General features: G+C 45.5%; 3 protein-coding genes across 6 annotated transcripts; 1 reads left to right on the top strand and 2 right to left on the bottom strand.

Moving 5' to 3' along the window:
* Positions 1 to 12286: 12286 nt before the first annotated feature.
* On the bottom strand, positions 12287 to 33780 carry TSPAN17 (tetraspanin 17). 3 transcript variants are annotated; one of them, XM_033140423.1, is made up of 8 exons: positions 33633 to 33780; positions 23135 to 23185; positions 19579 to 19725; positions 17896 to 18066; positions 16618 to 16743; positions 15283 to 15330; positions 14410 to 14561; positions 12287 to 13867 (listed from the first exon to the last, which is right to left on the bottom strand). In XM_033140423.1, the coding sequence occupies exons 1-7, from the start codon at positions 33717 to 33719 to the stop codon at positions 14442 to 14444; spliced, it is 750 nt and encodes a 249-aa protein (XP_032996314.1). In that variant the 5' UTR covers positions 33720 to 33780; the 3' UTR covers positions 12287 to 13867; positions 14410 to 14441. The 3 variants fall into 3 exon arrangements, with proteins under 3 accessions (XP_032996314.1, XP_032996312.1, XP_032996313.1); XM_033140421.1 differs by having other exon boundaries at positions 14410 to 14526; XM_033140422.1 differs by having other exon boundaries at positions 14410 to 14526; positions 33684 to 33780.
* Positions 33781 to 35041: 1261 nt separating this feature from the next.
* On the top strand, positions 35042 to 73840 carry SNCB (synuclein beta). 2 transcript variants are annotated; one of them, XM_033140419.1, is made up of 6 exons: positions 35042 to 35063; positions 50682 to 50816; positions 68197 to 68235; positions 68826 to 68944; positions 72261 to 72350; positions 73054 to 73840. In XM_033140419.1, the coding sequence occupies exons 2-6, from the start codon at positions 50696 to 50698 to the stop codon at positions 73084 to 73086; spliced, it is 402 nt and encodes a 133-aa protein (XP_032996310.1). In that variant the 5' UTR covers positions 35042 to 35063; positions 50682 to 50695; the 3' UTR covers positions 73087 to 73840. The 2 variants fall into 2 exon arrangements, with proteins under 2 accessions (XP_032996310.1, XP_032996311.1); XM_033140420.1 differs by lacking the exon at positions 35042 to 35063 and adding an exon at positions 49504 to 49632.
* EIF4E1B (eukaryotic translation initiation factor 4E family member 1B) lies at positions 40290 to 46387 on the bottom strand. The gene is made up of 7 exons (XM_033140418.1): positions 46205 to 46387; positions 44322 to 44410; positions 43000 to 43095; positions 42440 to 42503; positions 42080 to 42193; positions 40901 to 41040; positions 40290 to 40528 (listed from the first exon to the last, which is right to left on the bottom strand). The coding sequence occupies exons 1-7, from the start codon at positions 46208 to 46210 to the stop codon at positions 40414 to 40416; spliced, it is 624 nt and encodes a 207-aa protein (XP_032996309.1). The 5' UTR covers positions 46211 to 46387; the 3' UTR covers positions 40290 to 40413.
* Positions 73841 to 121896: the final 48056 nt, after the last annotated feature.

Genomic DNA, 121896 nt, shown 5'->3' with positions numbered 1-121896 from the left:
GAGAAGGGATCCTGACAGTGGCAGCTTGATTGTGTGTGTGTGTGTGTGTGTGTGTGTGTGTGTGTGTTTTGGGGTTGGATCGGGCTGGGAAGATATATATGAGAGTCTGCAGATCCTGGCATCTCAACCCTTGGCATCTCCAGTTAATTGCTCAGGAAGCAGGTGGTGAAAAGGTTTCCCTGATTGAGGCCCAGGACATTCACAGCCACTCAGAGCAGACAATTCAGGCCTAAAAGGACAAATACTAGGGCCTCCCTGTGTTTCTGCTGAAAGCCCCTCTTCTGCATCAATTGTACCATCAGTGCATGATCTGATGTCCAGGGCCCACTCAGCCCAATGAGCAGGGGGGTTGGGTCCCAAACTCAGCAGAATTAATAGGCCTACACAATTAACATATAAAGGGGGTCCCCAGTAAGATGCATTACTTTGCTTTTCACTAGAACCCAAAGATCTTCGAACCAGAGCCGGGTACAAAAGATGTGCAGTTATAGACCAGGGTGCCTCTGAGCTTAGAAAATTTCTTTTCAGTGTCTGAACCGGACTGAGCTCACAATCCTTTTACACAAAAGTCCAACCCTGCTTAGCTCTCTCCACTTCACCAGGTGCGGAAAGTGTTTGCTTTGTTGTTGTTGTTGTTGCTGCTGCTGCTGCTGCTATACAACCCTTGCCAACCCGTTCTAGATCTCCCAGAGGTCTGCTAGTAGATCCTGAGCTGAACTCCTGATCTAAAGAGCCCCCACTCCTGGAAGACCATTAAGTCCAGAATCTAAAATGTCCTAAGCGCACCACTGTTCTGCATAACTATTAAAGGTAACGGTAGTTCTGGCCTTGTTTGCCTCTGGCTGTGTGCCCTAGTTCTCTCTGCCAGCAGCATGATCACTGGCGTGCCCTGTATGCCCTTTCCATTGCTTGGGAAATCACAGAGGTAACCATTCTCCTGATTCCAGCTAATGAAGGCCAGATTTCTGTTCTAAAGGAGATCCCCCCCCCCCCATTTCAAGTAGTCCAGCACTTGGCAGGGCAAATCAGTTATCAGGAATCCAGAAGTGATTGGCAATTATCCCTCTGCAAAGATGTCTAGCTTTTGGAAGAGACAGAGCAAGATCTTCCAGGAGCCAGAAATGCAGATTGACAGCCCAGTCGTATACATAAGACGTGCCCTGCTGGATTGGTCCAAAGCCCCATCTAATCCGTCATCCTGGCCTCACAGTGGCCAACAACCGGGTGCCTATCCTGCAAGCAGGAATCATGAGAAGCCCATAAGCAGGACCGTGCTTGCTTAGAAGTAAATTGATTAGAAGTAAATTGCACTAAATTCAGCAGGCCATTTCCTACATAAGCATGCACAGCGCTGTAGCCAAAGCTTAGCTTCTCAAAATAGGTTTCGCTCTATGTTTGCTGGCTAGAGAGAAAACAAGAGTCACAGGATACGTCTGTGCCTTTTAATAGCTGCATAGAAGAAGGAAGTTTTGTAAATATTTGGCAAATACCCTCTTCTGTCCAACTGTTAAAAGGTACAGGAGGTGGGCTGGTCTCCGAGGGATAGGATGAATTCCTTTGGGAAAAGAAGCCCTGCTTTATTCTTCCTAGTTTAAATAAACCCTTTGCCCATTTGTTTGCATCCTGCCTTCCATGATCTCGCTGTAGGTGTTCACAGCAATTGCTCTAAGTTGCAGCAATTTAGCATTCAAACCTGGGCATCAGGTGGAAACCAAAAGGCTTTCCCTTTCCTTTTTTTGACAGCGGAACAAGCAGATATGTTTCCCTTCTTTGTTGTTTATTTACTTACATGTTTGCTAATGAGCATGTGTAGTGTGAAGACATGGCTGGTAGTTGGCTTGCCAAAGAGGAAACCAATTTGGCAGTCACAAATTATAACAGCAACAGTTCCTCAGGTGCTGGATTATTATTCTGTTGAGGAAGCTGTAGGGCTGGCTGCTGCATCCACCGATAACACAGTGTGGCTCTGCAGTTACTTGGCTGCAGGGCGCAGGTAGATTGCTGAGTTTGGGATTATCATCCTATTCAGCCCAGCCAGTCTCAAGGAAGCATCCTTTGAGTGGTTAGGCAACAGAGTCTTAGAGGCACATAGGAAGTTGCCGTACATTCAGTCAGACTGTTGGTCCATCTAGCTCAGTATCGTTTACTCTGACTGGCAGCAGCTGTTCCCAGCCCTAACTGGAGACGAAAGGGATTGGACCTGGGACTTTCTGCACACAAGCTCGATGCTATACCACTGCATTATCAGTGGGAACATTTGAATATTTGGAGTGGGGTGTTGCTTGCTTGTGATTTAAGCTGTTTTCTTCCCTTTTATTGGAGCCACTGTGAGCCTCTGTGAGGTTTCAGTACTTTAAAACCCCCACTTTTCAAGTTTAAATAATTTTACACTCTTGAACAAAATGTCTACCGTAGAGCCATTCTATTCTACAGTATTTATTTTGGTTTTAAATTGAGTGTCGGGATGTTTTAGGAATGATACAAAATTGACCCACACAATTCCCAACATTCCCCTTTGTGGATTTTGATGGCAAATATTCTCAGAACATTCTTTTGGCTGCGAATTCAGTTGTGAATCCAACAGCAGCTGCTAATGTTTGATAGGCCAAAAGCAGTAGCAAAGGTTCAAACTTGTGATATACTGTGATGTTCAGGACTGTAGCATCCCTAAGGCTGCAACCCTATACATACTTACTTGCGAGTAAGTCTCTTTGAACTCTATGGGTTGCATCCAATGTTAGACATACACAGAGTAGACACATTGAAATCAATGGATATTGCAGGGGGTTGAACCAGATGACCCTTGTGGTCCCTTCCAGCTCTATAGTTCTATGATTCAATGTCTAACTTAGGTCCTTTAATTTCAGTGGGTCTCCTCTGAATAAGGCTTACTTCAGAACAGACACGTATAGAATTGCACTCTAAATGTAGAGTGCTCTACCTCCATTATCTTTTAACTATATGCATATGTAATGTGTGTCTATATTAAACAGAGAGGCCCCAGTCCAGTTTTTGTCATGCTTTATTGCATATTTCTTACTGGGCAATTTCTCCATCTGCATCTGATAGAGCAGGAGTCAGCAACCTTTTTCAGCCGTGGGCTGGTCCACTGTCCCTCAGACCATGTGGTGGGCCAAACTAGATTTTGAAAAAAAAAATATGAACGAATTCCTATGCCCCACAAATAACCCAGAGATGCATTTTAAATAAAAGCACACATTCTGCTCATGTAAAAACACCAGGCAAGCCCCACAAATAACCCAGAGATGCATTTTAAATAAAAGGACACATTCTACTCATGTAAAAACACGCTGATTCCCAGACTGTCCGTGGGCCGGATTGAGAAGGTGATTGGGCCGCATCCGGCCCATGGGCCTTAGGCTGCCTACCCCTATGATAGAGCTACCGGTAGGAAGTTCAGTCCAGATGAATCTCTTTCTAAGCAACACATAAATATCTCCCTAGGATGATATTGCCTTAAAAAAAAAGCATGGGCGTGGCTGATAGTCCCTCCCTTTCAATATACTTTCTGTGGACATTTAAGCCATAGAAGGAGGCTTCTTGGACAGAGAAGATAAAACATTTCAGAATTGCTGCAGGATTCCAGATCCCAGTTCTGAAACCCCTCACTTTTCAGGTTCCAAAACAACAAATGCCGTGTGACAAACAGAACAGAGATTATGAAAATAATTGCAGTCTTTGAAATGGTAAGGAACGTTAAGTGAAGGTTCAGATCTATAAAAAGGGTGGTTAAAAGCTGTTGCCATGAGACACAGTCACATTGCACGGATCACACTTTAGATTTAGCAGGACACCATAAACCCAGTCATGGCATGAAGTAAAGAGTTCCCCTTCTGAGTACACTTGTGGGGATGAACTGTACGGACCAGGACCAGGACTCCAGTTCAGCGCTTGACCTCTGTAACTCCATGGGGTCACCAGTCCCTGCAGTCTCTGATCAGAGGGCTAATCCCAGGCAAACCTCTCTGCTCAGCCACCTGAGGAAGGAGAACCTCCAGGGTTCAATGGGCAGCTGGAAGCCTCAGAGCAGTCTCTTCACAACAGAGTTGACCTACTGCTGGGCCTGAGGGTAGACCATTGGGAATACAATGAATATAGTTTGTTTTATTTTTGACTGGGAAGGGGGAACCTCAGGTCCAGGGCCTGAATTTGGACCTGCATGACTTTCTTCCTGGCCCTCGGGACCAGTGGCGGACTTTGGGCTCTCAAACTTTAGCGGCTTGCTGTGTGACCCCCGCCTCTCACACGTTGTTCTACAGTGGTGGTATTGTGCTGCCTCCTGCAGCATTGTGCCCAGGGTAGCTGAGTCTGTTGCACTGTGCTAAAGCCACTTCTGCTGGGACTCTTCCCAGGTGGCCCTGTTCTGCATCCTCCTCAAGCGCATTTCCATGTGTTCTTGAACTGTGAGGGTGCCTCTTGCCTGGATGGAGGACAGAGAGATGGGTGTGGAGTGAGGGGGTGTGTAGGGACATTTCACTTACATGATTCAAAAGTAAGAGTCACACTTGTTTCTCCGCTCACTTTTGCCTCTGGTCTCACTCACACCTGGCCTTTGGACCCTGGAAGGTTTCCCATGAAGGAATACCGTTGGCCGTTTCTTTTATTTTAGATTTATTGGACGCCATTTTGGATGTTCAGCTCTGGGCACCAAGACACCTGAGCCTATCTCTGCCTCACAGCCCCTTCAGCACACACCACACAATTGCATTCGAACAGCCAGCAGCACCATGCAGCTTCTGCTCCCAGTCATCTGTCTTGTGGGAGGGGGAAGAATGGGCTGCTCCTTATCTTAAAAATTCAATGCTCCAGGTGACACCCAGTTAGTCCCTCCCACGCTGAAAAGATGGGACAGGCAAAGCAGCGTGCTGTCGGAAACACAGAATAACCATAATCATGGTTATTGTTTCTTAATAGCCAAACGATCTAGGCACAGTACCAAACAGAACTGTAGTCTATGGACCTTGCCTGCAGGATTGGGAGGGACCTTGGAGGTCATCCAGTTCAACCCCATGCTCAGTAAAGGATCTGCGGTGTAGGATGCTGACTCCAGCATCCAGTCTCTGCTTAAATGCCTTGAGCAAAGGGGAGCCCACTGTTGAGCAGCCCTTTCCATTAGAGGACATTGCTCCTAGCATTTGTCAAAGTCTGCCCCCTTACCATTTCTGCCCTTGAGTTACAGAGAACAGGGCTGCTCCACCTTCCATGTGATATCCCATCATCTCACCACCATATAAGGAGACCGGTGAAGTGTTATGCTTCAGAAACAGCAGGGCTGGATATACTGTATTGATGTTTTTCTGTTTTTTATTTATTTATTATTTATTAAAGATTTTGCTCCTTTACAAAAGCACAAGCGCTGTCTTTTTCTTCAGGTTGTGTTTTCTACTGATCAGTTATATTTGTTGTGAGACGTTGGTGTTATATGCAATATAGGTTGGGAAGAAAATGGGGGGGGGACCGGAGAGAGGGGGGGTGGCAAAGCTTTTCTTCTTTTACTTAGTGTATGCTAGGGTTTTTGTGTCGGCGTCACTTGGGTAGGTTCTCTTTCTATTCACTTGTTATGTTTCCTTGATGGTGAGAGAGGTGGGGGTGGCCTAGGGTGTGGTTGATTCTTTAGTGGGCTGCAGTGGGCTTTGTCTGTGCCTGTGTGAGGTGTGTGTGTGGGGGGGTGTTGTTGGGTTAAGTGTTAGCCATATTGAATTGTATGCTGTATGGGATAAGGGACGCGGGTGGCGCTGTGGTGTAAACCACTGAGCCTTGGGCTTGCCGATCGGAAGGACAAACGTCGGCTCCCTCGGCCAGTAAAGTGAGATGAGTGCCGCAACCACAGAGTCATTCGTGACTGGACTTAACTGTCAGGGGTCCTTTACCTTCTTTACCTTTTTATGTGATAAAGGGGAGCCATACCAGAGTGAAGTCGTCTTCTATTTCTCCCCATGTCAGTTTCAGTCTATTGGTTAGCTTTTCTAGCAAGGCTGTTTCTTTTTCTTTTCTATACTTTATATATGCTGTAAGCCGCCCAGAGTGACTGGAAACCCATCCAGATGGGCGGGGCAATTATTATTATTATTATTATTATTATTATTATTATTATTATTATTATTATTATTATTATTTTCCTCCAGCATTTCGAATATGAAAATGGGGTACCCACAGCACACTGCCTTCCTGATCTCATCCCACTGAGTACTGTAGGGTTGGCTACCGTTGCTCAGTCCCAGCTCCTGCTCACCTAGCAGTTCGAAAGCACATCAAAGTGCAAGTAGATCAATAGGTACCGCTCTGGCGGGAAGGTAAACGGTGTTTCCGTGTGCTGCTCTGGTTTGCCAGAAGTGGCTTTGTCATGCTGGCCACATGACCCGGAAGCTGTACGCCGGCTCCCTCGGCCAGTAATGCGAGATGAGCGCCGCAACCCCAGAGTCGGACATGACTGGACCTAATGGTCAGGGGTCCCTTTACCTTTATATGCAGGGGTAAGCTGTCCCATCATGTTATCAGCAGTTCAAAATAAATGTCACCTCCTGCTAAGCGTGAAGTAAATATGTGTGTGCATTTGCTGGCATGTGCACTAGAGACAAGATTCATCTGCCCTTCAGATTTTCTGGCAAGCGGGAATCTGGAAAAAAGCATTCATATTAGCAGGATTTTAAGAAGCACTCCCCACCCACCACCCACCCCATAGCTCGCCACCATCTTCGCGCAGGCAGAACAAGGATTTGCCAGAAAACAAAATCTGGATTTTCCTTGGTAAAAGCGAGTTCCTGGAGCCTAGGAGTTTATGGTTGGGAGTCAGTCACGTGCATTACTTCTTTTAATAAAACGCTGCACATCTTTTGAGACATATGAGTGACTCATGGGAGTCCCCAGGCTCTTAAATTGCAGCAGCCCTAAGTTCAGAAGTACCGGCCATGTGAGAAAAGGAAGAAAACAGCTCAGAGCAGCAGCTGAGCAGCAGGAGCCAACATCATTTGCCTTATCACAGAGAGAGCAAAATCATTCGGTGCAGATGAAATCACCTTTCCGTATATATATATATTTTGTCCACAAAACCCAACTGATCTTCTTTTCTAAACCTGTCTTTAGAAAAACCAGCTTAAACTATGGGTTGGCAAACTAAGGCACGCGGGCCAGATCAGGCCCAATTGCCTTCTGGATCCGGCCCACAAACACTCTGGGAATCGCCGTGTGGATCGCCAGTGCGCGCATTCATTTCCTCTCCCTCCCTCACACGGTGCTGCTGCCGCTGCCTCCTCCCTTCCTCCCTCCTCCTGGCTTCTCCCTGCCCTGCCTAGAGGAGGAGGGGGCTGGGCTTTGTTGGTGCCAGCAGCAACAGTGCTTGAGCGGCCGCCATTTTAAGCAGCCCCTCTCCGTAGCCCTTTTGCACGCTGCTCATTGTCCCTCCGCCACTGCCACCAGACCCTGCCACTCGCAAGACACAGGCAAGCCGCCACCAGGGCTCGTGGTGCTCTTGCGTCATTCCCCCCCTTCTAGAATATAGTCCAGCCCCCCACAAGGTCTGAGGGACAGTGGACTGGCCCCCTGCTGAAAACGTTTGCTGACCTCTGGCTTAGACTAAGCGCATGTGTTTGTTTTCAATGCTTTGGTTCTAAATGCATGACTAAGCCACTTCTGGTGAACCAGAGCAGCGCACGGAAATGCCGTTTACCTTCCCGCCGGAGCGTTACCTATTTATCTACTTCCACTTTGACGTGCTTTCAAACTGCTAGGTTGGCAGGAGCAGGGACCGAGCAATGGGAGCTCACCCCAGCACGGGGATTTGAACCGCTGACCTTCTGATCAGCAAGCCCTAAACTTCTGTGGTTTAACCCACAGAGCCACCCGCGTCCCTCAAATACCATTTACAATGCAGCAAAAGGAAGGGGAATTACAAAGACTTTCTTGTTGCAGTGAACATTTTAAAGTGGTTTTTGGTTTGATAATGACTTTTTATTGTTTTAATCTCCACATGGTTTATTTTTACATACACCACTTTGAAATGCTAATGATTAGTGCATACACACACACACACACACACACACACACACACCCCGCTGGGAAATCAGGGAGAAAGTATGTGTGTAAAAGAATTCTGTCTTACAGCCATTGTGTAGAATGAGTCCTCTTGAATTTATTGGAACACAATTACTGTATATTGATTTCATCTCACTATCTGAAAAGCACTGACTTCCAGAAATGGAAAGGGGCCACCCGTATGCACGATTCTTTCATGGACACACATAGCAACTACCATGCAATGTTATCCTGAGTTGCAGGTATGCAACAGCTAAGGTTCCTTGCCAGAAGCTATGAAAGTTCAGCTGGTACAAAACCAAGAGAATTTGTAGTGTAGATGGGCCTCAGAATCCTAAAATTGGGAATGGAGTAACCCAAAGTAACCTGCTACATTATTTCAGCATCTCACTTTTGTATCTCAGAATCCTGCCTGTATTTCCTCAGCAGGTACGTGTGTGTCATCATTTAAGCAGATAGGCTTAACTAAGCCTTGTCTAAAACAGTGTTTATCTGAAAGCATGTTTGTTGTTGTTGTTGTTCAGTCATGTCCGACTCTTCGTGACCCCATGGACCAGAGCACGCCAGGCACGCCTATCCTTCACTGCCTCTCGCAGTTTGGCCAAACTCATGTTGGTAGCTTCGAGAACACTGTCCAACCATCTCATCCTCTGTCATCCCCTTCTCCTTGTGCCCTCCATCTTTCTCAACATCAGGGTCTTTTCCAGGGAGTCTTCCCTTCTCATGAGGTGGCCAAAGTACTGGAGCCTCAACTTCAGGATCTGTCCTTCTAGTGAGCACTCAGGGCTGATTTCTTTAAGAATGGATAGGTTTGATCTTCTTGCAGTCCATGGGACTCTCAAGAGTCTCCTCCAGCACCATAATTCAAAAGCATCAATTCTTTGGCGATCAGCCTTCTTTATGGTCCAGCTCTCACTTCTGTACATTACTACTGGGAAAACCATAGCTTTAACTATACGGACCTTTGTCGGCAGGAAAGCATGTTTACTTGGCATGATTTATTAGTTTAACTCGTCATAGTTTATTCTTCCTACATGTGGTTAGGAATACAAGGAGCTGCCTTATACTGAGTCAGACCATTGATTCATCCATCCCAGTATTGTCAACATAGAGGCAGTGGATTTCAGGCAGGAGTCTGTCTCAGCCCTACCAAGAAATGTTGGGGCTTGAACCCGGGAGCTTCTGCATGAAAAGCAGAGCTAAGGCCCTTCCCAAGATGGACCAGAAACAGTCTGGATGATTGCTGCCTATGACAGATTGTTACCAACATACGGTATAACCAGCTGTAATGCAACCACTATATTGCATTAGTGGAGTGTATTAAACTTTTATTGAATTCCATTCTTCCAACTGGATTAACACAAATATTTATTTAAAAGACCATTTCACCCCCCCTCCTCCAAATCTATTGACAGTTCTGGAGACGCTGAATGAGCTTGAGCTCAGTTTAAATTGTTTGTGGATTTATTCCTGGTTTATTCTTCCTTTGCATCACAGGACTTCTTCCAAACACCAACTTTCACCCGATGTGCCTATCTTCTCTCTTTCCTGGTACAGGATAGAGTCGTGAAGATGCCGCATTTTGCTGTGGACAATGACTGAATCAGATGTAAAAATGAGAGATGCTTCCTTAGTGTGTGTCCTGTGTGGTCTTTATCAAACCATTTTCCATCCTCCCTGCTTTTTTCTCTGCTCCATTTATATTTTGCAACTTGGGTGGCTTCAGATTTTTGGAGGGGTGGGGGAGGTGAAGGTTGCCTTTTGAGCTCAAAATTATCGATAGCAAACTAACCATGACATACTTGACCAGGCATAGGCAAACTCGGCCCTCCAGATGTTTTGGGACTACAACTCCCATGATCCCTAGCTAACAGGACCAGTGGTCAGGGATGGTGGGGATTGTAGTTTGCCTGGAGGGCTGAGTTTGCCTATGCCTGTACTTGACAATGTCCCATCAGTTACTGCTGTTGTGAAAGGTGAATGCTTATTTTGCATATTTTAAAGCTTTACTTGAATTATTACCGTATACTTTACATTTCATTGTAAGTGTGCTTTTCCTCTTATACACCTGGATGCATAAAAGGATAAGGCATCTGATGAAGTTAATTCCAGCCTACAATAGTAGGCTCTACATACTCAAAAGCAAGCCCCATTGAGTTCAGCAGCACTTTCCCCTGGGAAACAGGGCAGGATAGCAGCTTTTGTCTTTAAGGTGCCACAAGGCTCTGGTGCTGCCACAGACTAACACAGCCATCGCTCTATAATTTAATTTTCAACTACGCTTTGTATTATTTCTTTAAGTCAGCTGCCTGTGTCCCCCCATGCTGGCTGAGGCTGATGGGAGATGTAGTCCAAAACATCTAAATGACACCAGATTAGGGAAGGTTGCCTTAAAATATGCTTGCAGCCTGCTGGGGTTTGTATTATTTTATGTACATAAACTAATAGGCCATCTGACAACTAAAATGATCTCTGGGTGGCTTACAACATTGACTGTAAAAGCAGGAGCATGCAATTGTCATCTGCTATTATTTGGCGGCAGCCCAAATGAGAATATATTCTCTCTCTTACACACACACACACACACACACACACACACACACACACACACACGTATATATAATTAGCTTCTCTCATGTCTATGGACAAAGTTGTCACTGCACACTATTCTCCTTTAAGCAGAACGAGACAGGACAGCAGCAGATAGGACAGAGGACAACCAAACCAATCTACAGTTTAGAACTTTTCAGATATAAAGAAAAACTGCAGATGCCACAGTATAAAGTGAGTGCTGCATAATGTGAGCTACTACACAAGGCTTTAAAAAAATGGGTGGGTGGTTGATAAAGACATGCATGTAGAAAAACATTCTTGAGAAGAGTCTGTACCAAACAAAGATGCACCCCCAAAACAGTTCATCAGCAGAAGTGGGTTTATTAATTTATTATAATCCCCTGCCTATTTGGGCCACCAAATAACCGCAGATGACAATCCTGCATTGCAAAACCGAGTACAACTGGCAGCAGGGCTGAAGGAGATAAGGGAATGAGTAAGAGTTCACCTGAAAAGAGCATAAATAACCAAGTGCAGAAAGAATAAACTGGAAAAAGCAGCAAGGATGCAAATGAATGGAGTAAGAAATCCTAAGTAGAAAGAGCAGTCGGATGTGATCTGACATGGCAGCCTGTAGTTTGACTAGAAGCATATTTGTATTACTATGCCTTAGAAGTGTTGAAACAGTCAAGCATGCCGTAGACTTTCGGAGTTGAAAGTAAATCTGCTTAGCAAGTTATCCTTTCCCCCCAGATTAAGATGGATAGGTTGTAGCTTTTGCATATGCAGTAGTTAGTTTTCCTTTTCATAAACGCTGACAGCTTCATAATAGCTTTCTCCCTTTTTTCTGAGGGCTGGGTGCAGGGAGAATGCTACTGAGAAAGTACGTAATCATGCATAGACTCATAGAACTGTAGAGTCGGAAGGGACCATGAGAGTCATCTAGCCCAACCCTCTGCAATGCAGGAATCTCAGCTAATGCATCCACGGCAGATGCCCATCCAACCTCTGCTTCAAAACCTCCAGTGGAGGAGAGCCCACCACCTTCCGTTCCACTGTCACTGCCAAAAGTGACAGTAACCTGGAAGTGCCTAGCAGGCAGCAACCGCCTGGGCATCAGGCTTCCACCAGCACCTCCCCCAACTTTTGCATAAAGCATAATTTGCCCACGCTGCAAGCAATAAGAACAAGAGCTATGTAGTGTTTGTAATTGTTGGGGGAAAGCTAGCCAGGAGCACCCCCGTGTGGAGAGAAGCTGACACTGCAACTGAAAGAGCACCAGGTCTTAAGTGGAGAGGAAGACAAGGAGACACTGCCACCCATTTCACACAGCAGGGAAACCTTGCCAAGAGCACGGTAAGAGTAAAAAGGGCATAACAGTCAATGTAGACCAGAGTTTCCCAAACTTGGGTCTCGGGCTGTTTTGGAACTACAACTCCCATCATCCCTAGCTAGCAGGAATCAATGGTCAAGGATGATGGGAACTGTAGTACAAAAACAGCCAGAGACCCAAGTTTGGGAAACACTGATGTAGACTGTATTGAGCTAGATGGACCAAAGGTCTGGTTCAGTATAAGGCAGCTTTGTATGCTCCTAAAAACAGCAAAGAAACCACTGCTTAAACACAAAGACCATCCTGTTTTTTTTTTGGGGGGGGGTTAGAGTAAAAAGAGCAAAACAATCATTTGGTAGGGGTTGCTTTATTATTGGGTACAGCAAAATCCCAGACGGTCGGATCAGTCCTGTTAGCAGCAGAGTCCAGGGGGATTTGGGAAGAATGCCAACCAAAAGAGAGCGAGAAAATGACAACAAATCCGAGCGCAGAACAAAATGCACCTTCCCGACCATGTGCCCTCTCAGAAGTGCCACCATCCAGCCCTGGAAAAATCACTGGGGGTGGGGGGTGGGGCAGGGGTCCTGCAGGACTTGTGGGGTGGACAGAGCATGAGGCGCAGGCAAGGCCAAAACTTTGTTCAGCTTAGCCAGGAGCGCTCCCTGTGGGTCCCACAGACAAATACGTGAAAGGAAATGGAATTGCATACAAAGGTTTGCATATTTCTCACACAAGTGAATCCAGCTACGCCTGGAGATAATGAAACATGTAGTTTCTCTCTCTCTCTCTGATACACAAGGGAGTCTGACTCTTTGTGCCAGAGCAGGTGTTAGCCATGTTCCAGTGTTTTATACCCAACACAGCTTTTCTACAGATTGGCTCTCCCTCTCTTGGGTGAAGCAGCTGAACCCATGTCCAGCTTTGCCTGTGTGTGCATAGCTGTCGAAACGGGGCTCTGAAGACCCTTTGGAAAACAAAGCAGGGAGGGCTGAGTTGTAATGGGAAAGGGGATGCAGCAGCGGGTCTTGTCCTATGCTTAATACTTTGGGCTGGATTCTGATCCTAAGAAAGAGAGAGGGCAGAGACCAACAGTGTGACCCACATAAGCCAGCAGACATATTGGTTTGCAAGGGGGGGGGAGCAGGGTACATAACCTCGTGTCCTCCTAATCCAATCCCCCAACAGAGAGGAGACCTGAGCAGATGGAGAGAGAGGGGGGAGCACAGAAAATTCAAGTACAGCAGGGATGAGGATCTCATGGCATGCCTGCTTTTGCTGGGCTACAACTCCCATCATCCCTTGCCCACCACCTAGGGCCGATGGGAGCTGGAGTCCAACAATGTCAGATGAGCCACAGACTTCCCCTCCTAGAAGTAGAGACTTAAGGGAGGGTACAAATGTCAGGGCTGCACCAGGCAGCAGAAACAAGACGGTGGTTCCAACCAGCTTCCCATCGAGAAGCCGCACAGGCTGTGCCTCATCCGCCTGGGGTTCCTGTGGCACCTACTCAGCCCCAGAGCTCCCTGTGTCATTTGGCCTTCAGAGTCTCTGGCCTGCAGGTGCAAGAGGCTCCACAAATATTGCAGTGAGGGTAGCAGTGGAAGGAGTCCTGTCCAGAAAGTCCTATAATAAATACTATTTACATTGGCCACCTGCAGCTCATACACCATGTGCGCCCCAACCAGGAAGAGGATGATATGGAAGGGCACCGGGGAGCCATTAATACTGGTAGCACTGTCTACCCACACAAAAACAGCTGGTTAATGGCACAGCGGCATCCTGTGGCCGTGGCTAGGATTGCGGCTTCAGTCCTGTGGAGGGCGCTGCGGGCCTGGGGAAGGCGGCACAGGCCTTGCTCTGGTGTCACCAGTTGGCTTTCACGGCATTGATGTCGCTCACGAGGTTCTGTGCCATGCAGATACCAAAGATCTGAAATACAAGGTTGAGGGTGATGCACGTTAAAGAGAATGAGAAGCACTTGCGTACATGCACACAAGCACTTTACAAAGCTGGGGCCATCAGGAAGGATATTGATTCCATCTTTTCACAGCTCTCAACTCAGTATTATATTACTGCCACTGACAGGGGTGAGGGGGAAGTCTTGGCCAGTTTTGCCTTTGCAGTACAATGGCAAATGGAACGAGAGGCACGTGCAGAGGAGAGAAAAGGCAGTTTGAGGTGGAGTGAGTGCAGGATCCCCATTGCAGACGTTTGCCTTCCAACGTGTGGAAGACGAAGGGGCTGGCAATGGGGATGCGACAGAGGAGGCGGGGCTAACAAGTGCATGCCTGCCTGCCCTGCCCCCTCGCACAATAGAGAACATGTGAGTTTAAGTATCTGAACAAGGCTTGGATGGGCTTGGGTTTGGGATGCCTTTTTTGCGGCTTATTGGTTTACAATATGGAGTTCAGAGGCACTTTATCCTGCAAAAACAACCACCACCTCAGCTGTAGCAGCAGCAGCTTATATACCTGGAGCAGCGCAACGCCCACAAAAGTCCCAGCTACCACAATGAGATTGTCCTGAAGCCATTTCTCAAACTGGCCAGCACATCCTTTGGTATAGATGAAGCTCTGCTGCTCCAGCTCCTGCAGAGAAGGCAAAGGCAAGCAGGTGAGCAGCTCTGGAAGTAGGGATGCATAGAACCATCTTCTGCCCAGAGGCGAGGGAACCACTTCAGCAAAAATGCTACAATCCTCTGTGCCCAGCGGGGAAAATAATATTTGCTCTGTGGCCACTAGTCCCAGCCCACCAAAACCTAGCCACTTGGTCTCACTTCTACAATCCCTGATTTAGAACATGCACAGGCCCACTCCTTGCTTTATTATTTCTGCCGTTAACCCAGAATGCTAACTTAAAAAAATAATAATATTTTATTAATTTTGTAAGATTATAAAGAGAATAATATACTACATTTATACAGAAGATAAAAAGGAGATAAAAGAAAAAAGAAAAAAGAACAATAGGTTCTTCTTACATACATAACTTACATCACATTATTGGGTGACTTCCCTCGGCCCCCCCCCCCTGAATTTCATATCCTTAATAATCTCTAGCAGTTTCTATAGACTAACATCTTAACCCTTATACTTCTAAAACATAGAATTAACCTATTTCAAAAGAATATAGCAAAAACCTATAGCTACCTCCTAAGACGACACTAAGTATTATAATACTTATTCAAATAAGTTTTAAATTTCTTCCAATCTTCCTCAACCGTCTCTTCTCCAGAATGCTAACTTGTTCCTTTGCCAGTTGTGCCTGGTCCCATGATGTGCCTTCTAGGAAGCACATCTGCCTGGCTCCTCCCACCCAGAGCCCAGACATACCAACCCAACTCTCACCAGTTTAAGGCGGACATCATAGCCACACTGCGTGTTGAGAACATCCTCCTGCGGAAACAACAGACCCAAAGCTAATCAAACCATACTGGGAAGCTCTCTAACCACTTTCCCGAGAAAGGTCTCACTACTTTGCCCCCTAAATCTCTCCAACACTTGGCTTTACATGACACACCTTCCCAAATACCTCGGCTGCAGCCCTTGGTTCCACCATCTACCCTGCAACCCAACCCAATATAGCTCATGAAACAGAAAGTTGTGCCTGTCCAATCATAAATATTTTGGTCTAGACTTGGAGCATTGTATTTTTAACCTGGCCTCCTATGTACATGTAGGGACGTTCAGTGGTTGCTCATGAGTAAAGCGCCAGACGCAGAACTTCTAAAAACTAAGTTCTTTATTGTGCACAGGGAATTAGGGACTCATTGTCTACCTTATTTCTAGCAGGAACAAAAACGGTAACAGAGAAAATCGTTTGACTCTCTGAGAACGAGGTCACTATTTGAACGACCTTTTAACCTGGGGGTTTCATATGATTTATCAGTATATGCATATATTTGTGTACTTGAATGGTCTTTCTCCAGTATTTTTATCTGTTTTATCTGTATTTTTAGTCGCAATGGCCTGTTGGCTACGTGAATAAAGTTTGCTTCGATTTGATTGTGCACAGCTATGTACAGTGGAGCAAAAGATCAAACGTCCATCTCATCCCTCCGCAGAGTCCAGGAATGAGCTCTTCCTGTTCTTTGTCCAGCAAAAGAGGCGCAGGATTCTGAACCCCCCACCTCCCCCTTCCACGTCCTTCCTGTCTGCGCCCTCGGAGCGTGGGAACCTGACCCCGTTCCCCGCTTTCCCCTCGGTGCTGAGGCTCCGCGATCCTCTCAGAGCCCCTGCACCGCCTTCCTGCCTCTGATTCCCCCTCCCCACTGGAGGAATGGTCGCTTCCGGTTGAGGAGGGGAAGAGGAACTGGTAAACAGCTTCGGGGGTTCTCTATATTCCAAACGCCCCTGCAACTCTACCACCCGCGGGGAGGGGGGGTTTCCTGACAGTACACTAGGTGCAAATGTTCTTGGACTCCAGCTCCCATCAGCCCCAGCCAACATGGCCAAAAGTGGGGGCTGACGGGAGTCCAACAACATCTCGAAGGTCACAGGTTCCTCATCTCTGCCATTAGGCAATGATTCATACACTTGAGCAATTGCTCTATTAATGTCTCAGCTTAAGCATGCCCTCCATGGGTCTGGAGCGGATCAGCAGCACAGAATTCACCCTATCCTGTAGCCCCTTGTTCCTGAGGTTTAAGGCCTATTCACCCCCCTCTCCTTTTAGCTCCTTACCGCAGGGTCCTTGACACAGCAGGAGAAGGGCACTCCGCAGCGCTCCCTGCTGGGGTTGGAGTCAGTGCAGTTGAAATAAATGTTGAGGTTCCAGTCATTAGGGCCATGAGCCCCACAGCAAGACCACTGTACAGGGAGACAATTTTAACCAGTGTTAAGTGTCCAGCAACCAATTACACACAGAAACACCAATGCTGCCTTCCTCAAATGGGTGCCCACCATATGTTTTGGACTACAGCTACAGCCATTCTTGACTACTTGGCCATGCTGACTGGGGTCAATGGGAGTTGGAGTCCATCAACATCTAGAGAGCATCAGATTGGGTAAGGAACAAAAATGGACAAAAGGGACAGGTGTGGTCACAAGGAAGGACCTGTTGCAGGCAAGATATTACACAGCAGGAGTGGGGAAATGGATCTTCTGACCTATGGGCTGAATCCTTATCTTCTGCATCCCAGCAGCCCAAATTTGAAAGGTGGGTAGGACTGTCCACCTGCCAATCACCTGATATCCCAATGGTGTCGTGTGACCTGCTTTTGCCTATGTTTACGATCAGCTGATCGGCAGGGCTTGCACAGGTCTGTGCACAGCACTTTATAAGCACAAACAAAGCATTGTGCGCAGGGCTTTGCAGTGCCTGTAAACCTCCTTGGGCCTAGCTGCATCTTTACATGCTCTGTACATGAGGACAGGTGTAGGGGCACATAGGCTTGGCTTGGGCAAAATAGTGTAGCAGGCCAAATTGGGAGACCTGGCTGATCTAATTATGCCCACGGGCAGGAGGTTTCCAACCCCGGCTATATAGGATGAGGCCTTTCACGGAAGACAGCACAGAGTCCCTGTAACTTTCAGATACAGGCTACAGGAAGCATTTCTGCAACCCTGCAGCTTCATCAGCTGCCACCAGATGGCAAAGTCAGCTCTGGTGTGAGCTTGGTAACCATGACCACTCTAATCCCACTGGGAGCAGGAGATGCTTTTACATCTCCTATTAATCTGGAAACACCATGAGTTGCTCACTCGCTTGCCATAGGTATATATGGAACACTGTCTTCACATCACAGATCTCCTTCCCCCCCCTATGTTTCTTCCATCTCTTTTCTGACTGCAGAAAATCCAACTTTTGGGAGAAAGAACAGGCCAACTAGTATCTCCACAGGTGGCCAGGATGGCTTCCCAAACATTCATGTGCACAAGCAGGGCATTTCCACACCACGGCGCCTCACACTCCACCAGCCCTAGAACAAACAGATCGCTCAGGGCGATCGTACAACTCACATATTCCTGAGCAAAGTCTATGAGGTTCTGCAGGTCGATGTCATCGCGGTAGGCCTTGACGTTATTGTTGATGAAGAAATTGAGCTGATCTTTGATCCAGTCCTTGAAGATGAAGGCCAGGACACCAGCCGTCAGCTCCAGGAAAAAAATGAGCCCCAGGAACACAGAGAACTGAGGGCAAAGCAGAGACAGGCCAGAGAGTAAGGCTGGGGAATCCTGGGGATGTCCAGGCAGCACATGGCTGCAGGATAAGGTTCGCCCTCACACTTATCAGATAGTCACACGCCACAGGGGAAGTATGCTGCCCTGAGAACTTGTTTGTTAAGGCAGATTATAAATACAGAAGAGTAAGAAAGACAGTAAGTGTCTCTTAAATCACACTAAGATATCAAAAACCTAAGAATGCTATGCTAATACTGTGCTGAGTACTAGTGCTGCCCACGTCTTCTGAAGTAGAAAGAAATCAAGGTGTTATTACAATATTTTCCCCAACGGAAGCTAACAGAGGTTAAAATGCAGCAGCAGCACTAAGAACAGAATGCATGTATTCCAGTTTCAATCCCAACCGTACTTCTCAGTCTAACCTCCGTAGCCCACCCAAAAAATGTTGGCTCCCTGCTCAGCCCTTCCATTCCAAGCAGTAGATCCAGTGTTCCTTCCCCAGCTTGCCCTGATCTTCCTTGTACTGTCTAGGGCAGTGGTGGCGAACCTTTCAGAGACTGAGTGCCCAAACTGCAAACCAAAACCGACTTACGGTACTTATCGCTGGCTGGCTCGCTCTCGGGCTGCTGCGATGGAGAGGACAGAGCAGCCCTGAGGCCAGGTGAGCGGCGGCGGCCAGGAGGAGAGGAAGAGCCCCCACCCCAGCCAGCCAGCCCAACGGCCACGGCTGCCTGTTTGCCTGCTCCCCGCCTGCGATCCTGGCGTGGTCTTCCCCATCTTCCTCCCTCCATCCGGCAACATCACTGTGGCAAAGGGGTGAGGCTGGGTTGGGCCAGGCGTGCAGGGAGGCGGCGGGCACAAGTGCCCTCCTAGCCCAGGCAGGTCAGGCCCATGGGAGGTGAGGGGCCTGTGGAAGATTGGAGATGGGGGGAGCAGGAGGGAATGGGTTGAGGCCTGGCTTGGAGGGGGGAGCTGGGAACCACCACGCAGCACAGAAAAAAGTGCAAGAAAAAAATCACGAGGGTCAAATAATAATGAACGCTGTTACGCCCAATCAGAAACAGCCACTGCTGCAGCCAATTGGAAAACAGACCAATTGCTGAACACAATCACAGGCTAACAGCAAAAAAAAAAAAAAGTTTGGGGTTTAAGGAGTGGATGCACACAGTAGCGTGGGGAAGAGCGGCAGCACAAATGGAAAAAAACAACAGTGCGGATGGGCCGGTGGCGTGTGTGCCAGCAGTGAGGCCTCCGCGTGCCATAGGTTCGCAACCGCTAGTTTAGGGAAACCCCTGATTGAAGTTGGTCGTCCTTGTGCAGCAATGCCTGTACTCAGCCTCCCTCCAGGCTCCAGCATTAGTTCCTAAGGCCCAAGGAGGCTGAGACAGAAAGGACCCCACTCCTAGGTATTGCTGCACTGCATTTTGCCAAGCTGAGATCTGAGCAAGAGGCGCCCAGCTCACGTTATTCAGCTGCCACTACCCGGAATGGGAAAGCAGGAAGGAAGACCCAAAGACTTACAAATTTGAGCAGGAAAGTGTTTTCCCTCAAGGCTCCAATGCAGCCAGCAAACCCCAGGACGAACATCACCCCTCCGACCACAAGGAAGAGCCAGACAGGGTCAAAGCCACCCAGGTCTGTGATGGACGACAGGTTGGAAAGCACACCCTGAGGGGAGAAGGGATGGATGACTCCCAAGTTCACAGCACTGATGTGTAACACTTTTAATGCTACGATCATGTAAATCACAACAGTTATTACAGCAGATGACTCACTGGTTAAATACTAGCAGTAATAACCGTAACAGAGTGAAGGTCAAACTACCTGTTATGTTATTGAGGCTTTAAAAGAATACGAGCTGTGTGCAGTAAACTGCCCCTTTGGGGTCAAACAGTAGGGGTTGGGGGGGGGGGGGAGAGACTAATCTCAGGAAGGAACTGGCTGCTTTTTCTTCAAAGCGGAAGTGGCTGATTTAAGCCCACTTTTGTGAATCATGTAACACAGCCTTCCCCAATGCAGTGAGTTCAGGATATTTTCAGACTCCAGCTCCCAGCACCCCCAGCCATCACTGTTGCAGAGGGCACCAGGTTGGGAAAGGCAGGTGTGGTACCTGCTCTGAAGAGCTAAATACTCTTTGAGAAGATGGAGGAGTAGGTACTGTAGCAGAAAGGAGAACATCCCTTGTCTTGCCATGTTCCAAGAGCAGAGCAGGGGAAGAGAGGAGTCTGTTTCTCAAGGGAGTGTATCAGCATGGATACACACACAATAGGAGTTTTATTGCAATTTATAGTAATATTAGTGCTAATGCACCAACACTGCTACTCCTGTGGCTTATATGGAAGCTACTGTGCAGGCCAGGAACAGCAACAGGGTTAGGGTATGTGGCAATGACTCACCAAGACAGCATTAAAACGATTAGACAGATTCATGGAGGATAAGTGTAGTGTTGGATATTAGTTATTATAGACAAATGAAGCCTCCATGGACAGCAGCAGCATACCTCTGAACAGCAGGTGCTAAGGACAACAGCTGAAGGCTGGGGAGCTCCCAGAAGCACCTGGCTGGCCACTGCTGGAAGGAAATAGGATGCTACTGGGCTAGATGGACCTTTGGGTTTGATGCATAATAATAATAATAATAATAATAATAATAATAATAATAATAATAATATATTATTTATACCCCGCCCATCTGGCCGGGTCTCCCCAACCACTCTGGGCGGCCTCCAACAAATACCAAAATACAATACAGAGTCACAAATTAAAAACTTCCCTAAACAGGGCTGCCTTCAGGTATTTTCTAAATGACAGGTAGTTGTTTATCTCTCTAACTCCTGATGGGAGGGCGAAGAATTATTACATTCTCACGTCCATTATTTAGATTCAGAGGAGCTGGCATGAGTCCCTGCTTAAATGTAACAACAAACCATGGCTTACTAATTATGTCTAAACTAGGCTCAAAGGGTGCTGCGTGATTCCAACCTCTTGATGCTTTTGCTCTAACCCCACCCTAAATCTTTGGGATACAGGAGAAGCAGTTCAAGGGGCTGATGTGGCCAATTTGGGTGGCAGAAGTAAAAAAATGGGATTGAAGAGGACACAGTAGTACAGGGCAGTAAACCCTCCTCTTCAGCTGCTCTGCCTAGATCAGCCAAGTAGGGATGCTGTGTGCCTCTCGGTCTCCCACATGTGAGTGTGCATGTGAAAGTGTGTGTGTGTGAGAGAGAGTGGCCAACCCTGTTCTGGTCACCTCCACCACTGGATTGGCCAAGGGTAAATGTGGCCATTGAACCAAAAGAAAAAAAGGTCAGCCACCACTGGGATACAGAATCTGCTACCCACAACCCTTTCCCAGCACTGCAAGGAACAGGAGCATCCTTCTTTGAGCATTAGGACCTGAAATTCACAAGTCACAGGACTCAATATTTCTTCTTTATAGATAGGACACCACTCATTCTGTTTAGGATGATTTACTGGGGTTAGAAGGGGAAGAAGACGAGGCTGTCTGTATAAATGTGCAGTGACTCTAGGGAGAGGAAGGGATTTGCTGCAAATCCCAGGGGAGTTATCCTGCTGAGCCAAGTACAATAAAAGTGATGTTTCGGACTGGGAGCTCTGGTGTACGTGGCTAAAACAGCTTGTAAAACAAGGGATCAGGGTTCAGAATGGAAGTAGGCATTACTGCCGTGCACCCTAAATCGATCACCTTCACAAAGGACTAGTAAACACATGCGAGCACACCCCTTGATTTTCCAACAGTGGGCAGCCTGAGCCGACTCAACTGAAAAGCGCTGTATTTGAGGTGGTGTCATGTCATATGAAAGGCCCGTCTGTGGTCATAAACTCTGACAGACAGCTCATTTCAAACATGCAACCTGTCACTTGGTATTGAAGTCCTCAGTTTGCACACAGGCCTGCTGCATACCTGATAAGGACTTGGAACTTGGAAATTCAAATTGATGTATAAGCTGGCACCACAAATATACTGGGCAGGATTCAACTAACAAGTCTCATTAGTGGAAGCCAGCACAAGGGCTCCTTCTAGTGCTTTGGGCCTTGCCCCCTACCCCCCAAAAATGGTTCAAGGGGATGTAGAGAGACCCTGCAGAATGATTGCCATAGCTCTATGGTGAATTCCTCCCACTGGGTGGTATTCAACTAAGTTTTACTCAGTCAACCTCCTGAAATTTATAGGCTCAACTTAGTCATGTTCATTAATTTCAGTGGGCCTACTCTTAGTAAAACGTAGCTGAATACCACCCACTTTACCTGGAAAGCAGGAACACTTATTTCAAAAGGATTCAAGCCCCATGTTAGGCGAAAGATTCCTGGACTGTAGGGGGTTGAACTAGATGATCCTAGAAATACCTCCCAACTCTATAGTTCTATGATTCTATGAAACTTACATCCAGAAGTATGTTTTAAGATCATTGCACAAGCCTGTATTTTCATTCCAACACTGAGTCCTTAGTAAACTGAAATAGAGGATCTGGGCCTGGATCCAACTAGCCTGGCATGCTAGCAGAAGTCAGAGCAAGGGCTTACAAGAGTGCAATGGGGTTTCTCCCCCCCCACACACACACACCTTCATCTCCCCCAAATCCACTCTGGAGGGTCAGGGTCCCCAGAACACTGCATGGCAGAGAGGGGAGATAATTTCACCCAGCAAGCAGAAATGCTTGTGCTGACAGAAGCATCAGAGAAGCTGCAATGTTGAACCCCTTCCTTGGTGTTTGTAACGAACGTTGCTCACTGGCAAACTGGAGTATCCTTGCCTGCTGGAAGAAAATGATTGGTTACCTCAGCTCACTTGTCAAGAGCTGGCAGCACAGCTATGTGCCACAAAGCGCTCAGAGGCAGAGGCCTGTCAATCACTTGTACTTTTCACCTAGCCAGAGGGGATAAGCTACTTACTTGGTGAACCTGGGTTAGTTTACAGGCATGTTCGTTTCAGGAACCTAACACCACGGCTAGGAGAACTAGAGCCATCTATAATCCTGAACGCCAGTGAGAACATTAAAAAGCACCAGCCAGAAAATTCATCATTTACTATGGTCCAAGGCAGCAGCCACACTTACCTTTTCTGCCCAGGCCCACAGACCAATGGCCAGGAAGGCAGCCCCCAGCAACTGAAAAAGAGGAAAGAGCAGAGTGTTATGGAGAACACAGCAAGGAGGAGGAGCACAACTTACCCACATTACAGGAATCGTTGCACCAAATTTGTTGCATTGTTAGCATCCATCTGTCTCGAGAGACAATGGAGTGCACCTCTGGGGGTGAAGCCAAACCACTGGAGAATTATAGTGCCTGCTGTGGATGCAGAGACCAGTAACTCGCAACGGCCGCTTCCTGCTGCGTTAGCAGCTCTGAAGTGGCCTCCCCTGGGCAGTGGATATGGATTTCCTGGGCTGCCCAGATGACAAGACCCCCCTCTTGGCCTTGCTGATACGGTCCAAAGAAAAGCAGAGCAATACGTTTGGTACCAGCTTGGCTGCAGGAGATGCCGCAAAGAGGTGTACAAGGAGCCATCCAACCACTTTAGGGACCCCAATCCGGATTTGTGTAGGGTTTACTCCTTAGCCTTTTCTTCTCCTAAAGATGTTGCACAAGGCAATAAGTCTACCAGGATCCACTTCACCATTTGCCTCCCATGGAAAACACACAGCAATCTCTCATGCGCTGCACAAACTGCTGAGAAATAACACAAAGAAGTATCCATCTTCTATCGTCTTCCACGCGGCTTGAAGCTTTTAGAGTCAGTTAAGACCTGACAAGGTATGTTCAAGTTCCCCTAGATGCAGGGGATCAGTGAGGACCAGGCTAGGTGAAGATGTTGCCAAGGAACTGCACTCTATCCCACCAACGGGACCTCCAGTCTCTCCAGCACCTACTCCCCAATGAACGCCCACTTCTAAGCACTGCAGCCACCTGCAACTCATTAGCAATGCATGGCATTTCCCAGGCATGGCAGCATGGTTGAGACTGAGGGAAGAATTCAGAGTTGTGCTCTTCTAATTGCTCCATCAGCGCAAGCATCTCAGCTTGCCCGACAGAATGATCCCCCCTCTCCTCCTGCTTTGTGCTGTTCTGGTGGTTCTCCAGAGCCAATGGGGGTGGGGTGGAAGTGCAAGGGGGAAGTCCCGTTGCACTAGCAGGACTCTGTTGTGCTGGCTCCTGCTGGTGCATGAACTTAACTAAATCCATCCCTAGGAGTGACAGTGCATTTCAGTGGACTTTGGTTAGAAGACCAGCAGGACCAAAACAGTGTGTATCCTCTTCTGATTTGGGTCCCAGAACCTAGCAATCAGATAGGCCTATATTCTGCCGGGGGGGGGGGATTTTGAAAGTGGAAACATTTCATATTCCCTCTCTCACACACACTCAGCATTTTTATTTCCATTGCATAATTGACAACACAACCCTATGCATCTTTATTCTAAAGTAGGCCTCACTTTGTCCAGAGGGATTTACTCTCTGATGGGTTTTTAGGACAGCAGCTTGATTTGTGGTTTTGGATAAGGAAACAGGTTTCATTTCAGCTCACTGCCACATCTTGAGACAGGGGAAGGGTGAGTCAGGCACAAAGGGGAAGAGGTATGGAGGTCATGACTAGCAGACTGGAACTTTGAGTGAGAGAAGCTTCAACTCAAAACATGCTTCGTTTTTGTTTTGTTTTTTAATGTTCCTTTTCACAAAATGACTTTTTGATTTTCCAAACTTCAGAATGTAACAGAGGAAAACAGGGGCGCCACATGCTTCCCTGAATATTTCTGAAATGCAACTTCCAAACATGGAGGCCAGGACATACATACAGTTTTACAAATCTATACTGCGGTCACTGTTATATCCTTGGATCCGGATGCACTGGCAGAGGAAGAGGAGTGGGGGGGGAGTGCACTGCCCCCGGCAGCACAATCCCAGTGGGGTGCCATCGCGGCTGCCCCCCCCCCACAGGGCACCACACCCCCCAGGCAGCGTGCCACGCCCCTGTGGGCAGCACACCACACCAAGACGCTCACCATGCTCCTGCAGGCGGTGCACCGCGCCCCCGGGATGCGCGCCAGCCCCGCCCCTACCTGCTCTCTGCCCCCCCCCCGGTGCCGGAGCATGAAGCTCCGCTACCGTCCAGATGTCTGGTGAATATATTACAGCATTAGGTACCCATTCTGAACATGCAGCAAGAAAGCAAATGCTGTACCTATTAAGTAGGAGCAATCGGAGGGCACAGAATTCACACAATTAAGAACAGGCCTGCTGGATGAGACGAAAGGCCATCTGTCCATCATCTTTGTCCTCACATTCGCCAATCTAATTCGGGAATCTCATAAGCAGGACATAAAGGCAACAGCCCTCTTCCCACTACTGTGCTCCAGCAAATGGTATTTAGAGGCCTACTGCCTCTGACACAGGGGGCAGAATACAGCCCTTGTGGCTAGTAGCCATTGATAGCCTTCTCCTCCATGAATTTGTTATGGAGCAGCAGCTACTTCCTGTGTGCCTCAATCAAAGGCATGGAGCTGTTTAGATCCCCAGACGACCAGCTCCCCAGCTAAGAGGAGGCTCACTCTGAATGAGACATCTAGGCCAGAGATGGGGAACCTCAGGGCTCGGGATTGAATGCGGCCTTCTAGGTCTCTCTAGCTGGCTTTCCCCACCCCTCAGCCCACACCCCTCACTGGGCCTACTTCACACCTTGAGAGTTTTTACCTGGCTGGAATGTGTCTCTGAACTCTGATAAATCCTCTTGCTTGTCCGGATGGAGGATAGAGATGGGGCATGTGAATGCCTGTATAAACTAGTCTAGCCAAATAAAGGTAAAATGTACACGAGTTGCTCTGCCTATGTTTGCTTCTGGGACCTGCCACTGATGCTTTGTGCATGAGAGGCTGAGAAGGGTTTCCCACCCCTGATCTAGAATATCTCCCAGCCCTGCACCCTTGGAGCCAACACCTAAACAAGACTCTTAATTAAGAGGATCAACTTCTCTTTCTGAGAGAGATCTTACAAAGCCAACTTTACACCACTGCAGGATAGAACACACTGAACTGCCACACTTTTCCAGTCCCACTGACACTAACAGGCCACCCCACCCTCCGATATGGGTCCTGGCTTGTCACTCTTGGAAAACAGAAGACTGGAGACACAGCGTCTGGAGCAATTCAAAGCCTGGCACAGTGCAGACAATGGCTGCTCTGTTCCCGTGGTAGGAGTTGGAACGTTCCTGAAACAGCAGCAGCATTGATCAGAGCTCTCCCCTTGCCCACAGATAAGGCCCTGCCCCTTTCCGAGGGCAATTGCTGCATGCTTACCCCACTGTCCGTGGGGAGCTGCATGTAGGTGCCACAAAGGAAATTTATGTGATGGGACACAAGGGGCTCAGGAGTTCCGGGGATGCTCCAACATGGAGGTGATGATATGCAAAAGAAGCAACATCAGTACTGTAGTCAGAGTGCTGTTTAACTTTGTGCCAATTCAGACATAAAGATTCTGGCTTAATAAAACAAGATGTATTAAGCCAAGAACAAGCATCATGCCTGAGCCCGCCAACCCTGCATGAGGACTTCACCTTTTTATCATGGTTTGTTTAAACTGCAGTTTCCTGTTGCATGTGAACAGGGAAACTGTGGTTTAATCGCAACAGCTAGGATCATATCCTGTGGCTCAATGTTTAAATCTTAAACAAATCAGGATAGGATAACTGTAGTCTATGAACTAAAGGAGGAGGAAGCAAAGCACTCATTCCTGGCTTAATAAATTATGGTTCATTAAGCTGTGATCATTACATATGAACCAGCCCTCTGCCTAAAGCCAGCCTCACATCTGGCCTGCCACAGTCTCTCAATGATTTTGCATGCCTCAAACAAAGACAAGCAGAGTTTGGGCAAAGCTAGGGCTATTCAGATCCATCTCGGCTAAGGCCCAATTTCTGACACATTTTTGGCACAGTAAAAGCATTACAAAGTGACTTTCGGAAATCAAGTCACTGTTTGCCCTGGTTTGGTAATGCTAATTGTCACTACTTGGGGACTCATGCAAATACATTATTGACTACACCAAAGCACTGTACCTTGGTTGTCAAACGCCTTGGAACGCAGACATTTTGGCTCCCGAACGCCGCAAACCTGGAAGTAAGTGTTCCAGTTTGCGAATGTTTTTTGGAAGCCGAATGTCCGTTTCAGCTGTCGGCATTGTTTCTGGGGCCAATCAGCCAATCGGAAGCCGCGCCTTGGTTTGCGAACGTTTTAGAAGTCGAATGGAGTTCTGGAATGGATTATGTTGGTAACAACCAAGGTACGGCTGTAATGATGACTTTAGCTTGTTAAAAAAATAGCATCCTGGCCTGTAGTCACGAGGCCTTCCAGGGTGCTGCTTATGGTTCCCCCTACAATCCTGTACAACCTTATCCCTCAATGTCAACCTGGACACTTCAATCTTGCTATTTCTACCACCTTCTGACCTAACATGATGGATGCTATAGCTTAAAGATCTCCAAAGATTGATGCCAGCAACAAATCCTGTTCAGGAGATCAATTTGCCACCCACTAGGACTAGGTAATAATACAATGAAGTATGGCTTTTTTCATCACCATTACATGAGCAAGGGAGGGCAACTCCATCAAGTCCTGCCCTCAATGCAGATTTCAGCTGCCATTGAGTTCCAACAGCTGAACTTGGTTGAACTGTGTGTTACCTGCTTAGCTGCCAGATTTGATGGGTGGTGGGGAAGGAATAGATTTTTTTCCAGAGAGCAGTTGCTCTCTTAGACAGCTAAAATCTACACAAACAGAACTAAATAACTGTGTTATAAAGAACAATAACCTAACACCCACCAACCCCACTCACACAGGAAACCAAAGATCACCACAGCCAACCACAAATGAACAATCACACCCTACACCAACCCCGACCTCTCTCACCGCCAAAGGAGCACAAGCAAACAACAGAGAACCTACACAAACAACACTGACACCAAACCCTACTCATATTAAATAAAATAAAAACATGGTCATGCCACCCCACATATCTCCCCATCCCACCCACCTCTCTCCCCCTTTTCTTCCTAATGTCTCAACAACAAAAACTGATTTGTAAAATTGTTATATGGAAAAATACGAGAGAGGCATTGCACTACCTTTGTAAATCAAGAAAATCTTTAATAAAAATCGTTTTTTTTAAAAAATAAGAACAATAACTTTAAGAACTGGTGCCCAAGGCCTCCTCCCTCCCCTCCCCATCCCTTTTTCTTTGTGTGTTTTGCCTTTTAGATTAAAAGTCTGAGGCAAGCAAATGTCTTACCCCAGTTTTTTGTAAGCCACTTGGGGAGCCTCTTTGGCTAAAGAGGGGAGCAAAAATGTTTCAAATAAACTAGGACTCTGAAAGGATAAGCATCCATCTTTAGTTACCTTTATCTCTCAATTTCCATCAGGAAAGCTAATGCAGACAAAAAGGTCTGAGGAAATACAATTTCCCCAAATCCTGCATTAACTGATGTATGAAGTGAATCTGATTCTCCCATGCCAACCTTCTCTATTGAACCATTTTTGCTGATGCAATACTCATACCCAGGTGATCCTCTTTGTGTCTCATTTATGGTGATTTCCCCTCCCTCTCTGGTTTTTTTTTAATGCTTTTTCTTCTGGAGAGGAGAAGAAGAAAAAGGGGTGGGAGACAGATCAAACAAGGTACTGTGATAGACAAGTAAACCCTTCCCAAAGAAAAATATCAAAGTTCTGGAAGCAACACAAATCAAACTTGCATAATACACAGGTGGGAGGTCCTGTCATGCCAATAAAACCTCTCAGTCCCAACCCACACACTCGCTGCTTACACACACCCCACAAATCACGGAATATCCTAATGCAAAATTAGCACTTCAATTTGGCTCTCTGTTTTGACCCAGCATGAGTACCCCTTGATCTGACTTCATGAAAAGCCAAGAAAAGTTTCCAGGACCAGGGGCTGTTGCATTTGGAGCTTTGCCAGGCATTTCGTTGTTTGGCCCCAAAATGCAGCAGCCAGCACCAGAATTCTAGCAGTGTATAATGGAGATAGTTAAGACACCAGCCTACCTAGAGGAGACACTGATTAGGGTTGTGTACACACAGAAGGTAACGTAAAAGTACTGGTAACTCGCAGGTTATGTGCCTTTAGCATGCGTTCGTTCAGCTGTACGTGCTTGGCAAAAATAAAAAATAAAAAGGGAGCGGGCATCCAGGGAAAAGTACTTTAGCAATCCCACCTGCCACTGAACTCAATTTTGGCTTTACGCACTATTTCTGGAAGTAAGTTGAGAGTGTCCTGTGCTACATTTCCCCCTCTTCAGCTGGTCTCTGTGGGTTTTGGAGGTCATTGTGTACCATGGCCAATACAAGCTACCACACTGTCTCTGGAAAAGAACTGTTTGTATACAACAGGGCTGGCCAACATGATGCCATCCAGATACTTTTAAATTACAACCATCATTACTCCTGGCCATTGGTCATGCTGGCTGGGGCTGATGGAAGTTGCAGTCCAAAACATTTAAAAGCACTCTGTTGGCTAACCTTGTTGTAGACAGGCGGTCATATTCTAGAAACATGGAAATGGTGTGATAGAGCTGGAATTGGCCATGGTACACAATGACCTGCAAAACCCACATGGAAGGGGCCAAGAGCAGAAAAGTCAATTAACTAAAAGAAATTGAATTAACTGAAGTGGCTTCCAAATGGTTACTATTCTGTGAAAGGGATTCAGGTGCATACCAAAACCTTGGGTTTGTGCCATCAAAGTGGATTAAAAGGCTGCTGTCCCTTGCAGAGCAAATCCACCTTTGAATTTTTTTTTAAAAAGGGGACTTTGTGGTTGGCTGGCAGAAAATGCACCGAAACGTAAGGGATGAATGAAGCACAGGAAGACATGTAAACAACCCACAAGCAAATCAAGAGGAATGTTCCTTGTTGTATAACCGCCCCGTAAAAACAAGGTATGATCTAACCTCCGCATAAGCTTTGTGCAAGCAAATCAGGATGAATGCTCAATAAACAAGTAATCTGGAGGACACCTGAAAAGAAAGCATAACTCAGTGGTTGAGTGCCTGCTTTGTAAACAGTAAGTCAATCCATGGCTTCTGCAGGTGAAAGGATCTCAGGTACCAAGGCTGGGAAATATTTCTCTTCACCCTTGAAGAGCCATTGCCAGTCACAATAGATAGTACTGTACTGGGCTAGATGGAACAGCAGCCCAACTCAGTATCTGGCAAACTTACTGGTACAGGTTTGTAAACACACCAGGATTTAAGTAAACTCTGGACAAGCAAAGCACTCACAAAATCCAAGGAAACTTATTTCTAAACAACAGCACCTGTACCTTTGCACAACCCATTTCTGGATCACTCTGTCAGGTTTTCTGCTTTATCAAACTATCAGAGATGACTCACCCTCATCCTTCAACAGGTTGAATCAAGTCCCGGTTGTTGCATGAACCAGATGTTATTATCTGAAGGAATGCTTCCTACCACTTTGCACATAGATCATCCAAGGAGAATCAGTTGTGAATGCCCCCAGCCACCTGAGGTATATCTAGCCACCTACAAGATCTAGATCAGTAATGCAGAATTTGTGGCCATCCAAATGTTACTGGACCACAACTCCCATCATACCTGACCACTGGCTGTGCTTGCTGGGGCTGCTGAGAACTGTAGTTCAGCAACACCTGGAGGCCGAAAGGTTCCCCACCCCTTATCTAGATCTTTCTCTGGTGGTACCCAAGTGTAGAACTCCCTGCCCACAAGAGGTTTATCTGTCATCCTTCCTACTGGTTTTCAGAAAACGTGTCAAGACAATACCATTTTTTCTTCAGATAAGCTTGAAGGAATTTTTAATTTGGAGAACTCTTGGGTTCACTTCTTTCTCCACCCTATGTTCTTGACTTAATGGTTGCTTCTGTGATTTTATTATTTATGTAGGTTTTTGTCTTTAACTGCATCGTGTGGCCTTGCCCAGAGAGTACTATTCCAGACACATTTTTAAAATAAATAAATATTTCACAAACAGCAACATTCACTGTACAGGAAGTGCAGGGGTCCAATGCCCATCAGGGCAGGCAATATGATAAGGGAAGCAACTCTAGCTAATCCCAGCTTCCCTGGAAACTGTAGGCATACTTAATAACACTGTGTTTATTTTCACTCCCAAATGTGACTGGTATAGGTTGGAACAATCACAGCGGGTCAAAACAAGCCACAAGCCAGCTTCAAATGTGACAAAATTCCAACATGGAATGCTGTCTTGTGGGCAAAACAGGAGGCAATGCAACCTATGGGTAGACCAGGGGTCAGCAAACATTTTCAGCAGGGGGCTGGTCCACTGTCCCTCAGACCTTGTGGGGGGCCGGACTATATTTTGAAAAAAACAACAACGAACTAATTCCTATGCCCCCCAAATAACCCAGAGATGCATTTTAAATAAAAGGACATTCTACTCATGTAAAAACACGCTGATTCCCGGACTGTCCGCAGGCCGGATTTAGAGGGTGACTGGGCCAGATCTGGCCCCCGGGCTTTAGTTTGCCTACCCATGGGGTTGACCATCACATGTGAATATGCACATACAGTATGTAGCTCTTCAGTATGATGTACTGTATATGCAATATACACATTCTGGGGATAGTTTCAAAATGTCTCCTACACGGAAGCACTTTCTGTGTAAGAGTTTTGTCACTTTTGAAGCAGACCCAAGTCTCATTACAGATTATAGCTGGAAGCAAAGTTCTTTTGTATTTCCAAAGGAGTAACTTGCTTGTGCCCTGATGTGTATCAGGGATTTGGGATAACTTCCCTGTAAAAACAACAGTCTTGCTGCAAAATGGCTTCCCCTCTGGGCCTATTCAGCCCTGTTACGGACAATTTTACACCAAGCATACATAGGTATTGTCATAATCAGACACACACTACCATAACTAAACCCACAACATTGGCTTATATAGAAAAATGCACTTGTTAGCACAATTTTGTGGTAAATGAGTCAAGAGGGCAAGTCTGGTGTTTAGCATCGCAGGCCACTCCCATCTTTACCACAAAGCCTTCTGGGGGTTATGTCAGTTAATGGCAAAAGCCACAAACAAACAGATGCAGGGAGTCTCAGTGCTGCAACTGGTAAACCACAAGCATATGATACAACCAAACAGGCAGATGGATGCACCTTCCCATAGCACAACTTCCTTTCCCAGGGGGTGGTGAAGCAAGCAAGAACAGCGGAGGCTGAAAACAGTGGAGGCTAAGTTCCCCTTGTCTCAAATGGCCTCGGTATTTACAAGATTTCTCAGAGAACGTTTAGGAAAAGCTTTGGGGCTCTGCTGGACCAGACCAATGGCCTATCAAGTCCAGCATCGTGTTCTTACAGTGGCCGTGCAAATCCTTGCATGAAGCCCATCTGAGCACAACAGCACGCTTCCCCAATTGCGGTTCCGTGTAGTTACTAGTGACAGTCTTATTCTCTATTAACTTGTCTGCTTCCGTTTTAAAGCCATCCATGTTGGCCATCATGACATAAAGAGCCCTTCTTCAGCTGGAAGATGCATTTACCCTCATGGAAGAGAACCAAGGCATCACATGCAAGTTCTTTCCTAGTCAAGCTCACAATGGTGGCACGTGTGACCTGATGGTGCTGGTTGCACTCACATCATCCTATTGCTCCCTGGGAACTGTAGTTTTGTTGGATGGCAGCTTGCAAAGGCAACTACCCTTCCCAACAAACACACCTGAGAACAAGAAAGGGGGGGTTCAGTTGGATGAGGGGTAACCAACCAATGCAAGAAGCCCTCAGTCGGAGTTTCACCAACAGTAAGCAGTTAAAGAACATTGGCGCACGTGCCTTCAAAGCAGCTGACTTTGGGCACCTGGTTTGCTGCACGCTGATCACATATGTGCAGAATTTCTTCTAACCTTCTGAGCCAGAGAATAACTTTTTTTGCGTGGGGGCAAGGGAATGACACTCTATTGGCAATAAATACAGCTGAGCATTACCAGCAGGAAGAATCTGGGAAGAGCACATACTCGGCATACAAAAAGCTCAGGTAGTAAGCGGTAGGGGAAACCACTGCTCTGCCCAAAGTGTATGGGAATATGCTGCCCGTCAGACAATACAGGATTACACGGATCATAGTCTAGCTTCGCACATTCATGTACCAAACCAGGTATAATGACCACCATCCCTAGCTGGAAGCGCCTTCGTCCCAGGGAAAGGGCGCTCCTAAGAAGGAACCTTCCCCACCTCCCACCACCCCCGTACCAAGCTCAGTTTCCTGCAGACTCTCCACTGGAGCACCCTTAAAATGAGAGACGGCTCTCCATTATTTCCGCCGCAAGGAGGGTGAGGGGAGAGGGGGAGCCCCCTCTGCTTCCCGGCAGGCCAGCGACCGCCGAGCCAGGCCCGGACCTTGCAGCCGAATATAAGGGGAGACCCGTCCGTCTCTCCCCCCACCCAACTCCTAGTTCGGCACCCCCGCGGGAAGCGGGCGGCGCAAGCCCCCTCCCCACCGCGCGCCCCCGACGCCTCGAGGCGGGCCGCGTCCTGCGCGCCCGCCCGCTCGCTCACCCACCCAGAAGAGCACATTGGAGGCGAAGAGCAGGTACTTGGTGCAGCAGCTGACCTGGGGACCTTGGAAGTGCTGGGCTTTGCCTGGCATGGCGGGCGCGGGGCCTGGGCGCTGCCCGGCCGGCTCACAGCCCCATGCCGCCCGCCAGCCAGCCAGCCAGCCAGCGGCCCAGCAGCTCCGCCGCCGCCGCTCCGCCCCGTCTAGCCCGCCCCCTAGAGGAAAGGAGAGGACGCTGCGGCTTGCAGAGCCAGGCTCCGGGAGCGGCGGACCGGCTGCTGCTTGTGCGCGCGCATGTAGAACAGACAGAGACAGAGAAAGAGACAGGCAGGCGCGCACGCGCGCACACACACACCCCCTCTGACTTGGAGGGAACACGAACCTAAACTCGCATGACCTGGGGTTTTTTTTCTTTTTAAAATAATAAATATTTAACGTAGCGCAGTATAAGTACTCCACACTTTCCACACACATTACCTCAGTAACAAGGCTGGCCCTGCCCTTGGGCAGGGAGAGGCGGTGGCCCCTCACGCAAGGTGATTTGGGGTGTCATGGAAGGAAGAGCAGGAAATTGTGTGTTATCTAATTTATTGTTGCTGCACCTCTAGTGCCAGGGAGGAGGGAGAGGCGCTTGTGAGATTTCCCTCCTGAGGTAAAATAACTTGGCTGGCCTTAGATACTTAGATGTGTCATTTACTGTAAAAGGAAGCTTGACACTGCTGCAGCACATGAGGTAAGAATACAGGTTTACCCACCCCTGGCTTTAATGTAGCTTTGAATCTACCTGTATGCCAGCTTATTTAGTGTCATATATATGACATCTTCCTCATCCAAGTGGCATTCTGCTCGCTTGGTTCAGTAAACTTCCTTCCCCAACCAGAAAATGCAAAACTAAAATAAAAAATCCACTGTACTATCAACCTCAAATTGGTCCAAACCAAAGTGGCAGGCACAGTATAGCACTGTGTTGTCAGTGGTTGGTATGTTCCTTTTCAGCAGCTCCCCTTTCCACATAACCTATTTCCTTTTCTTCTTTATTTACTTTCTGGTCACAATTGTATTGTTGATAACACATGCATTGTTGCATTGGTAAGCCAATTAGCACAAAAATTGTGTTAAGAATCCTTTGTCTCGGTTCAGTCCACAAGTGATAGATAGCATTGAACAACTTGCTGTATTGTGTTTCAGCAGCTTCATGTTTCATTCTCCCTTTGAAATTTCTTTGCTCCAGGATGGCCACTCTAAGAGTCACTTACAGAGAGTGTCCTGGAATGCTGAAATGTTGGTCCACTATTTATTTATTTTTCAAATGTTGCCATTTGTGATGTTAGATTTCTTCTCATCTGTTCTTTTGCACAGAGACTGACCCGCTTCCCCTCTCTAGAATGCAGAAGAACATTGCTGGCAATGGCAATTATAACATAAGAACAGGAACAGGTAAATAAACCTCTGATTACATTATTAGCTGCTCTAATGGTGTTGCCAGAGTAAACACATCTGGGTCTGCTACAAGAGCTGGTCCCTGTTTTCATATGTCACATGATCTGTTGTTGCTGGCAATTAGCTCTTTTAGATCAAGGGACCAGGATGCCAGCTTGAATAAAATATTGTAGAGGCACAGTTAAGCACCGCCCTGCATAATCGATCACATGGTGCAGTGCATACACACCATTTGAATGTAAATTTCCATCAACTTTGTGGGGGCCTGGTCCTCTCAAATATTTTATTGTGGGGCTGAAGCCCCCACAGCCCCTAGGACTCGGCTCCTCTGCAGGGGACTGTATATAAGCAGTTTTCGAAATTCCCATTGTTCTCAGTGCATTTTGCGACAGGAAATTTCATTAGCGCGAGCAGTTTCTGAGCTCTGGGCACAGTACTGTGCCTAAGATTTCAGATAAAAACTGCAGAATGGAAGGAAATAAGACTTTTTTTCTATCTCCTCACTTCCAGCTACTCTCTTAAGAATGGATAAGAGACCTTCTTAAGATCTAGACCATGTGAAAAATGAACATATTTTAGCTGCAGTTCATTCATTTTCAGCTTTGTATTCTTGTTATTTAAAAAAGTGTGCCTAGACATCTTGTTGTTGCGCCCATAACCTAGGTTTAAGGTGCCATTTAGCTTCTAGCTTTCATATCTTGGTTTCTGTATAAGCAAGTACAGGCTTCCCACCTCAGGACTGTGAGAGGAGAGTGTCATTTTCTAGAATGGGCTGCAGATCATCAATTATACATTTGAGTGGTTTCGGCTAAGAACTGTCAGAGATAAGAACTGGTGTCCTGGCATTTTCTCTTCTGGGTTTTATATTAAGTTATTCCTATGTCTGCCCTTGTTGTTCTGATTTACCTCTTCATTGGGTGGGGATTGTAGTTAGAGGGACACCTGATAAAAAAAAAAGAATATTGTGCATCTGAACAGATGCAATTGTATCATAGGCCTTGACTGTACTGTATATAGTGGATTTTGTGGTATGCTCTGGGTGAAAGCTGAAAGCATGTAGGTATATATAGTGGTCAATATAAGGTGGTGCTTATATGTCCACTAGAAAATTACACTGCAGTGTCCAAAAAGTCAACCTTTTGCATGGACTGATCAAGACTCAGGTTGATGATAAAGTGAAAGCTATTGAAGTTCTGGTGGAATCACTCAGCATTCTCCTGTCTAGATGATAAAATATGTAATCAATCTTAATAAATGTTAGCTGCTTGTTGTATGAAATTCAAACATCCTTACTCTAGTTAGCACTTCTGTTGCAGCGATAGGATTTTTCAAGCATGCAAAAATGCATAATTTTGTAATGGGGGAGCAAAGGCTTTCCCCCGGGACACACAAACATTGCATTTACCAATGTGGCCAGACACTATCTGAAATAGTAATCATTTTAAGTACTTCTCTGTATCCACATGCTAGGTTAAGTTTATTTTTTATTTACATTTGCTTCTCTTAAAAAAGGACTGGGAGTAGAAGCCCAACCTCAGAACTTCACAACTGGACTCACCCAGATCCTTCTCTTCTGTCATTGAATAACACCTGGCACTTTGACATGAAGCAAAGCTATCTCCACTTTTAACAGACATTGTTGAACCTTGCATTTACCGGTAACTCACAACTGATGCACAGGGTCTGAATGTGTGCATAGCTGTTGCATTGCCTGCAGTATTAAAGATGTGCTGACTTAAAATAAAAATATAAAAATACTAGGGAACAGAGGAGAAAGCTAAACATACAGAATCTCCAAGACCAGGCTCTGTCCTAAATACAAAGCGTTCTGGTATGGAGGCTGCCACCGTTTGCACTCACACATTCTCCCGTGGCAAGTTGCAAGGCTGCTGGAGAAGCTCAAGGCCTCTGGTTCAGAAGCGCCTCATTTATGGTTTTTGTCTTGGCCCTCAAAACCAACCCCCTCCTGTTTAGTGATTCCCTTGGTTTTGATTTTCTTCTTTTGTTTAGTTATTTGAAGAACTCTGTGTGCTCTTTCCGCAGCTGTCCTTAAAGAGCACACCGTCATATAACAATGTCCTGTTTCAAAATCCTGCAAGTTACACCCCTGTCTTGGAACAAGGAGAGGGGTCAACATATAAAGGATAAGATGCAAATACTGTACACAGACCCAGTTCCCTAGCTGAAGCCAGGGGCTGCTATTCCAATCTTTCTGTTTTGAGCACTCCCTTTTACATGTTTGTCATCTAACAGCTCTGGCCAGCTTCTTCCTCCTTAACTGAAAGGGTTTTTATTTTGTTACTTTATTACCACCAATTTGGTCTTCCAAATTCTACTTAGCTTGCCTGTTGGCAGATTTCTATTTGATTAGCCTAAGTGTTCAGGCTCTATTATGCTGTTGCTTTGCTGCCTAAAGAATGTGACACTAACTGTATCATTTCATCTCTTATTACATAATCCTCTTATTGGAGAAATTCTCTCACAACACTAAATATGAGTGTGCTCCGTTTTCAGAAACACAGCACAGCTTTTTATTTTTCTCTCTCTTTGTGTATGATAGCACAAATTTTGTGTACCATGTTTTGCCCACCACAATGTGCAAATCCTGTCACACTTACCTGAGAGAGTAAGACCCATTCAACCAAATGGGGCTCATTTCTGAGTTTACATGCAGGAATCCATTGTTAGCTGAATCAAATTCCATCTCCTTTTGCTGCTTCTATAATTAACTGTGACAAAGCACAATCTCCTTTTGAATCTAGAAATTGTATCCATGTCATGACCTGAATTGACATTTAAGCCTGCTGGTAACTGAAGTTGCCCATAATACATGCTTTTGCTGCATCTCCCAATTTCTTTATGTGCTGTGCTAACATTCAATTGTTGTCAACCTTAGCATGGGCCAACTTAGAGAAGCATTGGTTGATTGGTTGTGTGGGTTTTACTCAATTAAATTTGTGCATGAGCAAAGCAGTAATTTTGAAGCAAAAAACATGATTTGTTTGTAGATGCATCTTAGAGACATTCCTTTTTATGAGGAAGAATGCACCTGGAGCCGTCACTGAATCTTTTAAGCAAGTTCTTGTGTTTTTTATGGATTGGATTCAGGCTTAGTCATTCTCTGAGTAAACCCATTGAAGTCAGCAGGACCCAAATAATTACCAACTCAACTTTCATTGGTTTCTATAGATCCGCTCAAAGCATGCCTGCCTAGATTCAACCCAATAAATCCAACAAACTCCTGCTGCCTATGGATCATGGGTGGTGGTGTTTTTTTAATTGATCATTCGTACAGAATTTGGGTAACCAACAATTAAGGCAATAGCAGACTGCACTCAGTTAAAGTATATTTTAAAACTTGCTATGATGCCTATTGAGCAACAATAGCTTTGTAACACACAGAGTGACCCTCTATGCACTGACTGCAAATAATAATAAGGAAAAAGGAGTTAGAAAAAGGTTGGTGGGGCAGTGACCCATTCACCCAAATGCACCAGCCTCCACTGTCCTGACTCGCACACCTCTATATTCAGAGGATTAACAAAGGCTGCCTCTGCAGAAGATAAAGCTGCTCTTGCATTGACACTCATTGCTCAGTAACAGCACCCAACAAGGGGCCTCCTATACCACAGTTACCCAGTGCCCCTCATCAAACACACAAAGACATCATAGTTTTGTTGAAGAACTTGGGCTCTTGATACTTTCACTGAAGAGAACCATCCAGAGCTAGTTGTTATGACCAGACATCCTGCTGCTCACTTGGTCAGTTGCCATGAATGGGATAGTGCTGTGGTAGCCACAGCTCTGAGTTGCAAGAGCAAGCCTGATATCATCTCTTATTACAGAGGCTAATCCCAGGAAGCAACCTCATTGACTTTCAAGTCCGCTCTGCTACATCCTTAAGAGTCATACAAGCTGCTTCAGAACAGGAAGCAGGCACTGCAATCCTTTTAATTCAGCAGCTCCTGCTCGCAGCAGAGGCCAGCCCATTAGCACCAGGCTGCATGGAGGTCTGAAGGACTGGTGGCTGAAGTCTGGCAGCAGCAGATTAGACTCCATCAAGATCAGTGGTGGCTGTTGCCCATTGGGTTAGGAGGGGAAAGCAACAACAGGTGGAACCAGAGTCAATGACAGACAGTCAGCTGTGGTGTAGTGGTTAAGAGCGGTAGACTCGTAATCTGGGGAACCGGGTTCGTGTCTCCACTCCTCCACATGCAGCTGCTGGGTGACCTTGGGCTAGTCACACTTCTTTGAAGTCTCTCAGCCCCACTCACCTCACAGAGTGTTTGTTGTGGGGGAGGAAAGGAGAATGATAGCCGCTTTGAGACTCCTTCGGGTAGTGAAAAGCGGGATATCAAATCCAAACTCTTCTTCTTCTTCTTCTAATTCTGCCCCCATCTCCTTCCTGCTGAGTTTAATAAAGGACATCACTGAGTCTAAGGAGGAAGGAATTGGTATGCACTGCTACCCCCTATACTGGTTTGTAAGGAAGCAGGCAGGGAAGTGGGGGCTTGCTAAGGGCAGACTGAGGCTGGAGGGGCAGTGTTGCATCTGCCTTAACAGACCAGCCTCTACTGCAGACCCTGGACATAACGAAGGGGGGGCAGGGGGCAGCTGCCCCCCTCAACCAAGTAAAACAATAGAAATACTTAACTGACCAATCACGTTGGTCGTGCCCCCCCCAACAAAAATCCTGGCTACGCCCATGCTGCGGACTATACACCACCTAAAAACTATTTATACTAGAACTGACTCTAAGTCTTTTTGCATTTAGCAAATGCATAGTTGCTCATATGAAATAACTGAGCATGGGTAGGCCACTCTTTCTACGTTTCTCCTTATGGGGGCAGCAGAAGTCAGCCTTCCTTCCATGAAAATCAGGGTGATCCAAGCAATCCATTTGTTTTATTCAGAAACCTGAAAAGCTAGGAAGAATCCAACTACTTGGCGTGGGGGGGGGAAGAGAATTTGTGATTGGTATTTTTTTACTCTAAAAATCTTTAGGTTTCCAGACATGCCACTATCTCAGTGTCAAAAAAGATCCCAACCATGTGTCAGGGGTGCAGTAAGAACAGCAGACTTATGTGCAAATGGCACACTTAGTAATGAAGTTCAGTTCCAGGCAAACCCTCTCAGCGCAAAGAAACAGAAAGATGGATGTTGACTCCAAGAGTGGGTGGTTTCCCCCAAAGTTTCAACTCAGGACCAAAAAAATACAACCTGTTTAGCCTCAATTCTTTAATAATGTTGAGAGCCAACAAAAGCCATGGGAGCATTATGCAATCTATACCCATCCATCCTGCTTCCCCAAAGATCCTGCCAACTTCAAGGGTCTATCGTAGTGGCTTCACACCACAAACTTGTTCTTCATGAGGGAGCCACTCTTGGTGGCAGTGTCTGCATGAGCCTGATAACCAATCACCACTTTGGAAGACAGGCCCAGGCGTTCCTTGTAAACACGCCTGAAAGAGAAAATAATAATAATTAAGTTGTACTCCAGACAGCTGGCTATCTTAGCTCATCTCTCTTCTGTAGTGTGTACTCACATATTATCCATTTCCACCAAAGAGTCCTTTCCCTAGGCTGCTATAGACACCTACAAACTCATTGCATGGTATAGCTGGCATTCCTCATGCATAAAGACTTCAAACTCTTAACACACACACACACACACACACACACACACACACACACACACACCCCTTAGTAATTCTGTTTGTGTTTAATTATACAAACATGCTCTGCCTTACATAAAGTGGTTGGCATTAGCCCTCCTGTGTGTTGCTCAGCATTTCACACACATATCTCAACAAAGGGAACTGTCTGTCAGCTACCCGATATGTATTACGCCATCTCGGTTCTCTGCCTCCTGGGTCCAGATTGCGATCTTGTCCCCCTTAGCACGGATGTTGATGACGGCCCCACAGACATCTTCGCTGTAGTCATCAAACATCTCTCCAATCAGGCACAGCAGCTACACAGAAGAGGAAAACCCATGAAGCGAACAGGGAACCAGATGCAAGCTACTGCTTGATGTACCATGGTTAAATACAGTGGGGAATATTTCTTGCCTCCTAAGGGTCTTTAAGATGTTTTGCTGCCCAAAGACAAGAGCTACACTACTCAGGAAGGATCAGAATAGCTGGCTCAGCTCAGAAATCCAGCAGGCATCAGAGGAATTGAGGATTGGGTGTGTGTGTGTGTGTGTGTGTGTGTGTGTGTGGAAATAGGAAAGTCCATCTGAGCAGATAAATGCCATGCATCCTTTCCTCTTCCCCTTCATCTCATGCTGCCATGTGTTGCAAGTTGCCTGAACACAATAAGCCAGCCTTCACCAGCCTGACATTCTCCATATGCTTTGGACTCCCATTGTTCAAAACTCCCATTGTTCTAGGCACATTTTGTGACAGGGAATTTCATTAGTGTGAGCAGTTTCTGAGCTCTGGGCACAGTACTGCACCTAAGAATTCAGATTAAAACTGCAGAATGGAAGAAAAGGAAGACCTTTTTCTGCCTCCCCACTTCCAGCTACTCTCTACAGACTGGAGAAGAGAGCCTCTTAAGAATATTAAAGGGGTGGGCAGGGAAAGACCATGTGAGAAATGAACACAATATTTTAGCTGCAGTTCATTCATTTTCAGCTTTGTATTCTTGTTATAAAAAAGTGTGCCTAGATATTCCGTTGTTGTGCCCATAACCTAGGTTTAAGGTGCCATTTAGCTCCTAGATTTCATATCTCAGTTTCTAACACTGCTACCAATCCCATCAATGCCCCAGCCAGCAGAACAGGTGATGGGTGTTGGTAGTCCAAAACACCTGGAGAGCAGCAGGTGGGCAAAGACCTTGGCTGAGAAGGGGAACTAACGAAGGAGGGTCACTTTGGGGAGCAGCTCCCACCTGCCCAAGAGAGAATGGGAAGTGCTGTATGCCCAGCCCAGAAACATGGCCAGAAAGCAGGGCAAATGCCACATTTCATAAAGGAGAAGCACCCACACAGCGTTCTGCCTACTTACAGTCTCCAGCCAGAAATGGTCAAGCTCCGCATGCCGCTGCTGCTTGGACAATGTGATAAGCCAACGCCCACCACGCTTATTCCGGTTATCTTCCCACATCGGCTCAATGCCATCCTGCAGGAAATGCAGGATCTCAGTATATACAGCTCTTACACACACACACATACAAAACTACACGAAGTTGCAAGGCTTTCTTAGTCCACCACAATGCACTAGATCCACAGCAAGCCATGGGTAGTCCTATGGTGTGTGGGAAAGCCCATATAACAAGAGACCCCAAGACTACCACCTGAGAGCCTGTTTCCCTCCCTACAGGAGGCACGCAGCATTAACAGAACAGGAATAACCAGCAGGACTTACTTTGAAAAGGGAATAGTCGCAGCCTGATGTCAACTTGCTGGCCAGTTGGATGTTGCTATACAGCCTGCAGTCTCAAGGAGAGAAGACAGACATATCAGGAGAACAGAATGGGTGGACTTGTGTAAGGAACCTACTGCTCCTGATGTTGATGCAAGGTATCTTGCACGAACAGCCCCAAAGCAGGTGGCCCACCCTGGAAACTGCCTTGAGAGGAGTTTCCACTAAATCCAGGCAAATACCACAGGAAACTATGGTTCATTCAGAGCTCCCTGCAGCACACATCTTTTTCAACCACTTTTAACTTTCAAGTGCTGCTTAGGACTTTTTTAGCCTGCAGATACAAGTACATGGTTTTCAAAAGTGAATGGATTGGTATGGAGAACCCAGCTCCCATCATCCCTGACCATGCCAGCTGGGTCTGATGGGAGTGAGGAGTCCAGCAACATCCAGAGGGACACAATATTCCCCACTGTTGGTTCAATCCCACAATGGCCTTCCTTCTTCTGGCGAGGCTGTTCCAGGGACTCTAGCTGTCAGAGGAAGGACTGGAATGCACTCACGCCCAGAAGTCTTCCACGGTGTCAAATTTGGTGATAAGACGCAAGTTATCCTGCCAGGTCTTACTCTTGTCATTTTTGAAGAACCAAAGGGCCCACCTACGAAGATGAATGGAAGGCAAAATTAAGCCACTAGCTATGAACATAAACACTCCCCTGTGTGAGGCTCTGTGTACACACAAAACACCCAGCACATCTTGCCACATGTGTGAATGCTGCCTGTTTGGACTGGAAGGTGCTGTGCTCTTCTCATTTCACATTTGATTAGACCCACTGTAATAAGGCAACCTTAAGGTGGGATGTGGGTTGCACTGATAAACAATGTGGTTTTGTAAACCACTCTGATTTTATTTTTTTGTATGAACAGCAGTATATAAATATTTGTATAAATAAGTAAAACGAATACTTTCTTGAACTGCTCCAGAGACACAGATGCAGGTTCTCTCTCCTTCTCCCAGTGAAGGGACAAGGAAATATAAAATAGGAGTGGTTTTCAGAGATGAATGGTAGGAAATTCAGGACAGAAGAATTGAATAACTTCTTTACACAATACATAGGATTTGCTGCCACAAGAGGTGATGGCTACCAACTTGGACAGCTTTAAAAGGGGATTAGGCAGATCCATGGACGATAAGGTGATTGATGGTGACTACTCATGATGGCTACATATTACCTCCAGTATCAGAAGCAGAATATGCCCCCTGAAAATTATCTGCTAGGCAACAACAGGAGGATGCTATTGCCTCCATGTACAACGTATGGGCTTCTCTATAGGCATCTTAGTTAACTAGTGTGGGAAACAAGATTCTGAACTAGATGGGCCTTTCATCTGATCCAGTAGGACTCTTTAAGAGCATTCCCCACTCCTCCCTCCTTTGAAAAGGGTGAAGCAAGAACAGGGTGGAAGTAAATGATTTTTCATGTTTAACAGTGATTTATGGAAGCACACAGCATTGGAAGTGTTCCTTGAAACCAAAAATAGCAAGGATTTCTTGGCAATGAGAATCTGCTGTATCATAGCAAAGCTCCATTGGCCACATTTGGATGCACCTTGCCAGGATCTTTTTGGTTAGCAGCCATCAACAAGCAGGGGGAAAGTGAGCATTAACATTATTGCACTGGAGGGGAGATCCGGACACACTGGGAGATCCAGGCATTTTGGCGTTCTGCTAGCATTATGCCTCTGATTACCAGTTGCTGGGAATCACAGGTAGGTCAAGTGCTGTGGTGCTCGTGCCCAGCTCGCAGGCTTCCCACAGGCATCTGGTCGACCACCGTGAGAGCAAGATGCTGGACCAGATGTGTCATTGGCCCAATGTACTTACCTGTTCTGCAGGGGGTGCTTGCTGATGCATTCCACAGCCCCCTCTCCTCTCCTGGCCTTGCGCATCCACTGCTCCTCATGAGGGCTTGCCTGACGTTTGGATAAGTGGACAATTCATTACAACTGCAGGCCCTACAGGCTCTTTGTACACATTCACCCCCAGGCATGTGGTCCCCTGTACAGGCTACAACTGGCTGGACAAACAGCAAATCCAGGTAAGTTGGTGGAGCTATGTGTTTTGTTTGAGCTCTTTATCTCTCTCAGGGACAGCAATAAAAGCTGGGGATTTTTTTTTTTCATCTGAAACACGCTGCTATAAATAGAGGACATTCATGTTACATATATCATCTGTGTTTTGCAAAGAATTCAGAAAGTGAGTATATTCTCACACAGCTTTCAGGAAAAAAAGCTTCACAAGAGAAAGAGGAGCTGCTCCCAGCTTTATTCTGGTTTCAAGGAGGAACATAGCCAGCTTCCCTAGGGCCCAGTAAATAGCTGACAGTACCTGGGGCAAAGGGATCAAAACCCCCCACAGAACAGGACAGGCCACCAGCTGCCTCCTCCTCCTTCAGCCTGCTCTAGGGTACAGGACAGACCATTCAAAAGGGCACTTGTTTGCTGCCTGATAAACGGAGATCAGCGAGATCAAGTGCTGCTGATGTTATTTTCTGCCCTTTACCACACTCAGGATTGCAGCGATGGTGAAATGGGCACCCCTGCCAGCTCCAATGATTCCTGTCCACACTGGTTTCACAAAGCCCTCTCTCAGGGCGAACAAATAATGCTATACAGCATTACATTTAGAATAATAACTTGAAAGAGGAAGACCTTGCCAAGCCAAGTAGAGCAACCAAAAAAAGCTTTTGGGTCCTTAAGAGAACTAGGCAAATTATTGCCAATTTGCCTAGCTTTTTCACAACCAAGTGCATTAAAGCCAGACCAGTCTTGGCCATACTTGCAGTGCCCTCGAGCAACCGTGTGAAAATCGCATACATAAGCAGACACATTTACGGTAGGCTCTCCAGGGACTAGAGTCACCAAGATCAATACATGGCAGACCAAGGATTGACAACTCCCCCCCCCCTTTTTCCTGGCAGGGACTGTGTACCTTTAATAGCTGCATGACAAGCAGAAATTCTGTAGGAGACACTCCCTTTCTCAACATGCAATGCATTATGGGAAGAGCATCTCAGACTACTGTTAAAGGTACAGGAGCCCTGGAAGAAGCAGCCCTGCAAGCCATGGATGGGCCTCCTACAAATTTTATAGCAGGGACTCATCACAATATCAAAAGTAAAGTGGTCACTCTACTGGAAACGGGCACTCTTGTACACATCCCAGCATAAAGCTCAGTACTGTGCACACTTGCTCAGAGAAGCCAGGCTCATTGAATTCAATATAACTTGCTAACATAAGCATGCACAGAACTGCAGGATTTGCATCAGACAAGATGTTCAACAACCAGAACAAACACCTGGCTACATCCAAGCCTAGCTTTTCCTACCCTTCAAGATCAATAAGGTCCCTGAAAACTAAACAAGGAGCTTTGGAGTTAGAACTATATTTCAGGAACACAACAGGGCGTGGAACGCCCTCCCACCAGGGGTCAGAGAGATAAACAACTGTCATTTAGAAAATACCTGAAGGCAGCCCTGTTTAGGGAAGTTTTTAATTTGTGACTTTGTATTGTATTTTAATATTTGTTGGAGGGCACCCAGAGTGGCCGGGGAGACCCAGCCAGATGGGCAGGGTATAAATAAATTTTTATTATTATTATTATTATTATTATTATTATTATTATTATTAAACAGCCTCACAGATGCAGGGTTATACCCTAGGGAGAAAGAAGAAAAAGACCTCAGCAGAAAGAAAACTACTACTCACCATCATTAGTGCTACTGCCACGACCTTCCAAGAAAATAACTGAGTCCACCTCTCCAGGCTTCATTTTTATATAGAAAGCACCTTTGAGCACCGCCTTTAACCTTGAAAATGGTTTTGTTAAAGAGCCAGGCCTTTCTTTTGTCATTCCTTCAAATGCTGCCATTGTAGAAACTGTAGCCCCGTCCCTCTTTTTCGCCTGGAACACAACAGGGACCCATGGCCCTCTAGATGTTGCTGGAGACCAGTTCCCATCATCCCCAGTCAGCATGACCAAAGGTTGGGGATAGCGGGAGTTTTAGTCCAGCAACACCTGGAGGACCACAACTTTCCCATCCTTGATTTAGGCCAGTTGGGTTGCTTAAAAGTCACTGAGTTCAAGACACTAGATCAGAGGTGAGGAGCCTTTTGTCCTCCAGATGTTGCCGGACTATATCTTCATCATCATTATTATTCATTGGCCATGTTGGACAGGAGTTAGAGCACCACAACTGCTGGCCACAGGTTTCCCATCCCTGTACAAGATCACTGTGTTCATGTCAAAATTAAAAGGCAAACAATATAGGGCCACCAGAGAGATTGTCTCCATGGAACTAAGGTATCATGAAAAGCTCAACCTCCAATAGGTAACCAAGGCTGCTTTTAAATAGGTGGTTCCAAAGTCACTGTAATGTAAGGGACAACTGTTGCTGAAGATTGCAACCAGGTGGGCTTGGCTTGGCTCCACCTTACTAAGCAGGCCTTAAAAATCTTAGCTTGTAAGAGGAGATAATTTTCCAAGTGTGCTATTCTAGGTTCCATTAGTGTTGCCCTCAGGGTTTTTGGGTGGGTGGGTGGTCTTTGGCAAATCTATAGTATGACTTAGATCTGTGTAGTAACCTTGGAATTCTGTGTATAGCTCTGATACAGCCACACCGCAAAAAGGGTACTGTAGAGCTGGGAAAGTTGCAAAAAAGGACAACCAAAATCATCAAAGGGCTGGAACAACTTCCCTATGATGAAGGGTTGCAATGTTTGGGGCTTTTTAGCTTAGCAAAAGGACAAGTGAGTAGGATATAAGCAATAAGGCTGATAGCTGATCACCCATTCCCACCACCCTTCTGAGTAATACCCCTCCCCGCTCCCTCACTATATTTAAGGGTCTGGTGACTTCTGTTTCAGTGTATCTGAAGAAGTGTGCATGCACACGAAAGCTCATACCAAGAACAAACTTAGTTGGTCTCTAAGGTGCTACTGGAAAGAATTTTTTATTTTACTTTGTTTTGAAATCAGGATAGTGTCCTTCCTGATGTCAGATTTGTGCCCCTTTAATTATTTGCATAGACCTGTTTGTCCTAGGTACAGTATAAAACGTAAAGGGACCCATGACCATTAGGTCCAGTCACGGACGACTCTGGGGTTGCGGCGCTCATCTTGCTTTATTGGCCGAGGGAGCTGGCGTACAGCTTCCAGGTAATGTGGCCAGCATGACTAAGCCGCTTCTGGCAAACCACAGCAGCGCACGGAAACGCGGTTTACCTTCCCACCGGAGCGGTACCTATTTATCTACTCACGGGCGTCGCAAGGGGGCGGTCCGCCCCGTGTTCCAGGGGTGGGGGGTGACACTAGGGCCAGCCCCGCCCAGCTGGCTGACCCAAGCAAGCCGCAGAGCGAAGCCCTGTGGCCCGTCCGGGGTCCTCCCGCCAGCGCCGCTATGGGTTCCAGGGGAGGGGGGTGACACTTGGGCCAGCCCTGCCCCGCCGGCGGGCCCCGAGCAAGCCGTGGAGCAAAGCTGCTCTGCTCCGCGGCCTAGCCGGTGCCGCTATGGGGCTGCCCCGCACAATCGGGACTGGGAAGCCCCAGGAGCCCACGCTCACTCAGTGGGTTGCCGCTGGAGCAGCAGCGCTGGCGGGATGTACTGCGTAGTCCATCTCAGCTGGTGCTGCTGCTCCAGCGGCGACCGAGTGCCGGCTCCTGGGGCTTCCCCCTCTGTGCTGCTTTAAAGCAGCATAGACGGGGAAGCCCCAGGAGTAGCGCTCGCTCGGCGGGTCGCCACTGGATCAGCAGCGCCAGCGGGATGGACTGCGCATGCCCGGATTTCTGCGCATGCGCAGTCTGTCCTGACACATGTGTCGTGATGTCATGACGCATGTGTCAGGTCGCCCCGCCCCCAGGGGGTGCCTCGGCGTGGCAATGCCACTCCGGGCACCCGAGAGGCTTCCTACACCTCTGTATCTACTTGCACTTTGATGTGCTTTCGAACTGCTAGGTTGGCAGGAGTTGGGACCAAACAACGGGAGCTCACCCCATCGCGGGGATTCGAACCACCAACCTTCTGATCAGCTAGCCCTAGGCTCAGTGGTTTAGACCACAGCGCCACCCGCATACAGTATACAGGTAGTAGGGTGTTATTGGCAGGTGGTGGCATAAGTCACATTAGAAGATGAGCAGGTGAATGAACCCCTGATGTTGTCATCTGAGAGAAGGAAGTGTCCTTAACCAGGGTGGGCTGTAATTCATTGATGATAACTTGCAGTGGCTTTAGCTGGGAATTATAGGTGGTCACAGGTAGTGCCTTATCACTTTCTCTTCTCAGTCTGTCCTATGTACTACATTGTTCCTGAGTCCTCTTCTCTATCTTGCTTTGTTCTTTTGCTCTTTCACTTGATTGGGCGAGTATTTTAGGCTTTAAAGAATAAATAAATACATAACTACAGTAATATGTTTTGTGAACTAGTGCCTAATGCTGCCCTTCCTCCATGTACCTAATCCCTTCCAAAAGCCACGATCTAAGCAAGGGCACATCGCATCTTGTGTGGCAACCCAGAAAAGTGGCATCATCCGTGGTCTGCGATTCTGCATCCTTCTGCTTTCTTAGCTTGTGATCCACTGACTACGTGCCCCCCCTCTCTCTGTATGTGCCAGCCCTCTACTCCTCTCTGCCCCCCACCTCCCCAAATCACCGCCGCCATCAACCATGCGGCAGGCTCCACAGCTCCTCCTATGCGTCGGGGCAGGAAGGCTCCTTTGGCGCCTTATCGGATGCCCCGCCCCAGGTCAGCGGGCCGGCGGCCTCTCCGCGCCAGGGCTCCTGCCGCTGCATCCGGGCAGGGCCGAGGGGCGGGGAGCGCGAGTTGCGCGCTATGATGAAATCCCCTCGCCGAGCGGGTATAGGGCGCGCGGCGGCTCATTGCAATATTCAGCGGCGGCGGCAGCAGCAGCAGCAGGGCGAAGGCGCCGGCGTCTCCCCGGCTCTCCTCTTTTCCACCACCTCCTCCTCCTCCTCTTCCTCCCCGCCGAGCTGCTCCATGGCAGAGCTGCCCTGAGTGTCCCGCTGCACCTCGCCGCCTGCTCCACCGACCCTGCCCAGCCGGCTCGCTCGCCCCGGCCCGGAATGATCTGAACCCCCTCAGCGGAGACGCACCCGAGTCCAGCGCTACCGCCGATCGCAGGTGAGCAGCGCCTGGGCGCGCTCCCCTCGCTTGCCCCTTTGGAGAGCGCGGGATCGGAGGCATCCTCTGGAGATCGGATTGGGGGCGGCGGGCGATGGCATAAGGTTTGGCCTGGAGGTGAATTCCCCCCTCCATCAGTGCGCAGGGCGACGGTGCCGCTATCCCTGTTTTCGGGAGGGGGGTGGGATATCTACCCACACACCACCTCCGGTAAGCGTGGTTTCCCCCCCCCCATGGGAATTGGAATACTGATGGAGAAAAGAGATGGTTTATATTCCTGGATAGGAACACCACACCCCAGAAAATCCCCACCCCAAATATTGGCAGAAAAGGAGAGCGCAGCAGCGTCTCCTGTCCTCACCCTTTCCTTCCCTTCCCCTCCCCGGTTTCAAGGACACGGAGTCATCCCTGTTTTGACGGCTTTAATCCTGGCTAAATCCCAGCCTCTCTTCCCTCTTCCTGTCTCTCGGGGGATGCGGGAGCTGATGCTTTTGAGGAACGGGGCTGGAAAGGAGCGGCGCTTTCCACCCCCGCGTTAAAATGCCCAGGAAGGGAGCAGCTGCACCCATTAGGGCAGGCGAGGTAGGCCAGGAGGATGGGGATGGTCATGGCAGCAGCCGATGAGGAGGATGGAGGGTGACGGCGGCCTTTGCAGCACTAACAGCTGTCACCAGACTTGTTGAATCTGGGGCAGAAGGTTGCTTTTGCGATGGCACCGAGACGATCCCCCTGCGTTCCACCTTGGGAAAGCCCGCTGGGAAGTGGAAATCTGCTGCCTGTTTCGATAGCGAGCTGAGAGGTTGTGGCTGCAGTAAGATACAGCCTGAGGCTGTTGAGTTAGGAACGCTGTTTTGCTGTTGGGAACGCTGTGGCTCCAGCCTAGGGAAGTCCCTCCTCGGAGCCATACCCGATTTCCTCCATCTCTCTCCAAAGCCCATATCTGTCTAGCTCCTTCTTCCCAGCAGTCCATGTAACCATTCCCCTTCCTTGGAAGCAGCAGAGCCCTCTGCTGAAGCCATCTTGCCTGGTCTCTTGTCTCCTCCACACAGAGCTCAGTGCCGGGATGGATGCGTTTATGAAGGGCTTGTCCAAGGCGAAGGAAGGGGTCGTTGCTGCAGCGGAGAAGACCAAGGAAGGGGTAGCGGTGGCAGCAGAGAAGACCAAGGAAGGCGTGCTCTATGTCGGTAAGGCTGCTGCAGGCACAGCTGCAGAGCTGCCCTGCTAGCTGTGCCCGCCTTTCACAGGAGGAAACAAGGGAGGGAGGGAAGGAGGAGAGATGGTTCCCGTTGCTTGGGTTTTTGTATCATTCTGGCCAGGCCTTCAAAGCTGGCAAATTGGCATCCCTTCCCCAGTTTGATTCCTCCCTCTTCCCCTCAATGGTGAAGGGACACAATTTACAGGGTGACAGCAGACCTAGAAAACTGGAGTCTGATGCTGTGGGGCAGTATCTGCAAAGCAATGCTCCGCATCCTCCTTCCTGAGCACCACCACCCCCTGGGGTTCTGATGTCAAAAGTCCCTCAACGTGCAAAAGGTATCACCTTCTTAGACTTACCTGTGGGGTTCTGTTTATGTTTTTCAAATATGTGCACAGTCCTTGGGTTATCCAAGAATCTCACCTTTACTGTATCTAAAGCACTGCTGGCAGGTAGACCTGAACTGTAATCTTCTTCTAACCAAGGCATACAGAATGAATGGCATGCCCATAGTGGCATATGGGGTCTATGACACAACTAGGAATACCCATAGGATGATTGTGATAATAATAATTAGTTTTATCCTGCTCTTCAGCCAAAAAGCGTCCCAGAGTGGTTTATAAATAGTGACAAAACAGTACCTGCCTGCAAGCTCACAATTTTAAAGATGTGACACAAAAGGAAAAGAAATGTGTGTGGGGGGGGAACCACCTCAGATACTAGATCTAAGTTTCAGAGTTTTTGTAGTGACTAGCTGGGATGGAAATATTTGGAGAAGAGAAGCCAATGGAGGAAACATTGCTTCGTCAATTATAGTCTGATGGAACAGCTGCTGATAAGATGACAGTTAAGAGAGTGACCTGTTGAAGCTGGTCTCATAGAGCCAATGCAGAAGCCCTGCAGTCCCATCTCTTCCTCTCCTGTAGCCGGATGGACTGGCTGCTGATTGGAACTACACGAGACCCAACACTGCGTGGTTATCCCTTAATTCTGTTTTCGTTCCTTCTCAAGTTCCTGGCCTTCTTGGTCTCATGTGAAAAAGCAGGCACGAAGCGCAAGCTGGATGTAAAATAAATGAAATAGTAGTCTTAAATGGGCGTGCAGGCTTTCTAGTTTCCCAGAATGCAAAACAAATGTACCTTAGATCAGTGGCGGAGGAACCCTCTCCGGCACCCGGGGCGGCGCAGCCCATACAGACTGCGTATGTGTGGCATCCCGCGCGGGCGCACTCCGTATGGAATGCTGCACATGCGCACTCCATATGGGTTGCTGCTCACGTGCGGTGGCTGTACAGGCTGTCGCTTGCACGGCATCCTGTACGGTGTGCGCATGTGCGGCAGCCTGTATGGACACTGTGCAAGTGGCAGCCCGTACGGACTGCGCATGTGTGGCGACCGTACAGGATGCCGCATATGCGCAGTCCGTACGGGCTGCTGCGTGAGAGCAGCAGCCCGTACGGACGCCACGCCCTCGGCCACTCTACAGCTGGGGGAGGCAGGGGCCATCTTGTCACCCCACCCAGAGTGGCAACTGGGGCGGCTGCCCCCTCCACCCCCCTTCCTATGCCACTGCCTAGATGAACATTATGATGTAGCATGGCCTAATGATGATTGTGAGCTAGGAAGTTTTCCTTATCTTTTTAAACGGGTTGGTTGGTCCAATAAAATAAATGTTCTTTTAACACAAAAGCGGTTTCCGATAGATATAGACACCCCAATGCAGCGATTTGTATTTCAGGGAACAGAGAAGGACAATCTTCTTAGCTTCTCTCCTTCGGATGTAATAGAGGGGCCATAATGCGGCTAAAGCAGAAGGACCTCAGAATAGTGGAATGCACTTATGGTCCTCCTTTCCTCTCCCTGCCCCTAATAATTTAAGGCTTGCTTAGGTTCTGGATGAGATGTGTGCAGATGCCAGCCCAACCTTGAGGCTGGTGTTTCCGGAGAACCTTCTGCCAGGGCACAAGTGGGGTGTACCACTGCAGTTTATTGGGCAACATGGTAGGGAAAAGGCCTCTCTGTCTGCTGCTTTTGTGTCTGGCTCTGCATGAGAGCCAGATGGATGAATATTCATAAATGCCTGCTCTGCATTCAGGACCTACCTTGCCTCTTACAGATTCATCAGCAAAATGGCCCCAATCAGCATGGGCAAGTCAGATCTTCTTCTGTCATACCACTCCCTCTAGCCAGGACAATGAGATGCATATCCAGAGTGCTTCTCCTTCCAGGACTTCATCTACCATCTTCTCACTGACGCTTTTGTCAGCTGTCACTTTTATTTCACTTTATCCCTCACTGTGCTGGTCTTCATTGTTGGCGGTCCTCTTGTACATATGAGTTTCTTCCTCCTAGAATTGTAGGTTCAGTTAAAATAAAATGTGAATGTGAATGTGTACAATTGCATGCATCCACTGTAATTCATTTGATGCATTGCACCTCCCACCTCTCACCCCCCCCCCAAATACAAGGTAGCAACAGAAATCCTAGGTTAGATCAGGAAGGGTAGTCGAAAGAGAGGAAATGGGAAGAAGGAAATATTAAGCCATTGCTGAAAAATAGGCAAGAGATTTAAATGCACAGGTGCAATGGCACAAATTTGCTCTTGGGAGAAAGAGAGATTCTGATAAGGTACAGAGCAATAGTGAGAAAGTGAGATGAGGGTAAGACCTCTGTCCATTAGTGAGGTCCAAACTTTTATGGGGGAAACTATATACATTGTGATGGCATTGTCCACATCACATCATGTTATTTATATGTCAGTCTGGACAGGCTCTTCACAGCAGAACACTTAGGAACCCACCCTTCCTTGAATATTGTTGTGGGCAGATATTACAGTATAGGCCCACCAGATGTCCTCAGACTACAACTCCCATCAGCCTCAGCATTTGTTACCTTGTGGTTAATGGGAGTTGTAGTCCAAAAGATCTTCCTGCTTTGAACTTTGCTGATTGTATCTCCCAGTCTTTCTTTGCCTCATTTTCTGTATCTCTCTGCTTATGTCTTTAAATAAAAAATATTAGGGGCTGTGGAATGGCATGCTTTTTTTTTTTAAAAAAGCACTCTTTTGCAACTACAAAATCAATTCTGCATCTGAAATAGATTATGCAGATTTTGACATGTGCATGCATAGGGTGGATTCAGTCTAGCACTAAGTGGGGTGTGCATGCATGGAATGAGGTCTACTTGTGCAAGAAGACCCCCCCCCATTTCATGCCCCCACCTGCCCCTAAGCTTGTTCTGGGGGGTTCCCCTAATCCTCCAGACCAGATTAAAGTGGTTCACAGTGACGGGGGAATGGGAAGTCCCATTGCTTGACCAGACTTCATTTCATGCACATGGTAACTTGATTGAATCCCACCCATAGTTGCATGCATGGATATGAAATTTCTATTTAGTATTTACTGTTCTTTCCTCCCCCTTTTAACAATAGAAGAAAGAACATATAGAAAATGCCTGGGGAAGAGGATAGGGTGGGTCTGACATGTTAAGTGAACAATGGATGCCCAAACCTTCTTCATTAGGGAGGGGCCGTGGCTCAGCGCTAGAGCATCTGCTTTGCATGCAGAAGGTCTCGAGTGGGATTCAATCTCATACCGCCAAATACAGGATATGCCATTATAGCTGATTGGGAGGTGTTGTACAAACAAACCCACGTAAAAGAACCCCAGCAACAACTCCACAGCCTTTTTTGGTGAGAAGGAAAGTGACAGGAAAATGCACTGGAAATGTGGGGGTAAGCCTTGCTTTGATGCAATGTCATCATACCTCCTCACAGGCAAGCAAGAATGAATGCTCATTAAATAGCCACTGTCACTTAACTTCCCTGCAAACAAACCTGGATGAGTGCTCAACAAACAGGTTGTCTGGAAGTACCAAACATTTTGGTGGTGCTAGGAGAGCACTGAATCTGTGGGTGGTATGCAACAGTTACTCAGAGCAGAACTATTGAAATGAATGGACCTAAATTCAGCCATGTTCATTAATTTTAATGGGTCTACTCTGAGTAAAACCCTTTGTCAGAAGACTGCTGTGCAGTTTATAACATAGAACACAAAAATGCATAGATAATATGTATACAGTGTAAAAGTTCTATGCAATATCAAAAGTGAAAGAGTTATATATAACAATAGAAATTAAAATATATAATAAAATACAGATTTTTATAACAGCAACACCATAAAAATAAGGGAAGAGAAAATCGGCAGGAGGGTATCTAAATTACAAAAAATAGTGCACAAATATGGAATCTTATTTCTATTGAAGAACAACATAGAGAGTACCCAAGCAGTCTGCTTCTCCTGCTGCTGTTATAAACTTGTGTATCTTGGGTTCACAGTAGCCAGCTGTAATAATCCAGTTCAGGGATGGGGAACTTGTGGCCCCACAGATGTTGTTCGACTTCAACCCCCACCGACCCTAAGTAGTATATCCTACAGTTTCCTCACCCCATGTTATCAAATGGTGGGGCAGCCTAATGGTTGCATGGTGACATGGAGAAAAGCCTGAAGTTAATAGAATCATAGAATTGTAGAGTTGGAAGAGACCCTGAGGGTCATCTGGTCCAACCCACTGCAATGAAGAAATCTCAACTAGATCATACATGACAGATGGCCATGCAACCTCTGCTTAAAAACCTCCAAGGAAGGAGAGTCCACCACTTCTTGTAGGGGTCGGTTCCAGTGTTCAACTGCTCATACCATCAGAAAGTTCTTCCTGATGTTTAGTCAGAATCTCCTTTCTTGTAACTTGTAGTCATTGGTTTGGGTTCTAGCTTATGGAGCAGGATAAAAAGAAGCTTACTCCATTTTCCATGTGACAGCCCTTGATATATTTGAAGATGCCTATCATATCTCCTCTCAGTTTCCTCTTTACCTGGCTAAACATACTCAATTCCCTCAACTGTTCCTCATAAGGCTTGGTTTCCAGATCCTTGATCATCTTGGTCGCCCTCTTCCGCACACGTTCTGGCTTGTCAATATCCTTCTTAAATTGTGATGCCCAGAACTGCACACAGTACTCCAGGTGTGGTCTGACCAAGGCAGAGTAGAGTAGGACTATTACTTCCCTTGACCGGGACACTATACTTCTGCTGATGCAGCCTAGAAGAGCACCAGCTTTTTTGCTGCTGCATCACACTGTTGACTCATGTTAGGTTTGTAGTCTACTGAGACACCTAGATCCTTTTCACATGTACTACTGGCAATCCAAGAGAGAGAAAATATTTGAGGCAGGTGGAACTCTCCCTCCCTTTTCACCTAAGATTTGCTGTTGTAGCCATAGCTACCCTGAAGAAAAGAGCCAGGGCCTTTTGGTGTGAGGCCCCAAGGTGGCAGAAAAAGGCTGAAGGTATAGAGAGGAAGAATAGAAGCTACTGCCATTGCTGCACACATGTAATGATGTGCACAGATCTCTGTGGAAAAGATGATTGTGTGGGAAGGAATAAAATAGGGAAGGTCTGGGTCCAACTTTGCAACATTTATTACATTAATCTAAGGGTATTTTGCCCATTACCAACTATTTTGTGCTAATGATTACCTTTTAAAGCCCAAAATGGTATAGGATACCCCATAATCAGAAAGGGGAGGTCATTCCTGTGTCTCCTGCCTAAGGTGGAGGCACAACTGAGCGGAATAAGGAATGACCTTCTTAGTGGTTGCACCCATATCATAGAATTGTAGAGTTGGAAGGGACCATGAGGGTCATCTGGTCCAACTCCTTGCAATGCAGGAATCTTTTGCCCAACGTGGAGCTCAAACCCATAACCCTGACATTAAGAGTCTTGTGCTCTACTGACTGAGCTATGAAGAGTTGTTGGCCACCTCCCCTATTTTCACCAGTTACTGAATATATTTTAATTTTGGCAGGCTTTTATGAGGCGCATATATGTTGATCCTGTGTCTTTTTTAATAATTTATTTCATATTGCTTTATGAAATTGTGTTGTGAGGTGTTGTAAAGCAAACTAACCAATATATTTACACTAGAAGGCCAGGATGTCAATATTTTAATAATTCCTGAATGACACTATGAATGAACTTCGAATGAAGTGGGACCATTTTTGATTGTGAGTGGGCCTGTAGGGCCATATTTTTGAATGCTCCCCCATTTTTTTTTTAAAACCAAACCTCCCTGCATGTACAGAATTAGCACACCAGGTAAAATGGCCAGAAGTAACCTTCACACTGATATGCTAGTGTGCATATGGAAGAACATTACCAAAAAAGAATAGCCTTATGTAAAGATTGTGGCTATCAGGACATAGGGCTGGAGTCAGCTTAATAGTTGTGCTCACAGGAGCTGGCATGAGTCCTGCTAGCACAATGAGGCTTTCCCCCTCTTCTCCTTCCCACACCCCACATGTCCCCAATCAGATCTGGGGGCTGAGGAGAACACCCAGGTCTGCATGCAGGGGGAAGAGAGAATAGGTCATTCCATCAGGAAAGCTGAAACGCTTGCACAGACAGAGCAATCTCCGTAGCGCTACGTTGAATTCCACCCTTAGCCTGGATCCTCACAGGTGTTAGTAATGTGGCAATCCTGTGTTCACCTACCTGAGAGTAAGCAGGGGAGTTCCTAGCCCTTTGGCTGCACGGGGCGGGAAGCCAAGAGGCTGTGACTCTGCAGCCAAGAGAAGCTGTGACTCTGCAGCCCAGCCAGCGCCGAAAGAAGCCAAAAGGGAAAGGGGGCGGGGAGCAAAGCCGGCGCTTAAATGCTCCGCTTTGCTTCCTTTTTTCGCCCCTTTCGGCTGCTTCTTTTGCCGTTGGCTGGGCTGCGACTACACAGCCCAGCCAGCGCCGAAAGGGGAGAAAAAAAGGAAGTGAAGCGGTGTGTTCAAGCGCTGGCTTCGCTTCCCCGCCCGCTTTCTCTTTCGGCCGCCGTTCGTTCCGTCGCCCCGGGAGCAGCAGCACCGCACACACTGTGCGCTGCTGCTCCCACGGCGACAGAGCGAGCGGCGGTGCGTGGGGGTGACAAGCGGCGGCCCCTCCTGCCACTCCCCACGCACCACCGGGCACCCCGGGAGGAGCAGCACTGCACGGGCGGGGTGCTCGCTCGGCCGAGCGAGCACCCCGTCCGTGCAGCGCTGCTGCTCCCGGGGTGACAGAGGGAGCGGCAGCGCGTGGGAGTGGCGGGAGGGGCCGCCGCTTGTCACCCCCACCCGCCACTTGTCACCCCCACCCTCCCCTGTCAACGGGGGCGTACCGCCCCTACCGCCCCTCCTCAGCGACACCCCTGGAGTAAGCCCTGTACAGTATAATGCACTAGTACTTATTTCCAGTAAGTACCAATGAGGTTTTTTCCAGGGTGTTTGGTATGTTTAGCCTGGTGAAGAGGTGATAAATGTTTAATTTTTAGCCTGGAGAAGAGGTAATGTGATAGTCACCTTCAAATATTTCATGAGCAATGGGTTCAAATGACAAGAAAAAGGATTAGGAAGAAGGCAGTGGACTCTCCTTTGTTAGAGGTTTTTTAGCAGAGGCTGGGTACCTATTGGGGATGCCGTAGCAGAGCGTTTCTTGGGAGGGGGTTGGACTAGATGAGTTTTGAGATCCTGTCCAATTCTCTGCATAGGATCAGGCTGTCCATTATTCTGTTTTTGATATCAGGCTGTGACTTCTGCGGCTTATGTAGCCAAAATGTCACCACCCACATGCAAAAGGGACATACTGGTATCAGTACTTTGGGAGAAGTTTAAGATTTGGAGAAGTATAAAAAAAAACCAAACCCTTTATAGCACCTAAGCACACTCATTGGCCACAGAATGCTGACTATCTGGGGGAACAGAATGGAGCAGCATGGGGAAGGACTTAACTAATTGAAGAGTGAACAAGAGCAGTCCATGCTGCAACATTTCGTTGCAGGTTCCACTCATTTCCTTCTATTATCACTGTCTCAAATGCACAGAATTCTATTTGGCTAAAGAATCTGGTTGACAGGATAATCTAGCCTTGTTCCAAGGTAGAAAACCCAACCGGTCCACAAGCCAGTAATTAATGATCTTCATTATTGCTACATGCAAGCAGGGTAACAGAAAAGAGAGGTAAAACACCATCTTGCAAGCTTTTGATATTGAGGGTTGTCTGAAGAAAATGTTGGTTAGCAGGCTTAAGGTTTGACTAGTGCAACTACCTGGGATAGGGCTGCAGCTCAGGGGCAGAGCATCCGCCTTGCATGGTCAGTCCCTGACATCTCCAAGCAAGGCTGGGGTGTCTCCTGCTCGAAACTCTAGAGATCAGCTGCCAGGCAGTGTTAACACAGTCCTGACCAAGATGGGCCATTAGGTCTGACTCAGCATAAGGCAGCTTCTCATAATCCTAACTAACCCATGTAGAGCATTCTTGGCTGATGGGAGGGTAATTCTCACAAGCAGGGAATGTCAGAGGGAAATGAGGGGCAGATGCCATGTACTGCAGGGTATTTAACAGGGAGAGCTTCTGCTTTCCAGGCAGCCTCCCATTCCCTAGGTATGCCCTGCATTCGTTGTTCCTAGAGGGATGACCTTGCATCTGGCTGCAGCAACATGTTTCTTGGAACAGGCCCAGCATAGCAAGCAATTCAGAGAGCTGGAAGCGCCCGGACCTTCCCATTAATTACCACTCTAGCCATTTTGTTTCTTGGGCATGCTTTATTGGCAGGGATTTTAATACCTTTCTCCAGATCGCTGATTAAAAAAAGCATATTGAAGACCGCTGGGCCTGCAGGCGATCCCTCTGGGATCTTAATGCAGACATCTCTGGTTTCGGCGCACTTAATCATTGGATTGTGCACTTTATCGATATGGCGTGGTGCTACTTTCTTAATTGGAATGTCCTAAAGAAGCAAGTCCAAGTCCCTTAAAGCTGATTTTTTTTTTTTTTTTTTTTTGGAATGACTCGGTTACCCTTATGAACCAGTGCTTGTAAATAATAAAAAGAGAGATCCCAGAAGATGCTGGGAAGGAAGTACTTAGAGCCCAGTTGGCTTCTCCAGTTGTGCCAGGAGGGCACAGTAGAACAAGGCAGGAGTGGCATCTGCAGGGAACTCCTAAGTAACTCTTTTTCCACCCACTGCTAGATATGCTGGAGAAATCAGAGCAAGAGCAGCTAGCCACCATTTCAGTCCCGGGGACAGAATCTACTGTGAAACTAATGAATCTTAAGCTTCAGGGCCCCTATTCCCAGAGGAGCCTCAGAAGTGAATTTAGTATACGTTGCTTAACTTTTTTGGGGGTCTAGTAGTCCCAATTTGAGTCGCACAACTCAATTTTTGTTTTTTGTTTTGGCTGTGTATAGTTCAACAGTCCCATAGTTTGAGAGTCAGTAGCACAGATGTTGTAAAACCCCATTGAAGAAAGTAACACTGGTTACCTAGACATTGTTGCTGGTTGCAAAGGGGCCCCCATAAGAGTTCAAGCTTCAGGGACCCAAAAATGTAGGTCCGCCACTGGCCCTAAGTGTGAGGGATGGATTTCTGTTTTTTTAGGGATCTATCCAGTGTTCATATTCTGATAATGGACATGACTAACTTAGGTCTATTAATTCCAGTGGGTTTCCTCTGTGGAGAGCTTAGTTGGATACAACCCTTAGTCTGCAAAGTGCTTCGCTGTCTTTCCCCTACAGACTTTGCAAACTGGCGAATGTTTCCGTTGATCTGGAAGACCATGTCCTAAGAGGAAGGCTGCACGGTCAGGTCTTGCATGCATGCTGCATTGGAATTGCCTCCCAAGGCTCTCATCCCAGGGCTGTGTGGATGCAGAAGTGCTCAGTGGCAGTGGTCATGCTTTGAAAGTGAAGACCCAAGGTTCAGTCTCCACTTATAAGATGGTGTGCATCAAAAGCCTGTTATCAGTTGAGTAGATTGTGCTAGGTTAGAAGATCCAATATTCTGCATCAATATAGGCTCCTTTGAATGTTCATAAGCCCCCTGCCTGAAGGCTTTTGTGAAACACTGTTATTCTTCACTGCCCTTGTCTCCTGTCTGCTGATGGTGTCCTGTTCTGGTGGTGATGAGGTAGGTCATGAATATCCCCATTTTACAGTGTGAATGGTGACAGTCCGTCATCCAAGGCTTGGTGTGCTTTGAGAGAAAATCCTATGCCAAGGGACCCTCAGATTTTGCAGTAAGAAGAGTAGAATTCTGCAACCTGTATAACTCACGCAGAATACCAGTTTTCCCCCTCCCTAATTTATGCACAATTTATTCAGCTGCTCTGCCCACCATGGGGAGTAGTAAGGAGCTATGTAGGGCGCTGAAGCCTCATACCCTAAACACTGGGATTTTAATACAGTAACAACTCTGACTTCTGAGAATTACACATATAAGTTCAAGCCTATCTTCACAACCATAAGTTCTGGAAACATGCTTACCGGTACTTATTTTTTTAAAAAAAGTCAGGAGAGAAAACAGAGATTCTTTTGCTGTCAATACCTCATTCTGCATATTCTTAACCATCTTATCTGAAGAAGTGTGCATGCACATGAAAGCTCATACCAGGAACAAACTCAGTTGGTCTCTAAGGTGCTACTAGAAAGAATTTTCGATTTTGTTTTTTCAGTAAGTGCATGGTTGATGAGGGATTTTTAGGTCTTTTATGGGTGTGCCTGGAGCTCAAATTATGCTTGATATTAAGTGTGTATTTGCTTACTTTTGCTAATGGGAGACCCCCCACCATCAAATTCCATCTTTAGGCATTTGGGGGAAGAGGTCTCCCAAAAAGAGCTACACTTGCCCTCCACCCTATTTCTGGTCCCATTTTCTCCCTGCCCCATAATCTGATACCACTTCCACATTTTTAAAAACCTGCATGTTAAATGCAAAGGGAGATTTAACTTCAGCTCCAGTTTAGCCATCTGTTTCTCCTGGCCCACTATTCCCAGGATCAAGGAGAACTGGACAAGAGGGGCTAGAATGCTGTGCTGGTGTTGGTGCCTGATCCCTGCTATTCTGAACTGTGCATCTCCCTTCAGGCAGGTTTGCAGTAGGAAAAAAAAATACTTGCTGAAATTGGTGAAGCTCTGGAGGTGTAAATTTGACCTCAAGGGACGGATGCCCACAAAGTATCCATTTTGGAATGGAGGTTGTTTACCAAGTGTTCAGGTCACCTCAATTGCTAGTCGGCAGGGTGTGAAATCTTTGGCTGTGGCCTAACCTCTTGGCCGTCAGCATGATAATGCTTTTTGCCAAGGAGGGATTTAGCATCTGCAGGACTATTGCTGGAAAGCTTCCAAGGGAGTAAAACAGCCCTTGTGTCCTTGTGCCAATTATACTGCTGGAAGGAGGTATTGGTAGTGGATGGGAGCCTCCGGTATGCTGGAGCCCTCCCTCCCCAACTGCCCAGGACTGTCTGGGATACTTTAGGTGCTATGCACACCTGACCCCAGCATGTCCCCATTGGACCCGTTAAGGGAGATCAGATCATAGCAGATTACGCAGCCTAAGAGATGACTTACTGTGACTGCTCTGACAGCGGCCTCCAGCCGTCACATACCACACTCTCCAATGCTGTGCACCCCTCTCCCATAGCCGATTATGGGATTCCCTACTGGGAGGGCTGGGTGCTGTGGTGTTAGCTGCATTTCCAGGACCTGAAAGGCTATATTTGCCTGCACATATGGGCTTGCAAGGGCAAGGCGCACATCTTTATTTTGAACAAAGCCTCCAGGCATGAGCAGGGAAGCTTGCAGAGGAGGAGGAGATGCAGTAGCCTCATATGTTTAAGCATGGATTCTGCTAGCACATGCTCCAGAGAGGCAGAGGAACCTCAGGGAGAAATGCTGGATGCAGCAGTGCTTGGAAAGGATTGCTGGCCAGACAAATATGGCCAATGAAAGCACTGCTGGAGGGAGGGGGGAATGATTAATGCCACCCTTCCCTGGAAGAAGGCAATGTGAAAAGCACAGTGTGTTGACCAAAGTCGTTTTTCTCCCTGGTGGTTCAGCATTTTAAAAGGTTTTATTGCACCACTCGGCCACCTGTTCCTGCCTTCATCCAGCTCCCCACTTGCCCATTTTGTTGCCTGAAGCAGGTAGCTTCACCTGGTGCATGGCAGAGCTGGCTCAGGGGGAGCAGAGTTAAGGGCTAGCAAGGTAAGTTGATCCCACCTGCTGCTGCTTCAGGATGCTCCACAGGGGGGCGGTGTAACCAGAAGCACTAAAACAATGTTGGGTATAGAATTGTAGATTTGGGAGAGCTTCTGTCTGCCCCTGCCTGAAGGTTTTTGGAGAATCCATGAAAAGCAGTGGAGTTGGAGTGGGGGAATATAAGCTCCATGGAGATGCGGTGATATACTTTCGGGGCTCAGCTTTCTTTTAGTACAAGGCCTCAGCCTTGGCATATGTGAAACATTAATAAAGCGGAGTGCCTTTTGAATGTGTACAGGTTGAATTCACTTGACTGCTTTTTTATTTTTATTTTTATCTTGCCTTCTGTTATAGAACTCAACAGTTTGCCTCCATAAATCTAGGTTCTGGAGCAGGCAGAGCTCAAGCCACAACACACCTCCTGCTATGGTTTCTGTAATTTATCATAGCATATTCTTTGCATATTCAGGCAAGCCTTGAGAGTTACACTTAAAATGGCCTCCTGCATGAGTCACTGCAGATTCAGGTAGATGTTGATGTGCTAGTTGTATTCCGAGAGCAGTTTCCCTTCACAGAGGAAGGCTCGCCTACAAATACCACTGTACCTGAGACACAAGGCCTGTCCCCAGGGTTGCCATTGGATGCCCCGCAGAGCACTTAATGGTGAAACCTCCCTGTGTCAAATGGCACTGCAAGTCACATTGTTTCATAGGCATGCATCTTTGCATAAGCTCACCCTCATGACTGTACCGTGCATGCAAGCTGCTAATCCACAGCACAGCCAGAAGATAGATGTGGAGTCCTTGGGATTTTGGCAAGCTCACCTTGCATGTAGATTTATTATTGTGTAGCTTTTCTTTATCATCTCGCAGCACAGAAACTGACTAACTGTAAGCTTTGATTTTGATAGCACCTCATGAATTGAAAGCCTAGCAGAACCCTGTAATATCTGGACTTTCATCTGGCCTTTGTTAAGATCTCGTAGCTAGGAACCTCAGGCTTATCTATGTATATGTGATAAAGCAGGTTCCATTTTGCTCTTTTGGATACTTGGAATGTAAGAGGTGGCTCGCAACACTGAAGAGCTGAGCTAGCACAGTATAGTTGTTTCTACCTGTGGAATACCCCACCACAAGAAGTCAGTGGAAGATCATCACCCCTCGCAAAAGATTTACACTGAAGAAAGTAATAGGGTATTCTCTTTCACATTCCCCTCAGCATCAAGCTGCAATTTACAGCTAAAGGCTTATATAAAAAAAAGCAGAATTGCTGCTTTTCTGTTAGTGCTAGCATTGGCAACACAATATTCTGCCTTGAGGTGGGATACACAATCTTCCAGTAATAAACTTCAATTTTTAAAAAGGCAACGGAATCTTGTTGAGTTTGATGGTGTTACTTTTTTAAAAAAATTAATGGGTGCATGTGGACCCACACACTTCATTGGTAGAGACTCTGTCTCCAAGGAAGCAAAAATTAAAATCCCATCCAGGCACTGAGTAGACTAAGAACAGCTTGGTGTTTCAGCAGGTGGCTGCATCATGCATCCTCAGTCGATTCCTTAGTTTAAAAAAGATGTGTCGAGAAAGGGGGAGTTGCATCAATTATTCCTAGTGATATCACAGGCATTAGCCAATGAATGCGTGTGATATTCGTGCACCTACATAGCACCCACATCATTCACAACCATCATTGCTGCTTGCCTACCAGTTGGGCTATTTTCTCAGTGACAAAATGTTGTCGTTTGTAGGTTGGAACTGGGCAATATACATTCAACACAAGTGCTGCCTTGAAGAAAGACACACCTGGGTTCCCTGCAACAATTGTGTAACATTTGTGCATTTATTTTGTACAGGCACACTTAAAAATAAAAAGAAAAGGCCAGAGGGGTAGCAATTTCAGTCATGAAGTCCTGGGAATAAGCCAGATTTCACCACTAGGGGGCCTTTTGCATTATGTCAGATGAGTTTAAGGCCAATAAATTTGGTAAACAGGGTTCCTTCTGTCAAGGGATAAGCAGCTCCACCTTTCAGTATTTGTTGCAGACCTCATAATGAGTATGACTCTTGCCAACAACTCCTGCTTTATTCTGCCTGTCACATTTCCCTGCTGTTGGCATCTTGCATGGTGAATGATAGGCAGCTGCCACCACTCATGTTCTTTGAGATAACCAGCCTCATTTTACAGGTATTTGGATCTTGTCTTGGTGCCTCTGAGTCAGCTGTGATGTCAGATCTGTGCACTTGGCACGGGCAGTTCAACTTAAAACACAACCTCCCCAGTTGTAGCATCTCGCCTAAAACCTTGTGAGCGATGCAACATTTCGGGAGCTGATCATTTGCCTGCCTTGTGTTTTGTTAATGAGGTTTATCTTCTTTTATTAACGCTGCACCATGTGTATGTGGTGTCAAGGTGTGCTAGACAGCTTTTTATAGCTCAGCAAGTTTAGATCGGGGACCTTTCCCTCCCTACAGCTGCTGCCTACTGTTCTCTCACATCACTCTACTGTAATTTTGCAGCCCCCTGTCTCCCTTCTTAGACGCTGTCTCTCAAGTTTGTCTGACTAGACCAAGCCCTAGGAACATCAGTCTAAAGGATGGGGGACTTGTGGGCCCCCCCAAGATGTTTATGACTTCCAGTTCCCATCAGCCCCAGCCAGCAAGACCAAAGGTCAAGGATAATTGGAGTGTAGTTAAATGATGTATGTTGTGCGGTGGCAGAGTGTCATCTGGAGGACCTAAGGAATGAATTGCTTGTTGTAACCACACATGTCCATTCAAACCCTGAGAGCTACGTGTGATTTGGAGTGGGGAAGGCTGAAAGGGAGTGCTTAACCTGGACTCCACTTGCCTTGAAATATTCCCACCCCTTCACTTTGGGGTTCCAGAGATGTTTGGAAATGGAGGTGGGTTGGAAGCTGGGAGCAGAAAAGCAAGTGCTGGGGAAAGAGTTCAAGACACACATTCCACACAACGGCTACCCCTAGCCATGATGTCTGCATTGCTTCCATTCTTAGAGGCAGTATGCCTCTGATTGCTAGCTGCTGGTAATCACCAGTGAAAGTCATGTCCTGCTTGTAGGCATCTAGTTGGCCACTGCAGGGCTGTTCTTATATTAAGTCTCAGTCAGTGGGTTCAGGATTGCAACCTGACTTTGCGGTCATAGGTGGTGCAGTAGTTAAGAGTGTTGGACTGAAAGATCCAGATTTCAAGTCACTGCTAGAGCCATGAAGCTCATTTCATGACTGGGAACGACTGCCAGGGACTGCCCTGCTTGTTCCTTCTTGCATGGATGCAGGGTGGGGGCCCTGGTGGTCAGTAGGGCTTGCTGGTGGAGAGTGGCTGAGAGGCAAGCCAGCAGCCAGACAAGCCATGTCATTTTTCCGCCTTGCAGTGAGGTCTGATAAGGAACAGCTGGGAGAGACAGAGGTGTGGACAGCGAGGGTTCAGAGTTATTATTATTGTTTATTGAATTTGTATACTGCCCTTTATCCATAGATCAAAGGGCGGTTCCTTATAACTGAGGAGGAAGGTAAGGGGCGTGAGGGTCCAGCCAAGCCCAGCAGGAAGAAGGTGCTGGAGAGGAACTAGAGGAGGAGCAGGCCATAGGGAGATACCTCAGATGACACCTAACCAGTGCCCCAACAGGGAAATGCTGGATTGTATTCAGTGGGGAATCGGAGTGTGATGGCACACCCGCTCCTAATAAATATGTGAATTAAACAATCCAGTGGCTGTGCCTATTTTGTGTGAAGGAAGAGAAGGACCAGGGGCATAGACACATGGGTTTTTGATGTACCCTTGTACATAGAAACCCAACAGTGATGTTGGGCCAGTCACTATTTCTCAGCCTTACCTACCTCACATGTTTACCTTTCTAAACTATAAGGCCATGACAATAAGTGCATAATTGCACAGATATGATTTGATCACTTTTTCCCTTTCTCTTCATTACATACCCCACAGAAGGCTGTGTTTCATGCCACCATGTTGTGAACCAGCCCAAGAGCAGGAGAGGCAATATAGAATTATTTTAAATATGGGCATTCACTTCTTTCAGGTTTTTCCCCCTACATTCTATTACTCTTGGTGCCATAACCTTTCTTCTTCTTTGTGGCATGGAGTCATTTGGGTGACTATCTGGTCTCAGTATGGTTGGCTTATCAAGTTCTGGGAGATGGGGAGGTGACTGTCTCTCCAAGAGGGCCAAAAGCAGGTGTGTAGTCTCAAAGCGGCGAGGATTAAGTTTCAGAACAATGAACAAGGGTCAGTGGGTCCAAATCAAGTGAGCTCCTCTCCTTTTGAGAGTTGTGTTCTACCTTTCAAAAAGAATTTCAGTATGTGGAACGTATTGTGTCCTTATATGGCAAGTTGTATCAGCCTCATTTCCCCCTCCTCAAATATTAAAGACCCAGGATCTGTGTCCTCCTTTGCTTTTGGTCAGCTGAAGTACTAGTGGGGCCTTCCTTTGAGTGAGCACTTAGGTCAGGATCAGGGAGCCTGTGGCCCTCTAGATGTTGCTGGACTACAACTTCCATCAACCCCAGCCAGCATAGCCAATGGCCAGGCATGATGGGAGTTGTAGTCCCAACATATGGAGAGCACTATGTTGGCTACTCCTACCCTAACATAACACTGTAACACCACCAGGGGGGAAAAGCAATGGGGGGGGGAGGTCAGTATGGAGTCGTAATTCACATCAAATGTGTGTGAGTAATATGTGCAAAGAGAGCTGGCTCTTCAGGATTTATCTCAGGTATTTTGACTGGGCAAACAAGCCTGCTGAGCTAAAACATACAGGGATGGAGAAACTGTGGCTCTCTAGATGTTCTTGCACTCCACTACCATGAACCCCAGCCAGTTGCTTATGGATGATGGGAGTTGAAGACCCAAAATATGAAGGCCGCATTCCTGGCACAGAACTTGAAGGTTGGTCAGAAGCAGATGTTTCTGAGACATAGGCACAAAGTCTGAAATGCTGCCTGCTTCCTAAAGGGTTGATCTCCTAAATTTCTTCCCATGTTCTGAAGAAGGCAACTTGAATAGGATTGACCATATCCAATATACGGATGAAAGGTTAACTATATTTAGAAATGTTCCCTCTCAAAAAATTTTTATTCTGCAGGAGGATTATTTCTCTGAGTAGAGTCTGCGGCTGGGATGCTGAGGAAATGTGGGCTGGGTCTGAGGGGCATTGGCTAAGCTTTACTTGCTTCTTCTTGCCTTGTGTGGCTATTTATTGCACTTCGCGTTTTCTCAGGTGATGTTGCTCCTCTCACACATTTTTGAACTACGCATCCTTTCTCTTTCTCTTTTTAGGAAGCAAAACTCGGGAAGGTGTTGCAGGTGTGGCCTCAGGTACTGGCTGCTTGTGTTCTCCTTTCCCATGCTTTGCCTGGTCACTGAGTGGGCGGCTGTGCTAAAGCGATCACAGGCTAACAGGACAAGCGCTGTCATTAAAACCTCTTATGTAACTGGGCCCGGGACAAAGCCTTCCAGCTGCTTCTCACGCGTCTGCAAAGCCAGCTGTGGGGATTGGCTAAGATACCTGACCCCAGCTTTCCGGAGAAGCAGGCATACAAACCTGGAAGCCTTGGTGAACTTGAACTTGCAAAGTACTGGGGCGGGTAAAAGAATGAGCTTACACACATTGGTGGAAAAGAGACTGTGATGCTGGGTGAGGACCCAAACAGGGGGGGTGGGTCCTATGGTGGAAGAAGGATTATTGCTTGGCCTTGTGAAACATGTACATAGATAGCAGAGGAGATAGATACAATTCATATGTCTGCTACAGCAGCCTTCAGTCCCCAGACCCCTGCTAGGCTCCCTTCCAGATGATAAGATCCTTTGCCCCTCATTCAGGATGCGAAAGGCCACATACTGTGAATCTAGAATAAGGAGCTAACTGCATGGCCTCAATATGTTGGTCACTCTCTTCTGGCTTTCAGTTGCTGAGAAGACGAAGGAACAGGCATCTCAGCTGGGTGGAGCCGTCTTCTCAGGGGCTGGCAATATCGCAGCTGCCACAGGCCTGGTCAAGAAGGAAGATTTCCCCACTGACCTGAAGGTGAGCACCCCACACTCTTCAGGTGACCCTGAGAAAAAGCACGTAGCCCGTGGCCATATAAAAGTCTCCCATAGAAAGGCAGCTGATCCTTGGAGCCTATTGGGACGATCAGTAGATACGATGGGCAAGATCCCACTTGCCTTGCTCCACCCCACAAAACAAAATCTTGGGCATGGTATGGAGTTTTGCTGTATCCTGCTCTTGACAGAAGATAAGCACAATTGGTTGAGCAGCAGAAGATGGAAAGGCAACAAACTTGTGCGACAGTGACATGAACATGTCCAGGGTGCCCATTGTCCTGACACCTCTCAGACTGAGGGTACATAAGCATTATGGACAGATACAGGCATGCATGGGCACAAGAACAAATGCTCATGCATGAGAATATGTGTACTGTGTGCTACATAACATGCGATGAATGCCCACATGGGCACAGTGTAAGTCTCCAGGCCAGTGACAACTGCACATTCCAGAGGGATGTTTGTATACATTTATGTTGGCATCTCACTTCCGTGTGCATTGATGTGCTTCATGTTGTGTGCAAACATGTACGTTTGTGCCGGCATGTGCTTCGAAGCCTGCCTACGTGCACGTTTGAGAATGAGTGTGTTTCTCACAGTAGGTGGGTGGGTGGGCAGCCTGCACTGAAACGGTCTGGCAGCTGCAGGGCTGGTCGATCTGAGGAAGGGCTCTCGAATCTTGCAGCCGAGCTGCCACAACGAGCTGAGCCGTTTGCTTCCAGCTTAGCTTAAAATAGCAACAGCTGAAGAAGAAATGAGGCCAGCGCAGCCAGGCAGGAGCAGGCACTCTGTTCTACTCAGCATGGGGGAAGGGAGCTGTGCAGCATCCCCCCTTCTCCCCACTGAACAGCTCCTGTCCCTCGATGAGAAGCACTGTGCAGGGCCAATCACAACTCAGCCCTTCCTCAAACAGAAGGTTGTAGATCTACCAGCCACTCTCACAACTGAACAGAGGAAATAGAATAACCGAGCATATATTAAGGCTTCACCCAAACATCTTAACATGCGTAATACAGGCCACCTGGCCTGCCATTTTTGGTAAGCCGGACTACATATTTGAAGTTACGTTCTGGGCATGGAACAAAAATGGAAATTCTATACTTACCAGTGACAATTTCTGTTCTTCCTAAGTGTGGGGATTGCCACCCCCGGGTCAAGAAGGCAATTCTCCAATTTTAATGTTTAGGGGAGGAGGGACCCCTCCCCTCAACCCCCAGACACTTCAAACCAAGGCAGCATTTCTAATGACAACTCTAAATTAGAACAAATAAGCCCATAGAGGCAGCATCAGATTGCATTTGGGCCTCTGAAGGGCAGACTACAGACTTAAGTAAAAAGGTATTTATTGATTTTTTTTAAAATGCAGTAATAACACACCATCTTTCCTCTTAAAAGTGTGGGATGAACCTCCAAATCATTCCATAGGGCAGGAATGGGGATCCTGTGGCACTCCAGAGGTTGTGGACTGTAACTCCCTCTATGCCTAATCATTGGCCGTGCTATCTAGGGCTGATGGGAGTTGTAGTCCAAAAAACAGCTGGAGACCCAAGTTTGGGAAACCCTGAAGCTGCTAAATTGAGTTAGTTTGTGTTCATATATTTACATTTTGTATTTACTTATGATTATTTCTAACTGCTTCTAATGTGTCGTTTGAATTGTTATGCTTATTGAGCACTCAATACATTGTGAGCCACTTTGGGCACAATTTTGTGGGAAACCAGCATACAAATAAACAAGGATGCTGAATGAGAGCAGTAGTGTCTCCTTTGTTGGAGTGTGAGGAAGTGAGATGTATTGTGACACCCATAGCTGTGATAACCTCTGCAGCTGCTATGCATGGGATATCTCCCTCTAGCCCTGTGGGGGATGTATTGCTTTAATCCAAAGAAATTTCAAAGTGAGGATGGATATTATCCCCCTTCACTGCAGTGGGGTAGGGGAGTGTTTTGACTCTTGATGCCCTCTGGTCTTCCTTGGAGAAGACGACACTGATTGCCTGAGTGCTCTCCCACCCTGTCCCATTGCGGCAACACTTGTGGGTTTTTTTTCCCACTGAGGCGTCCCTGTGCAGATTTTCCATGACTATATTTCCTGCAGCGAGGACCTGTATGGCATTTTGTTTGAAAGCCTAGGAGGGAAGTGAGCATAGACAGCGGTACTGAATATCTTCCTCTTATTTGGCACTCTATGGAAGTGGTCCAGACTGCAAACTCCCACTGACTTTAGTCATGCAGGAAAGAGGCAAAGTGTGTTGCAAGGGGACAAATTATCCCTGCCAATGCAGCCTAGCTACGAATCAGAACAAGACAAGGTATGGGAGGTCTCTCTTTTCCACTCTCCCAATGCTTGACTTGCCATAATGGGTGGCGACTGCTGCTTGGCTCTCATCAAATGCTGGAGTCTGCCTGTGATGAAGACAGGACGTCACCTGGGGGTTGAAAAGAGATGACCTTCCTCCTCCCCAAATGAAAAGGGAGATAGTCTTCCCAGCCCCAGAGGGACCTATTCCTGTACTACCTGTCCTCCTACAGTAGAGAGATTCTAAGCCCCAGAGCTCAAGGAGAGAGGAGCCTATAAGAATGGGACTACTTTAATACACAACATGATGGCAGTTATTCCTCCAGGGTGGTGAGTCTTGAAGGCAGCTGGCCAAACTTGCAAGAACAAGATCTGAGAATCCAGAGAGGCATTCACAGAAAGCTCCTGAGTACTTAATTGTTATAAAAAAAAACATCTTGGAGCCTGATGCATATAAACCTTTCTGGGCAGAAAATAAGTCCTGCCTCCCTGCAGCTGTAAAAACACTTGCAACAGAGTCGGAATGAGTGTCAGCAAAGCTAAAGGGTAGGTAGCAACAACTGGCAGCCCTTGGGCAAAACCCTGTCCTCATCTGCACTCTCCCTCCAGGTGCCTATCCAAAGGCAAAAAGCTATGTGACCATAGGACTAGTTATTAGGGCCCTTTCACTGCAGAGGTGGACTCTGGCCCTTGACTCCTCCTGTTCAACTAATATACTAATTGTATTAGTATTCCACTGATTAACTAGGGTTGTTAGGGGCCCCTGGGCTAACTTACCTCTCCTTTCCATAGTGTCAGGAATGCTCAGTGCTACCAAGTACTTGCTCTTTTTAGTTCTTAATAAGAGTTTTCTAAAATACCACTGTAAAAGGTGCTCACATCTTACAATACACCTCCCACAGCATCTGCAGCCTGTAGATTTTTGACTCTGCTGGGCTTTCAGAAGACACATGGGAAGGACACTGTCAGTGCTTAATAAGATGTTGTTCCTTCCACAGCCTGAGGAGGTTGGTCAGGAAGCTGTGGAGGAGCCACTGATAGAGCCACTGTTGGAACCTGAGGGTGAGAACTATGAAGAACCCCCGCAGGTGAGTGGAAAAATTAAGGCAACCTGATGAATAAATGGGGGGGGGGGGAATGCTGGGAAATAAAGTATCTCGGCCTCCCACCAGCCCCCTGTGAAACAGATCTGCACACGTCCTAACGACTGATGCAGGATGGGTGTGGTCTGCATTAAGAGGTCACAAGCAAGCAGGTGGTGAGGAAAGGGGAAATACTATAGTATACACACATTTTGCATGCAAAAAGTCCCAGATTCAATCCTGGCATCTCTAGGTAGGGTGGGGAGAGACTCCTGCCTGCAACCTTGGAGAGACCTGAAAGCCAATGTAGACAATATTGAACTTTGATGGGCTACTGGTCTTGTGTACTGGGAGGCTTCATTGGGAATTAGAGGAAGCAAACTGTCTGTATGGTCATGCAGGAGAGAAGAGTAGCTGCATTCACAGGAGCTCTTACTGGTCTAATCTGTGCAGATAAATGTAACTGAACAGAATGGGGGAAATGCTGTATGTTTGAGCTTGTTAGGACCCAGCTTGGAGACAGCTATCACATATGGTAGTTAATGCAATTGGCACAGCCAACCTAACAGGAGCTTAGCAAGGGCAATATAGAAGCCCAGGGCCTGTATCTCAGGTAAGCTTATCCATGTGGGGTCTAACTGGGCAATTCCAGTGCTGGGTTGTTCTGACTCACATCCTCGTTTCAATTCATGACATTTATTCTTTTCAGGAGGAATATCAGGAATACGAGCCAGAAGCATAATGGCTATCCCTGTTCCCGACACTTCCACCAGCAGCACAATAACAATAATGACCCTCCCCCTCCCATCCCTCCTCCACCTCTCCAAAGGAAGTCCTTGATGCAGATGGCGATGGAGAGGAGCCCCAACACCCCATCCTGTCATGAGTTCTTCCTCCAGTTCTGCTCCAAGGGACCTCATCGGGATCTGTGTTTTATGTATCGTGGTCTTTAGCATTAAGAGAAGAATTTTGAAGGCAAACCCTGGCTGCAGCGGTTTGTGTGTGCGCACATTTGCGAGCCCAACCTTACTGCCCTGCCTCCCTCCCAGCGCAGTAAGGCCAGGCTTCCTTGTGTCAGTAAGAAGCATGTTGTATCTTCTCCGTTTTTAAGCAGAGCATTCCATCACCTCGGCTAGGACCCTGCATTGGGCCTGCTGTACATTTGCTTGCACGTGAATCACGCCAACTCCGCTTCATTACCATTGGTGGAACTTTTTTTTATATCTCTGAATGGATTGTTTACGCCTTTGTGATCTGTCCCTTTCCTGAGCCCCCGCCCCTGGCCTTGTAACAGAGACTCCCTGATTTTGACGGTTCAGAAGTTGTGTCTGTGTATCCCAAACAAAAGGAATACCCTCCCTCTCCTGCCCCCAGCGCTCTGTGTTGTGACTGTGGCATGGATATACCTCCCACTGTCGCTGTGTGTGCAATCCTGGGGCAACTGCCAGTGACACAGCTGCCCCTGTGTCCATGAATAAAGCCAACTCTTGTCTGTACCTTCTTGTCTGCCTCCACATTGTTCACAAGTTCAAGAGGAAAGCAGTTGCCTTGCTGTGTGCAGCAACCAGGGGTGGCTTTTATAGACCAGGTCTCCTGTAGCTACTCTGAAACAGTGCAATAAATATATCCTAGGAGTAGGAAGAGGCATCACTTCTAGCAAGGAAAAAGTAAAAACAGATTCAACACCAGTGGAGGCTCAAGTATAGGTACCCAGACGCAAAGGACAACAAGGTTTATTTTATTTAAAATGAATCAGACATTTCAGCAAATACAACCTCGGAAAGAGATATAAAATAAAACTGATAGTATTGTAAAGGCTTTTATACATATCTATGATGCTGTGGTTTGCCAGAAGCGGCTTAGTCATGCTGGCCACATGACCCGGAAGCTGTACGCCGGCTCCCTCGGCCAGTAAAGCGAGATGAGCACCGCAATCCCAGAGTCGTCTGCGACTGGACCTAACGGTCAGGGGTCCCTTTACCTTTTTATGTTGTGGTCACTGTTAGAAAACTGTGTACAGTTTGAGCCAACACATTTCAAAAAAGATATTGTGAAGTGGGAAACCAAGCAGAAAAGCATAACAGAAATAACTGGGGCTGGAACTTCTATAAGGAAGGCTACATTTGTGGCTTGGAAGGTTTTTTATTTTTTAAAAAGCAAGTAAGGAGAGATCAACATCAAATTATGCAAAGTGTGGAGAAAATGGACAAAACTTTCTCCCTCTCCTAGCATTACAACCCAGGGTCACCCAACCAAGTTTTAGGATGGGAAAAGGATGTGCTTCTTCACACAGTGAATACTGTAGTTAATTTATGAAATATGCTACTACAGGATGGGATGGCTACTAGCTTTATAGCTTTAAACGGGGATTTGTGGAGGATAAGTCTTATCAATGGCTATAAGCCATGGTGACTATATGCTACCTCCTGTTGCAGAAAGTGTACGCCTTTGAATTGAGCAGTTGTTAGGGAATAACTGTGGGAGAGGGTTGTTGCCTTTGTGTACTGCTTGTACATTCCCACAAGGGGTCTACTTGGCCACTGAAGGTTGCAGGATGCTGGATAGATAACCCTTTAGTCTGATGCACCAGGCAAAGCTGTCTCAAGGCCAGAACAACCTCCCCAGGCCTGGTGCCAGACCAGGACTGTCACCTCCCAATAGCAATACTGGGAGGTAGGAGGTGGAAGAATACGAACTCGCTGGCACAGCCACCGCTACAACAGCAGCAAAATGTAAGTCTGGACATCACCATGAAGAGGAAGAGTGTCAGTGATACTGGGAAATGAAGGCATAAGGCCCACACAGTGTGATTTGCCTCAGACCCTTCACCTGCAAGGCTCTTAGGTTAAGCTGCACCTGCCAAAATTTGCTCTCTCACACATCGGCACTTAAAAAGATACAGGAACCTTTTCAATCTTTACATCTAGTGAACCTAACAAAGGCAGCTGCTGAGGGTGTTTCAGGCACTAATGACTACATGTGCAAGTGCAGTGCTGTCCATGTAGCAGATGAGGGGAGACAGGACGTACAACTCTTGCTGAGTAAGGTATTCAGTGTACCTCTCAGTACATTTGGGAAAAGGCGAAATGCCCACTCAAAAGCTGTTGTTCAGGCAGGCTGCAACAGAAGGAATAAATTCTGTGCTTCTGAAAATTGAAAGATGTTTAATATTACACAGTTTTGTCAGATGCATCCTTTTCAAATATGGGCTCTCTTCCATTATGGTTGATCTCTGCTAAGCTGCCCAGCCAACACTGGTATCATTGTTACAATAAATGTTAGAAAAGGCTTCTGGAGGCAGACCATTTTCACATTGTTTTGGTCTATTAGAGATTGCATAAATCTCTAGCCATATATATTAAAATCCTTTTAATTAACACACAAAAATATTAGAACCAACCTTACCGCTATGCCCCTTATCAATAGCAAAGGTCTTCTGAATAAACATGTCTCAGTCTCTTTCACCATGGCCCATGTTCCAACCTCTTTTTTTTATTTTGCCAGTGCCTACACATATAGCAGTCTACATTTTTTTCAGAGCTCTCAAACATTCAAGTTGGCTAATGAGGCCTGGCTTTACATAGTACATGCTATGTTGATTGTTGGCTTAATGTAACAGTACACAGCTATTAACTGTGGTTTTCAGTAAAGCACCCACAAATTAGTCTGATATACATACACCAGGGTCATAGTGGTGGCACACATGCATACATAAAAGAAATTTAATATCAAGCTACCTGGGTGGTCCCTAGTAAACATTATTTCCAAATGCGTAATTTCACACTTAGAACTACTGCATTTTATGCATTTTTTCAAATGAAGTCAGTTTATCTACATAACTCAACCCCTACCTAAGGTCTTTCTCTAAGGCTATTAGATAAAACACTGAATAAAATACTAATATAATTTCCTTTATTCATTCAGTATCTGTGCTGATAATATCTATATTTTCCCGTTTATTAGTGATTTGCTAACAATGGTCATAATATGTAGTATGGGAAGAGGAGTGAAGCAAAAATACTATTCTGAGAATTGGAAAAAATTGGCACCCACAGTGAAGGCCATTGATGTAGATCACAGGGTAGGAAAACTCACAATGTGAAGGGTGGTGACTCGTGCTGTGAGTTGTTCTAATTTAAACGATAAGAGTGGGAAAGTTGCTGTGGGAATGCCAATCCTTGTAACAAGCACAGTGTCTAGACAAGCTTACAGCCATTCAGCAAAAAATGCACACTGCAAGTAGTGCCGAAAATGAGCATGTTAACAAAATGTTACGGTCACTGCCAGACACATTGCTACAGAGGTAAAACCTCCTTGTCCGCCCCCGCTCCAAGTCCATTTACGTGATCTGGTTTTTTTTTCTGAGCCCTATAGGTGTTCAGAAAAAAACACCCTTGGATAAAAAGATCTACAGCAACGGAGACGAGTACCTGTACAATTTCATTGTACCACGAAAGGAGGAAGAACTTTAGCAGAGTTCTTAACTAACAGGCAGTAAGTTTGTGGCCTTGATAGAGTATATTTGTAAATTGCTCTAAGACACAAATACAGGTTAATATTGCACACTGCTAGCATGCCAATGGATGACTTCAAGTACAGTGAAAATCCAGTTATTAAGAACTTTTACAGAATGCACAAACTTACATATAAGTCTGGCTCCCTGTGCACTGAATGGCCAGCACACAGAATTGAAGAAACTCAGACACACATAATGCACAACCGAGAAGCTACCTCATATCTTGCCTACTCTGGCACCTTTTCCATTCTACAGGCAACTGGGATGGGACACTGCTAGAAGGAAGTCTACTTGGAGGGAAGAAAGGGTTTGCTTTCTTCTTCAGCCCAAAGAAAATTTAGATTCAAGTCGCATTAACTAATTTGACATCAGCAACGACAGCCTGATCTATCAGACTGAAAGTGGCCTGACACTTTGCTTCTATTAGTAGAAAAGCAATCCCTGTCAGAGAGCAACCAGAGCCAAGCTGCCCAGATTGCAAAGCAAGGTCACAAGCAAAGGAGGAAAGTCAGAACCAATGAAGCCGGTGTTAGTATATTGTGGGAAGAGGGTTGACTCTACCAAGTCTGCTTTCCTACTAAGCTTTTTAGCTGGAAAAAAGGCACACTGTATAGCCTTACTATGGTTATATGCAGAGTCCATCTCAAAAAGCAATTCTGGATTTTTAAGGCCAGTGTGAAGGTGTTTGAACAAGGAACTGTATTAGAGAGAATGCAAACATACATAAAGAGCTAACCCATGTTTTGTACAGGGACTAGGTGAATAAAGAGAAGGTTTGCAAACACCCCTAAGATTAATAGATCAATTCATATTTCATTTGAAGACTTCAAACAATGGAAATTCTATACGTTAATTTATTGGAATATTATTTCCAGGTCTCTTGTGATCATTACTCTTAAAGCATCCTACCACTGATGCTGCTGTATAAAAAAATATCACATCACTATGCATATCAATATCCAAAACAATTAATTCAGCTGCCTGGTAGCTGAGAAAAATCCTAGAAAGTATTCTTCCTAAGCAAGATGAAGAGGCTCCAGTCCATGAAAGCTGTTATTAGTCCAAATCATGCAGGGAACATGTCTGGATTCAGATTCCAATTCTGGCACATTAGCCAAAAACTTCTTATCAGCCAGTGTAGTGCATTCCCAGCACAAAAACCAGCAGCAGTGAGGCAGTCAACAGTGCCTCCTCCTGCACTAAGCCATTTGCCATGCTGACTGCAATGTCTTTCTGGGGTGATTTCTGCAGCATGACTGAGCAGTTAAGCTCAGGGCGACAGCAAACAACACTTCTTCCCAACACTCCAAGTTGTATGATGGGGGGGGGGGTGCATGTCACCAGAAGCACTGGTTATTTTCCAGTGATGTATTCACTGAATCTGCTGGAAAGGATCCTTCCTCCAGCTTTACCAAAAGAAACGCAGCAGACAAGCGCAAACCTTTTCAGCAAGCAGCAGAACCTGGCACACCTGCTACCAATTAAATAGGCCCCAAGCTGTTAAAACGTGACAAGGCTTGTGATCAGCCAGCCAAATCTGCTGAAATTCAGATTAGCACAGAATGCTTCATTTCAGTAAAATCATGAAGTAAACTGATACTAATATCTCCACTAGCCACTCAATTTTAGGTTCACGTTCCAAAGAGATTGCAAATGTATTGGAAAGGGTTCAATAAAGAACTGAGGATAGATGTACAAAAGTAAGGATTCATATGCAAGCATTTTCCTCCACAGTGAAGTGAATTCTTGTAGTTATCTCACAATGGAATTTTTATGGGCATCCCAGTGTTTTCTGAATTATTCAATACATCCAATCACAGCCCAGTCCAACCTAAGTCCATATGGAAAAAAAATCAAGCCTGTCCAAATCATGCTAATCTGCAATCATAACATAGATGCTAAAACATTCACAAGACTAGCTCCATGGTTCAAAAATAACCCCCCCCCCCGCTCTCTAGTGAGCATATGATATTGCTAATCTGCTTCAAACTGCTCTTCAATCTAGTGTGTAAGGTTGAAGCTGGATAACTGCAGGTGACAATGTACAGAAAAACTATGTGCCAGCTGGGAGAGAGGAGGAGCTGTCCAGCACAGTAAAGCTCAAAGCGATACGGCCCAAATTTGACATTACCTATGGCATATATGGCATTCCTATCAGCCACCATTTACAACTGTGATGAGAAGTGCCCATCTAGTATGAAACAAAGTTAAACTTGAACCAACAACCTGGATGAATAGAAACACTATAAGTAATTAGCAAATAGTTAAAATTCCAGCCAATAAATTCATTAGAACAGCAATACTGGGACGACAATCTTTCAAAGTAGTTTTTTGTTTTTTTTAAAGGCTGAACTGTTCCATAGGGCCAATAATCTTCACATCACTGGTAAACCAAAAAACAATATATCACAGTTACAATGTGAATCTTTTCCAAACGTCCAATCCCCATTGTCTAGGAGTCTGTCATGAAGCAGAGGTTCCTCTTTCTTGTCATTCACCCTCTGAGAATCACAGTTACAGGGTGCCATAGCTGCCTCTGGCTTTTGCTGTGTCCTAAGCCTACTGCAATATGAGAAGCAGCCTTCAGCCAACAGGCAAACTGACTGGATATCATTGTACAAACAATAGTAACTTCAGCAGGCTGACTAGACTACATATGTGTGATGTTGTTTCTAGACAAACACTTCATTGGCACCTATTCACCCAGCCTTGCAAGCATACTTGCAACAAATTCAATCCTTTTGAGTAAGCAGCCTCACCAGTAAAGAATATGCCGTTAAAGACCCCACAGCCACACAAGTGTACTGGTGCTCATATAGCCAAGGCTAAGATCTTTTCTTATCCAGAGCTTTGGGTACCAATACATACAACCTGTACCAAGAGCTCCCCAACCCTTCAAATGTTGTTAAGACAAAAAAATGCAGTAAGATGTCTTCTAGCCAGCTATGAGGATGGACACAGGCTGAAACCAAAGGTGTGACTGATTCTGAAGCTGTGCTAGAAGTGGGTGAAGAACAATAACTTGATTTTTCTAATTGAGATTCTGACACCGGGAGCAAAAAGCAAAACTAATTATTAACAATGCACTATCAAAGACACTCAATATCACAAAGGGCACCAGGCAGGGGTGCCCACTCTCACCACTTCTGTTTATTATGGTTCTAGAAGTATTAGCAAACAAAATAAGAGATACCGACACAATTAAAGGTATCAAGGTGGGAAAGAAAGAATTTAAAATCAAAGCGTTTGCTGATGACCTGGTAATCACATTGGAGGAACCTCAAGAGAGCATTATAGAAATGTTGGAAAAAATAGAGGAATTTGGAGAATTGGCAGGATTTAAATTGAACAAAAGAAAAACAAAAATGCTGGTTAAAAATATGAATAGAACTGAAAGTGAGGAGCTAGAAAAAAAATTTGGGCTGTCAGTGGTTAAACAGATAAAATATCTTGGTATTAATCTAACAGCGAAAAACATAAATTTATTTAATGATAATTACTTACCAATCTGGAAAGAAATTAAAAAAGATATAGAGGTGTGGGGAAGATTGAACTTGTCATTTTGGGGAAGAATCTCAGCTATCAAAATGAGTGTGTTACCCAGACTATTGTTTTTCTTTCAAATGATACCAGTAATTAAAGGCACAAAAATTTTCAAAGAATGGCAAAAAACACTATCCACATTTATATGGCAAGGAAAACGGCCTAGGATAAAACAAAAAATATTAGTAGACAGGAGAGAAAGAGGAGGCTTTGGATTACCAGACCTGAAAATATATTACGAAGCCTCATGCCTAATATGGGTGAGAGAATGGATCTTGCTGGAAAATACAGACATATTGGACTTGGAAGGGTTTAACAACAGGTTTGGGTGGCATGCGTATCTGTGGAGGGAAAAAGTTAAAGTTCATAAAGATTTTTTAACACATGTATTTAAAAAATCCTTGTACGAAGTCTGGGAAAGATATAAAAACTTATTAGAAAGGAAGACGCCAAAATGGTTATCCCCAACAGAGATCCTGACAGTAAAAAAAGTAAATATGGCAGGGATCTGGATTACATATGAAGATCTATTGGTAGATTTAGATAAAGGATGGAAGTTAAAACCTTATGAGGCCGTAATGGATAAAATGACTGGATGGATACAATATCATCAAGTGAATGAAATATTTAAGGAGGACAAAAGAAAAGGCGGCTTTGAAAAAAGCAAATCTAAATTTCAAATGGAGATTGTGGAAGGGAAAGGGAAATTGCTGACCAAAATGTATGACTACTTATTAGAGTGGTACACAAAGGATGAACTTGTGAAAGAGGCCATGATAAAATGGGCGGTGGATTTGGGGTATAACATTCAGTATGATAGATGGCAGAAATTATGGAACCACACCATTAAATTTACGGCATGTACAGTATTAAAAGAGAATTTGATGAAAATGTTATACCGCTGGTACATAACCCCAACCAAATTAGCCAAAATGTATAGAACAGGAAATAAGAAATGTTGGAAGTGTAAGATGAAAGATGGGGACTTCTTCCATATGTGGTGGGGGTGTGAGAAAGTAAAGCAATACTGGGAAGCAATATATAATGAGCTAAAAAAGATGTTGCAATATACCTTTCACAAAATACCCGAAGCCTTTTTATTAGGATTAATGGGAAGTGACATCATAAAGAATGACCAAAAGATATTCCTTTATGCTACTACGGCGGCAAGAATTTTGCTGGCCCAAAAATGGAAAACGCCGGACTTACCTACAATTGTAGAGTGGCGAAACAAATTATTAGAATATTTAGAATTAGCTAGACTAACAGGAAGGATAAGAAACCAGAGAGACCAAAAGGTCACAACAGATTGGAGTAAATTTATTGAGTATTTAAAAAAGTCTGGTAATAAAACGATAACACCAACAGGATTTAACAAAATACTTGCAATGTGAAAATATTCGATAACAGATGTAGATAAGAACAAATTAAGAATGTACATATGGGGAATGAACAATAATTAAAGCGAGAGAATGAGGAGAAGACTGAAAACCAGGGATGGAAGGGAGGGAAGTCACAATACTCGGCAGAGTATAGGGATACATAAAGAAAATATTTGAATACATAATTGTTTGCAATAAGTCACGGAACTATGTTTAATTTTATGTGAATTCGTTGATGTAATTAATAAAAGCAATAAAAACTTTGAAAAAAAAAAAGAGAGATTCTGACACCGGGAAGGTAGGCTCAGTATCTTGTATCAAACGAGTGTATGTGGAGATTTACTAACATATTCTGAGAAAATGCTGTTATTCAGACAACAGCAAGCCTTTAGTATAGCTGTGGAAAAAAGAGATTCAGGTACTAGGAATGCATATGAAGGGCACACCATGACTAGGGTGCAACACAAGAGAGAACAGAAAACATTAGTGTGGATTCTCTATTGTGGCATTTAAATAGAGTATGTATATGGGGAGTATAGTGCAGATAATGCTTGCTAGGACAAGCCTGCAATAAAATATGTGCACAAACTCAGGATCTCTCCTTTATGGCAGGAAGAAATAAAGTAGATTCACTTGCGAAGATTGTTCTCATCTGCAGGAGAGGCCACTGAACAGACGGGAAAGCACCATTACCACAGTCCAAGAAGCAATTAAAGGTTTAGGACCAAATATTGAGCTAGCTACAATATGGACATAACCCTGAAACAAGGAGATCAGGGCATTCCAAGTGTGTGGTAAAGGAAAGCCACATGGAATAAAAGGATAAGAAAGACATTAAACTCTAACAGATGGTTAATTTGAACAGTTACAGTGTGTTATTCAGTAAATCAACAGCTTCTCCAGACGACTAGCACCATCTACAGGTCTGAAAAAGAACAGCTCTCCAAATAAATATCAAGGAAATTGGGAACAGGAAAGGGAGGAGTAAGATGTAGTAAACAGAAGGGAAAGCTTCCAGAAATTCACAGCGACACCTCAGGTCTCCTCACTCACTGTGATGTTCTAACTTCTCACAGGCAACACACACTTTTTCCTCTTCAGGCGACAGACAGAAGGTCAATAGGACGGTAGTCTCAATAAGTGAAACTTGACTGACTGTAAACCCTAAAGACTTTTTCAACGGCTCAATAACAGGCAACAGTTCTTTGGTCCAAGTCTAGGTTATACCTTGTGGCTGCACTCATGATTTGCTAGAAGATAAAACATAAATAGAAATTAGCATGTCCCAGTACTCTTGTCCTAAGCCAAAACTTAGAAAATGGTGGGTTACAAGGAATTCATGCCAATGAGCACTATTCTGATGATATTATAATGAATGTTATAGAAGCATAGAGAAGGGTATTAGAAAGCTATCTGTAGGATAGTGATAGCTTGTCCTGTGATCTTTAACAAGAGAAAAATATTAAGTGAATAGACACCTACCTTGGCTGAACATTCCATGGTGAGAGCTAATCCTGAGTGTACAATTCCTTTCTCTGAGGCACCCTATAAGAAAAAAAAAACACTGTATGGTTTTTAGTTGTATTTGTATTGCTTTTATTTCTTCAATTGTATTTTATTTTATTGTAATTGCAATACAATATTTAAGTAATAAAATCAGCAGTAAAAATAAAATTGAAAACCATACAGTGTCTAGCACGGCAAATTTAAAATGCTAAAAGAGGTAGAAAAATCATTAGGCCAAGATGCCCAGCAATTTGCAAATGGTTTGGGCAGGGGAGTTTGAGAACCACTGCTCTAAGGAGTAGGTGAAATTTATATACAGAAGCCTGCACTGAACTACATATTTTAAATGGAGGAGGAATGTCATGGAGAATAGTATGCCCAACACACACATCCCCATCAAAATTCCAAGATTGTATCAAACAGGGGAGACCTTGTAGGGCCCACGTATTTCCTATGATTATGGGGCCACATTTTCATTAGCTGTAATCTGCTGTCACATATGTTCTGCAGCACAGATAAGAACTCACAAGTGTTTAGCAACCCATACACGGATATTCAGACTCTGTAATTTCTCTCTGCACATGGATTGGGCAGAGCCTAATCTTTTACTCACTGTTATTGTCATAATGTTGCAAACAATGCTGAGATGACGAAAAAAGTAAGTAAAAAATAAAAGCTGTTCTACATGTTCCTGCTTGACTCAGTCCCAGAACTGAAGAGTTACATCATGTTACTTATTGCATCCCTAACAGAAAGATCCATGCATTTTCCAGTTCTAGTTCTGGCAGCTCTTGATTAGATTGCTTCAAGAGCCTCCAGAATAAATCACTTGTGATCCGTTGCTAGGGATATTTTCATACAGGGAAAACTGGTTGCTTGCGAACCTGAACACACTTCAATTTTTCTTCTGTTGCCAGCTTTGTGCATTAGGGCAGTGTTTTTCAACCTTTTTTGGGCAAAGGCACACTTGCTTCATGAAAAAAATCACGAGGCACACCACCATTAGAAAATGTTAAAAAATTTAACTCTGTGCCTATATTGACTATATATAAAGTAATTTTTCAATTTTTCCCGCGGAACAGTGGTTGAAAAACACTGCATTAGGGAACAGAAGTGGCCTGCTTGGTAAACTAGCTTCCCAGCAGATCACTGTTGGTAACAGGAGGGAAAGGGGAGAAATTGCAGAGTTGCATTGTGCAAATATACTAGCGGAGCCAATTCAGTGCTTCTGCTGGCGCATTTGCATCATGCCAACCTCTCTACTACCTCACCACCTCCTTCCAGGTAAGCAGCAAGGACCTATCTGACAGGAAGCTAGCACAGCTGCTCTGCTCCACCCAGTGAGCTTCTTCTGTTAGGAAGCTCACGCAATATAAAAAGAGTGGATTTGATCAGTCAGCTACTACCTAGTCACCATATTGTCATACACTTGCTGCATGCTTAATAAATGCATATAAGCACATCAGTCTGGTCAAACGAGGAACATTCTCCATTGTAAGTTGTTTTTCAATAGTAGCCGAGATGAGGATATTGCAAGGCACTTTGAGGATGCTGCTTTCAAGCTTCTAAGCTTTTCAAAATTCAACTATAGTGCGCCATGTTTGTGGAATGAGAAACACACTTCAGTTTGTCTAGCCTGACATCCAAGGCAGGAGTCGTAGGGATGCCTAACAGTAGGGAAAATGTGATTAACCTTCCACTGAACCAATGTCTTAAAATGGTAAGCTTTGAATTGCTCAGAAAGGCTTGTCCTTTGTCCCATAAGTGGACAGTGTTTCCTTTCTGCTATTAATGTTTACAGAAGGGCCCATATCTAAACCACTTGTATCATCTAACATTTTAACTTTCTCTTCACCACCACTGGATTTAGGGCAGTGTGGATGGTTCCCCCCCCCCACAGGCATTGAGCCAAGGGGGTGTAAGTTTGAGAAGATTCATTTGGTGGCACTAAATTTTGGCCTCGCACAGGGCACCATATTGCAAAAGGTTATCAAAGTCCGCCCCTGCCTTCATCAAAGTATCAGTTGTTTGAATGAACTTTACCAAGGAAAACTCCACAGGAGCACCAAAAACCAAACATGACAACTTTGGTTGTTCCCTTAGGATGGGAGCTACAGTCAAGACAACAGCCAAATTGACAGCTCAATCCGTTCCAGGTTAACTGCCAAGAATAAATAGGAGAAAGATGAATACAGAATGCATACACAGTAGATGAGTTCTTCCCCTTGGAGCAACAACTCATACAGAGTTCAGCTCCTACCTCAGCTGCCTCCCTCCTTGATTTCTTCGAGGAAAATTTAAACTTGATTTATTGGGCAAGGAAAAACAATTCACAAAGACAACATTCCCCAAGGACCAGAGGGCTTCCCCTCTCAGTTTAATTTTCTTGGTAAGTTAATTAGAGTAAGCGAAGTATTCCTTGGGGGATTGCTCAGCAAACTTAATTCAATAGAGGTGACTTAGACACAGTCCCTGGTACATGCACAGCTAGCCAAGTTTTTTAACCTGAGGGAAGGATTGCTTAGGGGACAAACGTATTTCTCCAGGATTGAAGGGAAACTGGCAGGCTGCCATCTCCTAAACCTGCACAAACAAATGTGTTAGCAGGATACACATTCTGATGAAAAGCTGGTATCCAAGAGTCCCCCACCCACCAAGCAAAATGTTAGTATTATTCACTTAATGATGCCACAAACAACAAGATAAAATAATTTTGTGGAGTCCAGAGGGATAGCTATGTTATTCTGTTGCAGCATAAACAAGAGTGCTATAGCACCCAAGACACAGAATAGCAATCAGGTATTGATCATGGATTTCAGTGATCAGGTTCAAATCCCCTCTTCAGCCACCTATAAAGCACACAGGCTGACTCTTGGCTACCTGCTCTATTTTAGCCTAACCTACCTCATTGAGTTGTTGCGAGCGTAAAACGTGGGTGGGTGGGGGGAATAGTGAATCCCGCCCTGAGCTCCTTGGAAGAAAAACACAGTACAAATGTAGTAATTGCTTACAAAAGCTTTCATGGGCCACAACTCACTATGTCAGAGGTCTAATGAAGTTACCGAACCAGGCACATGCCCTGAATAACTTTTATGGTGATTCCCAAGATTTTGCTGACTTCACATTGGATACCAGTTACCATTCTTAACATTCAATTTGTGTCCCTTTATCCTCTTGCCTTGAGACAGACCTGTTCGACTTATGTAGATGGCAAAAAGGCATTGTTGGCAGATGCCGGTGTATATTATGTTAGAACACATGCATGTGAATAAGTCATTGATTGTATGGCTGATATTGTTGGCTCCAGGATGGTATTGCTCAGATAGATATGGGGACAAAGTTGCCATGAGTATTTGTTCCTGGAACTTTATTTTCCTTGGGTACAGATGGGAAAGACCTCTGTCTGACACCTAGAGAGCTCTGCCAGTTAAGAGCAGATAGGTAGTACTCAGCGAGCTGGGAAAATAGTCTGACTTGGTATAAGGCAGCTTCTTGTGCTCATGTGGGCTACAAACTTCATAAAATGTGTAACAGATAAAAGCAAAAGATAGAAGCTAGAGGTAATTTCCTCCAACATTCCAATCTTCTCTCCATTTCATTCTGTCCTGTTTTCCTCATCTCCACTCCATCAATTCAAGAAATGCCAACAAAGACAGTTCTATTGTGTAACTTTAAGTACATAATACAATGCTTCTAAAACTGCTGGTCCCAGCATATTCTAGGGTGTGTCACACAATAAATAACTTTCTTTCACTGGGCTGACAGTGCACTATTACAGTTATATGAACCCTTTCGGAGACAGGCTTTCTCCCAAAATACATGTAAATTCTATTCAAATACACATTGCATATTTATACTGACATTATGGATGGTCGTGGGTTGCTTCGGCTGCGAAGCACCCAGTTCATTCCGGGGGTTAGGAGCCCTGCAGCCGCATAGCGGGGCTTCGGTTGGGGCGCGGGAAGAGCGTCCCGTGCCCTGGGCTCCCCGGCTGTGCCCGTTGCGCTCCGAACCCTTCCCCCGCTCCTCCTGTAAAGGGGGAGTGGGGGTGAAGGGACCACGGAGCCGGGCCCTAGGGGAAATGCCCCAACCGGGATGTTTACATGCAGCGGCAAAGTCCGTGATGAGCGTCTCTGTTCTACTTGTCATTAAGGAGTTGCTAAGAAACCAGAAGCTGTGAGTAATTAACTGACTCTTTGTATTCCGGGAAAGCTCTGGGATAAGAAGAAAGGCAGTAGCCCGCCTCTCTCCCTTCGGGGGGGGGGGTGAAAGAAATTAACTCTTTAAGTGACTGCTGCTACAACAATCAATAGAAAGCATTTGGAATTTGAAAGCTGAGTCTGTTGAGATCTCCTTTTGGGGGTTAACTGAGGAAAAAATATCTCCATTTGAAGTTTTGGTCTTTATACTCCGGGATCGGAAGAAATGGCGGCGATTTGGACTTGCGTAGGAAAAAATTGAGACAAAGGAAGGAAAAGACAGGAAACGTAACTTGATACCCACCTCCCCCCCGAAGATGTTGGACTTTGCGCTTATGTTGGCATTGAAGGACTGGGAGGAGGAGGAAAAACTTACTGTCTTTCAACTGGAACTGCTTGATCGAAAACTAAGAGCCTTGAGTGCGATTATAAATGGAAAGAATTTGTTTTCCACAGAGGAGGCTTTTCGAAAGTTTTATTTAATGGAAACAGACTTCTGCAAAGAGTTGGAAGATGTGTTGGAAGGATGGTTGGAGATGGCTGAGCAAATCCGAATGGAACAGGGACCGATTTCAGGGGGTGGCAGCAGCCCTGGAACGGAAAGATTTTTAATATCTAGACTCCGAGGTGGCAGCTCGGGGTCGAGGGACATAGAATTAAGATTTCTACAAGAAGAAGAAGCATGGCACAAAGGCACGGAGAAACTCAGAATGGAGAGGACGAACATCTTGGAGCTCGATGCAGGGTTTGTTGTGGTTGCAACCTGGATCTGTGGACATTTAGAAGAATATAAAAGGAGATCTGGTTCTGGTGAAGGACAGGAGAAGATAATGGACAGAAGGGGAGTGGGTTGAACTAATTAATGTATAACATAGATGGTCTGCCATGGTATCCGAAATCGGAGTGTGAAGTATGTTAATTACAAGTCTATGTTAAATAAGCAAGGAGATATTGAGTTTAAGTTAAAAGCAGCATGATAAATGATAGAAGAAATAAGTTTAGCTGTAAGAATATTTGGTTAAGTTTTAGGTTATAATGCAAAGAATAAGACAAAGGTGTTTTTTCTTTTTTAAGTAAAGTTAAATTTTCATAGAGAAAAGTTGTTAAGGAAATAGTGTATTGTTTTAAAACCGAAGGTGTATAGGCGGGGGAAGTCAAACGTCAAGATTTGGAACTAGAATTTTTTTTTTTTTTTAGTAAGGTATACAGATAAGAAGAAGAATCCTGACATTATGTGTATTTGTATTTGTTATGCCCTGAATAACTTTTATGGTGATTCCCAAGATTTTGCTGACTTCACATTGGATACCAGTTACCATTCTTAACATTCAATTTGTGTCCCTTTATCCTCTTGCCTTGAGACAGACCTGTTCGACTTATGTAGATGGCAAAAAGGCATTGTTGGCAGATGCCGGTGTATATTATGTTAGAACACATGTATGTGAATAAGTCATTGATTGTATGGCTGATATTGTTGGCTCCAGGATGGTATTGCTCAGATAGATATGGGGACAAAGTTGCCATGAGTATTTGTTCCTGGAACTTTATTTTCCTTGGGTACAGATGGGAAAGACCTCTGTCTGACACCTAGAGAGCTCTGCCAGTTAAGAGCAGATAGGTAGTACTCAGCGAGCTGGGAAAATAGTCTGACTTGGTATAAGGCAGCTTCTTGTGCTCATGTGGGCTACAAACTTCATAAAATGTGTAACAGATAAAAGCAAAAGATAGAAGCTAGAGGTAATTTCCTCCAACATTCCAATCTTCTCTCCATTTCATTCTGTCCTGTTTTCCTCATCTCCACTCCATCAATTCAAGAAATGCCAACAAAGACAGTTCTATTGTGTAACTTTAAGTACATAATACAATGCTTCTAAAACTGCTGGTCCCAGCATATTCTAGGGTGTGTCACACAATAAATAACTTTCTTTCACTGGGCTGACAGTGCACTATTACAGTTATATGAACCCTTTCGGAGACAGGCTTTCTCCCAAAATACATGTAAATTCTATTCAAATACACATTGCATATTTATACTGACATTAAATATAAAATATAAAATATACGGTATATGTTGTAGAGGGGTCCCAGTTCAAAGAGTCTGAGAAGCACTGCATACTGTTTTTCTGAGATAAGCATTAACTCTTCTGTGTATCTCATCCATATGGTATTTCAGTAGTGTCACCTCTTAGCCTGTTGAGCCTGTCCTAGTATTTTTCACATTTGGTGCAAACTTACCTACGATAGCACGTTTGTATGTCATCAAAGCAGCCAAGGCCTTTACTTCATCAACACTAACGGTGCTGCTGTAACGAATCCCTGGGGAAAGATAAGAGAAACAAACAGGCACTTAGTGAATGTACAACAGAAAAGTATCAATGTATTTGCATTTATAGTCCTCCCCATCTACTCCAGTTCCAAGGGCTCTGAGCAGCAAATATAAAAATGTACAATTTTCTGCTCATGGTGGGCACTGAATTTCTATCTATAAATAAGAGATAGTAGTGTTGGCATAAAAAGGATGCCATCAGATTAATATAAGGCAGCTCAGGCCATTGTAACTTCTGAGTTAGCTGGATATACTTTGTTCCAGCCACATCATCGCAATATAAAATAAAATAATTAGGAGTTAATTCTTCTAAAATCACCTTGGTATGACCTTATTTGATCCTGCTCCCCTTTTTGTAGGACACTGTGGATGAAGGGTTGGGCGGATCTGATTAATTGATGAATACCAGGAAAGATTCTAGAGCAGATCATTAAGCAAACGGTCTGTGAGCATCTAGAAAGGAACGCTGTGATCACTAAAAGTCAGCATGGGTTTCTGAAAAGTAAGTCATGTCAGACCAATCTGATCTCATTTTTTGACAGAATTACAAGCCTGGTAGATGAAGGGAATGCTGTGGATGTAGCCTATCTTGATTTCAGCAAGGCCTTTGACAAGGTACCCCATGATATTCTTGTAAAGAAGCTGGTAAAATGCGGGCCAGACAATGCTACCATTCAGTGGATTTGTAACTGGCTGACAGACCAAACCCAAAGGGTACTCATTAATGGCTCCTCTTCATCCTGGAGAGAAGTGACTAGTGGGGTGCCACAGGGTTCTGTCTTGGGCCCAGTCTTATTCAACATCTTGGATGATGGGCTTGAGGGCATCCTGATCATGTTTGCAGATGACACCAAATTGGGATGGGTGGCTAATACCCCAGAGGACAGGATCACACTTCAAAATGACCTCAACAGATTAGAGAACTGGGCCAAAGCAAACAAGATGAATTTCAACAGGGATAAATGTAAAGTACTACACTTGGGCAAAAAAAAAAATATATGAAAGGCACAAATACAGGATGGGTGACACCTGGCTTGAGAGCAGTACATGTGAAAAGGATCTTGGTAGACCATAAACTTGACATGAGTCAACAATGTGATGCAGCAGCTAAAAAAGCCAATGCAATTCTGGGCTGCATCAATAGGAGTATAGCATCTAGATCAAGGGAAGTAATAGTACCACTGTATTCCGCTCTGGTCAGACCTCACCTGGAGTACTGTGTCCAGTTCTGGGCACCACAATTCAAGAAGGATACTGACAAGCTGGAACGTGTCCAGAGGAGTGCACCCAAAATGGTCAAAGGCCTGGAAACGATGCCTTATGAGGAATGGCTTAGGGAGCTGGGTATGTTTAGCCTGGAGAAGGTTAAGGGGTGATATGATAGCCATGTTAAATATATAAAAGGATGTCATATAGAGGAGGGAGAATGGTTGTTTACTGCTGCTCCAGAGAAGCGGACACGGGGCAATGGATTCAAACTACAAGAAAGAAGATTCCACCTAAACATTAGGAAGAACTTCCTAACAGTAAGAGCTGTTCGACAGTGGAATTTGCTGCCAAGGAGTGTGGTGGAGTCTCCTTTGGAGGTCTTTAAGCGGAATGCTTTGGTGTTTCCTGCTTGGCAGGGGGTTGGACTGGATGGCCCTTGTGGTCTCTTCCAACTCTATGATTTTAAGCTAATAAAAGGTGGTGGGAGACAGGGAGACTGGACTGCTTTTAAGAGGTGTCAAAGGACACATTCATCCCTACTATTTTCATACACACACCTGCTATTTGTCAGCTCACAACAAAAGTAAGCTCATGTACCTTATGGTGTAGTGGTTTAAAAGCCAATCTCTAACACTGGGTATATTTGTAATCATTTGGTGTGTAGGACTGATAAGACAGACATTACATATATTACAATTTTATCCAAAATTTCTGTCTCCCCACCCCCCAGGGCCCATTCCCATGGCTTCCCAAAGTCAGAAGTGTTTTTAATAATGCTAGTTTCAATACAGATGTCAGCTTCTGTCAAGTCCTTCTTTCTAAAACAACCTATCACTTTGTGATTGGATTATAAAAGAGCAATTTCGAGGATGGGTGCAAAAAACTAAGACAGTGCTAAGGACCACAGACTAGGAAGCACAGCCCAACAGATAGTAGTGCCTCTATAGTGAGCTAGATGGTAGTATTAACCAAGTAAGAGAAAATAAGCAGGATGTACACCACAGTTCAAAGGAGTTCTACTCTTGGAACCATACTTATTCACATTCATTGCAGGACAGGAATCTTGTCGAGCTGTTGCCATAAGCGGCAAAAGCAAAGACAAATGCAGTTCACCAGTCCTGTGGCCTGCCAGCTGCTTGATCAATCATCTCATGTTTTTGCAGTCCCACCCTTTCGTGGCTGCTGGCTGTTTTGCCTGATGGTAACATGTCTGGCAGACCTTTTCCTTTGCTTGTAACAAACACAAGTCAGTTACAGCAAAAAAAAATACACACACACACAAATAGTCTTGTGACTCCTTAAATACAAACACATTTGTTGTAGCATAAACTTTTGTGGTCTAAAGTCCTCCTTTATCAGATACAGGATAACTGAAGGGAACCACTTCACCTATCTACTGACGTGTGGGGCTAGAACTCATGCCACAGTAATTGTGCAATCTTATGCATGCGCACTCCGAATTAAGTTGCATGGTGGTCAGTGAGGCTCACTCCTAATAATCGCGTTTAGGATTTCACAAGGATCTTTTCAAATGCCGCTAGCTTCGTTTGGGAAGGTTTGTTTCTGAAATCCTTGCCAACAGAGGAAAGCCCCAGGTTGTTTCCCGCAGCCGGGCTCCCCCTCCTTTTGCAGGGCAAGCGGAACTTCTGGCTGTGCTGGGCCCGGCAGGCCTGGATCACTTCCCAGTTGCTGCAATCCCTGCGGAAAGGGAAAACCATCTCCAGGATGTGGCCGGAGTCCGCAGCTCCGGATGGCCGTGAGGATCCCGTGAATCCGCTGCTCCCGCCAATTCTAGTCTTTGGGGCTGTGGAGCTGTTTCACCAGCTTCACTCGCAGAATATCTCGACCATGCCCAAGGTGGGCTCTCCGCCCCGCACGCCTTAGCAGCGTTCTTCCTTCCACCTGCGCAGCACAAGCACTTTCCCGCAGGCGACGGCTTCTCGCGGTCGCCATGGAAACGCGGCCTGGTGCCCCTGGAGCCTTGTCACAAACCGGGGCCCCTCTTGAGTTTGGTGCCGCAAGTGGTCTACCCCATGGAGGCTTTGGAGGCTTTCCAAGGCAAACCCTTAACACCCTTAACAACCACCGCATCCCGAGCGGAGTCAGAAGCCGACGTGGTATCCGCCAGCCGGCGCAAGGGACCAGCACCCTAAACTGGGGGGAAAGGACCGGCGACCATGGCCTAACCATTAGAAAGTGGGTTAAAAAGGGAGGGAGTATAACAAATTGGTTTCCCATTGGATAGGAATTTTGTCCAATGGGAAAGAAAGCAGGGAGAGGAAAGCGTGGCCATTGGAGGAGAAAACGAGGGAGCCGTGAACTGGGTGGCTCTTATGGACAGTTTGTGGAAGAAGGTGTTGAAACTCTGGTGTGGGGTGTAATTGAAGTGGGCGGGGAGGCGGTGTCGATTAACTAGATTTAAATGCAATTCGGGGTGCAGAGGCAGAGATTGCATTCACCGAGCGCGTGAAGCAGAGTAAGTATGCAAAGTCCTCCCATTTCCATGCTGTTTTCTTTATAACCATGAGGCCTAGTAGCTCTACTTATGAAAACAGGCCTTGGGGTGTGAGGCTTCGAAAGATCTGGGACCCTCAACAGTTTGCTTTGCTTATTCCATTCTTAACATAGCGTTGTACAGACTGGAAAGTGGGACGGCAGTTTTAGGATTTCCTGATTCACTCATGTTCCAGAAGCAGGATTGTTATCAATTTTGTTTTTATTTGCTTACTTGCTATTGAATGTGCAACATTTTGCTCCTACAACTGACAGAAATCAATAAAAACGTTTTCCATTACTTCCTCTAGATCAGCAGTGGAGAGCCGCAGGCCTTGGGGCCAAATGTGGCCCTCTTGGCTTTTATCTGGCCCTTGACCCTTTCCCCAGGCCACAACACTCACTGGCTCTGGCGCCGTTCTTGAGTGTCTTTCCTTGGCTGGAATGTGTCCTTGAATTGTCATAATGCTCCTTGCTTACCTGGATGGAGGACTGAGCGGGGTGTGGGAGTTTGTAGAAACTAGCCTGCTATGCTCAGATGACCTTTGCACTTGTTGCTCTGCACAGTTTTGCCTTTGACCAAGGCCAAGTTTATTGTTTGTGTGTGGCTCCTGGATGATTGCCCCAAAGTGAATGCGGCCTTGAGTTGGAAAGGGCTCCCTGCCCATGATCAAGATGCTAGATTAACCAAGATTCAATAATGTCCAACTGTCTATGCTAAACTCTCTTAATGAAATTATCCATTGACATATTTGTTGGTTAAATTATGTTTGACAAGTCAGTCAGTCAGTCAGTCAGTCACATAAATCTCTGAGACATCGATCTGATCTACTGAGAACAATTTGTACACAAAAACTGGCTTACCAGTGTAGATCCACTGAATCAATTTTCCTTGGGTTCAGAAGGTTGCTGAATGCAAAGTTTCTGTTGCTGGAAGCCTGTCTGGAGCACCCAGAGTGTATATGTGGTTTCCTTCTCTTTAGGGAGGTGGGCACAATGCCTATATAAACATACATTCTGTAAAATCCAGCCATTTTATGAAAGGTTTTGGTTAAACGATGAACAGCATTTACTAGTTATTCTCTTTTATCGTTCTAGCAAACATGGATGGGAGGGTCAATGGGTATGTGAACTGATGCAACTGGCAGTTTCCTACTCAAATATCTGAGACAGAACATACTACGCTGTCTGCTGAGATCAGTATATAGAGCTCCTTTGGGAAGGCATGGTGACATGTAAGTGCTTGCAGTAGCTTGCCCTGCTCTGCAGTGATAGCATAATGTGATAATTGGGAATCTTTCATTCTTCAGAACTGTCAGTTTGCACACCTCTCCTTGATGCTAAGTCGATCATAAAACATTTAAAAATAAATAAAATGGCTTCATTTTGTTTTTTAAATTTGTCAAAAATATTTAAGCTCACTAGTTGAGAGCACAGCTTCCCAAAGCAGCTTAATGAGGCATTCACCTGACAAATCTCAAACACTGTAGGGTAGGTGATGCATATTTTATAGCCCTGAATATTAAACCCAAAGAAATTAATCACACTTGCTGGAGAGGTTTTTTTATTTATTTAAATATTGCTATTCTCCTGTTAATACATACTAGCATTTAGGAGCCTGGGGGAAAATCTTCTCTCTTCCTTGAATTTCCACTATTACTGATTGTTGGGGTTTCTTTAGGTTATTGAGTTTAATATCTAAGCATTAGATGCTAAGGTTTTGATATTATGTACTCTTACATGGAGATAATTCTGTTGAATTAAATAGGATTTATGTCAAGATAAATATTCATAGTATTGGGTTGCACATCAGTTCATCTAATTCTAATGTTTGTTAGGAAGAAAAGGTGTGATTTGCAGAGAGGCAAATATTGAAAGGTTCTAGACTAGAGCAAGGATGTAGGGAAGACTTCTGGCCCTTGAGCTGGCTCCAGTCTATACCTTGTCACCCCTACCCACAGCAAATAGGATCTCCCTCTCCCCATAAACCTATGGGTACCATTAGAAGCTTTTATTCTAAGTGGGGGGGGGGGTTGTCTGGGGAGAGAAGGGTTAACCCTCTAGAATCTACTGTAAAAATAATTATTTCAGTCTGCTTGGTTTTAGAATAATAAACAATGGATGTTAAGAGAAACAAGAAGATGATGTTGTGCATGTTAGACAAACAAACATGGTAAGGTGATATTGTATATTGGCATTAAATGTTCAAGCTTTTTAGTTGCACAGAATTATCCAAAAGTCATAATGGAACATGTATTAATTCTAAGGTATGCAGGATACAATAATGAAATTTGAAATCCCTTTTCATTGAATAAATATTTATGCAGCTTTCTGCTTGCATATGATGCAATATGTTAACCAAGTGTTAGTTAATATATTTTACATTGAATAGAGAACGTGGATCTTAGAATTTTGATGTATTTTGATAGTCCACTTTGTAATGATATTTGCTAAAATATTTGTAAAACTTCTCTCTGAGCTCTCTCTCTCTCTTTCTGTGAGATTGAGCAACTTTTGCATTGTGCCTGGTTAGATTTCTGTGAGATCGAGCAACTTTTGCATTGTGCCTGGTTAATTGTTCTGTGTAAATCAAAAGTTGGCATGACAACGGCTGTCTGTACCTAAATCCCACGTTTGCTCATTTTCCTGGTTCTCACCATCAGTACTCCAAGGGCTTGTCTGCATGGTGCTGTCTGCATAGTGCTTATTGTAGGTCATGCTGATCCCCAGCTAGATGGAATTGTGGACTGATAGTCCACATGACAAGAGCAATGATGTCAGAACAAGAGACTATATGCTTCTGAACCTCAGGCTCAACGCAAAACAATAGGGTTTCTTTCTTGGACAAAGGAAAAAACCACCATTCAGTTTTACCTATGGAAATTATTTCCCATTATTCACTTTATTAGCTTATTTGCATTTCTCCAAGCACTTGAATCGATTAGTTCATCCTTACAACAACCCTTCAAGGGAGATTAGACTGGGAGATAATGCCTGGCTCAAATTCTCCTAGTTAATATACTAGTTAAACTGCAATTTTAATCCAGGCAGGTACCCCATCCCAAATTCAGTGCCACCCACTGTGTGTGTGTGTGTGTGTGTGTGTGTGTGTAACATACACACAGTCCAAATAGCACTTTAGAGCACTTACGGTAATACAATGTAGTACAATAAAATAATATTAGACCTGTTCTTAAATTGGGGGCTGCATTAAGGGGAAACCAAGAAGTGACAGGAAAAGACAAAACATGGAGATCAAGAGATATAAATTCAGATTGTATTCAGATTGTGAACTGATTTTTTTTCCTACTATACTATTTTTATTTTACTGTCATTATTTTTTTCTCTTCCCTCTTTTTTCTTTTGTTAATTTTGTGAATAAAAATTACTTTTAATAAGCGAAATAAGCTCTACTCCAACAAGTTTATAATATTAAAGGCCTGATCACCTGCTGATCTAAGCTACATTGATGGAATCCCCAAACAGCTGGTGGTATTGGAGCATGCGCTGAGATTCCTGGGGCAGTTCTTGATTTTGCCCAGTTTCTCACCTTTCACTCACCCTTCTACCTGTTGTTGCTGATTTTACAATATACAGGAAACAGAAGGTATTCACTCAGATCTATTCCCAAAATTTAAGTCACTGGAAATCTCGAATCAGTCTGTGTCTTTGTCATAGTGAACATATTACTGGTAATGTTAACCAACTCACCTTTTTATTATGATGATTGCAGAGGAATGTGGAGGTTCTCATTTTGCAAGGTGTGAGAATCTCAACTTCAATTTTTATAATGTTTCTCACTCTGAAAAAAGCTAGGTATTTTTCCCATCAGAAAACATTATGGAGGAAAATCTAGAAGATACAGCTGTAGTTTCCTCTTTTGAAATTATGTTTTAATGTGAACATTCTTTTACATTCACATAATAAGATAGCTAGCTTAATTGGCTTAAACTCCATGTATATGATTATAAAATCAGGCACTCAACCAGTTTCTCATTGTATTTCTTCAGCATGCATGCACTATACCAGCTATTGGCAGAGTCTATGTTTTTGAATAGACTCACGAGAACATCTTTTTTCGCATCTGAAAGTACAGCGTTTATAGTGTGAGATAATGTCCACAGACTCCATGATGGATGAGCAGCTCTCAGCAGCATTAGTGCAAGCTTTGTCACTTAAACAATGCAGTCATGCTGCAAGGCATTCTATTCTTAACAATGACTTCATCATTCATAGCCTCTTGGTTGCCACCACTTGTCATTCTAGCCACAGTGTTTGGCAAGCAGCTGTAGCTTGCGATCTGTGGGATAAGGGAACTCAGGAAGTCAAGGAGCAACTGGCTACTATGCAACCCAAGTAGAAACTGAAAAGGCCATTATGAATGTATCCACATCAGATCTGTCGTCAAGGGGCAAGCCATTTTAGGGCATTTATATTTTCAGATCCCCTTGGTAACTTTCGGATAGTTCAAAAATGCTTCACCGTTCTCCTGATGAACCTCAAGCAGATGATCCTCTTTTTTTACACTGCTGCACTTCGTTTTCTTTTGCAGTCACTCATCTGTATAGCAGGATCAGTTCAAGAAATATTTGTTTTTATGTATTTAAAAAGGTAGTTATAGATATTTATTGTATTATAGTTCCCACATCTTACGAAAGAGGATAGCTAGTGGAGAGGGAGGGAGGGAGGGAGAGAGAGAGAGTTTTGATTGGCTTTATGCATGTTAGTGAATACAATTCTAGGAAGCCTACCAAAATATAGTAGTAGTAATAAATGTAGTAGTAGTAGTAGTAAATGTCGGATACATTTGTTTGCCTGACTAATGCTACTGCAGAGCATATTAGTACCGGGTGACAACATAGGTCTCGGGTCAGATCTGTTGCCAACGAAGGGAGAAGTATTGCTATTCTGACCTTTAGTTCCCAATTATCTAGATGGTCAAGCATGACCAACAAGGTAGTCAGAATCTCCTAATTATAACAGTAGTACCTATGCCAAACTAATGATCCATGTAGTCCAAGGTCTTGTATCTATCCATTGCTACTTTGGAGGAAGTTACATGACCATTTTATAGTGTGATCCAGCTTTAGATGTTTATGCACATTGTTAAATATTTGTACAAAATGAAAAGATGACACCAGGCCAATTTCCCCCCAATATGGGTTTAATAATTTTAAGGGAGTTTGTTGTTGTTGTTTAGTTGTTTAGTTGTGTCCGACTTTTCGTGACCCCATGGACCAGAGCACGCCAGGCACTCCTGTCTTCCACTGCCTCCCGCAGTTTGGTCAGACCCATGTTGGTAGCTTCGAGAACACTGTCAAACCATCTCGTCCTCTGTCGTCCCCTTCTCCTTGTGCCCTCAATTTTTCCCAACATCAGGGTCTTTTCCAGGGAGTCTTCTCTTCTCATGAGGTGGCCAAAGTATTGGAGCCTCAGCTTCAGGATCTGTCCTTCCACTGAGCACTCAGGGCTGATTTCCTTAAGAATGGATAGGTTTGATCTTCTTTCAGTCCATGGGACTCTCAAGAGTCTCCTCCAGCACCATAATTCAAAAGCATCAATTTTTCGGCGATCAGCCTTCTTGATGGTCCAGCTCTCACTTCCGTACATTACTACTGGGAAAACCATAGCTTTAACTATACGGACCTTTGTCGGCAAGGTGATGTCTTTGCTTTTTAAGATGCTGTCTAGGTTTGTCATTGCTTTTTCCCCAAGAAGCAGGCGTGTTCTAATTTCGTGACTGCTGTCACCATCTGCAGTGATCATGGAGCCCAAGAAAGTAAAATCTCTCACTGTCTCCATTTCTTCCCCTTCTATTTGCCAGGAGGTGATGGGACCAGTGACCATGATCTTAGTTTTTTTGATGTTGAGCTTCAGTCCATTTTTTGCACTCTCCTCTTTCACCCTCATTAAAAGGTTCTTTAATTCCTCCTCACTTTCTGCCATCAAGGTTGTGTCACAAAAAGAGTTCTGCAAATTTCATGACCTTCCTCTCTCTCAAAACTTGTTCCTTCCTGTTTTGTCCCAAACCTAATCCCCTCCATGGCCAGATATGATAAGGTTACCAGATTTTTTTCAATGAATCCGGGGACACTTTTCAACTTCCTACTAAATAGATGGATTTTGTCAGGGGACTGATTTGTAAATCCGGGGACTGTCCCCGGGAAACGGGGACGTCTGGTAACCTTAAGATACGAGCATGTTGGAATGTGTCCTTAATGAGTGTAAATTTTACCAACGCATCACAAAGATTAATATTTTCAGAGGCTCTCCATTTTAGACCTAGTTTCGGGGGGAAACGGGCAAGTAGAACAGAGATGTAGCCTACATGGTATGGGGAAAGTGGATAGGGATATGCCCCCACCATAATACAAGAACTGTGGTCATCTATTGAAGCTCAATGCTGGAAGATTCAAGAAAGACAAAAATAAGTACTTCTTTACACAGCACATGGAATTTGCTGCCATGTGGTGCAGTGTTGACCACCAGTTTAGATGGCTTTAAAAGAGGATTGACAAATTCATGGAGGATAAAGCTAACAATGACTACTAGCCAGAATGGTTAGGTATGCCTCTGAATACCAGCTATGTTTGTGTTCTGCTTTCGGGTTTCCCACAGACATCTGAGTGGCTCCTGTGAGAACAGGATGCTGGACTAGATGGGCCTTGGATGTGATCCTCTTCTTAAGCGGAAATGTTTTCTGCTCAGCCTTCTGAGCAATAAGTTTTAATTGAGGCAGAATATGTTTAAAAAGTAAGTGTAAACTGCTTCTCAATATATCTGCATATTCCAGCCTTAAGATGTGCTGTTAATCCTTTGGGGCAGCTGTTCTCCAAGAAACTGAAGTGAGAGGTGTCTCAAAGGGGATCAGGAGGGAAGTAATAATGTGGTCTGGCTGATGTGTTTGCTTACACGTTGCCAGAATATTTTGTATTCCACAGGGATGCAGGAGAGATCTCCAGGCGCTCTGTGTGCTGCTTGCTTTCTGAGAAATGTCACTTTAGGGACTCCGGGAGCTCCTTGTCAGAATGGCTTGAAAGCAGTCACAACTTCACGAGTAGAGAAAATACTTTTCAGAAGTATGTATACATCTGCTTATTATGTTGTATACAAAGCAACCACAATGAATGACCTTAAAATTTACTGCTGCTACCTCTCTCACCCCTGGCCATCGTGTGTGTGTGTGTGTGTGTGTGTGTAATTTAATCTTGAATATATTCAAGAGCAGGCCCCTGTCAGGCCTGGGCCTAGCTCTGAGACAGCCATAGTTTGGGGTGTGTATGTGTCCAGTTGTGCTCTATCAACCAAGTTTCAAAAGGGCCTGAGACAGAAGATGTCATCAAAATCAGGCTTGTGTTCAGCTTCTGGAAGGGGCGGTCACTGAAAGGAGTGGCTACTCCATGAGATGAGTTCTTCAGACTTGAGGAACTTGCCTTGGATGTGACGGCTTTATCTGAGCCTGAGGTATGCCCTTCCCATCCCTTCAGCTCTGAAGTCAGTTCAGGCTGTGGTGTCGGCTAGTTTACTCAGGCTGCAACTGCAGCCTAGAGGGTGCTCTCAGTGCACAGAGCTGAACCTACCTTGTTTGCTGAGGGAGCAAAATGCCAGTTCCCCACCCCCAGAAGGGCCTTGTTAGCCTGTGAACCTTTCAGTGGATCATTTTTCCCAACCCCAACAGCTCAAGGGTATTTCTAGCGGCATGTGACTTAGAGAGCGGATTTGTTAATAGTCAAATCAATGGAGATGGGGAGAGACTGGGGGGTGCAAAATAGAGATAATTATACTCGCAGTAGCAGGGCTTCCTTAATCTTGGTCTCCCCATTTGCACTGGTGCACAAAAAAGATGTGCGTTATTTATGCAGCTGGAGTTGGGTTACGGTATGTGTCTGTGTATGTAAAACCCTTCTTCCTTGGTCCAGCCCACCCCTTCTTCCTGAAGTCAAGACTTTGCTTTTCATCTGTCAGCAGCACCACATCTGCTTTGGAGCTTGGCCTTTCTGCTCGGCTGCCTGCAGGAATTGGCAGAGCACTCTTGCAGATAAAGCAGGCAGCCATGTGTGAAAGAAGGGGGTGGAGTGGGGGAGCATAGCTTCAGGCATTTCTGTGCCTTTCTACAGGAGAGAATGCTCAGTGCTAACACCATGCAACGCCAGCCAAGCAAATAAGGTTTCGGATGTGTGTCCCGCAGGTCACTCCAGGCTTGCAAAGCCTATTCTGTTTGCTTCTCACCTTTCCTTTCCAAGGGTTTCCCACACATCTGTTGTAACTGCAGATTTCTACCTTGTGCCTTTGGTCGTTAAAGGAGGGAGGGGTAGATCATTTTACTGCAGATTTTGTAGCAAGGAAGTTTGACATGGCCAGTTACTTTCCTTTTGTAGCAAGGAAGTTTGACATAGCCAATCTGAATGAATGTTTGAAATTTGCATGGGTAATATATGCAGTTTTAAGCTTGTTTAAAACAAAAATGATTAGCACATATAAGGAAGCAACGGCTTGGCTTTGAGAAGTCGTAACTCTACTATGGAGTTTCGAGGGAGTGTGTGTGTGAGAATGTGTATATAATACAGTATATGGTTTGAGCTAAATCTTGGGTGAAAAGAAGCTTATTGTGGCCATCTTTTCCTCTATCAACAATATATTCCAAACTGTTATAATAAAACTATAATATTTTATTAAACTTTTGTTGATATATTATTGGGAGGAAATGCTTCCTGTCCTCCTGATATTAACGCAGAATGATATATATTTGAAAATAAGACAGATAAGCACATGTAAGCATGCATGCATGCACACAATATATAAAACAAAGAGGTTTAGGTACAATCCTATAGTTAAGATCCTCTGGCTGGAGGACTATAGGATTTGGTCAGAACTGGCCCACTCATTAGGCCATGTGAAACAGCTGCCTCCAGCAGAAGCATGCTCATCCTACCACTTCCAGAATGCCCCCCGCTCGCCAAATTTCACGTTTTCGCAGGAGACCCCCCCCCCGGGTTTGGTGAGAGCAGTGGGTGTTCCAGTGGGTGGTGTTGTCTTTCCCATCCCTGGATAGAGAAAACAAGCACCAAGGCCTTGTGGAATACCATCTATTTGCCAAGTTTCTGTGAGGGGGGGCATGTTGGTTGAAAGGGTGGAGTGCATGGCGTAGGGGGCATGGTTTGAGGGGACAGCAGGTACCGTAGCACATTCTTGTTCTGCCTCAGGAGTTGAAATGGGACCTGGATTTGGTAGAACATCAGGTACACCACCACCGTGATAGATGTTGCTAGAGAACACCTCAGATGTTGTTGTTGTTGTTGTTCAGTCGTTCAGTCGTGTCCGACTCTTCGTGACCCCATGGACCAGAGCACGCCAGGCACGCCTATCATTCACTGCCTCCCGCAGTTTGGCCAAACTCATGTTAGTAGCTTCGAGAATACTGTCCAACCATCTCATCCTTTGTCGTCCCCTTCTCCTTGTGCCCTCCATCTTTCCCAACATCAGGGTCTTTTCCAGGGAGTCTTCTCTTCTCATGAGGTGGCCAAAGTACTGGAGCCTCAACTTCAGGATCTGTCCTTCTAGTGAGCACTCAGGGCCGATTTCCTTGAGAATGGATAGGTTTGATCTTCTTGCAGTCCATGGGACTCTCAAGAGTCTCCTCCAGCACCATAATTCAAAAGCATCAATTCTTCGGCGATCAGCCTTCTTGATGGTCCAGCTCTCACTTCCATACATTACTACTGGGAAAACCATAGCTTTAACTATACGGACCTTTGTTGGCAAGGTGATGTCTTTGCTTTTTAAGATGCTGTCTAGGTTTGTCATTGCTTTTCTCCCAAGAAGCAGGCGTCTTCTAATTTCGTGACTGCTGTCACCATCTGCAGTGATCATGGAACCCAAGAAAGTGAAATCTCTCACTGCCTCCATTTCTTCCCCTTCTATTTGCCAGGAGGTGATGGGACCAGTGGCCATGATCTTAGTTTTTTTGATGTTGAGCTTCAGACCATATTTTGCGCTTTCCTCTTTCACCCTCATTAAAAGGTTCTTCAATTCCTCCTCACTTTCTGCCATCAAGGTTGTATCATCAGCATATCTGAGGTTGTTGATATTTTTTCCGGCAATCTTAATTCCAGTTTGGGATTCATCCAGCCCAGCCTTTCGCATGATGAATTCTGCATATAAGTTAAATAAGCAGGGAGACAATATACAGCCTTGTCGTACTCCTTTCCCAATTTTGAACCAATCAGTTATTCCATATCCAGTTCTAACTGTAGCTTCTTGTCCCAAATAGAGATTTCTCAGGAGACAGATGAGGTGATCCGGCACTCCCATTTCTTTAAGAACTTTCCATAGTTTGCTGTGGTCGACACAGTCAAATGCTTTTGCGTAGTCAATGAAGCAGAAGTAGATGTTTTTCTGGAACTCTCTAGCTTTCTCCATAATCCAGCGCATGTTTGCAATTTGGTCTCTGGTTCCTCTGCCCCTTCGAAATCCAGCTTGCACTTCTGGGAGTTCTCGGTCCACGTACTGCTTAAGCCTGCCTTGTAGAATTTTAAGCATAACCTTGCTAGCGTGTGAAATGAGTGCAATTGTGCGGTAGTTAGAGCATTCTTTGGCACTGCCCTTCTTTGGGATTGGGATGTAAACTGATCTTCTCCAATCCTCTGGCCACTGCTGAGTTTTCCAAACTTGTTGGCATATTGAGTGTAGCACCTTAACAGCATCATCTTTTAGGATTTTAAATAGTTCAGCTGGAATATCATCACTTCCACTGGCCTTGTTGTTAGCAAGGCTTTCTAAGGCCCATTTGACTTCACTCTCCAGGATGTCTGGCTCAAGGTCAGCAACCAGACTACCTGGGGTGTATGAGACCTCTATATCTTTCTGGTATAGTTCCTCTGTGTATTCTTGCCACCTCTTCTTGATGTCTTCTGCTTCTGTTAGGTCCTTTCCACTTTTGTCCTTAATTGTGGTAATCTTTGTACAAAATGTTCCTTTCATATCTCCAATTTTCTTGAACAGATCTCTGGTTTTTCCCATTCTGTTATTTTCCTCTATTTCTTTGCATTGTTCGTTTAGAAAGGCCCTCTTGTCTCTCCTTGCTATTCTTTGGAAATCTGCATTCAATTTCCTGTATCTTTCACTATCTCCCTCGCATTTTGCTTGCCTTCTCTCCCCCGCTATTTTTAAGGCCTCATTGGACAGCCACTTTGCTTTCTTGCATTTCTTTTTCATTGGGATGGTTTTCGTTGCTGCCTCCTGTATAATGTTACGAGCCTCCATCCACAGTTCTTCAGGCACTCTATCCACCAAATCTAAGTCCTTAAACCTGTTTTTCACTTCAACTGTGTATTCATAAGGAATTTGATTTAGATTGTATCTTACTGGCCCAGTGGTTTTTCCTACTTTCTTCAGTTTAAGCTGGAATTTTGCTATAAGAAGCTGATGATCAGAGCCACAGTCAGCTCCAGGTCTTGTTTTTGCTGAGTGTATAGAGCTTCTCCATCTTTGGCTGCAGAGAATATAATCAATCTGATTTCGATGTCGCCCATCTGGTGATGTCCATGTGTAGAGTCGTCTCTTGTGTTGTTGGAAAAGAGTGTTTGTGATGACCAGCTTGTTCTCCTGACAGAACTCTATTAGCCTTTGCCCTGCTTCATTTTGAACTCCAAGGCCAAACTTGCCAGTTGTTCCTTTTATCTCTTGACTCCCTACTTTAGCATTCCAATCCCCTATAATGAGAAGAACATCCTTCTTTGGTGTCATTTCTATAAGGTGTTGTAAGTCTTCATAGAATTGGTCAATTTCAGTTTCTTCAGCACTGGAAGTTGGTGCATAAACTTGGATTACTGTGATGTTAAAAGGACTGCCTTGGATTCGTATTGAGATCAATCTATCATTTTTGAAATTGCATCCCAGTACAGCTTTCGCCACTCTTTTGTTGACTATGAGGGCCACTCCATTTCTTTTACGGGATTCCTGCCCGCAGTAGTAGATATGATAGTCATCTGAACTGAATTCGCCCATTCCCGTCCATTTTAGTTCACTGATGCCTAGGATGTCAATGTTTATTCTTGCCATCTCATTTTTGACCACATCCAGCTTACCAAGGTTCATGGTTCTTACATTCCAGGTTCCTATGCAATACTTTTCTTTACAGCATTGGACTTTCCTTTCGCTTCCAGGCATATCCGCAACTGAGTGTCCTTTCGGCTTTGGCCCAGCCGCTTCATCAGCTTTGGATCTACTTGTACTTGTCCTCCGCTCTTCCCCAGTAGCATGTTGGACGCCTTCCGACCTGAGGGGCTCATCTTCCAGCGTCATATCTTTTATATGCCTGTTGTCTTTGTCCATGGAGTTTTCTTGGCAGGGATACTGGAGTGGGTTGCCAGTTCCTCCTCCAGGTGGATCACGTTTGGTCCAAACTCTCCACTATGACCTGTCCATCTTGGGTGGCCCTGCACGGCATAGCTCATAGCTTCCCTGAGTAATTCAAGCCCCTTCGCCACGACAAGGCAGTGATCCATGAAGGGGACACCTCAGATACACTGCCAAAATAACTGAAATGGGAGGGACCTATGGGAGGGACATGGATAGCTGAGGGGGAGAACCACATTTCTGCTGTGTTTTAAACCCCTTAAATCTACAGCCACATGTCCTGTCAATAGCGCAATTTATACCAGCCCCAGACCTGGCACAGGAAATTTCCCACCCATTTATTCATTGGGGCGGGGGGGGATTTCAAAAATAGCCCCCTCCAACATTGACAACTGCCCTGCTCACATTGCTAAAACAGGGCATTAGGTATGGGCCTTGGGTACTTAGAATGATGTGTAAAAGATGGAAGTTACAGTATGTTGAATTCAGGCTGTTCCGTTTTTCTGTGGTATGGAAATTAAGCAGCCCATGTGCTCATGGGAGCTGAACTGCATTTGTGGATTTATGGTTTTGAAATATGCTTTTGAAGCCTCCCATTTTGCAATCCTAATAAGATTTAAAAGAAAAAAGAAAAAAAAGAACCTAGCAAGCTTTTCACAGCATTCGCTGTAGACCCAGAACATGAACACACAAACCCCTCTCAGAAGATACCCTAATAGTTTTTTTCATCATTCAGTTATTTCAGCTTTTCGGCAGGGGGTCTCCACTCATACGTTTGAATAGTTAGGGTTGACAACCCAGCAGTTGTGGGTAAATTGGAGCAAGACATGTGTGCAAAATCTGTGTAACTGTTGCACTATGTGTGATCTCTGGCATAAATGAAGAATGTTGGCGTGGGGGGGGGGGATATGTTTCCATGCTTCTTCCAGTACAAGGGAAAAGGGAGGCTAGGGGGTGGGGGATGAATACAATTCCTCTTGAGCTGCCAGCCTTCTCTGGCACAGGGACTGGGAGCATGCGTTTCCAAGGCAATCAGTAACATCTTACTCATCCTTTTCTCCTATTGTTATCCTGCCAATCTTACTTCTTTTAGCCGGGAAAGGAGGATGGACCAGCTGTTGGTACAAGGCCCCATGCTGCCTCAACGGGGGTGGGGGGTGAAGACCCACCTTTAGTTAAAGCTGTTTTTCCTCGTGTAACTGAGGAATGAAGACCTATGTACAGAAACAACAAGATTATTAACAAGGCTGAAGGGGTTTGCTTCACCCAAGGCTATTTCACTGTTTTAAAAATGCAAAGTGGGGGTGAATGCATCAAACCCAGTAATGCTGCATGCTGTGTTGTTGAAACCTGATGAGACCAGCCCAAAATTAGTAACTAGGGGCATTTCATCATGAATCCTATAGCTGAGCTCAACAACCACAACAACAACAACCCCAAAACAGGTGGGACACTCCTCATTAATGCAGGAAAGGACCTTTGCTAAGTGGGATTTTCTTGTGAATAAACATATTGATCACAGGGAAATGCTTTGCAGGATAATGTAAAGACATAGTAAGTTCTGTGTGGAACCTCTTGCTTTAATTTCACATCCAGCTAATTTACCATAAAGCAATGCCTCAGCAATGCTAAAGCACTCTAATGTGGAAACAACCTTGGACTGTACCAGACTCCATGTGAGGGGTCATATATAAAACTAGCTGTATGAAGGCAACAGGATATCATGGGAAAGTTATAACATAATTTTATATTTGCTAACTCTTTTACAAGGGATCTTTTTCATGGGGAAGCATTCATCTATGAAGTCCCTTCCCATGTAGTCAGAATTGTTAACAGTCCAGGACCAATTTTACCACTTCATCTGATATTGGGTGACCCAGCTGTCTTTCCTGACCCCAGTGGTCTAGGCAAAGTGACAGGTGCCGTTGACATCTGTGTCCTCAGAGTGATTCTCTCTCACCATCTGCCAGGAACCATAAGAGGTGGTTGCCATGTCAGGCTGCTAGCCCTTAAGGCAAAAGAGAAGTCAAGAGGATTACACAGGCAGCCTCAAATGGAGGCAGCCAATTTGGGCTTTCTTGCTTTTTCGAGTTTTACCACTCAAGTGCTCAACCTGGGAGCAGTGTGCCACTTGTGAAAAAGCAAGTAGACAACTTTGTGCATGCCCTGTATGTGATTCTGTACAGAACTGTATATTTTATTTTATTTTTATTTAACAAAATTTATAGACTACTTGATTGTAATAAAAATTTGAGTAGTTTACAAGAAAAATTTGAGTAGTTTACTAAAAGTACCAATAAGAACCAGTTAAAAACACATAATTAAAAACATTTAAAAGATAGCTAAATAAATAGTAGACAAAAAAAGATTAAAAGACATCAAAATCTATGTGTCTGGATAGGCTTGGCTAAGCAAAAACATTTTAAGCTGGTGCTGAAAAGAGTACAGTGAAGGCTCCCGCCTGATGTCAATAGGCAACAAGTTCCAAAGTGTAGCAGATGCCACACTAACAGACCAATTTCTTTAAAATGTGGAACAAGTATTATGTGGCACCTGTAACAGTGTCAGCTCCATAGATTGAAGCAGTTGAGTGGGTGCATATGGAGAAGAGATTTCCCAAGTAAACTGCCCCCAACTGTTAGGGGCTTTATATACCAATAGCAACAGCTTGAACTTTGACCGGTAATAAATCGACAACCCATGCAGATCTCTGAGCAGAGGTGTTACATGCTGACAGTGTCTCACTCCCGTCAGTAGCTATGCTGCAACATTCTGCAATAGCCGCAATTTTTGCGTCAACCATAAGGGAAGCCCCACACATAGAGTACATTGCTGTAATCCAGTCTTGAAGTCACCAGTGCCTAGACTACTGTGGTCAAGCTCTTCTGGTCCAGGAACAGTTGTTGATGTACTAAGCCATGGGTAGGCAACCTAAGGCCTGGGGGCTGCATCCGGCCCAATCACATTCTAAATCTGGCCCACGAACGGTCCAAGAATCAGTGTGTTTTTACATGAGTAGAATGTGTCCTTTTATTTAAAATGCATCTCTGGGTTATTTGTGGGGCATAGGAAATCGTTCATTCCCCCCCCCCCAAAAAAAATGTAGTCCGGCCCCCCCACAAGGTCTGAGGGACAGTGGACCAGCCCCCTGCTGAAAGAGTTTGCTGACCCCTGTATAACTAAGCACAGCTGTTAGAAGGTGCTTTTAGCCAGTGTGGCTACCTGGGCTTCCAGTATCAAAGCAGGATCCAGAAGCACACCCAGGCTGCATACCTGCTCCTTCAGGGGGAGGGCAGTTCTGTATCAGGCAGGCAACTGACCCGTTTCTTGAACATGGGGACCACTTATATAGAAAAACATACACTTTGTGCGATTCAAGGCCAACTAATTCTCAAGGGATATATGTTTTTACAAATAAATCAAGGCAGTTTGTTATCTGCTCCAAAAAAAGAGAGCAATAATGTTACATAGTTTAATTGAGGAAGTTCCCTCCAAATACCAATGTTCTCCTTCACTGCTACCACCACCGCATGTGCATGCTTGCACATGCACACATGCTTCTCTCCAGGGATAGTTAAGGTCATGGACTGGGAGCCCTATCCAGAACCCAGTTTATCTATCTCCTGATGCTATTCCCAGCTCCAGGAGGTATATGACACTTTATAATTTCACATCCTTCTTGTGTAACACACAGTTGTCATGGTGATTGTGGGCTCAAGGCACCTGTTGCTTTCTTTTGAAAGTATATATGAAGCTCTTTCAGAGCCGTAGAGCTAGATTTAGACAGGGAGGAAAACAAGGTAAAATGGAAGGGGTATCAGAAGCGGTGGGAATGGCAGTCTGGGTTTGAGGCGGTTTATGATAGTAAGATACCATCACTGCTCTAGGCTGATAAAAATGAGGTGAACACTATATGCTCTTCTGTTGCTCTCAACAAAAAAGCGAAATCCAGGGCCAACCCAGGATATTTTGCCACTATAGGCAAAACTGAAAGTGCCGCCCCCACCTCTTCCTCTGTGCACTCACTACTCACCTGTCTGCTCACCTAAGAGTGCCCCTTCATACAGCAATAATGTGGGAACATTGGGGAAGCATCCAGCTTGCATATAAATCCATCACTAATGCATTATTATTGTGTGTCAACAACATGTTACAGAATGCACCTGCCGAAAAACACCACTTTGGAGGGGTGCTTAGTAGAACACCAGCCCATACATACTTATCGACGTTAGTTATTTGCGATAAAAGTACCATAAGATATTATTCCAGTTTTTCACCAGTTTCTGTTGCCTGGTTGCTTGTGAGACAGTGCTTATCACAGGCAACCGAGGTGATAACTGTTTGCAAGCCTGGGCTAGGAAACGGGAAGATGAGAGGTGGTTGAAGTAAGGTGAGAAATAACTGGGTTTGGAGTGGGAATTCTCAGGGCAAGGGCTAATCTGGGAGCAGGTTTGGCATGGTGGATTAGAAAATCTATGATGTGCCAGAGGAGAGGAAAGAACTTTGGCTAGTGGTGTCGACTGACACAGCCCAGTCCTTTGGAAGATGGATAGAAACTATTGGAAACTATTGTTTAGTGCAACAAACCACCCTCTTTGGTGAAATACCAATCCAAAGAATATAGCATGCCAGCACACCCAAAATCCAAACCTATATGCACACAAATATATGATGAGATCGGCATGCTCATATACACACAAATCCAGGGGGGTGGCTTCAATGTCATAGTCATAGTGTATTGGATAAAAAATGAAATGGAATACATCCAGTCCTGTGAAAGCTGTTGGGCTGCTTATCATGTTGAGAGATTGAGAGCCCAGCACATTAGTATTCACACACACATCGGTCCTGCAAACTAGGATTCTTTGTCTCCCCCAGCCCACCTTATCCTGTAGATACCCCACTATCCTGGTGCTTTAATTAACTTTATTTTTATTCCTTCCCTATTTTTAGGTCTCTCTCTCCCCTCCCCCTCCCTTGTTCCTACCTCACTGTTTACTGGAAGGAGCATTTTCTTTCTCTGCATCCTCTGTGTTGCCTAGCAACCAGGTGCACCGCAGATGCCAATTGGCTGAGGCCGTTCAGCCAGCACTAGAAACATTGTGCTTCCCCCCACCCTCCCTTCCTCATATAGACCCACCATACAATTCTAGATAGAAAGGGGAGTGTGGGTGGGGAAAGGGGATGATTGTGGAAGACAGGGTGACAGAACATCCAGTCAGGAGATGTTGGTGCTTCTCTGGGCTCATGATTCACTCAAGCTAGGCATGTCCTTGGCAGCAATCACCAGCTCTCGGTGAAGTGCACTGTGGCCTGCTGCAGCCATGCTTTACATCTCCTATTCCTTCTTTTGCTACTGCATAACCCCGTCCTAGGGATAGATTATTTTCTTCCACCATGCTGAGAAAACATACTGGTAACCTTCACCCTAGTCTTCCCAACCTGTTATTATTGCAGGATCCCAGACTCATTGGAAATGATGGCGATTGTTTTGCTTCCATTTTTATCCCACCTTTCAACTCAGAGGGCCCTCGAGGCAACTTGCAAAATGATAAAATGCCAATAGAATATGGAGAGAGGGAGTGGGGGGGGGGGAACAGCTGCAGAACAAGGAAACCAACAGCAGGCTATAATTCAGATGTCTGGTTACTTGCTCCCTTCTGGTTAAAGTAGTAATAAGGGTTTGCCTTTACTTACTTTTAAGACAGAAGGGAACTAGTTGCACAAGCTTCATAAGGAAAGGATGTACCACTGCAGAGAAGGCTCTGCAGCCTGACTAAGGTAGACCACCTAGAGCAAGATCCTACCCCGAGTATACTGTACAGGGAGTTGTTTGTAAACTTACATCGTTTCTTACAAACCTAATACTGTACAGAAACCAAATGCTATAGATCTTTGGCATATTTAGTTTTGCTACCTTCTTCCAATACAATATTTGGTTGCAAGCAACTCACTTCTCCCTGCTGGGTCCATAGGCCACCAAAGGAAAAAGTAAAAAAAGTTCAGATATTTTAATATTCCAAATATAGTCATATACGCCAATGAAATGATTGACATTGTACACTACAAGAGAAACCAAAGAAAAGAGATGTTTTAAGCCTGTAATATAATGGTTATTCCCTTTCTCCCCAAATAACATAGGAATTGTAGTTCTGTTATCAGGGCTAAGCACCTCTAAGAGAAGTCTCTGGCTTTGTAGGGGAAGCCCTGGCAGTTAAAACTGTTTTAAGTCTTGTAGTGTGGATATACCATTAGGTGCCCTGGGGGAATATTTCTTCCTGACTTGAATCATCTTATTTTTAATCAGCCACCTATCTCACTTTTTGAACTGATTCAACACACCCATTGCTGAAATTAATGATGCTAGGGGTGGGGGTTGAAGTGTAGGTGGGTTCCCATGAGGCAAGACACATTGATAACAGCAAGAACCTTTATTGAACTACATAACTGGGAAACAGGCAAAGCAGCTACTTATATACATTTCTGGAAAGCCTGCGCCACTCCCACTCCCAACGTGATTGGCTATCTACACTTCCAAACTGCAAATCACGACTCAGAGTTCAAGGGGCAGTGGCAGAGGCCAAAATCCTGAAATGTTCTGTGATTGGACAACATGTATCAAATCAGAACACAGGAGCTCAGAATCCTTAGTCCAGACTTAAGCTCGGGCAAACGCAGACCACTGAATACATAACAAGGTTGGAGGGAGAAATGCTTGTCTAGGGACAGAGCATGATGATACCATGGAATAGGAAGTTTGCTCTTCCAAACAAGCAAGCTCCTGAGAAATAGACAAGCCCTTCCTCCTGAGCAGGCTCATCAATTCCCCCCTAAGAATCCTCCTGTTTGCCTTCAGTGAGTGAACCAGACTGAGCTCATTGGAATCTTTTTTCCCTGTCTACAAGAGTCACTCGAAAACACAGTGATGTGGTAGTGTCCAGCAGAGCTATGAATTTATTCATGCTTCGTATTTATTTCTAGCAGCACTCACAGTGAACCAGGCATGGTACTGTACCCACTCCAGCATAGGCAGGAATGTCCTCCAATTGGCTTTGAAAGTAGAAAACCATAAACAAGGTGATTTTTGAACATCATACATGCTCATAGATCCAACTGGCCCCAAAGGCCTGGTTCTGACTTGCAATAACAACGAAGAGTCCCATGGCATAGAATCATAGAATCTTAAAGTTGGAAGAGACCACAAGGGCCATCCAGTCCAACCCCCTGCCAAGCAGGAAACACCATCAAAGCATTCCTGACAGATGGCTGTCAAGCCTCCGCTTTAAGACCTCCAAAGAAGGAGACTCCACCACACTCCTTGGCAGCAAATTCCACTGTCGAACAGCTCTTACTGACAGGAGTAATGTTTAGGTGGAATCTTCTTTCTTGTAGTTTGAATTCATTGCTCTGTGTCTGCTTCTCTGGAGCAGCAGAAAACAACCTTTCTCCCTCCTCTGTATGACATCCTTTGATATATTTGAACATGGCTATCATATCACCCCTTAACCTTCTCTTCTCCAGGCTAAACATACCCAGCTCCCTAAGCCGTTCCTCATAAGGCATCGTTTCCAGGCCTTTGACCATTTTGGTTGCCCTCCTCTGAACACGTTCCAGCTTGTCAGTATCCTTCTTGAACTGTGGTGCCCAGAACTGGACACAGTACTCCAGGTGAGGTCTGACCAGAGCGGAATACAGTGGTACTATTACTTCCCTTGATCTAGATGCTATACTCCTATTGATGCAGCCCAGAACTGCATTGGCTTTTTTAGCTGCTGCATCACACTGTTGACTCATGTCAAGTTTATGGTCTACCAAGACTCCTAGATCCTTTTCACATGTACTGCTCTCAAGCCAGGTGTCACTCACCAGGGCGGGGCCTGGTAAGGCCATAAAAGGACTGCTGCTGCCTCTGCTTTGCTGCTGGTTGCTGCTGCCCAGGAGGACTCCCCTGCCTGAGTGCCTGAGGGCCCCGTTCCTGCCACTCACCACCTGGCCCAGGGCGGGGCCTGGTAAGGCCATAAAAGGACTGCTGCTGCCTCTGCTTTGCTGCTGGTTGCTGCTGCCCAGGAGGACCCCCCTGCCTGAGTGCCTGAGTGCTGCTGCTGTCCAGCTCTTTTTTAAATGTGTTTTTTTTTTCCTTAAATGTTTTAAAATGTTTCTATTATTATTATTATTTCTTTTCATCTTTTTAAGTTTTCTTGTTGTGGGGGTGGGATAGATGTTTAGTGGGGTTTTGAGTTTTGTATAATTTTGGTTACTTGTAATTGTTATAGTTTTTGGTTTGTATTGTTGTGTTTTGTTTTCTGTTTTTATATAGGTTTAATTTTGTTCTTAAGGGGTGGGGTCAGGGCTGCCTGGGAGGGGGTCCCGGCCAACAAAATGGCTGGGGCAGGTTCCACAGGGTGGGATGCACTGGGACAACCGATCTCAGTGATCACGGGCAGGAGGAGGAGTTACGCTAAGACCAGACCATGTCATTGCCGAGGAGGCAGGTTTAGTCGTTGTCTGAGGACTATTCCTGCCTCCGGGTCTGGTCCTGACCGGACGGATACTGGATTCAGCAAGGGATACCCACATGACCTGAAGATGCTGCTGTGCAATGCCAGGTCAATGTTGAATAAAACCACTGCCATCCACGACTTCATTGTGGATGGTGGACTTGACCTGGCATGTGTAACAGAGACTTGGTTGGATGAAGCGGATGGGCCTGTCCTTGCCGCTGCTTGTCCACCAGGTTTCTCTTACGCACAGCAACCCAGGCCATCTGGGCGGGGAGGGGGGGTTGCAGTGATTTTTAGGAAGTCATTAGTTTGCACCAGGCGTCCTATTGGGAAGACCCAGTTCTCTGAGTGCATGTTCTGGAAGTTGGGCAATAGGGGCAGTACAGGATTCCTTTTGGTGTACCGACCTCCCCGCTGCACCAAGGATTCCCTGCCCGAGCTGCTTCAGGTCGTGGCGGATGTTCTCCTGGAGTCACCTAGTTTGGTCGTCCTAGGGGATTTTAACATCCATGCCGACACGACCTTACAAGGGGCCGCTCGGGACTTCGTGGAAAGCATGGCCTCCATGGGGCTGTCCCTGAATAAGTCTGGTCCAACTCATAGCCGAGGACATGCCTTAGACCTGGTATTCACCTCTATGGATGTTGGTGATCTGACATTAAAAAAAAGTGAAACTAAAGAAGTGCCATGGTCAGATCACTTCCTGGTACAACTGGACTTCTCCGCAACCCTTCCCCTCTGCAGGGAGGTGGGACCAATTCGGATGGTCCGCCCCCGCCACTTAATGGATCCAAATGGTTTCCAGAGAGTGGTAGGGGATACTTTATCCCATGTTGATGGCCTTTCAGCCGATTCCCTGGTGGCCCGCTGGAATGTGGAGCTAACCAGGGCTATTGACTGTTTGGCTCCGAAGCGCCCTCTCCGGTTGCATGGAGCCCGGACAGCCCCGTGGTTTTCCCCGGAGCTGAGGGCGATGAAACAATCGTTGAGACGGCTAGAGCGCCGGTGGCAGAAAACCCATTCTGAATCCGACCGAACACAGGTTAGAGCTCAACGTCGAGCCTACCAAGTGGCGATAGCGACGGCGAAGAAGACTTTCTTCACCGCCTCTATTGCATCTGCGGAAAATAGCAGCAGGAGACTCTTTCAGGTGGTTCGGAATCTATCGGAGCCACCTTCGTCATCGGGGCCTGGTAGGGACCCCAAGATCTCCTGCAATGCGTTTGCAAAGTTTTTTGCAGATAAAATCGCTCAGATTCGGAAAGAGATAGACTCCACCGTGGGAGCAGGGCCAGGGCGGGAGAGTGCCAGAGTCCTGTCTAGTCCAGTTGCGTGGGATCAATTTCAGTCTGTTACCTCCGAGGATGTGGACAGGCTGCTTGGACGAGTGAAACCAACCACCTGTCTCCTTGATCCTTGCCCATCCTGGCTTATAAAAGCTAGCCGGGAGGGGCTGGGCGATGGGCTGCGCGGGGTGGTGAATGCTTCCCTCTGTGAGGGAGCCTTCCCAGCCCCGCTGAAAGAGGCGGTCATTAAACCGCTTCTTAAAAAAACATCTTTAGACCCGGCCAATATGGCCAACTATCGCCCAGTCTCAAATCTACCATTCTTGGGCAAGGTGATTGAGAGGGTGGTTGCTGAACAACTCCAGGCACGCCTGGAAGAAGCGGACCATTTGGATCCCTTCCAATCGGGATTCAGGCCTCACCATGGGACTGAAACCGCCTTGGTCGCGCTGGTCGATGATCTCCGGCAGGCTAGGGACAAAGGTGAGAGCTGTTTCCTAGTTCTGCTGGATCTCTCAGCGGCCTTTGACACCATCGACCATAACATCCTTCTAGACTGGCTAGAGGGGTTGGGAGCTGGATGCACTGTTATACAGTGGTTCCGCTCCTTCCTCCTGGGCCGTGTTCAGAAAGTGGTGGTGGGGGATGAGTGTTCAGACCCCTGGGCTCTCACTTGTGGGGTGCCTCAGGGTTCTGTCCTCTCCCCCATGCTTTTTAATATCTATATGAAGCCGCTGGGAGAGATCATCAGGGGGTTTGGGCTGGGTGTTCATCAGTATGCGGATGATACCCAGCTCTACCTCTCTTTCAAATCAGAACCAGTGAAGGCCGTGAAGGTCCTGTGTGAGTGCCTGGAGGCGGTTGGAGGATGGATGGCGGCTAACAGATTGAGGTTGAATCCTGACAAGACAGAAGTACTGTTTTTGGGGGACAGGAGGAGGGCAGGTGTGGAGGATTCCCTGGTCCTGAATGGGGTAACTGTGCCCCTGAAGGACCAGGTGCGCAGCCTGGGAGTCATTTTGGACTCACAGCTGTCCATGGAAGCGCAGGTTAATTCTGTATCCAGGGCAGCTGTCTACCAGCTCCACCTGGTACGCAGGCTGAGACCCTACCTGCCCGCGGACTGTCTCACCAAAGTGGTGCATGCTCTGGTTATCTCCCGCTTGGACTACTGCAATGCGCTCTATGTGGGGCTGCCTTTGAAGGTGACCCGGAAACTGCAATTAATCCAAAATGCGGCAGCTAGACTGGTGACTGGGAGTGGCCGCCGAGACCACATAACACCGGTCCTGAGAGATCTGCATTGGCTCCCAGTACGTTTCCGAGCACAATTCAAAGTGTTGGTGCTGACCTTTAAAGCCCTAAACGGCCTCGGTCCTGTATACCTGAAGGAGTGTCTCCACCCCCATCATTCAGCCCGGACACTGAGATCCAGCGCCGAGGGCCTTCTGTCTGTTCCCTCACTGCGAGAAGCAAAACTACAGGGAACCAGGCAGAGGGCCTTCTCGGTAGTGGCGCCCACCCTGTGGAACGCCCTCCCATCACAGGTCAGGGAAATAAACAACTACCTGACATTCAGAAAAAACCTGAAGGCAGCCCTTTTTAGGGAAGTTTTTAATGTTTGATATTGTTGTATTTGGTTTCTGTTGGAAGCCGCCCAGAGTGGCTGGGGAAATCCAGCCAGATGGGCGGGGTACAAATAATAAATATTATTATTATTATTATTATCCTGTATTTGTGCCTTTCATTTTTTTTGCCCAAGTGTAGTACTTTACATTTCTCCCTGTTAAAATACATCTTGTTTGCTTTGGCGCAGTTCTCTAACCTGTTAAGGTCATTTTGAAGTGTGATCCTGTCCTCTGGGGTATTAGCCACCCCTCCCAATTTGGTGTCATCTGCAAACTTGATCAGGATGCCCTCAAGCCCATCATCCAAGTCATTGATGAAGATGTTGAATAAGACTGGGCCCAAGACAGAACCCTGTGGCACCCCACTAGTCACTTCTCTCCAGGATGAAGAGGAGCCATTTATGAGCACCCTTTGGGTTTGGCACATTTAAGGCTAACACATTTATGGCATAAGGTTTCTTGGACTGGAGTTGATTTAATCAATGGCTCTCCCATGGAAAGTTTTTTCCTTCCTGAAGCCACATGTCAGTGGAGGGTTGGGCCAGAACCAAAATTGGATGGAGCAACAGCTGTGACTCTGTATAGTAGGCAAATAGTAGGTTGAACAGGACAAGACTTTTCAGATCTCTTAAATGAGGTCATAGAACACTTTAGTCTCGTGAAGCGAGTGCTTGTGCTTCTGGGTCTTGTGCAAAGAAAGAATGTGTGATTCTCCCCTGTACATGTGTCAGGCATGCAAGGCTGCTCTCCAAGGGTGGAATATGCATGTCTCCTTAGAGGAGACTCTAAGATGTGCAACTCATGAACTCTCTATGGTGAAAATCAGAAAGGGTAGAGCAATTGGTGGGGAGCTCCACAGGGTACAGCAATAGATTGTGGAATAATGCTTGTGGGGAGTTATGGGATATTATTCTCTGAACATCATTCTAGTGGATGTTAGTAATGTGAGCAACCATTTTAGCTGATGTAGATTTTGTGTTTGCATTACATACCCAATTGAAGGGGCAAGAGCCATTTTTAAGCTTTAGCCTTAGCTTAAAGATAAACCCCAGTGTTATCATTCTCCACAATAACAGAGGGACAGAAGAGTTCTTGGGCAAAGCAGTGCTGTGTGAAGGGAGGTGATGAATTGCCATGCCAGCGTTGTTTTAATTTGTCGTAAGGACACAGTGCATGCATCCCTTTCACTCCTGTTCCCCAGGGAAAGGGCATCCTGGTTAGACCCCTTCCTACGCACCCTGGCCTCTTCTCTTCCACCCACCCAGCAGAAAGGAACAGAGATTTTGATGTGTGAATTAGCAACTGGAGAGTGATTCATGTGTGAGTCACAGCACAAAGCACAGGTGGCATCAGGCAAATTATAGGGCACCCACCCAGCACTAGCCTCTTTCAAATGCCGGGATACAGCCACTAATTTGCTCCCTTTATGTACTGGGGGTCCTGTTCCCTTTCCTTGTATCCTTCCTTTGCTTTCCCTACCCAAAGAGAGTGACAGTAAGCAGAATAACATGGCCGGAAGATCTAACATTCATGCTATTAGACTAGTGAACATTCCAGACTAGCCAAGGTGCCTCTGTTTAGGAACATAGGATGCTGCCTTAAACTGAGTCAGGCTATTAGTCCATTCTAGCTCAACGTTTACACTTACTGTCAGTAGCTGTCCAAGGTTTCAAGCAGGAATCTCTTCCAACCCCTGCTGGAAAAGCTGGGAATTCAACTTGGGACCTTCTGCATTCTAGGGAGATGCTCTACCACTGAGCTACAGTCCTCCCCCTAAGGGCTTTTCTGCTATTGCTCATACTGGGCAAATGTGGTGATGGGTTCCTTGGATTCTACAGGGTTTGGGTGGGTTTCTATTCACACTGATTAATTGGAGTCCATGGCATTTTTGCCTTGGGCTCCAGGAGGGCAATATCAGGCTCGGAAGTGAAACCAAAGAGGATCTAGCAATATAGAGATATTAGGGAGGAAGTAGGACTCTGTTCTGGAAAGTCCAAGAGCAGATCCACACTATAGAATAATAGATTATATGCATTTAATGCACATTCAACAAACATTTAGAGCACATGACTAGAGCCCTAGATATCAGCCAGCTTCAGGCTGTGGATATCAGCTGCCTTCAAGTCATAATCTCACTCAGCAAGTGAACTTGCCTTATGGGTGCTCCATAGCATCCTACAGCCAGGTGATCACCTCTGTCCACCTGCCAACTTCCCTCGTCCAAGTGAAGAAAGACTGGGCAATGCTGAATATCAGAGTTGCTTCCTATGTTGGGGAAGAGGAAAAGGCCCACTTTTACACCCAGTCATCTGTCATGTGCTTCTTGTGGGATAACCAGTCTCATATAACCAACATGCTGAAGTCTAATTAATGCATGAAAGTGTTAAAACCATAGAGTAAGCTGTCCTGCCAAGCTTAGCTCACCTTGAGAGGGACTAGGTAATCAAGCCTTTGTTCTACTACTATCTACCTGAGAAGCTCAGCGTGTGAGGAAGTTTGAGCTGGTTGCTTCAGCTCAGACCACATAGCTCTAACAAGACCCACTTGAGTTCCTATACCAATAATTATTATTTATTAAATTTGTATACTTCTGTCCATCTGTAGATCTCAGGGCACTTCACAACATAAAAATACAAGATAGAAACACAAAATACATAATAAAAACAAGAACCAAAAAAAAACCCAACCACAAAGCAAGAACCCCGCTTCCTCACCATAATTTAGGAACTTTCACCACTGTAACTAAGCAAAGTTTTACTGCCCGCCGAACTTTTTCTGAATGTTGTATGGAAAAACACATAAATCTGACCTTTGGAGAGTTTGTAAGCAAACAGTTTTTAACTGAACAAATGTGTGGTCTTTTTCTATGCTGGAGGAAGAGGGAAACTTTGGAAGGAACTCATAAGGGCATATTTTAAAGATCTAACAGCCTATGTTTCTGCACTTTACTTTGCTGCGTATTCTCTGATTTTAAATCTCTGCTGGGGTTCTCTCACCAAAGAGTTGCCCCCAACAGGGTATTCTCATTTTATACCTGCTTTTTCCTTGCCATCAACACTTTTGTAACACCACGAGTATTCTGTAGCCAATGGTAACAGCTGCTATGAAACTGAGAGAAGTGACTTGCATCAGGCAAAAGTATTAGAGGCTGGGGATAGATGAAACCAAGACCATAGCTGTGCCATACATTTAAAGCACTATGATGCCACTTTAAACAGACATGGCTTCCCTCAAAGAATCCTGGGAACTGTAGTTAAGGGTACTGAGAGTTGTTAGGAAACCCATATTCCCACTACAGAACTTCAGTTCCCAGAGGGGTTTAACAGGCAATTCATCTTCCCAGGGAACTCTGGGAATTGTAGTTCTGTGAGAAGAATAAGGATCTGAAGTAGTTTTAAATTCAGTATTAAAAACTGTTAAGACATATCATAATCATAGGAATAGGGTGGGACCTAAAGAACACACATCACAGATGTCAAAAAAAAAAACAGGGCAAAGATGGTTACTGTATTTTTATAAATAACAGCCCAGTGATGACAAGCAGATCAGTAGTAGTTGCATGGAGGACTAGGAAGATGAAGGTGGAGAAATTCTGGTATCACCATTTACATTTCACCATTTACCAGCATAATATGGCTGCCTTGACTGCTCTCCCAAAGTACAGTGCTCTGTACTTGATGCAGGTTACTCTGAAAAGCCTATAATTCATCTACCCTGTTTGGGCACCATGAACAGTCTGGGACATGCTGACTCAAACTCAGATGCTTGACCTGGGGTACTGCTATCTTAGAGAAATAGAGCACCCATGCCATGTCTGTATCACACATTACAATTTAAAAGCATAGTTTTATAAATAACGACACCAGGCCTGCAAACGGACACTCTGAAATGTAAGAATAGCCCTCCTTACTTACATGTACATAATGGACAATGACATTTATTTGGGCAAGGGCCCCTTTGATAACTGTTAACAAGAAAACAAGAAAGGTAAGCAGAAGCAAACCATCTCTGTGTGTATACAAATAGCGTATTTACTCGAATGTAGTGCACACCTTTTTTGGCCAAATTAAGTCGCGAGAATTAAGGTGCACATTAGATTTGATGGTACATTTACATTCGTGAGCAAATAGTTTTTTGGCTTCAAGCTTTTGAAAATTGAGGTGCGCATTAGATTTGATGACGCATTAGATTCGCGTAAATACAGTATTAACATACTAGATCGCATTCCTTGTCCTGCAGCAAAGTGTTATGTTTCAAGGCAGGGATAACACCACCAAGAAAGGTCATGTTGGGGTTTTTTATTCTTTTGTTTTCTATAAAGAATTGTAGAATAGGAAATAAGAGCAGTGACTTGGGAACTGTGCTGGTAAGAGATTTACAATGATGGTATCATTAAGATTTGTACCTGTGTTAATTGTACTGCAAAGGTACAATTCTTGCATCTTAAATGACCAGGTTCAAAAAAGGTTTCAGTCTTTTGTTTTGTTTCGGTCTTTTGTTCCCGTTGTCCATTTCAAGCACACTAGGATCTAAGCTCATTTCCTTTCTTTGAAGTATGATATCTCCATTGCATCAAAGGACCTTGTGATAAGAGGGTTTCCATATG

Source organism: Lacerta agilis, chromosome 2 (genome assembly GCF_009819535.1).
Source record: "Lacerta agilis isolate rLacAgi1 chromosome 2, rLacAgi1.pri, whole genome shotgun sequence".
In the NCBI taxonomy this organism is placed as follows: Eukaryota; Metazoa; Chordata; class Lepidosauria; order Squamata; family Lacertidae; genus Lacerta; species Lacerta agilis.
The sequence above is the reverse complement of the archived record's forward strand: the minus strand, read 5'-3'. Positions and strand labels throughout refer to the sequence as shown.

Coding starts and splice junctions, on each gene's coding strand:
- TSPAN17 (XM_033140421.1), bottom strand. CDS start 33,719: ATGCCAGGCAAAGCCCAGCACTTCCAAGGTCCCCAGGTCAGCTGCTGC. Junction 18,067..19,578: donor ACACTTTCCTGCTCAAATTT/GTAAGTCTTTGG, acceptor CTTTGCCCTCAG/TTCTCTGTGTTCCTGGGGCT. Junction 13,868..14,409: donor TGGGCGTTGCGCTGCTCCAG/GTATATAAGCTG, acceptor CTTGTATTTCAG/ATCTTTGGTATCTGCATGGC.
- EIF4E1B (XM_033140418.1), bottom strand. Junction 42,504..42,999: donor ACCGTGGAAGACTTCTGGGC/GTGAGTGCATTC, acceptor TTGAGACTGCAG/GCTGTATAGCAACATCCAAC. Junction 41,041..42,079: donor ACCATTTCTGGCTGGAGACT/GTAAGTAGGCAG, acceptor TCTTCTGTGTAG/CTGCTGTGCCTGATTGGAGA.
- SNCB (XM_033140419.1), top strand. CDS start 50,696: ATGGATGCGTTTATGAAGGGCTTGTCCAAGGCGAAGGAAGGGGTCGTT. Junction 68,236..68,825: donor TGTTGCAGGTGTGGCCTCAG/GTACTGGCTGCT, acceptor TCTGGCTTTCAG/TTGCTGAGAAGACGAAGGAA. Junction 68,945..72,260: donor ATTTCCCCACTGACCTGAAG/GTGAGCACCCCA, acceptor TTCCTTCCACAG/CCTGAGGAGGTTGGTCAGGA.